General features: G+C 43.5%; 2 protein-coding genes across 2 annotated transcripts; one reads left to right on the forward strand and one right to left on the reverse strand.

Annotated features, from left to right (window-relative positions):
• Positions 1–8,772: 8,772 nt before the first annotated feature.
• Positions 8,773–75,529, forward strand: PAM16 (presequence translocase associated motor 16). Its single transcript, XM_085628453.1, has 5 exons — positions 8,773–8,887; positions 46,954–47,038; positions 50,555–50,691; positions 55,973–56,038; positions 74,841–75,529. Exons 2-5 carry the CDS (start codon positions 46,981–46,983, stop codon positions 74,943–74,945), a joined length of 366 nt encoding a protein of 121 aa, XP_085484579.1. The 5' UTR covers positions 8,773–8,887; positions 46,954–46,980; the 3' UTR covers positions 74,946–75,529.
• Positions 33,022–37,596, reverse strand: LOC146790102 (zinc finger MYM-type protein 1-like). Its single transcript, XM_085628448.1, has 2 exons — positions 35,550–37,596; positions 33,022–33,428 (listed from the first exon to the last, which is right to left on the reverse strand). The coding sequence occupies exon 1, from the start codon at positions 37,569–37,571 to the stop codon at positions 35,589–35,591; it is 1,983 nt and encodes a 660-aa protein (XP_085484574.1). The 5' UTR covers positions 37,572–37,596; the 3' UTR covers positions 33,022–33,428; positions 35,550–35,588.
• Positions 75,530–102,879: the final 27,350 nt, after the last annotated feature.

Raw genomic sequence — 102,879 nt, forward strand, 5'->3', positions numbered from 1 at the left:
AGTCAAGGAGCTCTATCTCTTTTTTGGTTTATTTGATGGAACAATTTCACATTAAATTTGTTGCCATTTAAATAGTTGTGATACATAATCAAATCTTCAGTACTGCCATTCCAGATCATAATTATGTCATCAATGTATCGTCCATAAAAAATAATGTTGCTGCACCTTTTTCTAGCTCCCGAGCCCCAGGTGGCATGCTCCACCTCATAAAAGACCCATGAACAGGTTTGCATAAGATGGAGCAAACCTGGAGCCCATCGTAGTCCCCTGCTTTTGCAAATACCAAGTACCATTGTGTAAGATGTGTAAGTACACATTCCGTGTTAGAATTATCTCAGTCATTTCCAACAACATCAGCGTATGTTCCAAGCGTTGCGCATTGCTTTTAAACAGGTAAGACTTCAGAGCTCTCAGACCATATTCCAGATGAATGCAAGTATAGAGGCTTTCTACATCCAATGTAACAAGGATGAGGTCATCACTGTTCCACTTCAAATCCTCCCAGCTTACATAACAGGTCCTGCTATCCCTCAAGTATGAAGGAAGATTCTGGACAAATGGTTGCAGGAATCTGTCTACATATTCTGCAATGTGTTATGCAGTATGGGTAAACTACGGGGGACTAATGGTTCGAATGAAGCGTATAGGTAAGGAAATCAGATTCCTAACATGGAATGTGAATGGCTTAGGTCTAGGAGGAGACAGAGGATGGTGTTACAATATGTGCAAGACAGTTCAGCACATATAAGGCTCTTGCAAGACAGTAATAGAGAGTTGAGCGCTGTTTATTGGGTTTTCAATTGTAAATCATAGTCATAAATGTATTTTAACTGTGCTTTTAAATCAATATTTGTATAAAAGTAATAAATCTGTATAGACCATTATTTAAAACCATATTCATTTTCTAACAAAGGGCAATAAATCCTTCTGCTCAGAGCAAGGAGGAAAGACTGATAACAGTGCAATAAAGTATTAGAACTTACCCTAATAAATATATGTCTGGATTATCAGAATACATTTGCATGTTATAAATAAATAAAAATGTAAGCTACTGAGAAACATCCTATCTTGCATTTTTATGGTCCACTTCAAAGTATAAAATCTTCATAAAGTTTATAAAACTGCTTCAACGACGCCATCATTTCTGTTAAAACACAGCTCTTTTGTTGTTCTGTAAGAGACCAACTCGACAAATTGATGGTAATAAAAGTCTTTTACTGTGAGTTGCAAAGGTGGGCAACAGCAAATCAGTTGCCATGCTTTGAAGTTTGTAGCTTTCCATTTAAGATCTTTTCTAGTATATTTCCAGGATTGAGGGATTTCTCCTATACCCAATAGATTAAATTGAGGGCAAAGATATTGTATTTCAGTTTTCCAGAATGAAGGTAAATGTGCAATGTACTTGAATCTGGTTGCCTCCATAGCTAGAGCTTATTAAAGTGCTGCATGCTGTCTTTTTAAATAGCTGCTGGTCATTAAAATACGAACATTATTTGTACGCTATCACCAGAGGTCGGAGTGGGTGATGTTGTGAAGCCTATCAACTTGATAAAAACAGTTTCCATACTTTTTATTTAAAAACACAACCATTCATGAACAGATGAGTTGCTGCATGGTAAAAGATGAGAAGGGTCTTCTTTTCCGTGAAGTGAAAGAAGAGGCAACTAAAGAAGAAACAAGACTTCTCTCTCAGGTGCCTGCTACCTGAAAGAAATGTACATGAAACTGTAAACATTTAAACAAAATCTTTTTACACATTTTGTGACAGCTTGTGTGGAACGTATGTTATACTGTGTATAACACATGTTTTAAACTAATAACTTAGTTCGCTGTGCTTTCTGTCACAGGCTTGGACCTCTTAGGACTATAAATGCATGTCACTATTTCACCTGGGCACCAACCTGGATTCAAATCAGTGACCACATGGGTACACCCACAGATATCTGAAGTATTCACATTAACTGACCAAACTGTCCTACCAGAAAAATGCATTTTCTACAGATTAATTTAAGTTGCGTTTATTTTTCATTTGAGCTATGCAAATAGGGTTGCCACATGGCCATATTTTTGCCGGCACCACCAGTATTTTAATATCCCACTGTAGTGTTTAGTGTGTTAGAGATGATGGAACCCTTTTGGTTCCTGATGGACTCCGAATAACAGTGATGTAAGTGCATGGGTGTGGGAGATAGAATTCAGGATGTAGAATGTGTTCAGTTAATGGTTACAGGCTGAGGAATAAAGAGGTGTAATACCAAGTTCTGTGTGTGGTGTGATCCTTTGTATGGACCTGGGCTGGAGAGGAGGCTACAACTGGCGGCGAGATAGGGGATTCCGTAAACCCTGCAACCCGAAGAACTGAGAGTGCTCTCCCAGAGATTTTTCTGTGGTCCAACAAACTGCTTGTGCATGCCACACATGCCTCAGTCGAAGTTAAAATCAACAGTTGCTTATGGCGAGTTAAAGCTTCATTCCAGCCAGTGCAAGGCATGTGAAGAAAGTGATGGCCTTACATAAAGTTTGTTTGTCGTCAGCTAGAAATTTGCTGGTAAAGTTGAAACAAGACCCGTGGCCCCCCGCCCCCCCTCCCTCTCAGACCCCCTTTTTCATTGACCACCCTAGGGTGGTCGGGTGTGGAGTTCCTCTGCTGTGGTTAGACGCCCTTTCAATGTTTTTCGCCTTGCTTTTTGTTTTTCTTTAATTTTGTTGATATTTATGTAAAAAGGGTGTATCCTGACGTCCCTTATGTGCAGTCTGATCTCCTGTAATTTAGCGGAGCCCCTGTGGGCCAGTCATTGTTTTTTGAACTGCTTGATCATTTCTGAATACTAGCAGCCGGCCCAGGAGGTTGTAGGCCTGTGCTTGTATCCTTTTTCTCTGCACAATAAAATTAAAAAAAAAATTAAAAAAAAGTTGAAACAAGAGGTACTGCACCACAACGTGACACAAAGCCGAAAGTCATACAGAATATTAACCCTAAAGTCAGCGGCAACAAAGTACAGAGAAGCGCTAAAAGCAGCAGCAATAAAGTGCAATAAAGCATTAGCAAAGAAAGTAGTCAGATACAGAAAAGCGCTAAAGGCAGTGGAAACCAGGTATACAGAATATTGTGATACTTACCAAAATCTGAGTACAGCATTTGGGCAAAGCAACCCAAATAGAAGCCCAAAGGTTATGAATATGGAGCCATTGATCCCTGAAGCGGATACCACAGAAGGTGCTGGGTGCGTTAAGAAGAACTCAAAAGTCTTTAAGGAGTTGAGATGCTTCAATGGCAGTGCGAAAAGAAGCCATACAAGTTCAGATTGGCCATAATGACCCTTAGGCAAGCATGTCGCAAGTACCTACAGATGGTATGAATTGTGAAAGTCCAGGTGAACAGCATATACTCTCATCAGTAAGGGCCATAACTGGTTATGATGCTGCTGCATTCCTGAAACCACTGCTTCAATTCGATACTGCCAAGAAACAAATATTGGTGCAAGATGAACTGCCTAGATTGAAACGTTTGATGATTTCATTGATGCTCTGGAAGAAGCAAATGACAAAAATATCATTAAATATCTAAAGAATTTGGTGGGTGAAGGAGCGTAAGAACTGATAAAGAAAATACCACACGGTGGTGAAGTGATATACTGTCAAATCAAAGAGGTCCTACCACCAAGTTCAATCCAATACCAAATGTTAATTACGAAAGATATATTTTCACTTAAGAAGGACGGAAAGTTGGTGAAATGATCGATGAATTTGTAGAAAGACTTGATATGCTTATCAAACATTGGCCATTCAATTAGTTAAATGATGAAGAAGCTATTTGACTAAGAGTCATAGATAGTTGCTTTTTTGATTCCTTCAGACTACGAATGCTGAGAGAAAAACTGAGCCTAGAGTGAGTCCTAATGGCTGCCAGAGCTGACGTGCGTGCGACAGACAAGCTGCTGTCATGAAGGCCAGAGAAGTCCAAAGTGAGTCAGTCATGAATGTAACAAGCAAGCAGAGACATAAAGCTGAAGGACACAAAGGGATGTCTCCAAAGAAGTCGTGCTTCAGATGGAGTTTTTCCTTTCCACATGACAGTAAATGTCCTGCCATTGGTCAAAGGTTGTGGAAAAAAGAACCATTTTGTTATGGTCTACAAAGCAAAGGAAAAACAAAGTGCCTCACTACGTGAAGACAAAATGGCTGCCAAAATGTTCCCGATGCAATGTTCTACGTGCGCCCACAAGGCCAACCGACAGCATCACCTGAGGCAAATAGTCACTAAATGAAGTAGATTGTTGTCTAAATCTTCATCTAAAGGTTCTCTTCCATATCTTTGTTGAGCGACAGTGAAGAAGATGGATATGCGATGTTGATGTTTACCTCAAATAAAGGTGAGCATGTAGGACTTGTCGCATGCAGAGAAGGATGCACGTCAAAAAAAAGTCATTCAAACATTGTCCTAAGATTACACTAAAGGTAAATTATTGGTTAATACTTTTTATTATCGATAGTGGCGCTTCAATAAATGTTATGCCTGAGGAGAAATATTAAGAAGTGTCTCCCGTATCATTTCTCATGCCATCAAACACTAAAGTGGACCCATGGTCTGCAACAATATCAGTGAAAAGTCAAGGTTCATTTCGAATAACCATGAAACACAAGAAAACACAAGTATTAGGACCAATTCATGTATTGCAAGGTACGTCATCAAGTGCCTGTTAACACAGTTTCAGTACTGCTGCTGACTTGGAACTGATATCTGTGAACTACGACATGAATGCACATCACGAGATCATGGATCAGTTTCCAACATTATTTAATGGTTTAGGAAAGCTGAGAACAATACAGGAGCAACTGCCTATAAATGAGGACATCTGTCCTGTTGCTCAGAGACACCATCGAATTGCATTTCGTTTACAAGAAGGTGTTGAAAAAGAATATGAGTCACCCCTAAAGCACGATATAATTGAGCATTCTACTACTCCTACGCCATGGATTTTGCCCATAGTGGTAGTGCTAAAAAAGGACAGTGGAGATGCTGTGTGCATCTGTATTGATATGAGCCAAGCTAACAAGGCGATAGAACAAGAACAACATCCAGGTCCACACATTGCTGATGTGATCCCACAGCTGAATGGTGCCAAAGTCATTTCTCTCCTTGATCTGAACAAAGGGTATCGCCAACTCGAACTCGAAAAAAATTGCAGATACATTACTACCTTTTCGTCTCATGTTGGTTCATTTAGATATAAAAGACTAGGTTTCAGAGTGTCATCAGCTACAGCACTTTTTCAGGATGTCATTTGTTGCATAATACAGCCAGTCACACATGCTATCACTTACAGTAATGACATACTGGCTTTTGGGGCCACACGAAAGGAACTTGATAAACCTCTTACACAACTGTGTCATATACTTGCTGATGCAGCTCTCACTTTAAATGCAGAAAGGTGTGATTTTCATAAAACGAAACACAAGATCTTCGGTCATATCTTGATGGAGGAATGACTCCAGAACGAACTAAAGTACAAGCCTTGTCATCTAATTCTCCCCCACAAGATGTAACTATTCGGGGATCTTTCCTTGGTATGATCAGTTACTGTTCAAGGTATATACGTGACTTTGCCGCTGTAAGTGCCACATTGAAAACTTAACGAAATGTTCCATTTCGATGGTCAGGTGAATGCGAACAAAGATTCAAGAACATCAAGCATGCAATTGAGAACGCCACTGAAATGGCATACTTTGATCCGAAATTGCAGACAGAGGTGGCTATTGATGCAAGCCCAGTGGGGTTGGGTGCCATCCTTGACAACCATACTGGACATCCCAATGCCCTAAGACACATTGTGGCTTACACTAGCCGAAGTTTGTCATCAACGGAATGTGCCTATTCACAACCTGAAAAAGAAAGCCTTGCTGTGGTGTGGCCTTGTGAGCATTTTCATGTGTTACTGTATGTAAAGCATTTCACAGTTTTTACCGACCACCAAGCATTGCTCACTATTTTTGGCAATTCTACAGGCAGGATGCTCCCTTGCATTGTGAAGTGGTGGTTGCGATTGCAGGAGCATGGCAATACGATGGTGCATCGTCCAGGAAAAGATAAAAACTCTGCTGGCTACTCAAGTGTAATAATACAGTGTCAAAGCACTATTTATAAAGCGCAAAGGAGAAGGTCAGAGCATAAAGATCCAGCACTAGGCGTTACTACGTGTCGTGGCCTCTATGTCCTTATAGCAAATCGATGCACTGGGTCAGGGATGTGACCCACATACATCCCATAAAGGAGGTATACAGACCACCACAGACAAATAAACACAAATGACCCTGCACTCGAAAAACACAAGTAAACTATTTGTGAAGGCAATTGTACACCATATTATAAGAACAGAATAGCTATAGAAGGAATAGCTTCCAAAATGAAAAAGCCAGACGGTCGTATTTTTGATTGTAGAAAAAAACAAATTTTTGCTGCCACAAGCCCCGACAGAGATTTGCTAATACTCAAAAAGATTATTACACATCAATTGTGTGGAAAACATACTAGTCCCCATCATGATGACCTTGAATACCAGAAATTCAAAAATGTGCAGGAATAATTTTCAGTTACCCCAGAAGGCATCATCTTACGAGGGTTGAGATTTGTCATACCAGAGAGTCTGAGACAAAAAGTTATTGAACTGGCACATGAGAGATATTGTTGAGTTTTTGCTCCTAAACGAGCTCTACGGGACCGAGTGTGGTTCCCTCGTCTTCATGAAAGAGTTGAAAAGGAGTTAGGGACATATCATTTGTGCAACTGCTTGTCATCTAAAATAACCCTGCATCTGTTAAACATATCTGATCTTCCAAAGCATGCATGGGAGAAGATTGCAATTGATTTATTTGGACTCCTTGACAACGAATATCATCTACTAGTAATTGTTGATGCATATTCCCATTTTCCCCTTGTGGAAGATATGTCGTCAACTACTCATGACAGAGTCATTGAGAGGTTAGAAAGTATTTTTGCAACATGGGTGTTCCTTTGATTCTGAGATCTGACAATAGCACGCCTTACAACAGTCGAGAAGTTAAAGATTTTCTCACTCATCTAAATGTCAAGCATCAGAAAAGCACACCACTCTGCCCTCAGGTGAATGGAGTTGTCAAGAGATTTATGAGCCCTCTCAATAACACCATTCAGCGTGCTGCCTGGAAAAGTTTAAATTCAAATCAGTTCTTCATTTTAGGTTTTTTTGGGAGAGCCATAGGAACCAAATTGCCACAATGGACCACTGAAAGATCAATTGACATTGATAAACTTCACATCACTGATTCGTCTCACAAACGCAAATGAAAACCTATGCTGACAGATGCCATTGTGTTCGAAGCGCTGTGATCAAAAGAGGAGACCAAGTTATTGTCAGACAGAAATAAAAGTGCAAGTCTGATGCTCCTTTTGAATCTGACCCACTCAGGGTTGTGACTAGTAAAGGACACATGGTGACTGCTCACCATACTGGAAAGTCCATTACACAAGATTCTTCGCATTTCAAACGTCTACCTCTACATTCGCCAACTCCAGATGTCAGAAGTGAGACTCATCCACCTGAGAATCCAGAGAGCCCAACGACTGACTGTACCAATGTCTCTGTCACCAATGCTAATCATTGACACTTCGCCGGTATCGCCACAGCCTCATATGACCAGATCTGGGCGATTGATTCGAACACCAAAATGACTTATTGAAGAGTTGTGATGTATATATTTATTTTTTGTACTTTTTATTTAACAAAAGGGCAGATGTAGTGTCTTGTGAGTTAGAGCTGACTGGACCATTTTGGTTCCTGACGGATGTAATGTCGTAGATGGCCGGGTGAAGCCATGCCACCTAACCCAGCAGGTGTGACTACTGTTGTATCACCTTTGTTTCCCCCCATGCGTAAGCATAATGGGCTGGACTGGCGCAACGTAAGGCAAGCTAAGAAAGAGCCCGGAACCCAGGCTTGGTTAGTTCTCTGACCACCACTGTAACCAAGCGTGTGCCTTGTGTGTGTGTCCGCCAGCCTTGGGCCTATCACCACGTGGCCAGACACCCCTGACGGCCAACACCACACTGGCGATGAGGGTGGGATCCGTGGAACAGTGACGTAAGTATGTGGGTAGGGGTGATAGAATTCATGATGTAGTGTTGTGTTTCCCTTTAAGTTAGTTGTATACCTTGTGTTCTTGCGCGAGGACTGTCTTCCAGTTATTACTTATTGTTTGCTTTCGAATTATATGTTCCATGCTTCAGTCGTTCACTCTAACAACCAGCATTTTTATCTGCTGTTAGCCAGGGAGAAGGACTGAAGGTGGTGTGCTCTGTCAATGTCCACTTCTTGGAATAAATCCTTTAAACTTTACTGGATTTTGGTGTCAGTTACTCAACAAATTTGGCGACGATTTTTCCTGGACATCGATATCAAGAACCCACAAATTTTATTCAAATACTGAATTTTTAATGGAATTCCGGAATTTATGGTTGATTTTTTTTTCACGTTGATCCTGTGGATTTTATACACATTCCTACAAGTATTTCTTCAACGCTGGAATTTTCAACAAAAAGAAGTGTGTTGTTTTCAACTTACTTTTTTCGAAGTATTCTTCAGACCAAGACGCCGATCGCACGAGTCGACAGTGCGAGTCTGATCAAATGTTGGGGCTCAACTGTTCACTTCTGAATGTTACGGTGCGCTGACACGCATCGTTCATCACCACGTTCGTCAGCTTCTTTCTTACGTGCTTATCGTCCTCAAAGGTCACGTACCAGGGCAATTTGCGTGACGGCATCTTGGATTCACACAAGGATTGCAAAACTATCATTCCTTCGCTCCGGGAAGCCACTTTCACCTTATTTATTCACGGCATCCCACTACTGGTACTGTACTTTTCAATTTACTTCAAGTAGTACCTTCATTTATTTCATATTTTCTTTATGTTGTTGTGCTTTTACTATTCATTTTGTAATACTTAGTCATGGCAACACAAAATAATTTCACTATTCAGCCTCCTCAACCTTTCTGGCCTACGGGGGTTGCGCCTTCCATGAAATGGTTAGAATGGCAGGCATATTTTTTTAAAGCTGTTGATGAAGACAACAAAATGTCTTGCGCGAGGAATGTCTTCCAGTTATTACTTATTGTTTGCTTTCAAATTATATGTTCCATGCTTCAGTCGTTCACCCTGACAACCAGCTTTCTTATCTGCGGTTAGCCAGGGAGAAGGACTGAAGGTGGTGTGCTCTGTCGATGTCCACTTCTTCGAATAAATCCTTTAAACTTCACTGGATTTTGGTATCAATTACTCAACATGTAGAATATTCAGCTAACCGGTACACGCTGAGGAACAAAGATGTGTAATACCAAGCTCTGTGTGTGGCGTGATCCTTTTTATATACCCGGGCTGGGGAGGATACTACAGCGGCCAGTATATAAATAAATAAATAAAATCACCTAAAGCTGGTACTTTTTTTTGTTTTAGCCCTTCTCTGTAAATACTTCAAACAGCAAGTATAAATAGAAAGCACTTTTTAACGTATTTTAGTGCTGCGTTAACAATTCCTAAGTATTAATTAAACAAAGGCAGAAAAGTCATGCTTCAAATGAAAACTTACAATTTTCTTTAAAGTCCTATTTAGCTCGGGGCTTAACAAACTCTTATAAACAACAAATGCCAAGCAGTTTTCTCTCAGAAAGGTGGCAACAGTAAATGCGCACTATATTTTATATGCAGTTACCTATAGGTCAAATACTAACAAAATATTTACAGAATCGTGTTGTTCTTTTAGCCACGTCTCTGACTCCGCCTCCACATTTGATGGCCACGCCTGTAGAATCAGGGTCCATAGATAATTTAGTAATCAAATGATCTTTATTTTCAAGAATACGGGCAGGTACAGCATAACATAACAACGCCCGCATTGTACTCGGCATCACAGTGCCCAAACTTCTCTTTATGCACTTCGACCGCTAGCTGTCAAGAAGATATTGCTCTCGAACGGTATGCGAACACCAGGCTGGACGTATACGGTATTTATTGTAGTTAGGCATTGACAGTGAGCGCTGCCGTCTTCCAGCAGAGGGCGCCATCCTTTTATGAAACATTATTTGAATGTTATAACGCTGTAGACGGCGCGTAGTCGTTGTCCGGGCAACGCCGCGCGACTAAGATGTCATAAAGGCACCTTTGTTCGCCATCTCGTATACCGTTTACAAAATGGTCTGTGCTGTTAGCTCCCAGGAAAATGTAAGGGAGTATTAGAAAACGACAAGTGTAACCACGTCCCTTGACGGGTGTCGCACTGGAGCTGTACGAGAACATAGCGTTAACATTTTAATGTAGTTACTTTCCCTTCTACTATCCCATGCTAAGATGGCGATATCATGTATCGGACGTTTCAGCAGGTACCATTTCCGTATCCGGATTGAAAGTTCAACTTTCGTATTGTGCCCTTCAATGCTGCCGCAAGAACGTCCAACGTGAGAAGATCCTTGCGTTGTCATGGTAAGAGTGGGTTGGGGACATGGCAAGCAGAAGATACCCGGGGAAGTTAGGGCAACCCACAAGTGCTTTGTCTGAGAGAAGGGCTTGGTGGCGTTTGTGCTTCAGAATAAACAGAATTCACGGCTCATCCAGTGTGCTGGGTAGAACCCACCGGTGTAGGGCAGAGGTGATGCGCGTTACATCACACACTGTCTGCTCAGGAGAACTGAGTGAGGAGAGCATTGCGGCACACGGAACATAGTTGCCGAGTTTTGAGGTTGCTTATGTGTGACCTACTCACATTTTCAGTCTTCTTATATGCCCCACTTTGAGTGATACAGAAAAGCAAGCACCAGTTATGCCCATTTTTAGTGCGATACATTTCACAAATCAGCCCACGTTGTGGTACAAAAACAAATTCAAAATTTACCAAAGCTCCTAAACTGTTTATGCTAGACCACACATTTACAGTTTATACCAGGATTAACCTGTACACAGTAGGGTACTTTAATGTTCAGTTGATTAAAACTTACTATGTTATCACAATAAGATCACAAGTTAAAACATCATCCAGTAAATATTATCATAAAAACTCTGCCATCATTCAATTGTGATACTAATCTTTTTGTCTCACTTAAACACCCAACCCAAGTAAGAAAGGAAAGATATTAACTAAAGTCATGAATCACGTGATAACATTCCAGATCATTCAACCACCAACTATGAAACTATAATCATGCTAGATTTAGCCAATCGAGAGTATTTGAAATAAAAGTGTTTTGTGCATTCAAGATTTTTACCAGGAATTAACCATGTAAATCATATATGAAGAAATCTTTATGATACAAACGCAGATACAGATTTACAATAACATGATAAAAAATTGTATTATCATAAGTATCAAGTATCTGATTAGTGCAAAATATTCAGAAAAAAGTGCTATGTGCATATCCTTAATTTTATACTTCGTGCTATTCTTTTGACTACCAAACTAAAGTATATAAAACATTCTAGTTTAACATGAACATACTTTGCGCATTCAAATTCTAAAGAGCGAATGATGAAATTTATGCTTAATTTGGTTACCAATACAGGTCCTTTAAAAAAGAACAGATTCAAAGGTCATTACGCTGTTCCTACTAAAGGCACCCATTTGCTGTGAAAATAGTTGTTTAGTGCTAAATGCGAAATACTTGTCTTACAATTCAGTCCTACATTCTAAAACCACTAGAATGTGAGGGGTAAAACTGCAGGGATAATCATAATTGCAATCCTAACATTAGATATAGGAGAATAATGCTTCATTGTTTAACTATAGTTCTCCCATAGTTGACCCAAAGTAGATGACTGATAATGAAGCATCTCTAGCGCAATGCAAGTGCCCCAGGAATATTTCCATTATAACTCATACTTAGCTAGTTTTAACTCTGCGATACACAGAAACGTAAGGAATTTCCCACAGAACATCGCATTATCCCCTTGGAGATAGGCTAAGACTGCTGCCCACACGTAAGTATGGTGTTTCTAATAAAGAACCGTCTCAACAGTCCTTTTCGTACCACCATTAGTGCTGGGCAAGTATAGACAATGTGATATATGTCTTCTCGGGATAGTTACAAAAGCCGACTCTGCACGCATATAGCACCGTAAAACCCAATAAATTCTTCGTTTTTACAGCTATTCATTTTAAGGTTTATTAGCTTGTATGTCATGCCAGGTATATATTTCAGGTAAATTAAACGGACTGTTAAGCTATATCAGTCCATCAATGACATAGTAATATTGGACACCCCTCACCAAAATACAACCTGGCACTGCTGTGCCACTTTTTAACAAAGAACTGCCGTCAGTTTCATCTCCACTGTGATAAGCTTCTCCAGGTTGCAGGGTAGGTATTTTTAAATATTAACGAATAATATGGAAAATGAATGGCAACTCACTGTTTCTCTGCCCTATCAGATCCATTTGGGATTCAGGCAGTGTTTCACAGTGCGCCATACGCTAGGATTCCCAGCTTGGATCCGCCAGCCAGTGGGAATGAAAAACTGCAACGGTTCCTTTCCCACCTTCTCAGTCGCACTCCAGCACTGGGACAAAGCCACCTGCTTCGCCTCATGCCTGACCAGATTGGAAAAGGACTGTTTTCTCCTTTTCTTTGCGTTATGGCATTCTGCGGTGTTTGTTCCTAACCACAGGGCTACTAAGGTGTTCCAAGCACCAGTATTTGATCTTCGGGATTACAAACTGTAAAATGTGTTAAAGGACACCTCACCCCTGCTCGTTAAATTGAGCGCTTCGGGCCAGTACGACAGTTTTATTTATTTTCACACCGCCACACTGAAAGCGCCTCCAGCAATCCGAGGACTGACTACTAATTGGCGTGACATTTATTTTTCTATAGAAGTTCAAAAAATATGCAGTTCCTAATTGCAAGGGGAAAGGGAGTATTGGGTAGGTCGGCGGATGTGTTGCGATTCCTGCAACCGGCACTGGGGATTACCATGTGTCTTTTCTGCCAGGAATTGATGCTGTAGATTACACTCGATTAGGATTGGTCACAATTCAACAGGTACTACATTTAGAGTTTGTTTAGGTTGGTTTATCCAGGCAAATATCACCAGACAACCACCCATGTGTAGATGGAACTGATTTTATTACATCCTGACGAATTGCCACTAGATCAATTGACCATTAGTCGAGAAACATGTTGACCACATAATATAGCGCCAAACCCGAGCCATTATCTCTTGGGTGTGCTTTCTTCTTTTTAACCAGTTTGGAAGGCCTATTGATTAAAAAAAGTTTTGGTGACGCTTTCTTTTCCTGTTTTAAATTTTCTTCTAGTCTCTCACTGACACTTACCTCATCTACACTACTTAGCCCCTCACCCCCACGGCACCTAACAGCGATTTGGAATAAAAGATCTCCGCCAAAGAGCCCCTCATAGGGAGCCCATCAGGTATTGCGGCACCGACCTGACGAGGAGCACGCCCTATGATGAAGCATGACACCCAGCCGGGTGTGTGATGGCCCTAAATTCCAACAGGTGGAACCCCTGTTCTCCGTGTTAGTGTAGACCACTCAAACCTGGCTCCTCCCTTTCCCCTTGCAATTAGGAACTGCATATTTTTTGTACTTCTACTGTTTGGGCACGGATGCTGAACCTTTGAAAAGCCCTTAGTCACTCTCTTTTTTTATATTTATTTTTCTGTGCCATAATGCAGGGCCAAGCATTGAAATGCGTTAGGCTGGCGTGCGATGCATGCCACTTGGCAGGTGTGTCAAGAATGCAGCTGGAATCACAGCAGAGATGGTTATTGAGCGGAGTTGGAGCAAAAAAAACGGTTCATCTTATAGTTCACTTTACCTTCAATCAGGAGAGAGCTGCCTAAGTTCACGCACACATTTTGTTTTATATACATATGCTGCCTGCAATCCTTGCACCAAAAACTTGTCCTGCTGCACTTTGGTGCATTATGCTTGTTTGCTGAATCATGGTTGTGATAACCTCCTGGAGAAATAATGCTTCTTGTGTAGCTAGAACCCTTCAATTGGATTTGTTACTAGGCATTGGTGATAAATCTCTTGGGAGAGACCTCCCTGTCCACTGACCCTTGCTTTTACGTTGTTTTGTAACTTATTGGTGCTTGTCCTGATAAATCATCTAATTGCTCCCTTTACTGACTGCTATTCGCTTTTTAAGGCGGTTAATAGATTTTAGAGCCATTCTGAAGGTGCTGAGATTGGGAAATACATTTGTAATTATACAAAAGAAACTTGGTCAGAGACTCACTTCTTCAAAAGTATTACCAGACAAAAGTAGAGGGGATGAGAGATTACCAATCCAGCACACCTTTTCCCTCTATCAATGAATTAATTAAATACGTGTTTAGTTCCAAGAAAAAGAGATCGAATCTATCAACATTTTTAAGAGAATGGTGAAAATTAATATGGTCATCAGAGGCAACTGAGTTGAGGAGCACAAGCTTAGACCTACCAAATGGTGGCATGCTTCATCATTGTGCTGTGGTCCTCGTCGGGCTGGCGCTCAGTCCCTGACTTATCAGAGTTCTTTTCCAAGTAGCCACTGAGTCCGATCTATCTGACTGAATATTACTGCAAAGAAGATTGGCCAGGATATTAGAGAGAAGAAATAAGAGATTCCAATTAATGTAAGCCCCCCTTGGAGAATTGTTTCTTTGCGTGGAGCCATTATTAAGGTAAAACAAGCATTGGCATAGCCAATAGGTCTCGCCTTTGGGACCTTATAAGTGTTTAGCCATGCAACAGTTGCATAACTAAATACTTATAAGGTCCCAAAAGCGAGACCTATTGGCTATGCAAAGCGGCCGTGCGGCCGCGAAAGTGAAAGTGATTGCGATCGCGATCACGATCAAACATAAAAGCGGCCGTGGGGCAGCGAAAGTGAAAGTAATATGCACTGTAGCACTAGGCTGGCCTGGTAGCACTTTTTGGAGCCCTCTCAATAAGTCTCGCCAGACCAGCGCATGCGCTGGGTCAGGCGAGACCTAAAAAGATATGGAGCCTACATGGAATTAATGTTCCCAAAGATCAGGAGAATTGTTCAACATGTTTCTTGCCTTGTATAATCCCATACAGGATCAGTGTCAGTTCGTCAGGACCGTAAGTGTTTGCCTAATCTACGGGGGGTGGTTATTTTAGTCCGTTAGTGTGAGCAACCCGCTCAACCAATCCAGTTGGCAATTTGATCAAATGCACTATTAAGTATCATTTAGTTATTGCTATTATCCCGATCTGTTGTACTTATAAATACTTGCATATATAACTTTGTTGCTCCACAGATGTCATAACTTCAACCAGTCTATTGCAGTGCCCACAGAGAAGGGCGTGCAAGACAAAAAGTAATCTTTTGCTCACTTACAGTGCAGTAGTTGATTATTTGTACTGAGTGTCTGAGGCAAGTTGCGTTTAATTAGTGCAAAGCGATGTGGAAGCAGGGAAGGCATCTAACTAGCTGCTTGGCAGGCAGAGAAATGCTAGGTAGAACTGCAGCAGCTGGTTGCGACCTCTGAGGGTTTGCTTCGCCTGACCTGGAGCAGACTGTGTCTTCTGCCTAAATGAAAGAAACACAGCAACTGGTTCTGAGGATTGGGATTAGAAATAGGGAGATGGTACATGTATACAGTGAAACAATACCCAGTGTGTATACGTTGGCTTATTGGAGTGAGCCATGGGCGTCATTCCTCCCATGATGATGTAATGCGTCTGTAACCCACGGCTCTGAACAAGAAAATGAGTGGGCAGGCCACAGCCAAGGGAGGCAAGGAACAACCTTGACCATCACAGCTGGCTCGAGTCCTGGGGAAACTTCATTGGTCTTGCTAATTTCTCAGTGGTTTTGCAGATAGGTGCTGCTCTGCCCCAGTTTTTTTGTGTGCCTGTAGGACTGCTGTTGTTGAAGGGACAAAAAGAGGCCTGCCCAAAAAAATAAATGGCGGTGGGGCTCAGTGGCTCCAACAATGTTGGAGAAAACTGTCACGCAGAAGAAGGATCCCTCTTTTGGAGGTTTGAAGAATGGAATGGGCACTTCTCAAAGCTGAAGAGGAATTCTGCGACCTCCTGGCTGGGTAGGGACTGTACTAAGTTGACCAAAACCGCCACCGGGCAGATCCACTTTGGACTTTCCTGATTTATGTAAACATGTAAACAAGTAATTGAAGCAGTAGATTAGTTCTGAGAGCTCAGGCATGGTTGGATAATGTCCTGGAGCCACTGAAAAAGATGACTGACTCGTGACCTGGCACCTCTGGTGGGACTACCAACCCTAGAGGGGGTGGATGTTTTAGGTTGGTCTCAAATTTTAAGTCCTAAGATTGGATGTAAGTATGTATGTATCTTGGTTTGTAAAGCATGAGCCTAGCTGAGGAACCATGGACATTGGAGAAGCCATCAAAAACGATTTGATTGTTTAGGATTCGATTGGCAGTTGGAGGCTCCTCTTGTGTTGGGTGGAAGTGTATAGGCAAGCAGGCAAAGAAGGGGCTACACATGGACGCCATGTGAGATTTTTATATTTGGAGAGGGCAGGGCAGTGTTCTGCATTTGAAGTTGATTACTGGCATTAGACCAGCCGTTTGATCATTCTACAATTTGTGTTTAGTTATTATGAACGTTGGCATGGTTGTTTTTAGTATAATCAGGTTTGACCTTGATCACCGTACAGATTGCTGCAGTCTGGTTTTATGGTTATGATGGGGAAAGGTCATTTGCAGTTGTTTGTATTGAAAAAGTGATCTTTTGGTTACTGTTTATTTGTTTTTCTCACGCCTTATTTGCTGTTTAGATCTGGTCCCAAGTTATTGGCAGAGGCATCAGCTATAGCTGAGTGGTTTAAAAGAAGGGCCCTTTATCCTAGTTGGAGGACTTCTGTTTTAGCTTTCTTAAGTTTGATGACAGTTGTTTCTATCCACCCTCAAGTGAATGGGAAGTTTCTGAGAGCCGCTAGGATTATAGTACTGTTACCCTATCTAGGATATAACTAGCACTCAGAGTTGTAGCACAAAAGTGTGGAAGAATGGCAATGAGCACAAGATACATTGATCGAAAGACAAGCAGAGTCTTTAAGCATGCTTACCTGTAAGAGTACATTCACTTTAGTTGACAAGGGTAGAAGTGAAGGGTTCCATATGAAAGAAACCTACAAATGTGACGAGAGGAATGCTTGCAAATAGTCTAAACCATTGGCGGTCATTCACAGTAGCCCCCTTCTGAAGAGAACATAAGCAACTCCAGACCAATTTTGGCCTTGTTAGACTTTTTCCATTAATTATACATTGGATTCTGTGGCACAGTTAACAAGGGACCAGGGTCTGTTCATACCCTTGGCCACTTGGGACGTAACATCAGACATAAAAAATGCTTGCAAATAGCCTAAACAACTAGCCGTCACACTGGGTAGCATTCCACCCTGCCTTTTTTTCCCTCTGTGCCACTCTAGACAGAGGCCATACAGGAGATCAAGTAAAGTTAGTGAAGAGCACAAACCATAGCATATGGACCTGCAATGGCACACAGTATCACAGAAAAGTAATAATGCTGTCTAAAGGCACATGCTGAAATGGAAGATCAATTGCAGAAGCACAGTAGGGAGGTGTATGTTGGAGAAAATCTCATATGAAAGCACTAAGGACTGGGGATCTAGAGCTGCTTTAGAGGCAATGCTGTTAGGGAGCATAAACTTTGTGAAATACTCTGCGATCTTTCACTTTTAAAATAATTGTAACTTCTTCGTATTTGATGTTTGACTTCTGCTCTTTGGCAGTGTGTTGGAGGCCAGTTATGAGCATGGGTCCTTGCCGTGAATCTCCTATCCCATCCCACACCCTTTGACCACCACCCATGTGTGACATCCATTGACAGGGATTTACATCAACCAAATTATTTCAGGAGTCAAGGGAATAGAAAAGTAAAGCATGGTGCTTCTACCTGGAATTTCTGACTATCATTTTTCACAGGTATAGACATAAAACATTGATATCATGCTATTCTCCTACACTTTGTTAATCAACACCTTCCCTGACAAATAGACCACCTTAATTAATCATAGATTAAGAAATGGGCAAAAGTAATAAAGTTCAGTGGTCAGACACTTGCAATGATCATCTGGCTTGCCAGGTCAAATATATATTCTTTCTCGCATACACATTCTCTTCTACTTATAGCTGCCCCACACACCCCTCATTTGAGTTTCTACATCAATTAGGCAGTTCATCCCTCGTCGTAGAGACTCCATGCAAGGGATGCCAAGCAGTATGGGCGATATGATCCTGTATTCTGAAGTAAGGGTCAGCACCACCTTTGTTCTCTTTCAAAAATACTTATATGGACATGCAAGCACGAAACTAACAATTGTGATTGTGTGCTAGATAGCGCGCTAAATGTGGCCATGGGGTCCTTTTGTAGCCCATGATGTTCCTCTTATCCATGGATTTGTAGCTCCAGTGATTACGTGACCTGCGTTGACCACTACTTGCTTTATGAAATGCAGACTGATCTGGATTCTAGTCAGCACTGATCTGCCTTCCAGTGTACCCCATCACTGCAGGGACAGGTTACCCCTACAGGAATCTGCTGAAGTATTGTAGGCATGTAGTAATAATTGCAACGTGAAGTGTCGTGGTCTCATCATTGCAATATTTTCATTCAGTTTTTACTGCACCGGAAATGGCACCATAAGTTAAAAATACCCATTGTAGCCCATTCTTTCTAAGCAGCTTATTGAATGCCTCAAACAGGTTACCAAGAGCGTCCATACCCACTTCTTGCCACATCATTGTGTTATTTTGGTTTCAAATCATTTAAATTCTGTATACCACCACAATGGAAGGGCCGGTGCCTTAACCACCGTTGCCTTTGTGCCGGATAAGCAGTTCCTCCAACAGTTCCTGGCTACCATTAATAGCCTTGAATGAGTCTGCTCTGTTATATTGTGGTGCAACACCATTGGCACAAGACGCTTGCCTCTGAAACATACGCAGGTTCTCCTGCCTCAGTATCCGTACACCAATGAGCTACCAACTGCAATTGAGAAGCAATGTACTAATTTTCTAAATCTGGTAAATTGATCCCACCCTTAGGAGTGGGCGATTGTAGTTCCTAGGGTGCAATTTATTTTCTACCTCCTTATTAACTCCAACAGTAATGCAGTTAGGGTTGTAAATTTCAATTTAGGGACAATTATCGGTATAGTTGCAAAAATGTAAAAAAAAAACTACGTGGAAGTATCATTTTAGAAAGGACTGTTTTGCCCTGTACTGATAGTGGGAGCTTGTTCCAGAACTATGTGGATGCTCGTTAGTTTTTCTTGGATTACTCTCCAGTGTGTCTTCACCTTTATGAAATTCCTGCACACCAAGGTATTTAAAAATATTAGCTGTATAGGCAAAGATGGGTCTACCTTCAAACACAACTTCTCCTTGTTGATTTTAAGCCAACAGACTTGACCACGTCAGGCTGCTTGTGTAAGTAGTGGAACAAGACCTGTATATATTATTGGTGTATTGTATTGAGATTCGTAATGTATTTGGATTACATTTATGTGTCTTTTTGTGTAAAGTGTTCTGTATAATTTGGAAGTATGAATGAGTATCAGTATTGGCAGCTTTGTGTTGGTTATTAAGTTATTAAAATACGGCAGATTATACTTGGTGATTATTTTTTCTACCATTTAAAGGCTTGGATCCATAAGAGGGCTCCAGGATTGAGTCAATTCCATGAATATGAGATTTTCAATAGAGTTTTCTTTTGCTGGTGAGCTATCTCAGACAGAGTTTTAGAGGGCCCCCTCGTGGAGTGTAAATAAAGAAGGAAGTGAAATCCAAAGACGGAGCTTATTATGCAAGGTAGAGGCACATAGAATTAATAAGGCTCTAATTCCATACATGTATATTTTGTTCCAATGGTTAATTGTTTTTGTAATGATAACAAAGGCATATAGAAGTTTTGGAATAAGATTGATCTTAGTGTTGTTTAATACTTCATGAATGGCCCTTCTCCATAGATATTACCAAGTCTTTTAAATGAGTTTACCTTAATATTTGCTTCCCGTCTCTTCTTTGCAATATTATCAGTCCATGCAAGGTTATTATCCTTAGTCAGGCCAAGATAATCATAGCTGCTTACATGGTCAATACAGCCACCATTGATTTTCCATTCAGTTTTTATTGTCATTGTTGGTTTTGGCCTTCCGAACAACACAATTTTTGTTTTCCTCAAATTGATCTTTAGGTCATTGGCCATTTTATACTCTTGACGTTTTTGCAGTTGAGTTTGCAAATCGAAGGGGTTTAAAGAAAAGATGATGATGTCATCAGCATATGCTAAATATGAAATTGGCTTTAGTCGAAGTGTTGGGGCAGTACCCTAAGGGTTGTGAAGATGGAAATAGAAGTTGGATATGTAGAGAGAAAAAAGCAAAGGTGCTAGGATGCAGCCTTGTTTAAGAACATTGGAATTGTTTAGACTAAGAGAAAGTGAGTTCGCAGCCAGCTTTACTTGGATTCAAGTTTCTTCGTGGAATGATATAAAAGTGCAGCAAGGTATCGCTAAAGGCCCCGTTTCCTCAGTTTACTTCAAGTTGTTAAGATTTACACTATCAAATGCTGATGAATAATCAATAAAACAGACACAATGGGAGACGTTTTTTCATAATTGAATTGACTTAATTTCAAAGCCACAATTTTATCAAAGGTAGATCAGCCCAATCTAAATTCTGTTTGGTTAAATTGAAGAAGGTTAGAGTCAGTAGCCCAATCAAAGAAATTAAATTCAGCAGAAATAGGATGGTAGCTCTTATGGTCGTCACTAGAAAATTTTTAATACAAAACATGGATTATGGACTATGCCCATGATAGTGAACATTTGGCCAGATTGTAGAATCCTTGAGAATAAAGTGAGTAAAAGTAGGCTCCAAAAGTCTGAATCTAACGTTAGGATATTAAATGGAATCTCATTAGGACCTGTAGTGTTAAAGGATTTAGCTCTTTTTAATCAGAAAATAAATGTAATTCTTCGTAATTTATACTTCTTAGTTTACATTGTCCGTAATCTTGACATCGGTAATAGACCCGTACCATTTGCTGATTAGTGGACCATTTATTGAAAGGAATGTGAAAATCAGAAGCAGCCTTATGCGAGTCAGTGCTGTGCCCTACTATGTTCAAGAATCTTAGTGTTTTTCGACCTAGTAGCTAGAAACAGCTGTGGTCATAATGTTTCTTGAGCTTTTATGTATAATTCTTTGATTTTCATGTTGTACAGCTTGATCACTCTATCCCGTTCTTTGGAAGGGGTATTTTTCTAAAGGACCTCATCTGTGTCCGGTTTATTCTTTTCACAGTGTGCAATGATTTGTCTTTTAAACACAATTGACAATCACCTTTGGCTTGGACGTTTGTGGCGATGAAATAATCTGAGTACAAGAGTTTTTCCCAGTCTTTACACCAGTTCGAAACGAGATTGCGCCGTGAATTATCTAAATTAGACCATTGAGCGATAAATCCTTAATGTTTTAATAAACACATTTTTGAGTTAAATGTACTTTTCCACTTTATTATGTTTTGTTTCATTTGAATAAGAGGATCGTTGTAGCACTTATTGTGCTTCTGCCAAACTTGATGGTTCCATGTGAGAGCAGTTATTTGGGGATTGTGATCGCTCCCTTTCCTAGTAGGGATTTTACACTCCTTACATAAAGGAAATGTGAAAAATGAAGAAGAAAGTAGTCCGTAATGCTTTTTGATTTTGCGGGGACAAATGTTGTTTGCACTGGTTGATCAGCCTGAGATCAGCCATTCAGTGTGCAGTAGCCTAGTTCGAAAAGTAATGTAGACAATTTAGTGGATGTTAAATGCCTATTTTTAGCCCATTCAGATATTGACAGAGTGTCCACATTGAAATCAATATCAGATTGATCCTTAAAGAGGAGCGTCGAGCCCTTTAGGGAAAATAAGGTTATATTTAAAATCTTGGTGATAATAACATGCGAAGAAGCATATACATCTCCGATATCTTTAAGCGTGTCTAGAACTGCGTTTATGTAACAGTGATGAAAGGTAAATTTTATTAGCTAATTGGTTTTGGTGCCCATTTCTTATTAAAACTCTTAATATACCATCCAAATTTTAATAAATCTTAAGGGAATTCAGGGCGATACCTTGACCGCTACTGTATAGTCCATATTTAACATAGTCAAAGGATGGTAGAATCCCATGTCCCATAGGTCGTTGTGTGGTTTTGGAATCATACTAATTTAAGCTTCTTTAGTTGAAGGGGGTATAGAGCCGTTCGCCCTAGCAGTTTAGTACATATTCAGTAGATGGGGTGTCAGTGTATTTTTTAAATGTGGCATACATTCAACTGGTAGGCCATCGCTCCATGGGATTTTTCATCCTGCAAAGTCTCCAATTGCCTTTTAGGTCGAACTTGGGCAGTGCATGCGCTGCTCCGCGAGCCATGCTGTATTGGAGTATGTACTTGAAGCCCGCCCACTTTCTGCCCATATTTGTCAATGACTTGTGTCATTGTCCTTCATAAATGCTGAGGTCCTGAACCTTAGCTTGCCCTCCGTGACTAATGTCTTGACTAAAGTGCTACAGGAGGAAGTGTCCCACTCAGAACCGCTTCTCCCTTTCAATGAGGCACTTACTGACGTCCTGCTTGGGACTTGGTCCAAGCCCAGCAGAGGAGCTCCTGTGAACTGGACAATTACCCGCCGCCACTGTCCTGCTCAAAGGGACCCAAATTTCCTCACCCAACTCCCCACCTCAAAGAGCTTGGTGGTCCAAGCCTCAATTGCCCATATAAATCCTGGCACATTCCCTACCGCACCCCCGGAGAGGGAATCCAAGAGGCTGGAAAATCTTGGGAATAAGATGTTTTCTTCCGCCAGCCTAGTGCTGCGGTCTGTGAACTCTTCGTACCTTTTGGGCTGCTACTACTACGCCCTGTGGGTTACTGTTGCGCAGGCGCTGCCAACGGTCTTCGAGGAGGCCCAAACCGTGCTATCCCAGGCTGTTACCGGTGGGAACCATGCAGCTGAGTTCACCATCTGCTGTGGACTAGACACCGCCGACTCACTAGGCAGAGCAGTTCCGTGCGACGCCACATCTGGATGAGGACAACTTGCTATTTCCAGGGGTGTCTAGTCCTCACTCATGGACATGCCCATTGATGGCTCCCATTTCTTCGGAGACAAGGCAGATTCAGCCCAGGAGTGGTTCAAGAATAGCAGGGCTGTGACCAGGTCCTTGGGCATTCATTCTGTGGCCCCTCATCACCCTCGCTCCACCTTTTGCGGCCACGAAAGGGGCAAACAAACGCATCTTTACCTGCCCAGCCACCGCAGTGCACAAGCTTTCCAGCTTCTGGATGGCCGCAGGTCCTACAGGCCCGTGGGTCGGGTGGCCAGCGGTAGGATCAGTTCACTAACCCCCCACCCCCCTCCCCAGCAGTAGCAGCCTCCCACTGTCTTTAGTCTGCCTATTTACAATCGTTGGCACCCAGTGGGAAGCAAGATTCAGCATCACCTGCCCTGCAGGCAGTCCAAAACATAGGATAGGTTGGTTTTGCAGATTGTCCAGGGGGTTTACTCCCTCCCCTTCGAAACTACCCCACCCTACATACCACCTACCTACGACAGGCTGACGGAAGACCACCTATTTCTTCTCCGCCAGGAAGTGATGACTCATTTGGCCAAAGTAGCCATAGACAGAGTTCCGATGCCAAAGTTTGTTGTGGTTGCTATTTCCACTTCTTTCTAGTGCCCAAGAAGGACGGTAGCCTTCGTCCTATCCTCAACCTGTGCTCTCCCAATTTCGTCCTCAAGAAGTAGAAATTCAGGATACTCACGCTTGCTCAGGTCCTATCTGCCCTGGAGACTGGATGGTGGCGTTGGACTTGCAGGGCGATTGCTTCCGGATTCCCGTCCTGCCTGCCCATAGGCGTTACCTGCAGTTCACGGTAGGCCACAAGCATTTTCAGTTCACTGTTCTCCCTTTTGACCTCACCAGTGCCCCTCGGGTGTTCACCAAGGTGATGGCGGTGGTTGCAGCTCATCTGCGGAGATCAGGGGTGCCAGTGTTCTCCTATCTTGATGACTAGCTGTTGAAGGCGGGCGTCTCCCACCTCAAGACTAGAGTGGACCTCCTGCATTCACTGGGGCTCACTATCAATGTGCTGAAGTCACACCTGAATTCCTCTGACGCTCCTATTCATCAGAGTTGTTCTGGACATGGCGCAGTTTCGGGCCTATCTTTCCAAACGGCGAGTCCAGGATATGCAGGCTTGACGGATGTTTCAGCCTCTATCCTGGATTTCGGTAAGACTGACTCTGAGGCTGATGGGCCTTATGCATCCTGCTTGTATAACATGCCTGTTGGCATATGCGGGCTCTGCAGTGGGACCTGAATTTCAGTGGGCGCAGAATCAGGAAAATCTCTCCAAGATTGTCCAGATCTGGGAGGGAACTACAAAGGACCTACAGTGGTAGCTTACGGACCGCGATTGGGTCAGCCGCAGACCCCTCTCCCTTCCCCAACCAGATCTGACATTAGTGACGGATGCATTACTCCTGGGATGAGGTGGCCATCTGGGAGAGGTGAAGATCAGAGGACTGTGGTTTCTGGCAGAATACAGGCCCCACATCAACCTGTTAGAGGTCCGAGTGATCCAATTGGATTTAAAAGCCTTTCTACCCTCGATCCAGGGAAGGCTAGTGCAAGTGTTCACAGACAACACCACCACCATGTGGTACTGCAACAAGCAGGACGGGATGGGGTCTTGGACCCTTTGTCAAGAGGCCGCATCTCTTGACGTGGCTGGAACAGCAGGGCATATCCCTGGTGGTTCAACATTTGGTGTGTGCTCTGAACGACAGAGCAGTCAAACTCAGCCAACGATGCCTAGCGGATCTTGAATGGCGTCTCCATCCAGCCTCTTTCAGCAGTGGGGAAAGCCTTGGTTAGATCTGTTCGCCACCGAAGAGAACACGCAATGTCAGCAGTTCTGCATGCTTGAGTTTCCACGACGGCTTTCGCTTGGATGCACTTTTTGTCTCGAGTGGAGCTTACGCATTCAATACGCCTTTCCGTCCATACCACTCCTGCCCTGTAATTCTCAAGAACATCAGGAACGCCCAAGCCCAAGTCATGCTTGTTGCGCTGAAAGGCATGTTTTTGCATCAGCAGGATAAGGTACTGGTATCAGTGGTGTTGCCTAGAAGTGTGCTGAGTTAACTCCTAGAGCATGCAGTACAATCAGTTTCATGATTCTATTGTTGGTCGGCAATAATTGGTGTGAAAATTGCTAGATGTATGTGGATGTATATGCTAACTACAATCATTGATGAGTTGCAAAGGGGGTTGTAAACTCTAGCACCCTTTGCCACCTAGGGAATTTTATAGTTTAACAAAGAATGTGATGGTGCTTACTGATTCCTACTTTTAATGGCCAGAGTTTAAATGTATATAGAGTGAGAACATCAAATCGCTGGCTGACTTAATTAACAATGAGTTACAGATAAGCGTGCAGATCTTCTCAGTTGACAATGCTTGATTACTTACCTGTGATTTTTTTTTTTTTAACGAAAAATGCGGTTTCCTTTATTTTTTATTCTTCCCGCTGGTCCATAAAATATGACCCCCCCCCCCCCCCCCCCCAGTTTACTTTTGCTTTCTTTTTATTTACTTATTTATTTTATAAAGCGCAGCTCCACCCAACTGGGTTTCAGAAAGTTGTATAGAAGAAAGGTGCTTAACATCAGACAGAAGTCAACACATGCATTGACTGGTAGCACAGCATTACTCATGAACTGCAGAGGTAGAGAGAATAAATATTAGTAATTTAACAGGTCACTGCACCATCAGTAGTCCGCATAATCCACTGGCAGAGGGGAAAGCCAAGACTGCTAAGGAAGACTTGGATTCAGAATAATGATGATTTTCGATAAATAATTGTGGCAGAAGTACCTCTTAATCACACTGCCTTTATCAAGAAGAGGATGCAACAATCAAATAAAGCTGCTATATGGCACTGTAAACCAATAAAAACCAGTAAAAATCATTTGACAAATATTTTCTGGGTAGTCAAGCATAGCAAGATGTCTCGGAGACCACATACACAGTTCATCTTCTCACATAGCTGACCTCGGCTAAACAAAGTGTGTGTTAAACCATGGAACCTGTTTTTGCTATGTTGATTTCTTCAAGGGAGCTAAATGGTCCAAAGTTACCATGATCTAAGTTGTCAAGACATGGCCATACCAGGAAGCTGCTCAGTCAGGTACAGTAAACAAAGTACCAGAAGTCAGCAAGAGTTATTTTAGCAATTACAATTTTTATTTATTATAATTTGGAACTCCGAAGAGTTCCACATAAAAGCATATATCCAAATTATCAACTTAACCAACACTTAAAAAGAGAAAATTCTACTTTCATAAAAAAGAAAATTCATAAATACATGTTAATTACGCAGAGTGGAGCAATATGAACACAAAATTAATTTCAAAGTCCTTTCAAATACAAAGCTTGCAGGGGCTAACAAAACAAGTTGAACACTTGGATTCTTAAATTACTTTAACTGTGCTTTTGCAATGATACATTTATCATAAAATGATAGTTTAAAAATTAAAAAATCAGTGCAATATACGCAATAACTAGCAGCATCGAAGAAGAAAAAAAATGCAAGTGCTCAAGTATCAAAATCTCAAAATAATAGATATTAATTATGCATAACGCCATTCGTAGCAGCATGTAAGGAGATAAAAGTACAGATACCAAACTGTAGCATCAGTATCATAAGACCCTGTTGAGATACGACCATAGCGTAGATAGTAACAAACATAATAGTACAATAACACTTTAGCGATTACAACCTGCTAATAAAGGCTGTCCAAAAGTATTGCTTATAAAATTCATTAAGTTTAGTTCAAGTGGTGCTTATCTGGCCTATTATCGCTAAACGGGGCAACCGAGTACTTCTCTAGAAAATATTTAAAAATTGTTTAAAAAAGCTAAAAACTCTAAAACAGACCGGTTCGGAGGGAGGGGCCAGAAAACAGTTACGGGCCTCCTCAGCTGTGACAATATTGTACTTTTGGAAAAAGGGGTCTCGTATAGCTACGCCGTAAGGGTTTTAACACGGGACAGACAAATAGGACGTGATTTAGGTCCTGTACACATGTGCCACATAGGTGAAAAAGTCTTTCCTGCCTTGGAAGGCCCTCCCAAGTGCCTGTTACAATCTTAACAGGAGTACATTCAGCCAAAGTAACAAAATTACTTTACGCACTCCATGTTGGAGATTCCATTGAACGTAAGGTTGTGGCTTTTTTATAAATACTACTCCACTAGAAGGTCAGTATTTTGATATTGTGCACACAGTCCTGAATCTCTTTTATGAGATACATCATAAATAGTTTTTTTTAAGTCTACTTTTCAAAACTTGTTTGGGAAGAGCACCTGAACAGATGATTTCCAAGATCAAATGACTTTACCGCTTTCTTGTAGTTCCTAAAAAGAACGCCTTTTCCCTTCAAAGTATCGAAGATATCCTCACACATTGCTACTCGTAAAGGGTTCTCAGGACAGTTCATTTCCCCATCTTAAGCACGCAGCCATAGAGAACACATAAGTGGACAGTAACCCAAATTCAAGCCGAATCGCCGCTATAGGTGCTGCGCGATTTAAATTACACAATTGGCACCATATACGCCCCTCTACTTTCTCGAAATTCTCCCAGTACTGTTCATCTACTGTTTCACAGGCATAACTCAACGCTGGATGTATTTTGATTTTATAAAGTGATAAAACATGCGCAAAGTGTCTTTTCCCGCAATGCTTGTAGAGTCTGCTGATTGCGGAGGCCTGTGAGATTGCCTTGCCTCTGCATTGATCAGTATGATCACTACCTGGACACGTATTTGTGAAAATTCTCCCTAGGTAAGGATATCACTTAACCACGGCAAGTTTATCTTTCCCCAAGAACCAGTGCATTTGTTTCCTAACTCTGCATCCCCGATATCTAAAAAACATGATTTTGCTTTTTGAAATATTTATTTTCAAAAAGATATCTTCTGAATAACTTGCTAACTCAGTAAGTCGTCTTAGGAGTCCAATTGGAGTTAGATCTAATAGAATGGCGTCATCCGCATATAGCAGGCAACTCAACTTCATAGTCCCTAATTTTGAGGGATCTCCTTTACAAAGCCCTACCCTGTTTGGCACATCATTAATGTAAAGAGAAAAGAGAAGAGGGGCCAATAGGCACCCTTGCTTTTGCCCATTCTGGGTCTCTATTCTCCTTGACAGGCCCTGAGTCCACCCATTAGGACCAGGGTCCAAGTGGAAGAATGTAATGCGATGATTAATCTAATCTAAGGAGATCCGCAGGCATTCCCATTGTGGTCAATTTTCTCCACAGTGTCCCCCGGTCCAAGGCCGTGGAGAAATCTATGAAGGCTGCATATAACGGCATCCCCTGTTCATTGGGTATTTTTCTATTAACTTTTGCAGGGCAGTAATATTGAGGGTACGCTATGTTTACAGAACCCAGCTTGCTCTACAGTGATAAAGCTGTTTCCAAATGCCCAGTCTTGAAGGTGGACAAGTCTGCTCTTGGCGAACAATTTTCCGGTCGCATCCAGTAGAGCGATCTGTCTAAAACTTGCAGGAGAATTTTTTGACCCCTTTTTGTATAATGGGACCACTATACTACCCTTCCAGGACGACGGAATTATATGTATAACAATAAGAAAAAAACAGTCACAAAAATTGAGCCCATGCTGCGCTGTCCTGTTTGGCTATAGCTATTGGTACATCGTCAGAACCCATTGCACCAGAATACCTTACCCCTTTAATGTAACCCTCCAGTTCATTGCACGAGGGGGCACCATAATCACTCCCCACCGAGGGGTCAATGTCCAAGTCTAAACTCCACCTAGCCGAGTGGTTTTTAGCGTATAACTGGGAAATGTATGTGGTCCATTCTTCATCGGATATCAAAATGGGTTTTGCCTTAGTTCTGCCATCACAAAATGTGGCTACTAACTCCAAATATTTACGTGAATCACTGGACTGTGCAACCTCTCTTAATTTTATCCAATTTGCATCTTCTACCCTCCTGCACTCAGATATCAATTTTCTTTTTCTTACTTGTTTTAGTCTAGTAATTTCCCTTTGTCTAGCCATTGAGTTATTTTAAAGCAAAACCAAAGGGGATGATGGACGGAGTGTTGAACATTGCAAGTACTCACCCCCAGTCAACTGATCTGGGTTTAATCCATCATCGTTCTTTAGCTCACTCCGCCACCCCAGTTCAGACATAAGCAAATCAGTCTGACCCTGTGCCTCATGGGAACAGTCCAGTCCGAACTGCCAAGCCATGTCTTCCCTGGACAGGTCCTAGGATGCTTGGTTCCAGTCCAAGGAGGACCTAGCTTGGCAGTTCAGGCTCCACTGTTCCCATTGGGCGCAGGGTCAAGACTGATTTGCATATGGCTGGGTTCAAACTGGAATGGCATGGTGAGCAAAAAAACGATGGATTTAGGCCCAGATCTCTGTACGGGAGTGAACGTATGACATTGTTCTGCATTCTGTCCATCAACTGTTGTTTTTACATTGAGTTATTTTAGCCAGTATCCTACTATTAATTTTAAATAACTTAAAAGAATGTTTAACAAAGTAGTCAACCAATACACTTATGATACAGCTTTGTTAAATGGAGACATGGACAATGACCTCTTTGGGAGCAGATGCCAGATCAAGCCAGTATGATTGGCCATGTGTGTGAGTCCCTTGAGATCTCGCAGAAACAGAGAATCGATAGGCCTACAATGGCCTCCTGGGTCATGCAAACCAAGGATCCTGGGCTCAGACAGAACAATCCTCAACCAAAATCAGCTGATTACAGCACTTCAACTCATATGAAATAAATCAAGAAGCAATTGTGTACATGATCTCCTGTTGTGGGGAAAATAAGAGAAAACCAGAACCACACTTGATTCTCATACGAGGTGGCAAGAAGCTGCCAGTCCTGCTGCATTGTTATGCTGGTACCGGCACCAAAGATGTCTGAAAGGAGTCTCCGAAAATAACATCTTGTTGACTGTATACGGTTACCATAACTCAATTAATATGATCAATTTTGCACTATGATTGAATTGCTTTTGCAACTACCGGGAGCCATATTTGCTATAGCCTTCTTAAAGCAATGGCCATAAAAGCAAGGTTCCGGTCAGTCTGCCCCTCAGAGATTTCTAAAAATGGCATGCCATAGAGCACACATTCATTCATGCGGTTCACAGATACTGGTACAAAACACAAGGCAAAAATAGAAGTCAATCCGTTGATCTAGACAAGGGAAGAATATCCAAAAATAAAATGTAACAAAAGCCTACAGACCACATTTTTAGTTTGATTCAAGGCAGCACATTTAATTGGGTATCTCAGGGAGCCCCTGATTAAAATAAACATTTGATTATATCTTGTGCTAAAGTATCAAGGGCATACCAGTTGGTCGCTTGCCAACATCTCGTGCATCATGCTTGTCTTGATGGGTTTGTCCTGGATGTTCCTTTCCTATTTGCACAAGATTTCTTTTATGCAGCTCATAGAAATGGCTAACAGAGGCCATGGGCATACTAACAAATAGAAGGTCTGTCACTCCGCTCATCAAAGACGGAAATAACCACTACAGTGCCCCCTCTGCACCAGAGGGCGAGACAATATAAAACTAAACTAAAGCCAAACCTAGTCTTGTGGTAGAGCATGAGTGCCTGATTTTTAAGTTTTGTTCTTAAACATTAATATGCACAAGCATTTGCATTGCATTCAGACATCGTAGCATGCACTCATCTTGTTGTTTTAAGCAGTGGCCATCAGTTGTGAAGTATGGGTGCTGCCACAGGATTCGTTCATGCTCCCTGCTTTGATGGTGCTGGCTTTCCAGCGTATGGCCAGAAAACAAACCAAGGCTACACCTTTCAGCTGTGCAGGTTCTTGAAGCCGAACATTCGGGAGATTGTGTCAAAGGCCTGTGGTTTCACATCTGAACCTGTGGCAGGAGGCATCCGCCCCTGGGAACAATTTGTTCATCTTTGCTGGGGTTAATTATGCTATGTGCAAGATATGGAACTTGATGAGTGTAAATCTAGCATTTCTGGACACAGCAAGTGATTGATCCCATTCAGTGTCTGAGTTCTCTACCCAGTTCATTTTCCCAATTATCATGCAGGGCCTCCTGGGGTAAATGTATGTGCCGTAAGTGCTTTAGTTATCCACTTGATTAGGTGATTCCCGGTGCCCATGGTGTGTATTGAATGTAGCATCACGTGTGGCAGAGGCTAGTAGGCTGTAACATGCCAGTCATGCCTCCCGGTATGGATCCGTGCATTTTAGATCAAGAACTGGCCCTGCGGATCTTCAAATTGGTCAGCGTGCTCCTCAAAGGTTAACAGGCGTCGTTGTCAAAAGGGGTCCCTGAGGAATTCTGTCCCTAGGGTTCACCAGTGGACAAGACTGGTCAGAGCCTTCACCTGCCTATAGCTATGTATGCCTGAAAAGGGAACTTCGAATGCCTACAGGAGCATCCGCACTGTGAGTTGTAGCTCACAGCCGTAACATTGGTGGATAGTCCATATCAGCCGAGGGGGGCGGGCGAGTGGAGCAGCCCACCTTGCAGAAGTGCTAGAGCACTATGAAATCGGGCCACAGCTGCTGTTCTGTTACAGTGACTTCAAGGGAAGTGTCCAGGGCCCAGTGGCAAGAAAGGAATGTTCAAAGTAAGGCGCTTCCAATCCTCCCATAGCTGTGGGTTGCCAAAGCTTAGCCATCGCCATCCTGCGCCGACCCTTCTGCCAGATCTGGTCACCCAAGAGAGTGTAAGAGGAAAACAAAAGTTGATAGTCCGAAATAGTGGAAGACTGGCAAAGAAAATAAGCAGTAGAGCAAGAATGCCTGATATTAAGAGTGAAAACCAGGTCATAAATTACAACTATTGAAGGAGCCAAAATGTAACTGAAAGCACATATTTCAACTAAAATAACTAAAGTCATACCAACTGTTAGTGAGCATTCTAAGGTATGGAGAAATAAAAGTAACCAAACGTTGGCAAAGCTTTTAGATCACACCTGTGGAATCTACTGGCTTTGCCAATGGTTTTTAGCAATGCTGTACAGCAGCCCTGATGGTGAGCAGCATGGCTAAATATTACTGAGCCAAGTCCTTTTCAGGACATCCGTTGCTATAGGCCTGGCTGTCATTCGGAACAACTTCCCATCAAACTGCATTGTTCGCTCCTCCTGCGCTCAAGAGAGTATAGCCAGTCACGCTGCCTGACTGTACTACATTTCCCGTCGGGCTTCACGCGCCGCAGCTGCGCACTGCCGCCTGAGCCGGGTCAGTGGTTGCAGCTGGCAGAAGAGCCGGTGGTGGTAGAGCGCTTGCTGTAAAGCAGCACCGCTGTCAGCCCTTATCCATTCCTGCCGCTGCCATGGAGGCAGGGGCGGTGGGTGAGATTAGAAAGTGGTGGGGCGCAACCGAATTAGCATACAGCACCGTAGCGAGCGAGCGCAGCTCGCGAGCCCGAACCCCAAAAGGGGGGTTTGGGGGGATTACCCCCCCCAAGAAAATTTTGGAAAAAAAGAAGAAAAATCGTGCATTTTCAAGCAAATTTGAGAAAGCAGGAAGGTTAATAAAGCAATTGTGAAAGTGCAGTTATTACATTAATAGATGGCATAACATAGGTAGCTGCTTATTCAGTATTACCACAGAGCTTCATACATTCTGTCCTATTATGCTCAGGTGCTGAATTCAGACTATAAGACTCATGGAAATCTCAGCTCTAAGAGTAGAAGAAGTTGCACAGCAGTGTAATGGTTGCCAGGCTCGTTCCGCAGGAGCGTCAGGAACTTGAAGAAAAGTCCACAGTCTTCCCCTACGGCCTTCCGACTCTATTAGAATAGACTCTAGAGTAACGAATGGCACGCAAGGGGAAAACAGGGAAACAAAACAAGGAAAGGCGGGGGAAGAAAAACAGTCTTACAACATACTGAATATTAGACTCTAGAGTAACGAATGGCAAGCAAGGGGAAAACAGGGAAACAAAACAAGGAAAGGCGGGGGAAGAAAAACAGTCTTACAATATACTGAATATAAAAGAGGCAGCGCAATGCGCTGTTACCGTGATTCTGGTTGAGCTGAACTTTGTACACACACTTCACATAGGTCCACGCAAGTACCCCAAATATAAATGGTATAAAGCAGTGTTTCCCAAACTGTGGTCACATTCCCAGGGGGGTCCTCAGGCAGTAATTTTAAAAGCACAAAAAAGTTCCTTGTAGAATCAGCAGTTTTCCAGCAACAATAAAAGTGTCAAGATTACGTCGGTGATTAATGTACCTGCTGGAGAGAGATGAGAGTTGTGTCAAGTGGCAGCTTTGACTTATCTAATGTAGCACAGAGGGTTAATATGCCTACTGCAAAGAACGTGTACCATGCATTTTGAAAAACATTTTTTATGTGCCTAGGTTAGTGGGTTACTGCTTTAGTCACAGATTCTTTTGTTACTGTGCAGTTCATAAGTGACAATAGTAATCTAGCACAGTGACCTATAAACTGTCATCAAAGAGCTGCTTGCAAGCTGCATGATACAAGTTAGAAACATATGTTTGTTTCAAGTCTTTCATTATCCTAATCCTGCTAAAAAGGTTTATTTGGGTGGAAATACATTTTTATTGTTAAAGTCAATGCTAACCACTGTTATGTTCTGAATCCTGAGTTTGTGCTTCTCCAGACCAAGCACTCTTTAAAAATGCCTACCAGTATGAATAACATGTGAATCCTACACCCTGTAGTCGCATTTGCCTTATGTAACATTTTCTATACACTGATTTACACGTATGAATCATTGTCTCCATGGGGCAGATTTGCAAGAAAATTGACTGTGTGTGTCGCAAGCCATTTGGCTGCGCCGCACTGAGTCACTTTCGAAGCACAGGGATGCGACATATTTACAACAATATGTTGCATCTCTGTGCTTCCCCCTGTGCTGGCGCACAAACTGCTGCCATACGCCTGCACAGGCACATTTGCACCATGGTGCAAGGATGCCTGTGTCGTGGGGAGATTGTTTATGTGCAGGAAGTAACCCTTCCTGCATGTAAACAATCAGAAATGGCGTTTTTCAACTTCTAAGTGTGCTGCATTAGCACACATAGAACTTGCAAAACGTCATTGTTTTACTGATTGTTTATGTGCAGGAAGGGACACCTTCCTGTACATAAGCAATCACCAGAGGTAATATCCTGTTTCTATGCGTGCTGCAGAATGCAACATGCATAGAAAGAGGAGAAATTAATAAATTTCTCCAAGTTGCCCCTCCCTACGCCTCCCCTGGGGTGGCGTAGCATTCAGACACATTTCCAGATTTACGATTCCTCGTAAATCTGGAAATGTGTCTGGTTCCATGGGTTATGCGTGGGAACACCCACAGCAACACTCATGGAACGTCCCTTTCACGTAAAGTGCTGTGTGCAATTGGGCCATATTTACAAGACCAGTAAAAGTCACGCAGGGTTGCTTTTCCTGCCTTGGAAATATGGGGCACTAAAATGCGTCACTGGTGCATCACTTTTTGTGACGCACCTGTGGCGCAAGGGGCTTGTAAATCAGCCCCTATATGTGTGTGATTTAAGGTGCTCTGACATCCTTCAATGGTATGAGAGATGTTATAAAACAAATTAAATACATGTGACAGAGGGGCTATGGAGAGATGAGGCACTGTTGGAGGAGGATAATATGGGAATCATTGAAGAACCCCAACAAAGATTGTCATATCCTGGTGCATAGTAAGGTCATCATTTACTACTCTTTAAAAGCTGATACAATTCAATATATAATGATACATTTGTTGTAGACTGCACCATTGTTTCCTAAATTGTCTTGGGGGGAGAGCCTCCCAAAGCCCCCTTTGTAGTGGTCAGGCGCACTCACTGCACTAGGTGTGCACTGTATGGGGACTGGTCTGCAAACATTTGCCTGGGCTGCTTTGGGTTTCCAGTCTGGCCCTGGCAGGAGTCTCATACTGCGAAATAAAACCAACCATTTAAAAGTTAGTCATGGAGATGCAGCGCTAACCCTCCTGTTTTTTGCTAATTCTTTCAATATAAAATACTAAAATCCTTAGTAATTCGAGTATCCGTTTTGTGTGCACACGTGTGTTTATTGTTTTCGAATTACTGTTTTAATGTTTGAAATTTAAGTCATACAAATTGCTTGGGGGTCCCCGGCTTCCAGTGGTGACTCAATTGGGGTCCTCAGGAGTAAACAGTTTGGGAACCACTGGTATAAAGGTTTTCGCAATTTGCCAAGGGGAAAGGTTTGATAGGCAACACAAGCAACGAATCGTTCACCCTGCGGGAGACAGGTCCGGCCAGTGAACAAAGGTGAGCAAATCTGTGTAGTCTCCAAATAGAACAAACACTACAAAACTTTTAAAAACAGAGATAACAATGCATTTCTTACCTCAATCAGAATTTTTTGTATTCAAACAAGTAGCAGCATTCACTTTTTGTAGATGAAATCCGCACGTCTCTCTTTCAGTGTAGCAAACTTGTCAATTACTTTCATGTTGAAGTCCGGTATCTTTTGGACTAGCTTGCTCTCTACAGATAGCATCGCCAAAGCATTTAGTCTTTCCTCTAGCATGGTGTTCCTGAGGAATGTCTTTATGCGCTTTAAGGCTGAAAAACATCGTTCAGCTTCTACTGTTGTCATTGGAGTCGTAATCACAATTTTTAGTAAAGTCACTGTCTCTGTAAGTGAGTTTTCCATATGCAGTTTATGAATTAAACTCAGCAAAGTCAAGGCGCTTGTGGCCTTCCGGTACACAGGCATTCCGTAGAGTACAGTTAACTCAGTTCTCAGCTGCTCTTTTTTGAGCATAGGATACGCTTCCACAGCCTGATTCAGAGCACGCTCAGGGAAGGATTCATCATATTGTGCAAACTCTTTACCTTGCAATAAAGTCGCACTCACCAAATGTTTTGTGAACGAAAAGCGTTCTTTCGCCTGCACAATTACAATGTCACATATCTCCTTTCCAATTCGAACCAGAGAGGTGATGTTTTGTCTGCGGTTTGCAAAAACAGAATGCTGCGGCAGTTTGCTCTCTAAATCTTCAACCCCATCTCTCACTTTCATAATCTGTTGTACAAATGCAGATGTATTGGCTTTCACAGAGACAGTATCTAGGTCTTTTCTTTGCAACTGATCGTATAACACATCAACAGGAATCATTATGTCATGAAATAAAAACAGTAAGAACTGAAACTCTTTGTCTTGTAGTGTTCTAATAAAGCCATGGGCTTCATTCTGACTTGTGTGATCAAAGTCTGCTCTGGATGCTATGGCGACAAAACATTTCTCAAGGCCCTCCCTCTGTTCAAAGATTAAGTTGACTGTACGAATGTGAAAGTTCCAACGAGTTGAGGATCCCCTTGGTACGCTTTTGTCCACAATCTCATGAAGGGCTTCTGTTCTTTTGGGGGAACGTGTGAAGAATGCTGCTATGCCTCCGATATCCTGAAAGAAGACTCGTGTCTCTCTGATCTTTGATACCGCCTGTTGCATAATAAGATTGAGTTGGTGGGCGTAACAGTGCACAAAATGAGCATTAGGGTACACATCTCGAATTCTCTTCTGAACTCCACTAAGGCTCCCACTCATTACGGATGCACCGTCATAGCTTTGTGCGATAAGCTTTTGTTTTTGAGGCAGGTCCGGGAAAATTAAGTCCAGTTGACACAGTATTGCTTCAGTGATGGTTGCTGCACTAGAGTCACTTAAATGCGTGAAGCCATAAAATCTTTCCACAATGTTTCTGTCACTGTCAAGGTACCGAAACACTAACACGGACTGTGTTTGAGTGGACACATCAGTGGTGTCATCAGCCTGAATAGCCACAAAGTCTGTGTTTCGCAACTCTTGCACAATATGGCTTCTTATAATTTCGAGCATACAGTCAAGGAGTTCATTTTGTATTGTATTAGAGGTGCCCTTAAAGACTGTAGCATGTGCTAAATGTCTTTCCAAATCCTGGTCTATGGTTGACATTAAATCCACTAGGCCTCGGAAGATCCCAGGTTTTGAGGAAGTTTCCGATTCATCATGGCCTCGCAATGCCAGTTCGAAAGCACCACAGAAACGAATGCAATCAATGATCTTGGATAGATTTTGTCTGTTCTTATCCACAGCTTCATTGTGTTTTTGAATGGATTTGCGATACGCATCATTTATCTGCTGCTCAATTGGTGCGTCTTCCCCCAACATTCCCAGTCTTGTCAGGTTTTCCAGATGATTTCTTGTGAGCGCATGCTTCTTTATTTTTTCAGCGATGTGCTTCAGGTCGACCATTCCTTGCCGTGTCCAAGAAAAGTCACCGCCAAACAGCAAGCAGGGGAAGCAGAACAGAGAATTGCGTATAGGGCAGCCTGTAAGCCAATCAGCTTTTGTGTACCAGGCATTTGAGAATGTACGTTTTGACATTTTTCCTCTGTCCTGGGTAGTTTGCTGTAGGTTTATTTCAGGCTGATGAGGTCCCAATTCTTTTAACTTCAGTTTTCGTTCAAGTGGCCGTGACTGGAATGACTTTGTAATCAGCTCTTGTACTGTATTCATGATGGGGTGTCGGGTGTTGCTGGCCTTACCAATATATATATATATATATATATATTAAAGAAACCTGTCAATAATCAAAGTACAACGTATAAGGTGCAGTGCAATAATATCAAATTTCAGTATAAATACATTATACATATATATTGTGCATTATCCTAATACATCTCAAATGACTGCTAAAAATAGAGCCGTACTGCCTCCTGCCTCTCTGTGCCATAGTGTTGCTGGAGGCACTGAAAGACACTGCTTGAGGGCCTTGAGAGTGACCACATGACATACATGCTCTAACTACGATGTAAAAAAATATATAGCATCAGTTGCCTTACCTTTAACACTGGTGTTTGCTGGGTTGTAGCCGGGGTCGGGTGAGAGAGCAGCAAAGGAGGTTGGGGTCCTCTTGTTGTTTGCTGGAAAATTGCCCCAAAATGCGGTAATGTTTCAGGTTGTCAGGTGCTGAAAATGAAAAGATAACAATTTATTTTTGAAACAGTAGGGTAATGAAACAAAGACTGTGGGGAAAAAACATAACGCTCCAATTTTTTCCTAGACATCAGATGAATCTATTGGAGGCTTTGAAAATAAGGAGAAAGTGACTGCCAGGGAAAGAGGTCCCATCACTGCCCTAGAAACAGTTACCAGATTAGAAGGAATGAATTGAGTGCAAAAACCTGCATCCTCTGAGGTCCAGACATCATTCTCATTGTAAGGTCCCTGAAGAGGCAAGTCTGAGTCTGACCCCTAGGTATCAAATATTTAACCTTTGCAGCGGGTGTCATAACTCTGCAGGACGGTCTGTTCTGTGACCTCATCACTACTCTAGAAAAGTGGCTAGGGATAATGGTGGGGAGATACCCAATCTAGTTAGTAGAGCAAACAAACACACAGAGGAAACAGACAGGGAAACCCTAGTCTTTGTGCTTCTGAAAAGCTGTGTTCTCAGTGTCAATGGGAAATAGGCACATTTTGATTGGTGTCTTGTTTTTTACACCACTTTTTCCCATACATCAAAAGTGTTCCACCAGAATCAGCAACAAAGCAGGCAATTGGACACTGAAAGAGAATGCAGATCCAGGGAGGCTCCAACACAGAAGGGTGTAGAGTCTGGGACATCTAACGTAGTGCAGTTGAAGTGAGTGATGTGTGTTCTGACAGCAGTGAGTGATGTGGACAGTGAGCCTGATGTCTGGGATGTGCCAGAAGGGCTTTTTTATATGTACTAAACCCATTTGGGTTTTGTGATCCATTCCGACTCGTAATTAATTAGGAGGGGTCGTAAAAGGGGTAACCCTGCCTAATTACAAATAGCAAAGGCATTAATAATTTGCTATCATAATTGCGGTCGCAACCATTGGCCAGTTACCAATACCACAAAGGAAGGGTTAACTGATTCACAAAGAGGAAGGCTCATTTGCGAACTGTGTCCACAGCCTGGGAGGGATTTGAGTAGGTGGTTTAAGGCACTTGGCCAGGGCATAGGTCGCATCACAAAAGAAAAGTAAAGACAGGTCGTAAAATGTAGGTGCACTTTTTCTGCCCATCCTTTTGATACATCTAGGACAAAATGGCTTTTCAAATTACCAGGTGGATTTAAAAAGACCCTTTACACTGACCTGCTCCCTGCTGACGAGAGGCAACTACCTCGAAACACGTGTCCAGGGATGGCTAACGCAACACATACTGTTCTTTTTACACATCGTGGCATAGGGGTACCCCCCGTCGCCACTACATTTACCACAGTCCTTTGGGGCAACTTGCTGGTGTGACGAGCAGTGTGCGACCAACTTTTGCATAATTTATTACGGCTCCCTTGAGCCAACGGGCTGACGAGCCTTGGATCTGCACCTGCGCGCCATGAGAGGTACTTGACCTGTTTTAATTACATTTTGGCAGTCCACACGGCACCCCTTTACACTGACCTGCTCCCTGCTGACGAGAGGCAACTACCTCGAAACACGTGTCCAGGGATGGCTAACGCAACACATACTGTTCTTTTTACACATCGTGGCATAGGGGTACCCCCCGTCGCCACTACATTTACCACAGTCCTTTGGGGCAACTTGCTGGTGTGACGAGCAGTGTGCGACCAACTTTTGCATAATTTATTACGGCTCCCTTGAGCCAACGGGCTGACGAGCCTTGGATCTGCACCTGCGCGCCATGAGAGGTACTTGACCTGTTTTAATTACATTTTGGCAGTCCACACGGCACCCCTTTACACTGACCTGCTCCCTGCTGACGAGAGGCAACTACCTCGAAACACGTGTCCAGGGATGGCTAACGCAACACATACTGTTCTTTTTACACATCGTGGCATAGGGGTACCCCCCGTCGCCACTACATTTACCACAGTCCTTTGGGGCAACTTGCTGGTGTGACGAGCAGTGTGCGACCAACTTTTGCATAATTTATTACGGCTCCCTTGAGCCAACGGGCTGACGAGCCTTGGATCTGCACCTGCGCGCCATGAGAGGTACTTGACCTGTTTTAATTACATTTTGGCAGTCCACACGGCACCCCTTTACACTGACCTGCTCCCTGCTGACGAGAGGCAACTACCTCGAAACACGTGTCCAGGGATGGCTAACGCAACACATACTGTTCTTTTTACACATCGTGGCATAGGGGTACCCCCCGTCGCCACTACATTTACCACAGTCCTTTGGGGCAACTTGCTGGTGTGACGAGCAGTGTGCGACCAACTTTTGCAGGATTTAAAAAGAGTCCCTTGTCGTTTCGCACTTTACGGCTGGGTTGTTATTTGTTCTGTTAATGGCGGTAGAATAAAGTTGAAATCCATGGAGATTGTCTCGAAGTATGCGACATTGCGACAGGCCCCCCCCCCTCCCTCTTCTCCCCCCCCCCCGCATAGCAAGCAGCGCCTTCATAAATGCTAGCCCGCGCGCCAGAGTCCCTTTATGAGCACCAGACGCCTACAGTGCAGCGAAGCGCGCAATCCTTAATGCTACCTGCATTGATATTTTATGGCACAAAAGCGACATAACTGTCGGGAATCCCTTTGTTAAATGGCCGCATTAAGCAAGCAGTCTCATGAAATGTCTAATCCCCAGTAACCCTGGTGAAGTGTGTTTGTTTTTGCCGTGTCATGTATGCTCTGGCCGTAAGACCCACAGTAACTTGGCCAGTTATCAGGGAGCGTATTGGAGAGAAGTCTTAGAGTTCTGGAGTGAGGTCATTATTTACAAATGAGATATTAGGAAGATTTCCAAGGGGGTCATTGCTAAAATAGATAACACGGGGAAAGGAAGGCCTTGGCATTAACGGGAATGAAGTTACTGCACAAACCAAGGGAAACAACAACAGCAGCAATGCAATACAAGAGAGAGTAAAAAAGAAAAAAAACACTGTACGAACGACTAAAAACAGTACAGCAAAATCGTGCATCGAAATGCAACGCTGGTGACCAATTAAGAAATGTCCCAAGTATTGTATCAGAAAACCTGGGACTGCATCAGGCAGTAGATGGCTCGATGCGTTTTTCTTTATCTTTGCACATACACGTCTAGAACAGAACTATTTTACTTACTGTACATCGAAGGCCGTCAGAATGTGTGTGTAAATTTATCAATAGTATGTTATCAGACGGCTGTAGTGTGTGGAAAGGTGCTCCCTTAAACCAGGTGTCCTTGTGTGGGGTTCAGAGCAAGCTCAGGCCTCTTCTCGCGGGTGCGGGTGCGGGGGGGCAGGGCACCCGCTTAGACCCACGCCGGTGCGTCCAGTACCAAAACAATCATGGACACTCTGTCTCTGATTGTTACTATCCCTCGAGAATCCTACCCGGTTAGCAGAACACACGGCACCCCGCGCTACCCTCCAAATGGGCTAGCAATGAAAAGTGTCATTTCAGAGCACAGCCAGCCTCTCCCTGCAAACCTTGCACAGCAGCCCCGCCTGTGAACATCCCTCCTTCCTAACATAAAATGTCCTACGATTCGATCCAGACAATATCTCCGATGTCCCCGGCGACCCCTGCGTCCCTCTGCCCCCTCTGCTCGCTTCCCCCGGGTGAGAGCCCGGAGCGGGGAAGCGTGTGTATAAAACGCCATCAGTGAAGGGCTGCTGCAGATTCCAAAATGGCCGTCTGACAACAAGCTGGTGAAGCTGCTGGACGTGCTTTAAAAACAGAGGGATCGGGGCCCCGGCGGTCACCCTGCGAGCCGCGGCCGCCCCACTTCCTTGTCAGTACGCACCCGGTGACAGCCCCAGGCTCGGGGTGCCTCACTGCACCCCATTCCTGCCGACCCACCACAGAGCAGGCGAAATGGCTGCTTCCCTCCCAAACTGCCCGCACGTGCAGGCAGATGACAGTCGGCGCCCTCTCTGCCCCAGTGCCCCCTCTGCCCACATCTCCCGCGTCACGATACCCAGTAACGGGCGCGTATAATGCGACAAGAGAAGCCGGCGATGTCAGCAGCATTCGCTGCAACGGCACGAATCTACCGAGAAACTCGACCAGCAAAGGGCGTGCGGCGTGTCCTAAAGGGCTGTCCGCCTACCAACGCGCACTGTCCCGTTCCCGCTTCGGGGACGTCCGCGTAGAACAATTTACCACCTTTCGTGGTTTCTTCGGGCTCCAAAGGGACTTATTTACCCCAAGATTTGCAAATATCTTCGACAGTAACTAATTCACCCACCTCCTAAAAAACCCTTCTACCCCTGTGGCCTGTGCCCTGACTTCGGGTTCTAGTCCACATTACACAACGGGAAGGGCACCCTTCGTAGAGCACTTAAGGGTATCAAAGCGGCTATTCACCCCAGCGTACCACAACCTTCTTCTGAAACAGAGGCTCGGCTATCTATCCCCTAGCCCACAGACGCCCCTCAGTGCTGTGCCCATACACGAGGGGTATGAATCATAGAACACCTGGTCTGGGCCCCTGGCGTGCCATCTCTACCGAAGTCAAAACGTCGAGTTGTGCCAACGTTTTCAAAAATGCGTAAAATGCGCAACTATTCATGTCCTGTCCGCAGAAGGTTATTCACAAATGTGCTGCAAACTGTCGTCTCAATCCAGCACATCGTATTAGTGCGTCTGACCAGGTATTAGTCATGTCTGAATGCGGGGACTCCAAATCTCTTCTAGGCAGCAACAATCTACTCAGTTTCACAAGTTAGTTGATGAAACGTCACTCCACTGTTCATCTAAAAAAAAGAGTCACTGAACGACAACTCCAAACCAAACTCACAGAAAAGGTGATCTTGTACGAGTAAGACAGCAGCAGCACACACCGTCCCTCACGACCACGAGGCTGTCAGGCTGGGCTCAGGCGACGCGCACGAGTCGAGACAGAGTGGTGAAGTGCACCCGTCACCCGACCGTTACCTATTACGTCACGCGCTCGGCATCCAATATGGATTGCCCGCCCCTGCGGTGACCGGCCAATCCTGGCGCAGTGGCGCTGCATGCAGCACCAGGATTGGCTTGGAGGGCACAGTGACTGCTCGCCCTGTCGCCCTTTTGCTGCCAGCGCTGCCGCCAGCAGGTCCTGCACCCCCCCCCCCCCCCCTACTAGCTAATGGGGCCGGCCTGGGTGCGCATGCTCGGGCAAGTTGCTGCCCGAAGCATACATGCGGGGAAAAAAACGTTTTTTTACAGACCTGTCAATCAATCCACACCAGCCAGCCCGGCCCGCCCCCCCCCCCCCTCCCGATAAAGTCGGGTGCTGCCCGGCGCCGTGTAAATGTGGTAAGTAAAGTAGTTATTTCGTAAAAGTTTCATTTATTTTAATTCTTTAACGCGGGTCCAGGGCTGGTGGGGCTACGCCCCTACGCCCCAATGGACGCACCGCGGCTGCATGGAGGCACTGATTCCAGTCATCAACAAACTGCAGGATGTCTTCAGCACAGTGGGACTGATGTCATCCAGTTGCCACAGATCGTTATGCTTTTATATAGTGGTAATGTAGCAGTAGTAGGAAGCAACGTGGCGGTTTCAAGAAGAGTATGAAGGAGGCACAGAAGTGGTAAACTGTATCACCGTGCTCTCAATCGACGCGTCTGCCTTTTGGACAAGTGCTTCCAGCCAATACATTGTATCTGTGATGCATGTGTGACATGGGACCCGTTGAGGTAAGTGTGGTGTAATAGATTACATTTTGCAAATCATTGCTTATCTGTTGGAACCACTGCTGTGTCTCTGGGTGGCATGTGCTGATTGGTAGCTCAAGGCCCTTGAGAGGATGGTAGCATGTCCTACTCCCGCACATGAGCATTGTGCGCATTTCTCCTGATCCCTGTGTCGCCATCACTAAAGACAGGAATAACAGCTTGACGTTATTTTGAGTTTTTCTAAATTGCTGACCAGGCTGAGGTCGTCCGAGCGCTGTACATTTAGATAACATGGTATGCCGGGAGATGCATGCTTGCAATTCTGATGAATCAAAAGGATAGAAAAGTTACCTTCTCGTTTTGGATAAAGGGACGTGCATAGGGTGCTCAGTGATTTTGTTATATACAGTCTGTTATGTGTAAAACATAAAAGCATTTAACATTTTCCAAATACAATGGTGATTTTGTTATATAGTCTGTATGTGTAAAACACGAAATCTCCAGCAGACAAGATGCATAAAAGGTAGCGTGCATAATATATACAATCGCATCTCGTAAAGTAAAACAGTAACTAAAAATACCATTTAAAAAAATAATTTCCGGCATGTCTAGCATTTACCAATATATGGTTGGAAATCATTTAAAACAATCTTTAAAGGAAGAATAATTCATACCGTTTTCTGATTTCTATTGCACACTTGCTAACTTTCAAAACTGTGTAGCATATATCTTCTGATGGTATTTTTTTTTAAAACTCAGGAGCCAAATAGAAGTGCCTAATATTTACCTTTCATAGCACAAGGGCTAAGAATATGGACCTTGGTCCGGAGTATAGTGAACAAAAAAGCATAAAGTGACTCGTGCTCTGTTTCACTACATTATTGCAGTGTCGGGGGAGATAATTCATATTGCTAAACACATGGAGTTGGGAAGGCAGCCTTTGAATAAATAAAATCTAATCTAAAAAGTGTAAGATGTGAACTGTAAGTTGGCTTTTCTATCCACAATAGAGAAGATTCAACATTTTTAACAGTATGTGTAAGTATATCTCTGCACTTTCATTATTCTTTTATCTGGACGGGCCTCAAGAAAGCAATATTTCACAGTCTCTTTAGAATTCTTACCAAGCTTTTGTGAGTCAGGAAACATTTCATTGAGTCACAATTTTTGAAAGGATGTTTTTAGGTATGCTAGCCAGGGACTTTTATGCGCATTACCTAAAGATAAGCTATCAGATATACATGTCATTACCAGCCCTGCCTCTGGTTTCAGCCAACATTTAATCCATAAGAGAAGTGAGGCCATTCCTATTTGATCCTCTATAAAAGGTAGGCCCAGCTCCTCATGACATACTAAGTTGGCAGAGTTTTTACGAACAGTAAGTAACCTACGTGTAAAGCCGTTTTCCATGTGCTTGAGCAAATCTAAATGTGCCATAAAGGGCAGCCGCCTCACATTTTGTTTTGTAAAGAGTAATTAACTCCTCTGCCGTTTTGTGTTTTCATTATTGAGCAAAGCGGAAGATGCTTCAATAATCCTCCCTATATGTTGGGTTTTCATTAAAAGGAGATGTTTCCACGAGTACAACTAAATAGTATTCTAGATATTTTTTTTTAAAGTATGTCTTTTTAAGGGCTGTCCCCTCTTTTCTAAAAATCTTAGTTTTGGTGCTTAAAGGTCCACAAGTCATCATGTAGAATTTTGAGTAGTTTACTTTTACGTTCAAATCCTGCATAAACTCCACAAAATGATCCAACAGCCCCTGTAGGCTGTTTGCCGTGCAAACAATCCGTGCAGCATCATCTGCGTATAGGAGTATTGTTATCAATTCCTCTCCCATTCTTGGCAGATCCGTGCCTAGCCTTATTAAATGTTCCATTATTCTGTTTATATAAATCAGAAAGAGGAACAGCGCTACTATACATCCCTGCCTCACACCTTTTAATGAGTCTTTTCGGGATGATGTTTCACCCTGTGGACCATATCTCATCATGACTTTAAGGTCACAATGTAATTGCCCTATTAAGATCTAGAGTTCTTGATCGACCCCCATATTATTTCCCATAATTTTTCATGGTTGACTAAATCTAAGGTGCTCAATAAGACAATGAATGCCAACTGAACGGCCCCCTTTTTTGCCACCACATATTTACTTATAAATGAGATGGAGGTTTAATGCATGTTCTACCGTTCCTATGCCAGGCCTGAATCCAAACTGGGCTGGTGACGGAATCGTATTCTCAGCTGCCCAAGTCTCCAGTCGACTCCAAATCCCTCACCCTAGTATTTTTACAGTTGTCAATTAGAGATATTGGTGTGTAACAGGCTGGCATTAGTTTATCTCCCTTTTTAAAATGCGGTCTCCAGAACTCGAGAATGGAGCCATCCCCTGCCCTCCGTCACACATTTGTTAGTACAGGTCCCCATAGATGTACATTGGATTTAAAAAAGATCGACTGGTACTCCATCTGTGCCTGGCACTCTGGGACAGACTGATTAATGGCCATGATAACTTAATTTAGTTCTATGGGGATAGTGAAAGGCTGTGGGGCTAAATCTGTGCTTACGGCCTAATTTGATCTTCACTGGCCTGCGGGCTTCCATCGTTTTAATCAGAAAACGCCCGAAAAACGGTTCACCCATTCATTTTCCAGGATCAGCGATTCCACTTTTAGGGCATCTTGGTCAGAGAAGAACGTATGATTAATTACCTTCCAAAACTTTTATTCCTCGTTAAAGAAGCTGCTGATAGTCCTCCCAAGCTTTGGGTCTTCTCTCCCTTTTCCTTTCTTCTGTTTTGTCCTTACATTGTCGTCTAGCATTTCGGATATCGATTAAGGATGGGGGTGGGGTTTAAGTGTAGCCTTCAAGCGTTTATGAGCAGCAGTGCAGCTGCACTAAACCATCGGTGTAAGGGTACTTCATATTTGACCGGTTTATTGGTAGTCACTCTGCAATCGATCTACATAAGTGGTCAAACTCCGATAATGGAGTGATTAGGGTTTTCTGACAGGCAGACCACAAAGGACTCCATATTATTTTCAATTCTTTTTTGGCTCATCCTCACAGGGTCAATCTTGTCCCACTTAACTCTGAGCCCTTTGTTTAAAAAAAAAAACACTTTGGTACCTTTCTCCTCTGGATCTATCTTATATTTTACTGTGTTTTCTCTCTTTTTCCTCAGGCCAGGTATTTGGCACAGATTATCGTGATGGGAGCCCAGGTGGTGGGAAGGGCCTTTGCACGAGCACTTCGCCAGGAATTTGCAGGTAAACAGAAAGACCCCATTCTCGCTTGCATTGTCCAGGGAGAGGTATTGGGCCACCAGGGCTGTGTGCACATAGGTCATACCTAGGTATATATACACAAATACAAACTTACCTCTGCTGACCCGCAAATCTTCATTATTGATACGCACATTACAGACCAAATCTAGTTGGCAAAGATTAGCAAACATACATAAAGTGACAACCAGGAAAACCTCATAGCCATTTCATCTGTGCCATGCTTGTATCCTGGTTTTGAAGAAAAAGAAGGAGCATACCTGCAACCTATCTTAGGGGGGGGGCACACTCACAGCATACATAGGAAACCGAACCGGTTACTTACTCTGACACTTAGGGGGTGTAGAATGTAATAATCATACAATTGGCAAATTGTTGAGAGTTTAAAACACAGAATGACAACTCTCCATTTAATTTCTCTGATGGGTACCCAAGCCATGCACAATGGCTCCCTGGTTGCTATAGGACGCCTCCTACCCTAGGCATTTATAGTGGCCCAGCTTGAGTCTTACTTTTATAGCATAGAAGACTATTTACTCTGAGAAAGTAGTCACAGTGTATGATTGCTCTTTTGTAATCTTTGACTATGCAAATGCAGTATGTAGTAGTGGCTCCATGGGATGGGTATCAACTGCAGGAAACCTCAGTTCTTCAACAGTGTTTCATGTATGTATGTAGGCACGTGAGAGTTGCATGAAGTGATCTAACCCGGGGACCTAACAGTATACATCACAGCTACAGGTGACGTGTCTACTAGCATACGTTTGCTTTATCCATATCTGTATGGACTAAAGCTGCTTCAAGATTCCTTGTTTCCTGTGCTTCATTCGTACTGTTCTACTATGTCACTGAATGTTAATGCCTCTTCAAGATTTGTTTGGGGTTCACAACCTTTAGATAAGACTGTGTAGATAGATAGGCCTGGAAGAGTGTTTGTGAGTCTACTTGGGTTAGAAAAATGTTCCTACAAAAAAATGACGCACCCTACATGGCCGTTGCACAATGCTGTTCACCGAAGCTAACTGTGCAGGGTAGTAATTGCCACCTTTATAGCAAATATATAAATGAAATCTTATTTACTCTGCTCATGTAAGTAAAAAAAATGTAAAAAGTTATATAACATGAACAAGGCCCTCGTTTTGGAGCAAGAGACCCTGTGCAAGAGTTTGTGATTAGTGTAAACTATGTCAACAAGAGTGAACTCCCAGCCCATTGTTTGATGCCATGATTAACTCACAGTGAAGCTGCATAGGTTGTGAGTTGAGTGCACATTACTAGCCTACAGGGTTGACAGCAGTTTTGTGCCCAGGGATGTCAGCTAGAACAAACTAAGTTTTAAGAGATTTGCTACTGCTTGTAGACATGCTGTTACATGTAGTTCTGTAGAAATGGGGATAGCAGTTGTTTTTGATCCAAATTGTCTCTCAAGATTCACCTACTTGTGAGTAGTGATTCCAACTCATAAAGCAGCAGTCAGTCTCTATCCCATAACAAAAATAATACCGGGGGGTGGGCGGAAACAGTAAATTATGTTAAAGATGTACATAGCATAGCTGCCAAGGTTTCAGATTGCGTATGTGTGACATTTGTAATAATTTCAGTGTAATTATGAGTGACATTCAACAACTATGAGTGACACTCTCACGAGCAAAAATCAAGCAATGAAGACGAGGGAAACCTATATAAATATCAGTAATGACACCAATTTGAGCTATGAGAAACTTGAAAAAGATCTACTGGAAAGCACCAGAAATGCAATGGCACTAATGGTAGTTAAATACATATATAACCATGATATTAACAGCCTACAGGATTGGTGATGCGAGTTCAAGCTTTAGGAAAAAATATCTTCTAAATTTGCAAATATGATATGAACTGTAGCATAGAGTACAAACACAGCTGCATTGCTGAATTCGATTATCTAGATTGTTTTATTTACGTTCAGGAGCCGGGTGCACACATGTGAAGGCCAAGGAGTGTGTCCTGCTCTCTGATATATAATCCAATGGGTTGTCGAGGTTGCACCCGCCACCACTCTCATTGCTCTGACAGGAACAGACTCCGGCAGCCGGTCCCAGTCACTCACTGTCAGCTGAGGGTGGAGTGCTGTCCAGCCCGTCTCGGCAGTGGTGCAGCCTGAGGAGGAGCAGTGAGGGTAAACACTTAGGCTGACCCTGTAAAATTAAATATATTTGCAATCTAAAAAGGTCAGATATTACAGACCTGAAAGTGTGAGGCCGGTGGCAACTAGTCTTCAGTAGCCCGGTCCAGTCGAGGGGTTGCTGGTCATGATGAGAGGCACTGGTGGCATGATGATGAGAGGCTGGCGCGTCATGACGAGAGACACTTGCGGCACGGGGGTGTGGGGCATCATGATGAGAGGCACTGGTGGCACGGGGCGGGGAGGCATTATGATGAGAGGCACTAGCAGCACAGACTGCGGCGGGCTGCAAAACTAAACTTTAGAATCATAACTGCCGCCTGCTCGCGCTGCGGGACGCGTGCTGGAGTCCTGGCTATGGTTTTGCCAAGAACAGCCAGAGATGGCGACCTTTTTGTATTTCACCTTCTCTGCAAGATAAGTGGGGTGCTGTATATAATTTGTAAATGATGCGGCTGGCTTTGAAGATTGGGCAGGTCGGTGGTGATGTAAAAATGTTTCTTCTGCCCATGGGCGAGAATTGCTGCGGAGTATAAAAAGCCCCCAAGGGGTGCCAGTGTGGAGTCTGAGAAGCCATGTAGTAGGTCGTTACACAATCCACATGCAAGTGTTCTAGGGCTTGAACTGCATTTCTGAAGTCTCTTTCTAGAAGAAACTGTTTGTATGAGAGAATAGAATCCAAATATTCTTCTCAACTCAAAGTTGAATGGGAATAAGTGCATGCTGTTAGGGCCGTAACTAGGAAAGACTGCCTCCTTCTGGATCATACCAGTGTTTTTTTAAGTAGCTTGTCAGTTTGACCTACTTCTGCTCTTCGATGGTGATGTTTGAAGAGGGAACATTGCTTTAGAAATGGGACTTGCTCAATGTTTTAGAAAATACACCTATCTTCATTAGTATAAACCTTCATGTTTTTCTCTTTCTATACATTGTTAACTAAGCTGAACCTAATACTACTTTAACACTCACCTTTGTGTTACAATAAACGCTCCGGTTGATTTATCTGTGTTCCCTCTCCTCACAAAGGGAGATAGAATTACCTGTGAAGTGACTGTACTAGATTCAGGCAACCCAGTTTATTACACAATTAGGAAGATATTAATTCTTGAAGTTACTTCTTTAAAATGAGTGTTAATAACAGTCATTTTAATGTTTGACTGGGTGAACTCAAAATTCTATGCCTTTCAGGGTATACACTGCTTCATATGATTAACAATGTCAATATGTTTTGTGGCGCATAACTAGGGTTTCTGAAATTCTTTGTGTTTATTAATTCCCCATCATTTACCATGTGTCTGAGCTTTAGCTGACAGTCTTCTTACCTTCTGTGTTTCTCTTAGCTAGTCGAGCGGCAGCAGATGCCCGTGGCCGGGCTGGGCACCAGTCGGCTGCTGCCTCCAGCCTGTCTGGAATCAACCTTCAAGAAGCGCAGCAGATACTGAATGTCTCTAAACTCAGCCCAGAAGAAATACAGAAGGTGAGCTCATACTACGTCTTGAAACTCTAGAACACTTTCAGAAGGTAAGCTTAGGCAGTGTCTTGCAGTTCTAGATCTTGTTACAGAGGTTATCGCCGGTAGAAGGCTGATATTGTAGAAAACATGCAGAACAGGAATTCTGACAGTGACATGATAGTCTAAAGATCAATTAGTACCTCAGAGTGGTTCACCGTAGCTTGCCATGGCTCTTGGATATCTTGAGAAATACTTGACTTTTTATCAAATGATGCCTTGTATGTTGGGATTTTAGGCCCATAGCTGTAATGGTAAGACCAGAGCTGATTAAGAGTGTCATGCATTACATGGGTCCTGTGGAACTTGTGGGTAAAATGTTCCAGAGCTCATTGAGTACAAGCAGTTGTGGCCATGACCATATGTGAATTCACCATGGTTTGGCTTTATAGAACACATTTCACTAGTGAGGATCGGTATTGGTTTCATGTTCCAGAGCTCATTCAGAAAGGAGCTCTGGTAGAATCACAGTAGTTTGATAATTTAGAACATGTCTCAAGACTGACAGTAACATGATATTTTAAAATACTTTCCTGAGGTGAGGTCAAACAATCCATATAGAACACATTCAGAAAGGAAGCTCACCGTGGATAGAAACTCTCTAGAGCACATTAGGTAAATCTAGACTTTGGTTTGATATGCCAAAATACATTCAAGATGGTCAGCTTGGCACTGTAGAAAGCATTCCAGAGCTAAACTGCACTCCTGGCCCTGCTTTGTATGCACAACGTCCATGCTTCACCTCCAAATGTGTCCGTCAACCTGGGTGGAATCTAACTCTGCTAATGTCCTGTTTTCAACATCACTGTATAATATAACATTTTTTAAAGACAATACCATAAACGTCCAGTTTTTTTTTTTACCTTTTTCTTTTTTTAGTGCAATCATTTTATGCCACAGAGACCTGAGTCCAAGCAGTCAGAGTTTTGATGATTTGGGGTTTTCAATCTGACCAGGCCACCTTCAAATCTTCCTGGCACTTGCGCGCGCTCTTTCAAATGGCCCTGACTTGTCAATTCCCAGTGTTCTCTCTTCACTCAGCTCTTGTGTATTATGGAGCTAAGCTGTCATAGGGTGCAATACCCAAGTTTGCCTTCCATTGTGTGAAGCTAGTTACTTCTTCTTACGTTCTTTGTACAGCCAGGAGCTCCTCTACTAAGCCTGTTCTGCTCAAGTCTGCCTAACTCGCCTTCCACAAAAATTACTTGATCTCTCCAGGTAATGTCATAGGGTCGAGGGGAGAGAGCATTCTGTCTGAAGTGCCTACAACCTCAAAATGATGTTGTAGGTCATCCATGTTTGTGGGACTGGAAGTATCTTAAGTCTTCTGAAAAACTGTATTCAAGTACCACGTAGGTACCTAGAGCTTCTGTGATAAATTTACATGCCACTAAGATGAGACCTGATTTCATCTCTCCTCTATCAAAAAAGCAAAATCAAAGGGCAGAAAATAAGCCAAAACAATGAAACATACATATTCCCAACTTATGATATACCTATGTCATTATATATATTTTAAATTGCTCGAGTTAGCTGGCATTACACTAGTACTGGCTTTCCCATTCATACTCGCAGGATTATTCCAAACATTACCGCTAGATGCAGTCATGAGGGGGGGGGGGGGGGGGGTGTATATTGCTGCATGTCGTATCAGGATTGTGTTTGGGAGGAAGGAGGCAGCAGGGAGAGAAAGTTGGGTGCCAATAGAGGAATTTGATACATGGAAGAAGATGGGAAGTGAGAGGGTAGAGTGGGCAAGGACAGAAGCGAAGTTAAGGAGTAGAGATGGGAGCAGTGAAGGAGTGAAAGCAAGGGAGTATGGGAAGCAGCAGGGTCCATGTTATGTGACCATGGTTTAATTGTGATTAGCGGAGAAGCCATCTTTGTTTTGTTCTGAGGTTTTTTATGGCTGCCTCCACTAACTGATTTGTTTGTTGACAGTTGAATATTAGTAAAACTATGAACTCCTGGTACCAAACGAGCAGTAAGTATTCATCCATTACATGTGTGCATTTTTCTTTGTATGAAGTGGCAGTACTCTCAAAGAGATTGGTTATGGGAAGAAAGGAGGGTATGGGTATGACCCACGTAGAGCATTATAATGCAGCCAAGCTTGAGCTGGTGTTTGAACGGATAGTTTATGCACTCAAACATTTGGTCAATATGGAACAGACATATGTGTGTACAGCAATATGGGATCTGGCCAAAACCATATGTGTTTGTGTAAGGAAAACAACCCCTTGTGGAACTGTGGCATCGATTGATTACATGGTTTCCTTCTTATTATATTTCCTCTCAATTGCCACCACTACGGCATAACCCCAAATTCACATGAGCTGTGGAATCTGAACATTTGAATTGTGGAAAAGAGGAGGTGAAGGTCTTTGCTAAATATGTTTATGGGCAAGAAGGTAGAAGCAGTGTTTGATATGTGCAATAGGAATTTTGGTTCAGATGAGCAAGCTGTAATGGGTGTATACTGGTGTACTGAGTCTCCCCACTATTTTTAGCGGGGAACTCTGTTCCCCATACCCGAGAACGAGGCTGAGAGGTGTAACCATCTTTTGCCAAAGCATTACAGTCAATTGCAATTACAAACACTGTTGAGGGCTACTTATAAAGGTAACTTGCACTTGTGAGTAATGTTAATGTGTAATTTACTCTAACACTTTTGAGTTAGTTTACTAATTTTAGCTGTTCACAAAATTTGAGTGTAAAGTTCCTCAAAAGTGTTGACTTGCATATCTCCACCGCGTGATAAAGTGGTGGAGTCAGATTTACAAGTGTAAGTTATCACTGCCAAAAAAAAGAAACCATAGAAAGTCCAACACCACACAGTGGCGGCTGCTATTTACAGGGAGTGGCCGGTTTTGGGGAAGGATGGGGTGGGGGTTGTAAATTAAAGTAAGAAATAAAAAAATAAAACACCTTCAGGCCGGCCACCTGGCTGGCCTCAGTCCGCTCACCTCTCGCTCCTCGGAAGAAGGAACCAGGAAGCAACCAGGCTCCTGACTCCCCTAGCCAATCATAACGCTGCAAAGCGGCATTGTGATTGGTCTGAGCTCCGTGGTTCAGCGCTCAGACGGGGAATCGGTGCTTAGGCATGTTCTGCACCCAGGTTGTAATGCAGCCTGGGTACAGAACGTGCAAAGTGTGCATGACTGTTGGGCCAACCATAACAGTCATACGCACTTCAAAGTGGAGCAACTTCTACTTCTCCTGGTCCCTGCTCTCGCAGTCCAGCCACGCCTTCACCCGGAAATGGAAAACAAAAATGATAATAACGCTGGTTATTCTCATTTTAGTTTTCCAGTGCGGCGACGCTCCTCTGCCTTAGTGGAGGAGCCGCCACTGGCACCACACATGGCAAACCACTAACACTGCAACACCCTCCCATAGAAAATAAAACCTCATTGTAAATATTGTTGAGTAAAACTATTTAAAATAGTTAACATTATTAAATAAATATAATTTAATGTTTAAAACAATCTACAAAACAAAACATGATTTAATTATAAAATATTTTAACAATCTTTACTTTATAAATTGTGATACTCATTTTTATTAATCTGTTATTAATTACATTAACATTTAACATATAATCTTTTTGTTAATTTATTATAAACCTTAATAAACTTTTTTAATTTTCCCTATACTTTGCCATAAAGCAATCTCCTCCTGACTGTGCAGCCTCCCTAGGGTAAGGTATAAGGAAAGTAAAAGGTTTATCTAACTCAGAGAAAAACTGTAAAAATATTTCCAAAACTGTAGTTTTTATTGACATGAAAAATAGTCTCTGCTGGCCAGCTGTTTGAACGGTGTTGAGTGAAAATACTGAAATTTAATCGCTGAATTGAAAAGCATTGACAATAATGATATTTAATGTTGTTTGTAAAGTAAAGCTACTCTATTCAGCGGTGCACTGGCGAATTGTAAAATTGTGATTTTCTTATCATCTGATGATGGAAAGTCAGAGGAACCCCCTAGATTGCAGTAGATCATGGTCAAAGTTTGTTTTAGTTCTGTGTACTGTGTAAAATGATCAATATGTATCTCTGTACAATATATGCATATGTGTATCATGCCCAAATCCTAGAAAGGAATGACCTTGAAAAAATGTATCCCTGCACACTGTTGTTGTACATTTATTCCTGGCAAAGTGGTCCAATGTTTTCTGGGCTAGCCATATACATTTATAAATAAATCAATGAAAGAAAAATCTTAAAGGGAAGGTAACCAAGGAAAGAAATGGCAATGGAAAAAAAGCTGCCAAATCTGAGGAGGAGAGGCAGTGTAGGGTAAAATGCTATGTGCACAATCTTCCCCTTTCTACCGAAAAAATAAAATAATGGATGTAATAATTGTGAACCACACCTATGCGTTTTATGTGATTAAATGCACCAATATTTTACAAACAACATTTGCATGCTTTTTCTGGCTAACATTACCATAGTGATATTTTGTATGTTTGTATCCTTGTATGGCAACTCTTATGAATCTGGTAAATGTCCAACCCTTATGTGCCGTGGCCTGTTTTAACGCTAAGAACTATTTTTTAAGCTATTTTCTCTTGAACTATTGTGTGTATGTTATTCTTCCAAATGTGACTGACAGTTCTTTCACATTAATGGGGAGAGGAGTTGGCCTAAAGGCTAGGGTGGTCGACCTCGAATCTGGGGAACTGGGTTCGAGTCTCTGGAATTGACCTGAACATCCTGTGATTGTGGGCAAATCACTAAATCTCCCTGTGCCTAACAAAAATGAATGTGCGTCCTCATGTAATGTAACTGGTGCTATGTAAAGCCCTCTGATACCCGATTCGGGCCAAGTTCGCGCTATATGAAACTCTTCAAAAAAAGAAAAAAATATTAAACCACCTTACGTTTACCTTGTGACCGCCAGCTTCCTCCTGCTAAACATTATCCATTAGTCCACTCACCACCGAGGCTCTCGTCCACTAAAGACTTCATAAAGTAGAGGAGTTAAAAGTGAAGGTTGGTTGCTCATGCCAGTTCATCCTCTTGAGTGGTACAGATGGATTCCTTTAAAGCCTTTCCAAATAGTTTCCAAAGACAGACTCATGAGCTGTAATCTAGCTTTCCCCTGGCACAGAACCCTTGCTTGCTATGCATTTGTAAATTGCTTTCAGTATAAATCTTGTGCAATGTTACCCTATATCTGAATGTAATAGGCGATCATGAATCTTTTGACATTTATCAACCAAACTCTGTTTTTTGTCTTTTCACAGAACTATGAACATTTATTTAAAGTAAACGACAAGTCTGTTGGGGGTTCGTTTTACTTACAATCAAAGGTAAGTGCCACAGGCATTCTTTTCAGGAGGGTTCCCACTGACCAGATGTTAACACGTCATATATGTGAGAGCATCGAACTTCACAAATTGACCACACTAGTAAAGTCCATCCCGTATAATGCATATTTGTTATTTGTTATATATAGCTCACACAAACTCTCCTTCCGGGACCAACGAACCTGTGGGAGGTGCCGAGTCTCCCGGCGGAGCAAGCGGTTAATATTTCCCTGAAGACGCCGATGCATGCAAGTCCTCTTGCAGTATAAAACGCACTCTCAGGGCGTTTTATACTTTTCTAATTGTGCGTTTTGGCTGCACAGAGCCTTGATCACCATAATTGGCTCTTTAATATAGCCACATGCTTGAATTATTCCCCGTCGTCTGACTGGGAATCCCCTATGCATTAAAATAGCAGTATACTGTGAAAAAGTACGCAACAAACAGTGTATAATGTAAAATGGCTATAGGCCGGAAACAACTTAGTACTTTTAGTAACACATCTACCTCATTTGAAAGAACCCAAATTTCAGCCTATGAAGCGGAAGCTTAAGCACTCCTACTCCCAGTAGAGGCCACCTTAGCTCAGATTTCTACCGCACGTCGTGTGTGAGGGAGTCCCCTGTCAAAGCTCTGCTCTAACCTTTCAGTGAACCTGAAATTGTTTCCATTTTGATCTGCGCTGGATTTGAACCAGACCAATCTTCAGCACTATTGTACTGTGAGTTGTTTTTTAGGGAAGATTGTTACAATTTCTGGATCAGGAGGATCTTTTGGTCTGCCAAGCAACTGTCACCAACTGTTGCTAACCTTTCTGTGAACCTGAAATTGTTTCCATTTTGATCTGTGCTGGATTTGAACCAGCCCAATCTTCAGCACTATTGTACTGTGAGTTGTTTTTAGGGAAGATTGTTAAAATTTCTGGACCATGGAGATCTTTTGGTCTGCCGAGCAACTGTCACCAACTGTTGGTAACCTTTCAGTGAACCTGAAATTGTTTCCATTTTGATCTGCGCTGGATTTGAACCAGCCCTATCCTCAGAACTATTGTACTGTGAGTTGTTTTTAGGGAAGATTGTTACAATTTCTGGACCAGAGAGATCTTTTGGTCTGCCAAGCAACTTTCACCAACGGTTACCATGGGTGACCAAGAGAAGAGATCTTTTTTTAAAACATGTTATCTTGTGGCAGCAAGAACATTTACATTGATGACCTTCACTCTCGTTGTATTTATTGTCTTTATCCTAAGCATAAGTCAACGTAATGTAAGATCTGTAAGTCCTTCTCCACTCGAACTCCTAAGGACAGGGAAAGGAGGTTGGCATTATTTCATATGAATAAAGAGAATTTTCCTCCTTCTAAAGGAGATACCCCTTTTCAGTGGAAGATTCCGTGAGAAGTGCCCCCCCAAGCACTTCCATGAAGGCAGGGCAAACGCGGAGACTTTTGTAGTTTCCTGAGCCAGATATATTTGGTTCAGCACTTGCAACCACCTTCTGTGCTGGCAAATCGGAGTCTCAGCACTACAAAGACTCGCCTGTGACAAAAAACAAGTAATCTTCAAAGGAAACGTCATCAACGTCAAAGTCTTTAACTCCATCATCGAAAACTACAACACCGTTGACGTCGAGCATTCCTTCAACTAAGATATCGTTGGAGTCTTGCAAGCCGTTGACTGTAAGGAGACAATCAATGATGACCCTATTGTAAACCGTCGACGACAACCATACCGTCAAAGGCATAACCTTTGCCCACCACGCAGTCAATAGAAAACCTGGGAGGAAATGTTTTTTCAGCTTTAAGAGTGATAGATGTGCCTCCAGTACAATTATCGCAGTCAGACAAAAAGGAGTCGGCTAGTGATTATGCCTCACTGATAGTTTAAAGCCGTACGCAGTTGGATGTGAGATATGTCCCATATTTTGAACATGACTCAATGTAAGATGTGGAGTCCTACAATGAATATGTGTGTCATTACGAGTTCAAGTCTGGAAATACTTGAATGGATTCAAGGCAGAAATCACCTAGATATTGTAGAGAGCCAGATGTAGTCCAAGTGCCAATGGGCGTTCTTATCAACAATGCCACAAAGGATGGATACTTTTACTTAGTTATTACCGCAACCAAGTAATAATCCTAAAATGGGGTTACCTGCTGCTCCCATCCTCCCTCCTCCCCAACCTGTGCCTTTACCAGTTTCACCTCCTAGGCAGCTATCACCTCTAGCTCCTCTTCCACCACCAAGGTGGTCGGTCCATAGAGAAGACATACCTATAAGGAGAGGAAGATGAGCTACTACCAGATCGTGATGGAAGGGATGATAATGACAGAGATTTTATTGTCCTAAGAGGAAACGATGGGCCAATTCAGTAAGATGCTACAGATGATATTGCTAAATTTCACTCATTGATTGAAAGAGCTGCCAAGAAACTAAACTTACCGATGTCCTTTGTAGATCAACCATGTTTTCTTTAAGATAGCAAACTCGGAAGTATGTTAAATCCATGCCTATTGTGGATTATGTCTGGTCAAAAGGTCTGAAACTAATGAAGACACCTGCTACTGCTCCAGCTGTGATACCTCATCTGGAAAAGAAATACAAAGCCCCGAATTCACCTCCAGCTTGCCTCACTGGTCATACTAGACCAGATCCAGTAATTGCTTCAGCAGCTCAAAGAAGAACATAAACCCAGGTAACGCCGTCATCTAGTCTGCCAGACAAAGATGGCAAGCGTTTTGACAATCTGGGCCACAGAATTTACCCTATGGCAACAAATGCCCTGGTGATTCTAGGTTACTTTAACCGCCAAATGTGGCATAACATTGCTCCATTACTTGAGCTTATTCCTGAGGATAATAGAGAAACCGCTAGAGCTATCCTAAAGGAAGTAGAACTAACATCTTTTATTAGCAATGACACAACAATGGATGCCTCGAATACAGGTTTTTGCCAGTTGGCAGGAGGTACTGTGCTAAGGAGGCAAGGCTGTTTAAAATCCACAACCCTCCATACCGATACCCAATCTAAAATCCTGGAAATGCAATTTTGATGGGCTAATGCTTTGTGGTAAACATGTTGTTGAGGCTTTGCAAGGCCTTAAAACTGACACTGACACAGCAAAGGTGTTAGGACTTTTGCAGTATCGCAGATTTGGGATAACTAATTTTCATGGCTCGTGAAGATCACAAAATTTCAGAGCAGGAATCAACCACTATGGAGGTCAAGGACGCCCTTATCCTCAAAGATAGTCTGGAAATGATCAAGAATGCGCCTTTAATCGACACCAAAGGCAAACGTACGGGAGGTCTGCAGGAAGGGACGTTATTCACAAGTACAAACCAATGATAATCAGAAGAGAGCCTAAATCCCTCTTCATTCCCACTTTTCTGTCTGGTTCTCAAAAGTTGGATGGGAGGGGGTTAATTTCCATTTTTGCTCCACGCAGGGATGAATAGAACATGAGACATGGGTGTTACAAATTGTCCAGTCAGGACATACATTGGAGTTTATCCAGAGACTCCCAGTTTCTCCTCCAAGAAAGAAACAGCTTTATTTGGAGGAGCTGCAAATGAAAATTCTCATGCTTCTTTCCAAAAAAGCCATATAAATTGTCACCAGATTACAAAGGAATCAAAACTTCTATTCTAGGTTCTTCCTAATAAAAAACATCAATGAAGGCCAATACTGCATCTTAGAAAGCTGAACAAGTATCTAAAGAAACAGCCATTTCGGATGACTACTCTTCAAGAAGTCCTCCTGATGATGCAGGAAGGTAAGTTTTTGACCTCCCTGGACCTTCCGGATGCTTACTTCCACATACCGATTCATCGGAAACACAGGATGTACCTTTGATTCTCAGTACAGCACTACCAGTTTAAAGTGCTCCCTTTTGGGCTCAAATCAGCGCTGAGGGTATTCACCAAATGTCTCACTTCTACTGCCACTTTTGTAAGAAGAGAAGGTCATCAGGTGTTCCCATACCCAAACAACTGGTTAGTCAAAGCTCCATTCAGAAAAAAAGCAAGAGCTTGCCTGCATGCTTGCATCAAATTTTTCCGGAGACTACGTTTTACTTTGAACAGGGAGAAATCATCATTGGTACCCCAAATAAAGACCAATTTATGTTAGCAATACTCAATACTCAGTTGGGAAAAGCTTTTCCATCAGCAGAAAGATGAGAAAGTTACAGACAATGTCAGACTATTGCTGGGTAGCAATCGATCAAAGTGCGGCAATACAAGTCCCTGATAGGTATGATGGGATCATGTATAGGTCTCATTCCATTTTGCAGGCTTCATATGAGACCTGTTCGGCAAGAGCGGGATTTGCAATGAAAACAGGTGGAAGCTTAATGGGAAGATATGGTCCAAGTCACAAAGCGCTTGAAACAAGCTCAGATCTGGTACACTATTACAGAACACCTAAATGCAGGTTTTTCTGCCAATAACAGAAAGGTTATTACTTTCCACGGATGCATCCATGGACGATGGGGAGCCCACCTGCAAGAGTTTTCAACCAGAGGCCTTTGGTCAGATGCAGAGAAGATGCTCCACATCAATGTGTTGGAACTCCAAGCCATAAGACCTGGTTTACAAGCATTCCTTCCCATATTGACAGGTAAGCCATTCCTAATCAGAACAGACAACATAACATCGATGTTCTACTTAGCCAAGCAAGGAGGAACACGGTCCAGGGTCCTCTCAGAAGAAGCTCTTCTGCTGTGGAATTGGGCCATTTGTCACAGAATAGACTTTGCTGCGAACAACTGCCAGTCTGGCAGAACGATCAGGCGGATGCGCTCAGCGGACAAATGAGATATTGTCAGGAGTGGGAACTAGAACAGAAACAAGTGGATTACATTCTCAATCAGTAGTGTCGCTCCACGATCTATCTGTTTGCCACTCTGAACAACAAGAAATGCTGTGCTTTGCAAGCAGGTTTTGGCATCCAGGGATGATGGGCAATGCTCTTTCGATCAGTTGGTCAAGATATTTGTCTGCGCCTTTCCTCCTTTTTCCCTGACCCCAGGGTGTTGGAGAATGTGATGGTAGAACAGAAAACTGATCCTCATTGCTTCGGCGTGGCCTCGCCAGTACTGGTAGAGCAACGCCAGTACTGGTAGACTAAGCTGCTGCAGTTGGTAGGACGTCCAGCCATAACTTTGAAAGTGCTTCCCCAGATGTTGTCCCGACATCATTGAGAGATTCTCCACCATGATCCCAAGTCACTGAACTTGACCGCATGGTACCTGACCACCTGGAATTTGGCCATTTGGATCTATCGCAAGAGTGTAAACAGATTCTGGCACAGGCTTACAACGCTAAGTTGAAGCATTTTTGTGTCTGGTACAGGAATAATGGCCATCATCTTCTTGAAATAAAGCCTTCTCATATCCTGCCATATTCGTTAATTCTGGCCAAAAGGGGTCTCAAATATTCTTCAGTCAGGATCCATCTGGCTGCAATTTCGATATTAAGAAGAATTGACTGTTCATGAAAGGGCTTTTCAGAACATTTCCACCTCTTCGACATCCTCCACTTCCAGGGGAACTTAATACAGTTCTCAGTCAGCTGATGTTACCTCCTTTTGAGCCTATACATAGAGCTGATTTTTGTTTCATGGAAGACAGAACTACTCCTGACAGACATTCCCTAGGAGAGTGGGAGAAATTCAGGCATTCACCATCAGAGAACCTTTTCTCTAGTTCTCTAAGGACAAATTAATACTCGGAACCAATCCTAAATTCATTCGTAAGGTGCATACTGATTTCCATCTGAATGAGCCTGTCCTTCTTCGATCTTTCTTTCCCAATCCTAATACACCAGGATAAAGATCATTACATTCTCTAAACTTGCATAGATGTCTCAAATTCTGTATAGACAAAACAAAAGATATACACACATTAGACCAGCTGTTTGTATCATTTATACAGTTACGAAAAGGCCAGGCCCTGTTAAAACACGGGACAGCAGCTTGGCTCTCAGCCTGTACAGATTTCTGTAAGTTGTTCTCTCAGGGAAGAGTGAGGGCGCATTCCACCTGGGGCATTGCTTCAATTGCAGCTCTCTATGTTGGGGTGACTTTGAAAGACATCTGCCATGCAGCACCTGGAGAAGCAGGCCTACGTTCACGAAGCATACTACCTAGACGTGGAAGCAGAAGCTGATGCAGAAGTGGGACAGGCAGTCCTGAGACACCTGTTTTGCTAAAGGTGAGCCTCCTTCCCATTGTGTTGTATTTCATATTGTGTACTGCTATTCTGATTTAAGCATCTGAATATATAAAAGATCCAATGTTGGAGAAGAAATTATTTACTTAACTGCAACTCCAGTTACCCAACATTGGTTTTATATATTTACATGCAGCCCCCCCCTCCTCCCCAGTCAGAGACTCGTTGTATTCTTTTCTCACACTTGTGCTTTGGAATTTGAGCTATGCTGGCCTCTAAGGGGAGTAGGAGAGCTTAAGCTTCCATCTCATTGGCTGAAGTTTGGGTTCTTTGAAATGAGGTGGATGTGTTACTAAACATACTATGTTGTTTCAGGCCTATGGCTATTTTACATTAGTGAATTTATTAATCTGGACAAATCAAGCAGGCCAGCCAGCAGTCCTTTTGAGCCTGGCCCACCACAAATCTTCAACATTTTTTACTACCTCTGCTGCTACACCAGCAAAAATCATCATCAATAAATGAACTACTGGAATCTTTCCAGAAGACCTCAAAGGCATGCGTACGCCCATTATTAAAGAAAACTAATCTCGACCCGAATGACCCCAACAACTACAGACCAATTCCAAATGGACCTTTCCTAGTAAAACTGATAGAAAAAGCAGCATTCACACAGATATAACAATTCAGTGAAGATAACTCCATGCTTCAAGACTACCAAACAGGATTCCACCCCGGAAGAGGCACAGAACCTGCCCTCATTGCCATCCGGGATGACCTTAAAAACACAGTAGACCAGAACGGGGTTGCTGCACTACTTCTCTTGGACCTGGCTGCCTTTGACATCGTTGAGCATGACACTCTAATACGAAGACTCTATGAAGCCGGCATAGAGGGGACTGCTCTTGACTGGATCACATCCTACCTTCAAAACAGAACAAATGTCATCCATGCACACCCTTTCTCGTCCACACCTTACTTCACAAAAGCAGGAGTCCCTCCAGGCTCTATCATCTCATCCATGCTTTTCAACATCTACATGAAGTCATTACCAGCAATGGTCAATGATTTCAGCTCACGTGCTACAACTATGTAGATGACACACAAATACTCCTAAAACTCCAAAGACATTGGAAGCTCAAAAGTCTTCAGTTGCCTCAGAGCCATTGATCAGTGGATGAATTAGAGCAGGGGTCTTCAAACTGTGGGGCGCGACCCCCAGGGGGGCCGTGGAGTGCTGCAAAGGGGGTCGCGCCTTCCCAGTCACACTTCTGCCCAGGCTCCCGCCCTTCCCCCTCCCCCCCCCCCGTCCTGTGTCTCAGCCCGGGCTGCTGCAGTGAAACTTGAGCTGCTGGGGGCTCAGCTGGGCAGTGTCTGGATTTCTATCTCCGGCACCCCCGTGTTTTTCACAGGTCTTTAAAGACCATTTAACATGCCTTTGGAAACTGCTTACAGAGGCTTAGGTTTTTTTGCTGGTTCCAGTACCCCCTGGGTCCCCACTGTGCCGGTTCCTTACATTTGGATTTTACATTCACTGCCGTAGTGTGAGAATGCATTTCATGGAAAGGAATACAAAGTTGGCTTCCTGGGGGCGCCGTGTGTGTGAAAGTTTATTGTGCTTTTGAAGCACCTGCTGCAGCGTTTCTTTCCCCGGCAATTACCAGGCCTCACATAAATGTCAAGATAACTGGTGTGATTAATTATCTTCCTGGAGAGAGATCAGAATGTTGTATAGTTGAGGTTTTGACTTGGGTGATGTTAGTGCAGAGGGTTAATATGCCTGCTGCAAAGAACGTGTACCAAGTAGATTACAGAGTGCGTATGATGTGAAGAGATCAGCAGGTTACTGCTTTCAAAAGAGACATCCTTTTGTTACTTGCAATTTATAACTTAAAGTCCTAATAGAGAATAGTGAGCTATTAACTTTCATCCTAGAACAGCATGCACACTACAAAGAATACATTATTAGACCATTGATTAATGTTGCAAAAAGGGTTAATTTGGCTAGAAATCGATTCTTATTATTAAAGGAAACTCCCAACTATGCTGTTTCTTTTTCTGAGTTTGTGCTTCTCCACACCAAGCACTCTTGAACTATACTGCCTACCAGTATGGATGACATGTGACTCCTATACTTTTAGTCCTTTGGCTTATGTAACATTTCCTATACACTGATTTACACACTTATGATTGATTGTCTCTGTGTAATGTGTGTGTGATGCAAAGTGCTCGGACACCCTACACTGGTATGAGTGGCACTATATAACTAATTCAATGCATCTGAGAGTGTGGGGTTATGGAGACTTGGTCACTGTTAAAGGGTGCTAGTGAGAGAATCCGTGGTGGGGGTGGTCATTGTGGGGGGCACCAACAAACATGGTCGCACAGGGCACCACCAGCACTAAAGCCGGCCCTGGGAAGTATGCACAGATAAGCGCTGAAAATACCGCTTTAGGTGACTGGTTTTTTTTGTACCGACTGGGCCACCAAAATAATCTGCTGGCAACCCTAACCATAGGACTGGAAGTTTGTTGCAGGATCAGCACATTATTTATTTCCTTCACCCTCGATCCCCGATTAATGCCGCAATAGTTTAACTTAGATCTTAAAGTCTACGCCCCGTCAATAACATGCTGAGTTACTTCATGGGTCTGGGAATGCACCCTGCATTCAGACAACTCATTCCTCATTCTCGCCCTTCATTGTCACGCTCACCCTGCACTCACAGTGATCACAATGCACTCACACTGATCACCATGCACTTGCACCATTCACCCGCTCACCTTGCACTCACAGCGATCACAATGCACTCACACTGATCACCATGCACTTGCACCATTCACCCGCTCACCCTGCACTCCCAGTGATCACTCTGCTCTCAAAATGCACTTGTCCTGCTCACACTATACCTCAACCTGCAGTCACACGAGTACACTACTCATCCTGCACTCATGTGACACTTCACTCACCTGTCCCCCTCACTACTCAATATGCAACTCACTCAAACAAGCCCATCAGTAATCATACATTCATTCATCCCATTCTGAACTTGCATCCGCACCCAAAATGAGAGAGGACAGCAAGGGAGTGAGAGAATTTGATTGAAGAGGTCAGGGATGAGGAGAAATGTGAATTGCCGAAGAGAAGTGTGGACACGCAAGAAGTGAGTGTGATCCAAAGGTGAGGGCTTCTGTTAGAACAAAGGGGAGATGTGAAAGAGGAATGGGGGGACTGGAGAGGTGTAAGATACAAATAGACAAAAATGTGAATGAAGAGACGAGGTGAATGAGAAGTGCTGAGGGGCACGGGAGGTGACAGGGCCAGAGAGGCCATGAGATAAATGTGAGAGACTGTTAGAGATGAGGGCAGTGAAAGGACAGAATGGCAAGAGGTGATTAAAGGTGAAGTGAGAGGTTGAATGGGGAGAGTTCAGAAGTTGTAAAAAGGGGTGAAAGAAAATGACCTGCAAAGTGAGAGAGGGATCCGGGGTTAGGAGAGGAGAGAGGGATGGAAGGGAGGGGGTGAGAGGAAAGCTGCATGGGTAAAAGGCTTAACTCTACACAAAACCGCCAGGGTTTTAAGGGACCCCTGCTTCTTCCGGTCAGGGCCAGGTGAGCTTCTAATGTGGCAGCACGTATTGCTGCAGAGTGGAAGGCCCTTCACAAAGGTTGACTTGAAATCTTTCTGATGATAATTGCTGTATGTTGGTTATAAATGGGTACTGATTGGGTGAAATCTTTCCTCAGCGTTACTGTGTGTAAAAAATATCAAAACAATGAAGCAATGCTATCCCAAAATACGCGGCATCACATAACCTTATTTACATTTTCATCCCACGCAATTTAGTCAACAGGTTTAGACATTTTTGTCAAGAGGGGGTCCTTACGCCTCAAAATGTTGACAGGGGGGTCTCGGCATCCAAAAGTTTGAAGACCTCTGAATTAGAGCCATCTCTAATTCAATACTTCCAAAACTGAAATACAGGGGGCGTTTGGAAAAGTCTGCGCCTGGCCTGATGATCCACCTCCTAAAGTATCTAAGGAAGTAAGAAACCTTGAAATTACCATGTACACCAAGTTATCAGTGAATGCCCAATTGGACAAATGAGCAAGATCAAGCTTCATTACTAAGAAAACTCTGCAACACATCTTCTCCCACCTTGGATTTCTATGCTAGGTCTCAGCTATTATCTCTTTTGCTGTCTAAACTTGATTACATCAATGGCCTCTACCACAATTGTTTATCAACTATGAAAAGACTACAACGGATTCAAAACTCTGCTGCCAGACTACTCCTACATGTAAAGCCACAAACCCACATTTCCCCTGCATTGAGGGCACTACATTGGTTCCTGGTTGCCAGAAGCTCCACCTTCAAGTAGCTTTGTATCTCCCACAAAGCAATACATGGAAAAGGACCGCTTTTCATCAGTAATAAAATCACCAAATACATTCAACAAAGGAACCTCTGCTCAACATTGGCACCTCGCCTCAAAACCCCACCATACAAGAAAAAACCTAGGTGGTTCATCCTTCTCTGTTCAAGCAGCCACACTATGGAACTCTTTACTCCCAAACATAAGAACCACAGATAATGATATCATCTTCAGAAGACTACTGAAGAGTTGGCTCTTTCATGCACAACCACCATACTCAAACACTAATATACAGCATATTCTTGTGTTTGTAAACATTTATGTTCGAGGCATGTGGGCTGCTGAATTCATATCTGTGCATAGATCGCCGCCTAGTGTTGGGTCCGGATGTTTGCACGTTATTGTCCTGGAAGAGTCTTCGAAGTATCACGAGATAGGTGACTCCTCCCCTGAACCACAGTGCTCATGGGCATCCTCTCCATCCTTAGATTGTTTTTTTCCGCCATTGGGTTCAGATGCGCTTATCTTAGCTCAAGTTAGGAAAATTCAGTTTAAGGCCAAAAGGCCTTTAGTTTTCGTCGGTACTGTTCCCGTTCGGTATCGAGCAGCTTCTTTAGAACTTTCTTTCAGCTTTTCGGATCCGTTCGGTCCGAACATCGAACTTCCATTGACGATGGAATCGCGGACCCCATTCAAACGGTGTCCATTATGCCACGCAAAATACCCACACATCGACGTCCACCCGGTCTGCAACAAATGTCTCTCACCGGATCACGACGAGTCGAAATGTATGGCCTGTGCCCGATTCCGATCGAAGAAGACTCTCCGCAATCGACGGGTGGCGAGATTGGAAGCGCAGCAATCGGCGCCTGCCCCGGCCAACATCTTCAGCACCGAAGACGAGGACGCCGAGAGCGTGGAGGAAGTAGACTCCAGCCCGGCTTCCGAACACGGTTCCCGATCGGAAGACGAAGACGATGTGCTTTTTCAAGGGGAAGAAGTCATCGACGAGGTAGGAGACTACGATGAGGTCTTTGGGGCCGAAGAAGATAGCTCTAGCGAGGAGCTAGGCCCACCCGTCGATACGGAGGCCGACAAAGTGCGTCATCATAAGGCTCAGGTCGAGGGATCGCCTCCGGGCCTTACCCGAGATCAATCTCAAAGTTCTTCGGCCCCGCCTTCAGGCCCGGCCTCGAACATTCCGCACGAGCCATTATTGCCGAAAACGACTGGATTCCCATCACAGAAACCGAAACCAATCGTCGCACCAGTTCCACCGAAACCAAATGTGAAACTGGATGTAATCGGCTCGAAGGCCTCGAAGCCCTCCACTCCTTCGACGCCAGCAAAGGCCGTCGGCCCCGAACGCAGTAAAAGGGACTTCGGCGCCGAACTCACTGCAGCGGATATCGGTGCCGAGCAGAAGAAAAAGGCCCTCGGTCCCCACAAAGCGCCTCGGCCTCTGGCACCAAAGCCGTCGGCCCCGACCACTAAAGTCAAAATGGCCGCCACATCTGCGGCGAACGCAAAGTCGTCCACTCCAACGACCGTCGATACCTCTCTTCGGATCGATGACCCCACGGCTCCAAAACAGTCGACGCCTACCTCCAAGGTGCCGAAAGGTTCCAAAGAGCCTTCGGCGTTCTCCGTGCAACAAGTCGCGGCATCGTTGCAACGCATCGGGGAACGGGCAGACCTCCAATCCACGTCGGGCCCCGAAACGCACAAGGCTCCGAAAGCGCCCTTGGCGCCGACCAACATCACTTTTGGCTTTCCGCCGTCCAAGGCGCCAAAGATGTTCGAGATCCGAACATGTGTCCGACAGACACAGTCCCTGTCTACTGGACACACCGATTCTGAGCCTTCACAGCCACACTTCATCGACGCCAACACTGGCAAACTGATCATCCGCAAGCGGAAAATCACACCAGAGAGGGGATTGGACTCCTACAGAATACCTCTCAAGCACAAATTGCCAGCAGGGTCGGAACCAGTTCTTCATGAACGCTTACAACCCTCCCACCAGAATCCCTAGTCCTTTTCTCCTACGCCTTCAGACACAGACGCAGTAGAGGACTATATAGGAGATGATACCATCTACCCTGGAGATGTCGATCCTAATGAGCATCTCCAAGACCCAGATCAGGCATGGGATGACCCTACAGACCAAGGTACCGCTCCAGATACCCAGGACACGCAACTTTACAGCACAAAAACATCTCCCACAGAGGACACTGCTGCCTTCAATGCCCTCATAGAACTGGCTGCTGCCAACCATGGAGTAGAACTCCATTCTGACACTGTCGAAGAAGACTTCTTGGTGGACACTTTCGCCTCTTCCGAAAGAACTGTCAAAACTCTGCCAATGTTGAAAGGAGTTGTCAAACCTGCCAAAGACATTTTCAAAGAAACAACCAGGGCACGGGTGCTCAACCCCAGGATTGAAAAAAAATACAAGCCTGCACCCGGAGACCATATGTACATTAGGGGTCAGTTACCTTTAGACTCCATGGTAGTCGCGAACGCTCGCAAACGAGCCCATTCGCAGACAACAGGGGATGCTCCTCCCCCAGACAAGGAGTCCAAAGTACTGGAAACATCTGGCAAAAGGATTGCAGCACACGCAGCAAACATCTGGCGCATTGCAAACACACAGGCACTCTTAGCCCGTTATGACCGTTCCCACTACGACACACTAGAGTCACTATTCCAACATTTGCCAGACGAATACAAAGAGGCGGCGGAGCTCCTCATCAGAGAGGGACAACTCCTTACCAACGCATCCATCAAGTGCGCACTGGATGCAGCCGACACAGCAGCAAGGGCAATCAACACAAGCGTTATGTTGAGACGACACGCATAGTTGAGAATCTCAGGCTTTAAGCCAGAGATTCAGAACAACATCTTGAATCAACCAGTCAACCCTGACTACTTATTCGGCCCTGAAGTTGACACTACCCTCGAGAAAATTAAAAAAGACACTAACACTGCGAAATCAATGGGGGCTCTGCAGACGCAGCAATTTCGTAGTGGCTCCTTTCGTCGCCCCGGGAATAGAGGAGCAGCTAGAGGCCAGGGGTCACAGCAGCAATACACTAAAGGGGGCACACATAGTACCTACGATAAAACCAACAGAGGTGGTTATCGTGGCTCCAGCACCAAGGGCAGAGGACGTGGTTACGGCAACACCAGGTCCTCACCCAAAAATAAACAGTGACGCCCTCTCCCTTCCCCCCGACCACATAACACCTGTCGGGGGGAGACTCCAGCGGTTCCTGTCCACGTGGAAAACCATCACCACAGACAGGTGGGTCAGGGACATTATCCAGCATGGCTACTGCCTCGAATTAACCTCCACTCCACCCAACATACCGCCAAAGCACCGTCCTATGTCCGTAGAGCACTTGGCATTATTGCAGCAGGAAGTGCTAAGTATGCTGCAAAAAGGCGCAATAGAGGTCGTGCCCACCGACCAGCAGGGGACAGGGGTGTACTCTCTCTACTTCTTAATCCCAAAAAAGGACGGGTCGCTCAGACCTATACTAGACCTCAGACCCCTCAACCAATACATTCTCTCAGAGCATTTCCATATGCTCACCCTACAGCAGGTTTTCCCGCTGCTCAGCCAAGGAGACTTCCTAGCCACACTGGACCTCAAAGATGCGTATTTTCGCATACCCATACACCCGTCACACAGGAAATATCTCAGGTTCACCATTCAAGGGCATCACTATCAATTCAAAGTTCTTCCCTTCAGTGACAACAGCACCCAGGGTTTTCACCAAGTGCCTAGCTACGGTGGCTGCACATTTACGGAGACAACACATTCATGTATACCCTTACCTGGACGACTGGCTTGTTCAAGCAAAGTCAGCCCAGCAATATGCCAGCCACATGTCCCACACCATTCACCTTCTTCACAGTCTGGGATTCTCACTAAATTACACAAAATCACATCTCCAACCCGCACACGTACAACAGTACCTGAGCGCAACCATAAACACTCTGGCAGCCACAGCTCAGCCAAATTTAGTGAGAATCAACAGCATGCAACTGCTGATCTCAAAATTCAAACCTCAACACTCCCTTCCTGCGCGAGTGTTCATGCAGTTGATAGGCATGATGGCCTCCTGCATTTTCATAGTTCCGCACGCGAGACTACATATGCGCCCGCTTCAGGAGTGCTTAACACGTCAATGGAATCAGGCTCTCGGGCAATTAAAAGACCTAGTGTTGGTGAGCGGTCGGGCATTCAACTCTCTGCATTGGTGGAATCCACAAAACCTTTGCAAGGGCCGACCGTTCCAGGAACCTGTTCCACAAATAATACTGACAGCGGACGCCTCTCTCCAGGGATGGGGAGCTCATGTACTCAATTACACAGTGCAGGGACTATGGACAACACAGCAAAAGAAGATGCACATCAACCTCCTGGAACTGATGGCAATCTTCCTAGCCATGAAGGCATTCAAAGTACACTTATGCAATAAAGTCATGTTGATCCGGACGGACAACATGACTGCCATGTACTACATACAGAAGCAGGGAGGAACACACTCTCCACAGTTGTCTCATCTGGCTCAGAGCATGTGGAAGTGGGCCATTCAGAGGAACATTTTCCTCATGGCGGAACACCTCCCAGGCAAGGACAACCAGATGGCGGATCTGCTCAGCAGACACAGCCACCAAATGCACGAGTGGGAGCTACATCCATCAGTACTCCAACTTACTTCCAACAGTGGGGTCATCCAGAGATAGACCTATTCGCCACAAACGAAAACGCAAAATGCCAAAGCTTTGCCGCCAGGTTCCCACATCCTCAGTCACAGGGCAATGCGATATGGATGAACTGGTCCGGCAGATTTGCGTACGCTTTTCCCCCAGCGCCATTAATACCGCTAGTGGCACGCAAACTGCGACAACACTCTCTGACACTCATCCTAGTTGCTCCCACATGGGCGCGCCAACCATGGTACACCACCTTTCTAGAACTTTCTGTGGTACCGCATCAGAGGCTGCGGCTCAAACCCGCACTTTTAACGCAGAACCATGGCGAAATTCAGCACCCAGATCCGCAACAGCTGAACCTGGTAATCTGGCTCCTGAAGTCTTAGAGTTTAGCTACCTAAACCTGCCACCTGACTGTATGGATATCATCAAGGAGGCCAGAAGACCCACTACCAGAGCTTGCTATGCGGCTAAATGGAAGAGGTTTGTCATTTATTGTAACAACAATGACATTAACCCGCTAGACGCATCCATTCAAAATATCATCTGTTACCTCTTACACCTATACCGATGCAATCTGGCATACACCTCAATACGTATCCATTTAACCGCAATAGCAGCCTATCTCCAAAACAAGCAGCACCTCTCCTTATTCAGAGTGCCTGCCATCAAAGCCTTCTTGGAAGGACTCAAACGAGTTATTCCCCCAAGACACCCACCAGCACCGGTGTGGAACCTCAATTTGGTCCTCACCAGACTGATGGGTCCACCCTTCGAACCTCTCCATTCATGTGAGATTCAATTCCTCACCTGGAAAGTAGCTTTCCTAGTGGCAATCACTTCGTTAAGTAGAGTTAGTGAACTCCAGGCACTAACCATTCAAGAGCCATTCATACAGGTTCACGCTAACAGGGTTGTACTACGTACCAACCCCAAATTCATGCCCAAGGTGATATCGCAGTTCCACATGAATCAAACTATTGAACTGCCTGTTTTCTTTCAAAATCCACAGAATGTCGCAGAGAGAATGCTCCATACACTAGATGTAAAGAGAGCCCTCATGTACTATATAGACAGAACTAAGGTCTTTAGGAAGACAAAACAACTTTTCGTTGCCTTTTCTCCACAACACAAGGGCAACGCCATTTCCAAAGCAGGTATAGCCAGATGGATCGTTAAATGTATTCAAATTTGCTACCAAAAAGCTAAATGCACATTAACGATTCCCCCACGAGCCCACTCAACAAGAAAGTTAGGGGCATCCATGGCTTTCCTGGGAAACATTCCTTTACATGAAATATGTAGAGCAGCCACACGGTCCACTATACATACATTTACCAAACACTGTGTAGATGTACACTCAAAACAGCAAGCAGCTGTAGGACAGGCTGTTCTCAAAACTCTTTTTCAGACTGCTGCAGCTGGCACTGGTAGCCGCCGCTAATAGGAGGTACTGCTGTATATTCTATGCACAGATATGAATTCAGCAGCCCACATGCCTCAAACTGAATATGCTACTTACCAGTATGCATCTGTTCTTGGCATATAGGGCTGCTGACATTCATATCGCCCACCCTCCTCCCCGGCACCTGTAGCAGCTGCAGCTCTCAGAATTACTGTATAGCATGGTCATCACTTACCGCATATACTCCATCACTGCCACAATGGCGAAAAACAATCTAAGGATGGAGAGGATGCCCATGCGCACTGTGGTCCAGGGGAGGAGTCACCTATCTCGTGATACTTCGAAGACTCTTCCAGGACAACAACGTGCAAACATCCGGACCCAACACTAGGCGGCGATCTATGCACAGATATGAATGTCAGCAGCCCTACATGCCAAGAACAGATGCATACTGGTAAGTAGCATATTCAAATTTGATTATATGTATGTATCTAGATCTATGTAATTCTTTGTACAAATATGTATAAGAACTATGGTTTTTCACCTTTTCAACTATTTCATGACCTCTTGTGGGATGCCGCTGTCGCACTGTAGCAGCTGGGTATGATGTACGCCTCTTCCCCCTCTCATCTCCCTTAGTATCGTTTAGTGGTATATTGTATATTATATGCAACCTGTGTTTTTTGTTTACATAAAATGTAATAAATAAATTAATTTAAAAAAATATGGTTTTTAAAATATATAGATATTGTTGAGGTCTGCTTAACAAATGTATAGGTTAAATATATATATATGTTTTATGCTTAACATGTTTATAGGTCACTGCATAGTTTTTATTTAAGTTATTTGATTTAAATGCTTATGGATCTCAATTTTATTAATCTATCACAATATGTAAATATGGTCATAACTAGTTTATTTTCAAGTGCTTCACTATTGAAATATTGAGGAAAAGATCAAATTAGAAAGCAAAGTTATAAAAATGCACAAATAAATTAGCTTCAAGTACAATACAGTTCAACTTTAAATCGCTATATATTCTTTCTTACACTTGTATACTCTTTCTATGTCATTATATATCTATATAATTATTACTTTACTCCTACTGTAGAAGAAAAAAAAAACACTTTTGACTCTCTCCAAAAAACTACTCTGTCTCACCCTATACCGTTCTCAATATATCCTCTACCTCCACTCTCTGACTCATACCAAACCTCATTCTACTACTATGATATCCAAAATAACCCTTTCTAGACTCTTCCCTCCTCTATCCCTCCTAAGCTCACCCCAAACCTCATTTTTCTACTTTGAGCTCGCAAAAAGAACCCTTTCTATCTCTACTTTGACTCATCCCAAACCATATGTTACTACTATGATCTCCCAGGTAACACTTTCAGACTCTTCCCTCTTCTATCCCTCCATTATCCTATTCAATCCAACTAACAGACTCTCATACCCACCGCTTAAATTAACTTCTGTTCCCCTCTACTAATCCATCAATAATCCTCTTTGGATTCCGAAGTAGTGTGCTACTTGCCGAAAAGAGCTTAGACGCCTTATTAGGGGTAGTAAGTGCTATATAAATACAATATACTGTATGTTGCATATTTTTACATTCTATACTGCTATTTCGATGTACCGGGGATTCACAGCCCGACAACTGAGAATGATTCATGCATGTGAAAATATAATAAAGATACCTATGTTGGAAAATTGTAGTTACAAGTAAGTAACTAATTTAATATATATCATAATTACGGAAAGAACTGCTTGTGTCCTGCCATTGCTAATTAAAAGAACATTTTTTTTGTACATGTAAGAGTTGAGCTCCTCATCATTTCTTTACACATACCTATAGTTATTTTAGTCTTGTGCATCAGAACCCTGCTCCGATATATTGACCACTGTGCAAAATAGGTGGATTTTACCTCCATCATTTATATAGAGATCTGTTGATTTTCACGGTGAAATCATCACACTAGTGATACAGCCCACATAGACACAGACCAGCAGTCCAGTTTGCTGTGGACTGGTGGTCTGTGACAGTATGGATTGTATCAACAAGGGGTGTATATTTTTCACCTGAGATTAAAATAGTGCGAGCTGACCTTTTCTCTTTTTCACCAGGTGGTAAGGGCGAAGGAGCGGTTGGAAGAGGAGCTTCAGATTCAGTTTGCAGATCAGCAGGAAAAACAGAATAAGCAACATCAGCAGCCTCCCCCAGAAACATGATTGTTTCTCTCCCTGCCCCCTCTCTCTTGTAAATAAAGGCTCCTGTGAAATGAATGCACTGTATTTGTTCTCAAGTATGAGCGGAATATCCTAGCAGGTCAGCTGAAGGGGACTATGGAGGACTTGCCGGTTGACTTGTGATTCCATTGGATCTTTGTCAGAGTGCAAGATGTCTGTATAGAAAATACCTTGTATGGTAACATCCTTCAGCTATATTTCTTCCTGGGCAAAATATAGCAAATCCAAGAGTGGAATTGGTGAGAGTCAAAATAAAACATGTATACTGATCATCACTTGACTTTTTGGAGAGTACAAAAGAGACTCCAAAGCATGAGCAGTGGGACATGTGAGCAAGGAGTGATGATATGAGCATGGAGTGATGATCATTTTTAATGACATACATCATTTTGTACATCCAGCAGGCTGGGTAAGGAAAACAATACCAGTACGAATCGGTTTTAGTGCTGTTGATTCGTAAATTGTGCGCCCTCCTAAATCTGGCGTTTGACTTTGACGTTGCAAGTGGGTTTTCTTCATTTTCAAGGTAACTTGTGATGCCTCAATAAAATCCATATTGTACAAGGCCACATAGTCCCTAATGGGTAGTTGTATTTGTGTAGATGTGAAGCGTTATAAAGTCGGTGGTCTGCGTAAGGAACCTACATCCATAGAATAAGTGAAGGAGAACTGTGAAAACGTGTCACCCAGTGCGCTCGTACCAGGAGGTGGGCTGGGCGCGTGTGATTCTGCGGCACTACAGGCTGCCAACCAATTGTTGCAGGTAAGAAATTATTTCCTCTACAGCTTGTGCTGCTGTAGATCACATGCTGTATATAGAATTAGGAGCAGTATTCAACCTTACTGCAGTGGCTTGCAAGCAGAAACTGGAGACGGATGGAACTGTGGTTTTAGTAGTTTGTCCAACTTGTGCTTCTTGATAGGCTTGGATTTTCCCATTGTAATAGTTAATGGATGTGAGTATAGGACCACGTAGCAGCATTACAAACATCTGTGAGAGGAATGCTACCAGAGGATGCCATTATAGATCTTTTTACGCGTGGAAAGTGCTCTAGGTACAGAATATAACCTCTGGCTTTGGCCTACCAGATTTGGAAACCTTTAGCAATCCACCTGACTAGACCTGCTTCAAAAGTATGGTTGCCTAGGTTAGGCAGTGCAAATGTAATGAAGAGTTGCTTTGTTTTCCTCATGAGCCGATTACCTTATGTTTTTCTAACGTCTAAAGTGCATAGCGCTCTTTCTGCTCCTGGCTATGTATACTGAAAAAAGCTGCGTTTGTCAATGGATTGGTTGTCATGAAATGGCGAGTACTTATTTGAAGGAACAAGAGTGAGTTCTAAGGACAACTTGGTTTATGTGCGCCTACATACAGGACTCATCCACTGATACGGCACAGAGTTCACCTGCTCTCCTAAGGGAGGTGATAGCCACGAGGAAAACCATCTTCTATGAGAGAAATTGCAGGGGACACAAAGAGGCTCAAAAGGAGGTCCCGTGAGCCTCGTAAAGACAACATTAAGGTGCCAAGCCTGCATACAGTCTTGAAGGGATTACTATCTTACGTCCTTTGTTGAATGCTTTTAAAACAGAAATTTTAAAGATAGACTAGTGTTGGTTTTCTCAGTAAGCAGTTACCACTGCTAAGTGTACTTGTATAAACTGTTAAGCAAGACCCTATTTTTGGAGGCAAATAGCAAATGTTTTGTACTGTGATGGCTAAGCACTAAATGTTCAGATTCTTGCCCTTGTGCACACACATTTTCCATTTAGCTACACTTTTCTTTATTCCTAAAAAAAAAATCCCATCATCAAGCCTGCTATTCCTGTGCATCGAAGATAGCCATGCAAACGTCTCGCCACCCACCAAGGCGCAGAAACAAAGGAGGGGCTTTCCTGTTCGCAGAGGGTCGTGGATCACTGCTCTCGTCCCAACCAGCAGGAAAAGAGCACGCAAGTGGTGTTTTTAATCATAGGACTGCTTCGTATATAGCTCATAACCATTTGACCACTGTGGACTATAAGTGTATCTTACTCTTGCATTTTCGAATCCCTAAATCCATTGAGTATACTTTCTTTACTTGAGCCAACCTGTCCTGTAGCTAGAGGGGGGGGGGGGGGGGGGAGGGGGGGATGATGATTAGGATCTACCCATCTTTTACAGATAGCATGCCTCGGTATGATTATCAAATGAAAATAAGTTCCTTTTCTTCCGTCTGTTAAGCTCCTCTTCTAGCTCTTGGTCTATTCCAAACAGAACCAGATAGGCACTCACCTTAATCTTGTTGATAAATTCAGATATGGACGAACTTACTTTCCCTCAAAATGCTGTCAATTCTGGACATTCAACGAACATGTAAAGATCATCTGCCCTGGACATTTTACACTTCTTACAACAGCTTTCAGACATCCCGAAGCTTTTCGATAGTTTTAACGGAGTCCAGTAAGCCCTGTCTAACGTAAACAATTGATTCCTCTTAACCTCTTCAGTGCCCATGACGAGTTGGACTCGTCATGGGCCGCGGTTGCGCTGTGCCCATGACGAGTCCAGCTCGTCATAAACCCCGCCCGCTAATGTAACGGCCGGCACAGGGCGGGGAAAGGGCGTGGCACTGAAGGGGTTAAGGGTAGTAGAACTGACAACATTGTACAAAGAGCAAAAGAGTACTTGCCTTAAGGCTTCCTTCTGGCCGCTCGGCAAGCATCTATCCCAGATCATATAAGGTGGTGGCAGCTGCAGTTCTGCCGCTCGACGTATCAGTCCGTACCACTTTGGAACTTCTTTCTTAATCCCACCAAATTGTAGGGCAGCTTCAATATCTCCTGAGGGTTTCATTTCATCTTTGTGTGGCACTTTCCGTGAGGCTAATTGCAAATATTTGAACTTGGACAGGCTTCCACCAGACTTAATGCTCAATTCCGCCCAAGATTTTAAGGTGTTTCCATACAGTAAATCACTCCATTTTTTTATTCCTGTAACTTTGAGCAGAACACATAGGCTGTCTCTCAAACACTCAGGGGAACTGTATGACTCCCAGATCAGGGCATAAGGAGAAAAATATGGTATCAATCATAGTTCCCGGAGCCGCATCCACGAAGTTATAGCCGACACGAAAGTCTTCAGCCTGACCTTTTTGTCATTTATGGGGTGCCCAAATTTGTAAAAATACCCAGCTTTATCCTTTCGAGATCCCAGCATAGCCTGAAAAATCCTATCTATGTCGTCAAGAGCCCGTGTAAACCAATGTACTTAAAGGGACCCTAAAGAACCTAAATTGGAACGCCATGCAATAATATTTAATATCTGGCATCTGAAGACTACCCTTCTAAAGTCTTTGCCTCAACTTTTTGCATAATAGCCTGACTCCCCATGACCCCCAGATAAAGCTATTAATACTCGAAATGTTAATGGGATGCAATTAAACAGGAACGTAAGTTTGGGGAGGATACTCATTTTGATCAGGTTAACTATGTCATTTATCATGAGGTAAATTCTACCATCTTTTGAGTGTTCTATTGATCTCGATAGACACTTTGTCTAAATTGGCGTCTGTGATGGCATCTAGTTTGTGGTTCGCCAAAATAACCAAATATCTTCACTTCCTTTTTCACTAGCTTACCTTATATTTCTAAGTTCCACCCCATTATCTAAGTTTTATATTGATTGATGCGATATCCTGAGATTGCCCTCATTTGCCAATTTCTCAAACCGGTGCAGAGTCAGACTGGGCTCAGATGTGTATAATATTAAGTCCTCAGCATTGAGACATATCTTTTTTTACGTTTCCCTAAATTGGAAAAGAGATAATATTCTGGTCCTCCCTGACTTCTGAGCTAAGGGTTCAATATATAGGTTAAACAGTAGGGGCAACAAGGGGCACCCCTGACGGATACCATCCCCGTTAACCAATACTCTAACTGTGGTCTTTGAATATAGTGCCCTCAAAGCCTCTAAATATATAATTCAGGGATGCCAAACCTCTCTATACAGAGCCAACAATAACCTCAGTGAACCCGATCAAATGCTTTAGCCGCATCGAAAGTCAGTGCTGCAAAGGGGATATTGTTGGAGAAAGCCAGATCTATAGTGCCTTTTAACAAGCGAGTTAAATTATGTATTTGACTCCCTTTCATGAAACCTTGCTGATGCTGGTGGATAATTTTGTTGTATAAATCAGTGATAGCCTGCACACCTTTGTCTTCAATGTAATCTATGTGAACTAAATCAAACTTGATATTCAAATTGTGTGCTACCTTGAAACCTGACCTGCTCCTGTCAAGGAGATAATCTAGAAAATGGGGCGTGCAGAATTTGTCCATGCCGACAAGGTGCACAAACCACGACCCTAGGGTTCATCAAATCGTATACCTAAATTCTTAAACTTCACAATTATCTTTTAACATTTATTTTGCTTGCTTAACAATTATCAACGGCGATCGTCATTACTTATGGCTAATCTTACATGAATCAACCATCAGGATTGTCAAACCGTTACAGAATACATAGTGCAATGTTTATATCACATTGTGGAACAGTGCTACAATCTGTAGTTGTATTCCATGCCACACTCCCAATGCATTTCGGGAAAACCCTTCGTCAGGGGAACTCCGGTCATAACATGACAAAGCACTGATTCCAAGGAATGAGTAAATAAATCAGCTGTGATGTTAACCCCTTCGTATTGTTACTGTGAATGGTTCCACGTAGGACTTAACTCTCTTCTTCCCTCGAACGAGTCCGCGTAGACACCGCTACCTCCCGTTTTGAAACGCTTCGTCAGAGTTCCCCTGCATCGCTCTATGGCCAGATACAAGGGAATGATAAAGATATACTATAAGGTCATCTGCATAAATCTTGACACGGCTCTTAATTGCAGCCACCTACCAAAAACCCTGAATTACTAACCCAGTTCTCCATAGTCTGGCAAGAGGCCTGACGGCCAAGGCAATGAGCAGAGGAGATGGAGGGCAACCATCCCTGGTGCCTGCTCAGTAGGGAATGGGGAGGACAGAATGCCATTAACACGTATCCTTGTGGTTGACCCTGTGTAGAGAAGGCGGACGTAAGAGAAGAACCAAGGTCCAAAGCAGATTCCTGTGAGGTCACCAATGAGATATTCCCAGGCCACTGAATCAAAGGCTATCTCAAAGTTAACAAGTATGAGCACAAGTCGTCCCCTCAGATTGGAGGAGAGAGCTAGCGTGTTAAGGTGACTTTGATATTCTGGTGACAGAATCTGCAAATCATAAAGCTACTCTGGTCGGCGTGGACCAAAGATTAGTTGCATAGAAGTAATCGGTTTGCACGGACCTTAATTCCTGCATAAATTAGGGACACGAACCTTGAGGTATAGTGATCCACAGGTATACCTGGCTTCCGAAGTGCCATGATGACAGCCTTCCTCAAGTCCACAGGTAGGGTCTTATCCTCAGTGTCTCTGATAAACATGTTGAACAAACATGGGCTTACCTCAGAAGAAATGTGCTTGAAGAGTTCTACAGGTGGTGATTAGGTCAGTGGGTTTCTCCTAGAGAAAGTCAGATGATGGTTCCACTGACAAGCTCCATTATCAGAGTGTTCCCCCCCCAACATGTTGGGAGGAATAGTCACTGAGTTATAACCAGTGAGAAATGTACCCGCTGTATTCCAGCAGGTATACATGCGGCTCTAAGATGCAAACCATTGATTTCTTACCTCGTCTGTGACGTGCTGTCTCACAGAAATTTGAGCCCCTTCAATAGCCAGAGAGTTTTGCCATCACAAGAGCTCCTATATTTAAATTCAAGCTGGAGAAGGCGTGCCTCTAAGAGAGCGATAACTTCCCTCTTATTCTTCCTAACCCTGCATATGAAGCACTTTGCCCTTCCCCCAAATCACACATTTTGAACACCTCCAATAAGTGACCTGGGATTTAACTGAGAACCTGTTCGCTAGGAAGTAGGATTGTTTCTTGAGGAGATATGAGGAAATAGCTTAATCTGTAATTCATGGGCCAATAAATTTCCATACACTGCCGCACTGGATACATTTGTGACCAAAAGATATATTCACTGAGGAGTGATCAGAAATGCCGCATAGATGAATATCAACATCACTGTCTAGGCAGGAGTTTGCAGCAGCCAAAAACACACAGTCCAGTCTCAAGAAGAATGTTTGGGTGCACAAAAAGAAGATGTAAGCCCTGGAGGTGGGGTGCAACAAGCGTCAATAGTCCACGAGCCCAAGGGTGCCAACAAAATCCCTCAGCAGGTATGCTCCATTCGGGCTGTGGAACTAGAGGTAGGGTGACCAGATTTTGAGAAGCAAAAACGGGGACAGGCCAGATATAAAAGTAGCCATAAAGCCTTTAGCCTTACTGCTATGTCTGGCTTGTCCTGATTTATATGTAAGGGTAGTTTGTAAATGTGTGATTATACATATAGATATATACTATATATACATAGATATATATATTCTCTTCCACACTCTGGTACCCTGAGGCAGAATAACAGCGGTCTTAGCCAGGCCCCGGTATCCCATAACATGCAGTCAATAAAGTGTCACCAGAAGAAGGACATGCTCAGACGCCCGTGCATAATGTTCCAATTTATTTTCAAAAAGGTTCTCCCGATGCGTTTCGGCCCAGCTGGGCCTTTGTCACGTGTTAAAGACCTGGTCTATATACAGGCATTTGCAAGCTACACTTATATAACATTAGCTGTGGCAGGGCCTCTAACCTGAGCCTGCCCGCCTCCCCCACCCTGTCTTTCCTCTGCTGTAGCATGCATGTAGCCGACCACTTCCTGCACGGCCTGAACGAGAGTAATTCTTGTTTGCTGGATGAATTGACCTTTGTCACAAACACCAGGGCTTGTATTTAAAATTAAGGAAATCGTCGGAAATCCAGGATAGTCATTTGAAAAACGGGACTGTCTGGGGAAATCCAGGATTTCTGGTCACCCTACCTACATAACTACTCGGGGTTCACCTGTGCACTTCCCAGTTGACGCAATTAATGCCCATCTGCAAGCAAAGCGCCTAGTGTGCATTAGAGCAGTGCCTAGCGTAGGGGCTAAGAGGAAGAATCTGACACTGGAGGTGGAGCATAGACATTTAGAAATGTGATGGGGGAGGAGGAGCCTAGCGCGCAACCAAGATGGCCGCGTAGGTGCGAGGCTCCCGAGGACCTCCGCAACCTCCTACGATTATCCTGAAATTATCCTGTCCTGGATGAGGGGACTATGTTGGTGAACCCGAGCTGAGGTGGCACCCGTTTTCCGCTTCCGAATCGGACCTCGGACACCGGAGTGAGCACCGATTGAGGTTTGCGGCCTTCCCCTCGCCAGACCCCGGATTTGCGCTGTGGGGTGATCCAGTGACAAAGTGAACAACAGCGGCAGGCAGGGCCTGGCGACTCGCGTACCCCGCACTTTCGCTTTCGCACCACCTTGTCGTTTCTGCGAGGTTGGGTCGCGGAGCCCTTGGTGTTGGTGTGGTGTGGCCTTGCTGGGAGATTCTGCCTGCCTGCCGGCTGTGATCCACCCCACTGCTCTGAGGGGGCCCCCCCGGAGCTCGTGGCGCTGCTTTCCTGCCCTACACGACGTGGCTGGTGCGACTGGGAGACTGGTGGCCATGGCCACGAAACAAGATGGAGACCGGGCAAAGACCAAATCGACCCGGCGTGGCGCCGTCCATCAGGCCAACAGTATGGACCGCTATACCCTCCAGAAGGGATCTCCCGATGGACCGCGCAAGTCCCCTGAGAGCCCTCCTGATGCCCCAGACCTGCCCGCAGATCTGACTCTGCGAGATGTCATGGGTGCCATTGCCGAGATGAAGGCCTCGGTGGGCCAGCGGTTTGATACACTGGCGCAGAAGATTGACTCGGTCCTTGTGGATGTTGGCCTGGTGAGGGCCGATCTTTCCAAAACCAACGACCGAGTAGATTCTTTGGCCCACACCGCATCGGGCCTAACGACAGATGTGGCGGCCTTGCAAACAGAGGTGCGCCGGCTTAGTCAGGCGAGTGCGCTGATGGATCGACGCCTGGAGGACTCCGAGAGTCGGGCACGGAGGAACAACGTCCGCATTATTGGGGTGCCCGAGGGACGCGAGGAGGCGGCGGCGGATCTCTTTGTGGAGGACCTGATTGCTACCCATCTCCAGCCACGGGGGCTGAGCAAATTCTTCGCTGTGGAAAGGGCCCACAGGGTTCCCGGGGGAAGGCCGAAGGTCGGAGCCCCTCCGAGACCTCTCATCGCCCGAATTTTCAATTTTCGGGATAGAGACGCTATCCTGCAAGCCTCCAGACTGCATGGACCGGTCAAGCTCGACAATATGGAGGTTAATTTTTATCCTGATTTCACCCCAGCGGTCCAGAAGCAAAGACTGAGCTTCCTAGGCGTCAAACGCCGTCTTCGGGACCTAAACCTCAAATACGCCATGCTTTTCCCGGCCAAGCTGCGTGTGGAGGTGGATGGTCGCACTCACTTCTTTGATCGTCCTGAAGCGGCCGGGGACTGGCTGGATACTCTGCCCGGGGATCGTGATCGGGGGGGCGGGGGGGGGGGGGGCGGCGGGGGGAGACGGCACGCTGGATCGGGACTGAGGATCTAATATTGGGCCTCACTCTGGACGAAAATGTTGCCACTTTTGATTCTGCGTCAGTTTTTGTAAGTTCCCCTCCTATGGAGGTTGTGTTGGGTCTATTGGGGGTTCTCCCTCCTCCTCTAGGGGGTTTAGTTAGTCTAACTATATATGGGGCGACAGGCACACTGCACGTTGGGGGGGCTGTTTGGGCTCATGCAGGGGTGCAGGGAGGGGGGAGTTCTGTTGGGGTGGGTGGGTGGGGATGGGGTGGTGTTCGTTTTTATCACAAGGCAAACGTATTTTTGTGTTAGTTCTAAAGTGCTCTCCGGGGGACGAATGATGGCTTTTGTACATGATGGGGGGTAGGGAACTAACTTTGTTGTCTTGGAATGTGAATGGACTGGGGGACAGGATCAAACGGGGTGTGGTCCTGCAGTTTTTGAAGCGAATCTCGCCCGATGTAGTCTTTCTGCAGGAGACACACCTTATTGGCAACTCCTTCTGCGCCATGAATCGGCGTGGCTATCGCCTAGTGGCTCACTCGGGCTTCACGTCCGGCTCAAGGGGTGTGGGCATCATGGTGAAGAACTCGCTCCCGTTGGAGCTTGATGAGGTGCTCCACGATGACAGGGGACGTTACACGGTCTTGGTGGGAAGATTGGAGGGCAAAGTGATTGTCTTTGTGTCAGTATACATCCCACCGGGGCTGCAGTCGACCACCTTTGCGGACCTTGGGCGCCTTCTCCTTGGCCTTCCGGGGGGGCTTTTAGTTGTGGGGGGGGATTTTAATGCGGTGGTATCTGGGACTGTGGATCGTCACCCCCCTAGGGACCTCCCCCGGGCACAGGCGTGGCTACCCGGCCTCTTGGATACATTTGGATTAGTGGACTGCTGGCGTTTAAAACACCCCACGCAGCTGCAGTACACTTTCCACTCGGGAGCCCATGGTAGTCTCTCACGACTAGACTATGTCCTTGTCCCGGCGGCTTATGTTGGGAGGGTGGGAGAGGTGCGCCATTTGCCACGGGGTATTTCGGACCACTCCCCGCTCCTACTGCACTTTGATGTCTTTCCGAGGGGTGAGGGTAGGGTGGTCCCAATCAATCCTTGGTACCTGCGCGACCCCACCATTCGCGCTGAATTGATTAAATCCCTTCAGCGATATTTTGATGAGAATGTGGGGTCTGTGCCTTCGGCTGTACCGCTATGGGAGGCCTTCAAGACAGTACTCCGAGGGGAGGCCCTATCCCTTATTTCCCACGCCCGGAGGCGCGAGCGGGAGGAGGTGACCCGGATGGAGGCTGAAATAGCCGAGTTGGAGGGTAATTTAGAAGGTGGGGTGACGGATGCCGCATTGCATGTCCTCCAACTCAAGCAAGCGGCCTATAGGGCCCTCGTCACGGAGGCGGCCAGGGGCCTCAGTAGAGAGCAACAGGGGCGACTGTATGATGTGGGTGATAAGGCTGGTAAACTTATAGCGTGGTTGGACAAAAAAGAGAGAGCGAATCATGTGGTCCCACTGATTGAGAAAACGGATGGTGTGTGTGTAACTGAGCCAGAAGAAATTGTCTCCTGCTTCGCGGATTATTTCCGTGGGGTGTATTCCCCGGTGTCTCCCTGCTCGGAAGAGGATTCCCGTGCCCTGCTCAGTGATATCGCGCTGCCGTCCCTTTCCGGGGATGACAGGGTGTCGTTGGACGCCGCTCCCACCTCCGACGAGATCGCCCTCGCCATACGCTCGGTCGCTTCCGGCAAGGCCATGGGTCCGAATGGTCTCCCTATCGAGTTGTACAAGTTGCGACCGGATACGCTGGCACCCCACCTCCGGGCTATGTTCCTGGCGGCACACTCGGTGGGCTCCCTCCCACTGGACCAGCGTCTGGCTACAATCGTGGTCATCCACAAGGAAGGGAGACCTCGGGACCGGGTTACATCCTATCGGCCCATTTCGCTACTGAACGCGGAGCCCAAGATTCTCGCCAAGGTACTGGCCAATCGGCTGGTCGGTGTGGTGGGCGATTTGGTTCATCAGGACCAATCGGGCTTTATTCCCCATCGCAACACAGCCCTTAATCTGCGGCGTTTGCACGGTGTGCTCGCACGTGCCCCGTTCATACGGGAGCCGGCCATTTTGGCGTCCTTAGACGCCACCATGGCGTTTGACACACTTGAGTGGCCATATATCTGGGCGATGCTTGCGAAGTTTGGATTCGGCCCAGGGTTTATCAGTTGGGTCAAATTGCTGTATTCGGGCCCATTGGCGCAGGTGGTGGTGAACGGAAGAGTGTCAGCTCCGTTCGAGCTGGGCCGGGGCACGCGGCAGGGCTGCCCCTTATCGCCGCTCCTCTTTGCACTTGCCTTGGAGCCCCTGGCGGAGTGGCTGCGGTGGGAGCCTTCCATCCGTGGTCTCCGCTGGACCCCTGAGTATGAGGACCGCGTATCCCTATACGCTGATGACATCCTCTTGTACCTAGCTTCCCCACGTAAATCACTCATAGTACTGGTTGATGTTTTGCATTCATTCGGTCGTAACTCCGGTCTGGTCATCAACTGGGCTAAATCGTGTGTGTATGTTCTCTCCGGGGAGGCTCCTATCCTCCCGCGGGGCTGTCCGATCCAGGTCGCCCCGCAGGGATTTAGGTACCTGGGTGTCTTCATCACTCTGGACCCGGAGGCTCGGTATGATCGGAACTTGCTTCCCCCCCTCCAGCGTCTGAAAGAGGATGTCGCGCGCTGGCGGCGTTTGCCGCTTTCGCCGCTCGGCCGGGCGGCATTGTTTAAAATGATGTCGCTGCCGCGTTTCCTGTACGCGTTGCAGAACACTATGGACCTCGTCCCGGCGCGCTACTTCCGCGAAGTGGAGAGTTTGCAGCGCCGTCTGTTCTGGGACGGGAGGCCACGTATTGCCCTGGCTAAGCTGACGCTCCCATGGTATGATGGGGGGATAGCCCTCCCGGATATTAAACGGTGTTATTGGGCCTCCCAGCTAGCTGCGATTAATCAGGGCCTATATGGGCCAGCCTTAAACCCGGCGTTTGAAATGGATAGGATGCTACTTCCAGGTGGTGACCATTATCGAGCGCTCTATTCTAGCGCGCCCGACGCTCGCCTAACGGGGCCCACGCGTGTCATGGTGCGAGTGTGGCACGCGGCCAATGCAGCTATGGGGTGGAAGGACCGTCTGACCCGGGCGTCACCACTATATGCGTCTGAGCGGTTGGGCTCCTTGTGGACCTCGAAGGGCTTTGAGCAGTGGGACTTAATAGGCATTAGCAAAGTGGGGGATCTCTGGACGAGGGGAGGATTTAAAACGTTTGAAATGCTGCAGACGGAATTTCATTTGCAGGGCAGCGAATACTTTCGGTATTTGCAGGTCCGACATGCGCTGGGCTCCGTCTTTCCGGACATTGTCTCCATCCCGGAGTGTTCCCCCCTGGAGGATAGAGTGCTGGACGGACACGTCCCTGACAGCACGATCTCACTGATCTACAAAAAACTGATCAACGACCGCTCAGACTTGTTGATTGCCCTTCGTGAGGCTTGGGTAGCCGATGGGCTGGAGCTGGACGACGAGGACTGGATCTCCGCGGTGGCCTCCCCGAAAGAGGTGGCCATACCGGCTCGCCTTCGCTTCGTCCAGCTCAAGATACTCCACAGGGTCTACATGACGGGGCCAAAGCTCCTGCGTATGGGCTACGCTGAGGACGGTTTGTGTAAGCGCGGGTGTGGTGCGCTGGGGACTTTTCTGCATATCTTGTGGGAGTGCCCGGAGGTGGCGGGGTTCTGGCGTGGTGTGCATGAGGTGCTGCGAGTGGTCACGCATGTGGCGCTGTTGCCCGAAGCGAGGAGATGCCTGTTGAATGTGTGGGAGCCTACCGATTACTCGGTGCCGCAGACGTGGTGGGCGACTCTGGGGTATATGGTTGCCAAGCGTGATATTGCCCAGCTGTGGGGATCCCAGAGGCCCCCGACTGTCTCGGCCTGGAAGGAACATATGGATTGGTGCATGTTTCGGGAAAAGGTGGTGTATGTGGCGAGAGGTAAGCCTGCGACATGGGTGAAAGTGTGGGGCCCCTGGAACGCCTACCGCGGGGGAATCTGTGCTCCACCGTTATTGCCCGATCCGTCGCCGGCCCCGTCCCCTTAGCCAACTCATCCCCCCGGTACCTGGGCATTGGGTGTACCCAGCCCTAGTTCTGATCTCTCCCCCCTCGTGAGATTCCTACGGATGGCTAGGATCCCCCCTCCAGGGGAGCACGTGTTGCTATTTCTAATTGAGGATTGCCTTGTGGGTTTGTTTGTAGTTGTTGTTCTTTAAGTTTAAAATGGAACCGTATAGTGGGGTCAGGACAGTGTGGCTCGCAACGATGTTACCTCCTGTGCATGCTCGACCGCAGCACCATGTGTTTTATAAATGTATATCGTATGCTCCTTTCACTGCTAGCGGCCGGCCGGAAGGTTGTAGGCCCATATTTGTATATTTTTTAGTCTTGTAATAAACGGTTTCAACAAAAAAAAAAAAAAAGAAATGTGATGGGGCTTCCTTCTAGGGAGCTGGCGACCATGGAGCATTGCCAATGTGTATTGCGTGATGTTTGTGAAAAGGAGAGTTTCGACTGAGGAGTGCCACTCCTTGGGACCCTCTAGTCAAGCCAGAGTGGGAACATTTCACCAGAAAATAAATGTGGTAGCCAAAAGGTGAGTCTTCTGTAGGAGTGGTATGTCGGAAGAGTAGTGTCTAGCAGCTTTAAAGACAGCCCTCCCCCCTTCATCTTGTCACTGACGCTATCGATATTTCTAGAGGGGGACTTTATGTTCACAGAGAGGAGAAATTTCCAGTGCATTTAGCCAGACCGCACTCACTGTGTAGGATAGATTATTAGACAAAAAGGGACCCGAAAGAGAATTGTAATACTGAATATCGACCCCCAGAATATTGTGATGCAAGAATATTGAGGAAAGACTATAGAGGGTCAACGGTATGGAAAGTCTAGGCTTACGTGTCGATATTTTATTTTTAATATTTTGCCCTTCATATTGTGTCCAGTCGATATTCAGGGTGCATACCGCTTAGGTGCTGTGGTCAAAGTGCCTGCATCTAATGAAAGCAAATGCAGCAAGAAACAGTAAATTGCGATGTGTAACCATAAACACCCCCTACACTTCTAACCTTAAGTTATCTGTTGCCCTACACAGGGCACAATATGCATCCTGACCAAAAGGGGGGCCGTGAACGCAACCCACTCCAACAAGTACAACCGTGAGAGTGGGATGAAACTCATACCAATAACTCCCCAACGTGAAAGGGAGTAAACTCATTTAACAAACACGCAGGGCAGTGCGCAAGTCCTAGAACATTTGGACCATTGCACAGGTTACCAAAGCACAGTGTAGATCTGTGCATGGTTCTTAAAAGAATGCCTAGGCTGCAAAAACAATGAGTGCCGCATACATGTTTTGGATTGGCCTATCCAAGGGAATTAATAGATCAGTGGGTTCCAAGGAAGGCTCCCTGGGGATGGATGCATATCAGATTTTTAGTATTACCTATGACTGTGCAAAGGATTCCCATTGAGATTACTTTTATGTAAATATACCTAATGGGATCCCATGAAAGGATAGTGCAGACCCAGCCCCCGTCGACCAATGTTGAACTCCCCGGCAACAGATGAGTTTGAGTATTGGACAACAGTCTAGAAACCGTGCCACCCCATGAGAAGAAACATGTCTAATCATATGCCTTGGTGAAAAAGGAACAAGGTTTACTCTGATAATACAATTAAAAGTTTTCTGATCTGGAAAATCGCAAATGCATTTAGTGATGAATACCAAATCATGGAAACCATTTACTGACTTTATGGTTGGGACCCTGTGTCCAGTTTACTCTAGTGACTACATAAGAAAGCTTAATACCGTGGCATGGTATGCAGCTTTCAAGTGCTCATTGTGGTTACATCGGATGTTTTCTTTTTGTAAAATTTCAAATGTTTTAGTGCCATGCAGAATGACATGCCCTAAGGCACCATCTTCTCGTTGTCTCTTTTCAATTAATACACAGGCTGCATCACACTATTTTGGTTGAAAGTACTGTTCAAATGCACCACTGTGGTTATGACACTCAAATAAGTGAGAAATGAACCGTCTTAATGATATCCAGTATAAAGTGACGCAGCACGCATGTGCTTTTTGCTGTGCAGATTGCGATAGTTACTCTAAGCACATAGAAATGCAATTTATTTTAGCAAGAATAAGGTAAAAAACTGCCCTTGTGTTTTTTAACTTCAGAATCATTCAAGGGATCATGTATTTTTTGGTCTATTTATGTTTACGACTAAGAAGCTCGTGGACTAACTTATCTTCTGATAAGATGCTGTTGCTGCACTTTTCTCAGGTGGGGTAATTTTATATTCTTGCTTTAAACAAAAGCCAAGCTGACCTTGTTTCTTGGTAATTATTTCTACCAACTTGACATGTCCTTGATATTTTTATTGCGAATCGCTCAACATAGTATGTCATTTGCAACTACTACACCCAGAAATGATTTGACTACTTCAGAAATGTTCAGATCCACATATTTTATTCTGATGATGACCCATAGATATTTGTCACTAAGGGTCGAAACATCAACATATCCGGGTGGATCAATAAGCACTATACCCATTTACTGGCACCTAAATTAAAAAATCGGAGCACTATGTTGCTGTGTACCATTGAGATCCAAACAAGAGAGGGAGGTACCCCTTAAAGTTTTTAGGGACGAGGTAAGTAAGTTGCCACAACAAAACAAACGTTCCCAAAAAGAAAAAGCGTATGTGCAAGACAAGGCTCCTACATGGCCTACTATTCAGTTGGTCATATTTTTTAGAAAGATCACTATATCGTTTGGGGTTACTACAATAAAGACTTTTCTAACTATAACACAGTACAGCATGCAGTTTCAAAAAGACGTACTATTCGATACAGTCACAGTTAAAAGAGGATTTTTATTAAAAACATTTTATATAGTTAATAAAGTGCTATATGTAATTTTCCTCCCATAAAGGTTACAATCTAATATTAAAAATGAAAACAAACAGTCGACGCAGCGTTTCGGTGTTCAATTCAATGGTTTCACCTTCTTCAGGACCAAGAATTTTCATAAAATCTATACATAAAAATACATATAAAAAACAGTCAAGAAACCTCACATGTACTGTGTATATTAAAGCCTGATACATTTACTTCTACCCCAAGTTTATTTTTACTACTCGTTATTAACACAATTCAAAAGTATCATCACACAATTTAAAAACCACGGAACTATAAATATCCAACTTTTACTGTATTAGAAGCATCTTTTACTCTACATTGATGCGTCTACAATGCATTCTTATACGTGGACATAGCTATTTTTCATACCTTAATTTTACAAGAGATTAAGTTTTCTTAGTTTCATAATCCTCTTGAAGCACCTTATCATCAACTTAATGGTCTCGATATAGGGCATTTCTAAATAATAAGAAAAAAAGGGGTATGTATAACTTGTCAACAGAATTTCTTATTAATGCATGAAGAACTCGTTTTTAGTACAGGTCGTTTTACCTATAGATAAGTAGTTGTTTTTCCTCAATATCCGTTGACGCCACCGTTTTTGTGGTTAGAAATAAAGGTGATATCAATCCAAACTCTTTTATCTATGGAGTTCAATAACAAAAGTATATGTGTATGAAATACATATTCATACAAAAATAGGACCCAAACAGAATTCACAATAAATGTAAGCTCACCAATTACAAGAGCCGGATGAAAGCTTATTGCGTTTTTTAGAATGACTTCTTTTTGTTGTGATGCTCTTGGTGTCGCATTCAAGATCTCATAATTTTTCTGAAAAACAATTTTAAATATCCCTTTTATATTAATGAAGACTTTTTAGTATCTATACCAATAAAGTAACAGTCTGTTCTTAGTTTTATTGGAAATAATCTACCTATCCCTATAACTTCTTATGTTGTTATCTAGATCTATTAGACCTTTTCTATAAAGTGCATGTTTTACTCAGGAACTAATAATATACGGGAAAAGTTTTCTAATGTTGAAAGGGAAAGAAAGGAAAAAACGCTGGAGTCATATAAGGATAAATCCAGCCTATGGATAACGATTGTAACGCCCGTAATATAGAATGCCAACTAAACGGGAAAGAGCTTAGAATCCCCAAACCTATTTTTAAAAACAAAGTCTCCCGCTATAGTCAAAAAAGACAGTTCGAATTCATTCTTTTCTGCATACCTGAGGATGTGTGCGCGGCCACCCTGCGTCAACGGATATCCGGGGTTCTGGTACTGATTTAACTTCCGGAAGTCAGTCTATTTATATAGCGGCTCTCTCATCACCCGGATGTAGTGTTAAAAATAGCAAATTGAGTTATTTCTTATCAATACTTATTATTGTTCACCTAGCGTAGTATATTATTGTTTGCCTCTACATAATGCGTATAAACCTTATGTTTTTTGTGGGTATTTCGATCAGAATATACAACGTTAATTTTCACGGATTGAATTACGTTATTTCTGAGTCCGCCATCTTGTAGTGTGCAGAATTACACTGCACTATACACCGTAAGTGATATTAAACCACGCAAAACTGGATAAACAGATCACATGTCATATAAATGATCTTGTGTTGTGTTAATGTCCTTTCTGCATCAAAGGAGCAACACGTTCGCTTTATGTTACTAATCGTAAAAAAATTAAAAGATTTATAACATAAAGTGTATATCCGGATAAACATGGATCATGGTTTGACATTTTATAAACATACCATGTACCATTATTATCGGTTTTTAAACCCATGCCGAGTCATAAATCACGTAATATATTGCAAAGGGACAATATTTCAGTCAGCCATTTGTATAATATATACAAATACGGTAATGATAGACTCCTTACTATTTCGATGATATCAAATGTACTCTCCATACAGATTTTAGAACAACATCTTAAGTAAGCGATATGAGAAAGGTTATGTATGTTGATAACATGATTATTGTCCGAAGGCCATTTAACAGGGCCTAATCATATGGTTTGATGCTCGACTAGAGTAAATCAACTTGATCAAATAACTTATATCTGGGAAACAGATGAACCACTTGGTGAATGCAGTTCTTATATTAATCTTTCCCACTCCTCTTTGTTGTTAAGGCCATTTTTATAGGTGTCAAAATGGGACATATAGAATTGCTCGCGTTTTTTTCTTGTACATTCAGAATCCCCTCCTCTGCTGCTGATTTGGATGATCTCCACGCCGCACCATTTAAGTTCCTCTATTTTGTGGTTACTGGTAATCCAGTGTTCAACTAATGGGGCTGTTTTTTTACCGGTTCTAATAGCCGACTTGTGTTCAGTGATTCTAGTCCTGATTTCTCGGGATGTTTCCCCGATGTAACCTTTGTTGCAAGGGCAGACAATTAAATAAATAAGATTTTTAGATCTACAATTAATGAAACTTTTCACTTTATGTGTTTTCCCGTTGTGTTTTATGGTATCACCCTTGCAAATACCATCGCAGTTTTTACATGTGCCGCAGGCTAAGTTGCCCACCGGAAGTGGGGCACAGTCAATACTTCGTTGTTTACATCTTGTTTCTTCTCTGTATGTGTGTACCAGTTTATTGCGGATGGTACAATTACGTCTAAAACTAAACATGGGTTTAGGTAAAATATCTTCTTTGTTATCATTTAGGAGTTGCCAATTCCTATTGATGATATTTTTAACTTTGTTGCTCACATTACTGAAATTGGTGACAAATATTAATGGAGCATTTTGTTTTGTTTCTACTGTTGTTTTAGGTTTCAAGAGGGATTCCCTATCATAATATTTGGCCCGTTTGTAGGCTTGTTTAATAAGTCTTTTGGGGTATCCCCTGTCTTGTAATTTACTGGTTAGCACGTCAGCATGCCGGTTAAAATCATGCATATTTGTGCAGTTCCGTCTGATTCTTAGATATTGTCCAAACGGTATGTTGTCCTTTTGACAACATGGGTGATTGTTTTGATAATGCAACATAGTGTTGCGGTCGGTAGGTTTGGTAAAGAGCTCAACCGACAGTGTACCAGCATTGTGTTTGATCTTGATATCCAAGAAGTCGCAACTTTCTTTGTTTATACTTGAGGTAAACTTTAGATTAATATCCCCAAGATTGAGCCAGTCTATGAATTCTGTGAGATGTTCTTTAGTTCCCTTCCACATAAAAAAACATCATCAATGTATCTTGACCAGCAAGTAATATTTTCATAAAATGGAGCTGCAGTATTATAGATATGTTTATCTTCAAATGCTGCCACATACAGGCAAGCCAGACTAGGAGCACACGTGGCTCCCATGCTGGTACCTTTGATTTGTTTGTAGTAATCTTTCTTGAACAAAAAAATATTGTTCTTTAGAATGATTTCCACGCATTCTATCAGAAAGGAAGAATGCGGTGATAAGTCATTTGTGCCATTAGACAGAAGGCCCTCTAGCATCTTGATGGTGTCATCTTGAGGTATATTAGTGTACAAAGCCTCGATATCGAGGGTCACAAGCCATTGGTTATCAATATTATATGCTAATTCCTCTACCTTCGTAATCATGGCGGCGGTGTCTTTAATGTATGCTGGTTGGTTCACCACGAGTGGTTGGAGAAATGTATCCACGTATTTGCTTAAAGGTTCGGTCAGAGAGTCAATGCTCGAAACAATAGGCCTCATGGGAGGGTTAAGAAGATTTTTGTTGACTTTGGGTAGTCCATATATCGCTGGCACCTTAGGATTGGTGTTTCTAAGAAAATTATATTCGTCAGGGCACAAAATATCATCATCTTTTGCATAGTCTAATAGTCTCATCACTTTATCAGTCAGAGCAATCCACTCATCTTTGCTCGATTTTTGGTAGTGGAAAGTATTATTTAAAAGTGAAAGAATTCTAGTATCGTAGTCTTCTGTATCCATTACTACGATACTACCGCCCTTATCGCCAGGTTTGATAGTCAGATCTTTACAATTTTCTAAATTGATAAGGGCTTGTTTCTCCAGGGTACTCAAATTGTTATTCCAGAAAAGTTTTTTACTGACTAAATCATCTATATTTTTTTCTACCACTTTTTCAAATAATACAATATTTTTATTGTTGACTAGATTGAGTGACGGGGTCCATTTTGACTTGGGTTTGAGACCTGATTTGTTGTTGGCTACAGTAGGGTGTTCCTTATTTTTAAAGAAATCTCTAAGGCGGATATTCCTAAAAAAACCTTGTAGGTCTCTCTCGAGATTAAATTTATCAAGGGGGGTACAGATTGCATATCCTAATCCCTTTTCTAATACAGATATTTCATCCTTAGTTAGCGTTTTGCTGGAGAGATTGATAATTGGTGCCTTTTTATCTAATCCCACATCGTTTGGCTCCTGGTTTTCATGTACGGACGTTTTTGTGGTGGATTCTGGGGGTAAAAGTTCCCTCTCCCTCTTCCTCTGCCACGGAATTGCCCGGGATTGAATTGTCGCTGTTCTAAAAAAGAAAGCGATTCCTTGCTAGTGCTAGGTGTGGGTTCGGTACCTTTTCTAATTTCTTGTGGGTTTTCATTTTCTGATTCTGAGCTTGTGTAGGAGGTATCTAGGAAAGTTACTCTCTTCTTTTGAAAATTTCTTCTAGGTTGTTGCCAGTTATTCCGATAGTAAGTGTCCTCTCTCGGTCTATCAAAGAAATCTTTTTGGAGATACGGATATACAGTTTCAAGGTTATATTTAGTAACATCTTTTTTAAACTTATTGGATTTTTTGTTAAGAAGATATTCCCTGTGGGAATTAGGATATGCAATCTGTACCCCCCTTGATAAATTTAATCTCGAGAGAGACCTACAAGGTTTTTTTAGGAAGATCCGCCTTAGAGATTTCTTTAAAAATAAGGAACACCCTACTGTAGCCAACAACAAATCAGGTCTCAAACCCAAGTCAAAATGGACCCCGTCACTCAATCTAGTCAACAATAAAAATATTGTATTATTTGAAAAAGTGGTAGAAAAAAATATAGATGATTTAGTCAGTAAAAAACTTTTCTGGAATAACAATTTGAGTACCCTGGAGAAACAAGCCCTTATCAATTTAGAAAATTGTAAAGATCTGACTATCAAACCTGGCGATAAGGGCGGTAGTATCGTAGTAATGGATACAGAAGACTACGATACTAGAATACTTTCACTTTTAAATAATACTTTCCACTACCAAAAATCGAGCAAAGATGAGTGGATTGCTCTGACTGATAAAGTGATGAGACTATTAGACTATGCAAAAGATGATGATATTTTGTGCCCTGACGAATATAATTTTCTTAGAAACACCAATCCTAAGGTGCCAGCGATATATGGACTACCCAAAGTCCACAAAAATCTTCTTAACCCTCCCATGAGGCCTATTGTTTCGAGCATTGACTCTCTGACCGAACCTTTAAGCAAATACGTGGATAAATTTCTCCAACCACTCATGGTGAACCAACCAGCATACATTAAAGACACCACCGCCATGATTACGAAGGTAGAGAAATTAGCATATAATATTGATAACCAATGGCTTGTGACCCTCGATATCGAGGCTTTGTACACTAATATACCTCAAGATGACACCATCAAGATGCTAGAGGGCCTTCTGTCTAATGGCACAAATGACTTATCACCGCATTCTTCCTTTCTGATAGAATGCGTGGAAATCATTCTAAAGAACAATATTTTTTTGTTCAAGAAAGATTACTACAAACAAATCAAAGGTACCAGCATGGGAGCCACGTGTGCTCCTAGTCTGGCTTGCCTGTATGTGGCAGCATTTGAAGATAAACATATCTATAATACTGCAGCTCCATTTTATGAAAATATTACTTGCTGGTCAAGATACATTGATGATGTTTTTTTATGTGGAAGGGAACTAAAGAACATCTCACAGAATTCATAGACTGGCTCAATCTTGGGGATATTAATCTAAAGTTTACCTCAAGTATAAACAAAGAAAGTTGCGACTTCTTGGATATCAAGATCAAACACAATGCTGGTACACTGTCGGTTGAGCTCTTTACCAAACCTACCGACCGCAACACTATGTTGCATTATCAAAACAATCACCCATGTTGTCAAAAGGACAACATACCGTTTGGACAATATCTAAGAATCAGACGGAACTGCACAAATATGCATGATTTTAACCGTCATGCTGACGTGCTAACCAGTAAATTACAAGACAGGGGATACCCCAAAAGACTTATTAAACAAGCCTACAAAAGGGCCAAATATTATGATAGGGAATCCCTCTTGAAACCTAAAACAACAGTAGAAACAAAACAAAATGCTCCATTAATATTTGTCACCAATTTCAGTAATGTGAGCAACAAAGTTAAAAATATCATCAATAGGAATTGGCAACTCCTAAATGATAACAAAGAAGATATTTTACCTAAACCCATGTTTAGTTTTAGATGTAATTGTACCATCCGCAATAAACTGGTACACACATACAGAGAAGAAACAAGATGTAAACAACGAAGTATTGACTGTGCCCCACTTCCGGTGGGCAACTTCGCCTGCGGCACATGTAAAAACTGCGATGGTATTTGCAAGGGTGATACCATAAAACACAACGGGAAAACACATAAAGTGAAAAGTTTCATTAATTGTAGATCTAAAAATCTTATTTATTTAATTGTCTGCCCTTGCAACAAAGGTTACATCGGGGAAACATCCCGAGAAATCAGGACTAGAATCACTGAACACAAGTCGGCTATTAGAACCGGTAAAAAAACAGCCCCATTAGTTGAACACTGGATTACCAGTAACCACAAAATAGAGGAACTTAAATGGTGCGGCGTGGAGATCATCCAAATCAGCACCAGAGGAGGGGATTCTGAATGTACAAGAAAAAAACGCGAGCAATTCTATATGTCCCATTTTGACACCTATAAAAATGGCCTTAACAACAAAGAGGAGTGGGAAAGATTAATATAAGAACTGCATTCACCAAGTGGTTCATCTGTTTCCCAGATATAAGTTATTTGATCAAGTTGATTTACTCTAGTCGAGCATCAAACCATATGATTAGGCCCTGTTAAATGGCCTTCGGACAATAATCATGTTATCAACATACATAACCTTTCTCATATCGCTTACTTAAGATGTTGTTCTAAAATCTGTATGGAGAGTACATTTGATATCATCGAAATAGTAAGGAGTCTATCATTACCGTATTTGTATATATTATACAAATGGCTGACTGAAATATTGTCCCTTTGCAATATATTACGTGATTTATGACTCGGCATGGGTTTAAAAACCGATAATAATGATACATGGTATGTTTATAAAATGTCAAACCATGATCCATGTTTATCCGGATATACACTTTATGTAATAAATCTTTTCATTTTTTTACGATTAGTAACATAAAGCGAACGTGTTGCTCCTTTGATGCAGAAAGGACATTAATACAACACAAGATCATTTATATGACATGTGATCTGTTTATCCAGTTTTTCGTGGTTTAATATCACTTACGGTGTATAGTGCAGTGTAATTCTGCACACTACAAGATGGCGGACTCAGAAATAACGTAATTCAATCCGTGAAAATTAACGTTGTATATTCTGATCGAAATACCCACAAAAAACATAAGGTTTATACGCATTATGTAGAGGCAAACAATAATATACTACGCTAGGTGAACAATAATAAGTATTGATAAGAAATAACTCAATTCGCTATTTTTAACACTACATCCGGGTGATGAGAGAGCCGCTATATAAATAGACTGACTTCCGGAAGTTAAATCAGTACCAGAACCCCGGATATCCGTTGACGCAGGGAGGCCGCGCACACATCCTCAGGTATGCAGAAAAGAATGAATTCGAACTGTCTTTTTTGACTATAGCAGGAGACTTTGTTTTTAAAAATAGGTTTGGGGATTCTAAGCTCTTTCCCGTTTAGTTGGCATTCTATATTACGGGCGTTACAATCGTTATCCATAGGCTGGATTTATCCTTATATGACTCCAGCGTTTTTTCCTTTCTTTCCCTTTCAACATTAGAAAACTTTTCCCGTATATTATTAGTTCCTGAGTAAAACATGCACTTTATTGAAAAGGTCTAATAGATCTAGATAACAACATATGAAGTTATAGGGATAGGTAGATTATTTCCAATAAAACTAAGAACAGACTGTTACTTTATTGGTATAGATACTAAAAAGTCTTCATTAATATAAAAGGGATATTTAAAATTGTTTTTCAGAAAAATTATGAGATCGTGAATGCGACACCAAGAGCATCACAACAAAAAGAAGTCATTCTAAAAAACGCAATAAGCTTTCATCCGGCTCTTGTAATTGGTGAGCTTACATTTATTGTGAATTCTGTTTGGGTCCTATTTTTGTATGAATATGTATTTCATACACATATACTTTTGTTATTGAACTCCATAGATAAAAGAGTTTGGATTGATATCACCTTTATTTCTAACCACAAAAACGGTGGCGTCAACGGATATTGAGGAAAAACAACTACTTATCTATAGATATAACGACCTGTACTAAAAATGAGTTCTTCATGCATTAATAAGAAATTCTGTTGACAAGTTATACATACCCCTTTTTTTCTTATTATTTAGAAATGCCCTATATCGAGACCATTAAGTTGATGATAAGGTGCTTCAAGAGGATTATGTAACTAAGAAAACTTAATCTCTTGTAAAATTAAGGTATGAAAAATAGCTATGTCCACGTATAAGAATGCATTGTAGACGCATCATTGTAGAGTAAAAGATGCTTCTAATACAGTAAAAGTTGGATATTTATAGTTCCGTGGTTTTTAAATTGTGTGATGATACTTTTGAATTGTGTTAATAACGAGTAGTAAAAATAAACTTGGGGTAGAAGTAAATGTATCAGGCTTTAATATACACAGTACATGTGAGGTTTCTTGACTGTTTTTTATATGTATTTTTATGTATAGATTTTATGAAAATTCTTGGTCCTGAAGAAGGTGAAACCATTGAATTGAACACCGAAACGCTGCGTCGACTGTTTGTTTTCATTTTTAATATTAGATTGTAACCTTTATGGGAGGAAAATTACATATAGCACTTTATTAACTATATAAAATGTTTTTTTTTAAAATCCTCTTTTAACTGTGACTGTATCGAATAGTACGTCTTTTTGAAACTGCATGCTGTACTGTGTTATAGTTAGAAAAGTCTTTATTGTAGTAACCCCAAACGATATAGTGATCTTTCTAAAAAAATATGACCAACTGAATAGTAGGCCAAGTAGGAGCCTTGTCTTGCACATACGCTTTTTCTTTTTGGGAACGTTTGTTTTGTTGTGGCTGTGTACCATTGACAATTTCCCACTCAATTAAAGAATAGAATACAGTTCTGCTGATTTTTAATTTTATTTTTTATTGTACTAATATAAATGTTAATTTTGGAGTAAAATAGCCCAAAAACTCAATGGTGAAGCCTCTTTTGCTACGTAAATGGATGTGTCTGAACTAAGATACTATTACAGATGAACCACTGCTTTTGAAAAGCAAAGGTCCACCTCCGATTTAAAGGGTATCACTGTTTTTGATACATAATCAATGAAAGTCAGGACTAGGTGTCCATTAACTTGATCAAATTCAACAGCTCCAAGTCTAAGCGCCTTACTTAGATTGTTGTGAATGCAGGCATCTGTCATAAACCTATGGATGTCCCAATCTGCTACACTGGTGGTTCTACCGCTATTTTTTAGACTCCTGGGAAGTGCCAGTTTCCTGAGGCAGCTGGCTCTGCCGTCGGAACAGCCTAGCTTTGGCTACAGGGCTTGAGCATTTAGGGCAGGAATCACAACACTGATTTTTCCTGCCCAGTACCAGTCTGAAGGGCATGGCAGTCCCATAAAATGATGGCCAGTAATGCACTGCAGCTTCTTCAACAGTATTCCCACTAAGTGAAAATGCTGTGCCAAGGCCCCTGGTGCACCTCCGAAACCAACGGCAGAAAATAAACCTCAAATGGTGGTCATATACTGGGGAATTGTGTGCTTACCGTCAATGCCATACTCACACGGGGGCATATTTTCAAGCATGGCGTTAAAATTATCGCCGCTTTAGCGGCAGAAAACTGCCGCTAAAACAGTGATAATGGGCTTGATAATATGCAGCAGAGAATTCCAATAGAAGCCCATGTTGACACCAGAACATGGGCTTCTATGGGAATTCTCCAGGGCATATTATCAAGCCCATTATTGCCGCTTTAGCGGCAGTTTTCTGCCGCTAAAGCGGCGATAATTTTAACGCCGTTTCTTGATAATATGCCCCCAAACATGTAACGGATCAGTCACCTGCGTGATGTGGCAGTCCGTCCACCAAACTTGAATGACATTCCAAATGTCTTTTCCCTCCCACTTCCAAACTATCAACTCACACCAACTGTTCTCTCATACCACTTTACCCTAGCTAACTCCCGTAAGTAACTTGAAGGCATCAATGTTAATTCAACACTCAACCTCAAAACCAAATGCTGAGAACAAATTCAGGGCCGGATTGATATGTTGGTGGTAAACATACTCTGTTGCACCAGCGACAGAGTATCCTCACCGCCAAGATGATGGTCCGCCTGCTCGATTTAAATGCGGGCAGATTATATTTTGACCATGGCAGAGACTACTCCGACTCCGCTATGGCCAAACTTCTCTTATTGCTCAATAGAGTAAGGGCTATTGGAAAATTGGTTATAAGTCTGCCCACCTAATTTAGATGGGTGGATATACAGCCATTTTTTACTGCACTTCACTGCCATGCAAATCCTGGTGGTAAAGGGCAAATACAAAACGAATAATGCCCCCCCCCCCCCCTTCATACCAAAGCAGACAACTGCTAGGGTGAGAGGAGCATTGTTTTTTTTTATTTTCAAAAAGAAAATCCCACTTTGGGGTTTTGTTTTTGAAAATAAAAACTTTTGAAAATTTGCCTTACGGCTCTTTCAAGTTTGACAGAGCTTACGGAAAACTTCCAATATATTGACAGAAATGGCTTTAACTGAGGTTTCGGTTAATGGTTTAAATGTCTAACAGGCTGACGGACATTTCAAAATTCGGTAGGCGGTTATTCCGTCAGGGTGACAGAGTAATTTACTCGATTGCCCTAACATGTCCCCCAAATTCAGAATCCGCCACTCTGCCTCTTCCAACCCGTTCGTAAAATAAAATCTTTCACATCGCTTGACTACAACTTTGTTGTAGCAATGATCTCAAGTCCAGACTTTGGGGATTTTTTTCCCCGCTTGCCATCTGTGATTGGTCCAGTCTTTTCGCACTATTTTTCACTCAGCTGCCCATTTCAGTGCTAGTCTAAAGAAATTTGACAACGTTTCCCAACCAATCATCAATCCTCACTTTTGAAACGAGCGACACAAGTCGGACCTCCCCACTGTGGATGGGGCAGAGGACAATTTCAGTCGGGAGAAAAGGGAGTGGGGTAATAGATTGTGCTAGCAGGAGGGTGGAGGCATGACACGGGGCATCACATGCCCAGCCCCTGGCTCCCAACCCGTACCGTGGAGGGGTGTCAGAAAAAATAGGGAATGACCGATGAGAAGTAGAGCAGGAAGGAGACAGCCCAGTCAGTGATAGTCTCACATAAGCAAATACAGTCATTTACAGGGCCAACTGCCTACAACTCAACTCGGAGAAGAAGGAGGTACTTATCTTCAGAAACAAGGCCTCCCCCTGGAAGGACTCCCACTGGCCCACCACCCTCTGCCCTGCACCTGCTCCCTCCAACCACGCATGCAACCTCGGATTCGTCCTGGGCAGCCAACTAACCATAAAGAACCGAGGGGCATATCAGCAAGCAGGCGTTAAAAAATTATCACCGCTTTTGCGTCCGTTTTCGGACGAAAAGCGGCGATAATTTTATCGCCTTATCTGCGAAGTCACGCTTTCACGTGAAACCTTGCCTTCTCGCCATTTCCCTTAATGCCCATCTTTGCATCTCTAATGAGATGCAAAGTGGGCGTTCCTCCCCAGGATAACGGGAGAAATGTCGCTAAGCGACATTTCTCCTATTATCAAGCCTCACGCAAAGCAGCATAGTGACAGGAAAAGTAGCGATAACAGAGGTTATCGCTACTTTTCTTACGCCTGCTTTGAAACTGACTAAGCCATGAGCCTGCTTTGAAACTGACTTAGCCATGATATCCTATGGAAGGTGGATATCATGGCTAAGTATGTGAGGCCCTATCAGCAAGCTATCGCCAAACTTCGTGGGATTATTGCTGGGTTTCCAGCGATAATCGCAAGTTTGGCAGTTAGCGCTAGGATTTTTAT

This window comes from Triturus cristatus, chromosome 10, assembly GCF_964204655.1.
Source record: "Triturus cristatus chromosome 10, aTriCri1.1, whole genome shotgun sequence".
Lineage (NCBI taxonomy): Eukaryota > Metazoa > Chordata > Amphibia > Caudata > Salamandridae > Triturus > Triturus cristatus.

What these genes read in the sequence shown, in the direction of transcription:
- LOC146790102 (XM_085628448.1), bottom strand. Translation starts at nt 37,571, where the DNA reads ATGTCAAAACGTACATTCTCAAATGCCTGGTACACAAAAGCTGATTGG.
- PAM16 (XM_085628453.1), top strand. Translation starts at nt 46,981, where the DNA reads ATGGGAGCCCAGGTGGTGGGAAGGGCCTTTGCACGAGCACTTCGCCAG. An exon ending in GCCCAGAAGAAATACAGAAG is followed by an intron (nt 50,692 to 55,972) that starts GTGAGCTCATAC and finishes GTCTTTTCACAG; the next exon opens with AACTATGAACATTTATTTAA. An exon ending in CGTTTTACTTACAATCAAAG is followed by an intron (nt 56,039 to 74,840) that starts GTAAGTGCCACA and finishes CTTTTTCACCAG; the next exon opens with GTGGTAAGGGCGAAGGAGCG.